Source organism: Bos indicus, chromosome 12 (assembly GCF_029378745.1).
Source record: "Bos indicus isolate NIAB-ARS_2022 breed Sahiwal x Tharparkar chromosome 12, NIAB-ARS_B.indTharparkar_mat_pri_1.0, whole genome shotgun sequence".
NCBI lineage: Eukaryota > Metazoa > Chordata > Mammalia > Artiodactyla > Bovidae > Bos > Bos indicus.
Window position 1 is genome coordinate 77,858,877 of NC_091771.1, and position 144,179 is coordinate 78,003,055.

General features: G+C 41.7%; 1 protein-coding gene across 2 annotated transcripts; it reads left to right on the plus strand.

The window, feature by feature from the left end:
- Positions 1-35,059: 35,059 nt before the first annotated feature.
- IPO5 (importin 5) lies at positions 35,060-94,306 on the plus strand. Of its 2 annotated transcripts, XM_070800409.1 has the most exons (28): positions 35,060-35,075; positions 46,707-46,818; positions 53,913-54,006; positions 60,223-60,303; positions 62,637-62,829; positions 64,630-64,732; positions 65,807-65,903; positions 66,122-66,226; positions 68,481-68,603; positions 68,686-68,806; positions 70,572-70,659; positions 72,489-72,595; positions 78,099-78,223; positions 78,317-78,406; positions 78,488-78,661; positions 80,414-80,632; positions 82,048-82,131; positions 83,547-83,679; positions 83,777-83,898; positions 85,913-86,009; positions 87,181-87,353; positions 88,272-88,383; positions 88,472-88,527; positions 89,567-89,689; positions 90,541-90,760; positions 91,343-91,571; positions 92,793-92,934; positions 93,531-94,306. In XM_070800409.1, exons 3-28 carry the CDS (start codon positions 53,917-53,919, stop codon positions 93,615-93,617), a joined length of 3,294 nt encoding a protein of 1,097 aa, XP_070656510.1. In that variant the 5' UTR covers positions 35,060-35,075; positions 46,707-46,818; positions 53,913-53,916; the 3' UTR covers positions 93,618-94,306. The 2 variants fall into 2 exon arrangements, with proteins under 2 accessions (XP_070656510.1, XP_019827205.1); XM_019971646.2 differs by lacking the exons at positions 35,060-35,075; positions 46,707-46,818 and having other exon boundaries at positions 53,840-54,006.
- Positions 94,307-144,179: the final 49,873 nt, after the last annotated feature.

Here is a 144,179-nt window from a genome sequence, read left to right on the forward strand (position 1 = left end):
CCCAGGAGACAGTTGCTGACAACTTATTTTAGATGTTGACTTTTTAAAAAATTTTATTGAAGTATAATTGACTTGCCATGTTGTGTTAATGCCTTCTGTACAGCCAAGTGACTCAGTTATATATTTTTCATATTCTTTCTCATTATGGTTTATCGCAGGATATTCAATATGGTTCCCTGTGCTATACACTAGGGCCTTGCTGTTTATCCATCCTATACAAACTAGCTTTCATCTTCAAATCCCAAACTCCCAATCCTTCCCTCCCATGCCCCACTCACACTTTGGCAGCCACAAGTCTGTTCTCTATGAGTCTGTTTTTGTTTCATAGATATGATGATTTGTGTCATATTTTAGATTCCACCTATAAGTGATATCATATGGTAATTGTCTTTCTCTTTCTGACTTACTCCGCTTAGTGTGATAACCTCTAGGTCCATCTATGATCTTGCAAATGGCATTATTTGATTCTTTTTGAGAAGCCTCCATACTGTTTTCCCTACTAGCTGTACCAATTTACATTCCCACCAATAATATAGGAGGGCTGCCTTTTCTCCACACTCTCTCCAGCATTTGTTAATGATGGCCATTCTGACCAGTGTGAAGTGAACTCCAACTTTAGAAGGGAGATGCAAAGACCTTACTAAGATAAGAAATAGGGAAGCAGGACAGTTTCTTAGATGAAGGTTGTACGGTTGACAGAAGCCCTCTCTGAGCTGGATCTCAGGAACCAGAGTGGAGCAGTGATGACTCATGATGAACACCTTCTCATAAAAATGCAGGGAGGGGCATGGTGGGACATCCCAGCCAAGAGATTTCACCGGAGCCAAGGTTCAGAGATGAGACTCCCAGAGCTAAATGCATACATGTGCGAGATAAACCTCCCTTGGACCAGAGGTCCGTGACTACAGAATGGTGGAATATGGAATAGAGGTCTATGCCACGTGCAATGAGTTCCTAAATGAACAATCCTAATGATGGCTGTAAAGATGACCACAGTGATGAAGATGACAATGACAACATCCTGATGGTTGACTGTGATCACTATAATAAGCCTGGTAGGTTAATGTAGGTCTTTCCTTGACTACTCTTACAGTGTCACCTACAGGTAAACTTGGGAACAACCTGACCCTTTTTATCGCTTGACCCATAAATCCTGACAACCTCTCTGATGCTTTTCAGGAGGATGTTGCTAAATATGAATATTTAGCTAAGTAACACCTCTATCACTTCACATGATTATCATTTCTTTTTTATAGTGGGAACAATTAAGGTCTAGTCTCAGGACTGCCCTAGTGGCACAGTGGATAAAGAATCCACCTGCCAGTGCAGGGGAGATGGGTTCAATCCCTGGTCCGCGAAGACTCTACATGCCATTGAGCAACTAAGCCCGAGCGCCACTTCTGAGCCTGTGCTCTAGAGACCATGTGCCCAGAGCCTGTGCTCGGCAGCAGGAGAAGCCCTTGCACTGCAACAAAGAGAAGCCCCCGCTTGTCATAACTAGAAAAAGCCCATGAGCAGCAATGAAGACCAAGTGCAGCCAAAAACAAATAATTTTTTTAACTTAAAAAAAAATCTAATCTCTTAGCAGCTTTGAAGTTTATAATACAGTATTGTTTTCTAATCAGTATGCAGTGCATTAGATCTTCAGGATTTATCTAGCAGTTCCAAGTTTGTATCTTTAAACAATGCAGTCCCAATTTCCCTACCCCCACCACCAGCATCTGGTAGCCATGCTTTTACTCTTCTTTTTCACCAATTTGTTTCTTTGGATCCCACATATTAATGATATCATAAGTATCTGTCTTTGTCTTATCTTGATGCTTAGCATAAGGGCTTCAGATCCAAAGGTCCATCCATCCTGTTGCAGATGGCAAAAGTTACTTTTTTACTGTGGCTGAATAATATTCCATTATATGTATACACTCCTATCTTCTCTATTCATCCATTGATGGGCACTTGTTTCCCCTCTGTTGACTGCTATGAATAAACACTGCAATACACATGGGATTGCATACATCTCCTTGATATCCTATTTCCATTTCCTTTGGGTAAATACCAAGAGGTGGAATTGCTGGATCACATGGCAATTCTATTTGTAATTTCTGGAGAAACCTCCATACTGTTTTCCATAGGGACGGTAAGATTAATATTTCAAGGAAGAGAGAGCAATTACCTGAGGCTGTTCTTCCGGGAAAGTCTCTGGGAACAGGTAGTCATGGTCTCCGGGGAGGACTCCTAGGCCCCTCACTGCTTCCGGGCAGAGCGCAGAGAAACAAACAAGCTCGGTGCGATGGCAGGGCTCGCACCTGGACCTGGTGCAGTCCTGCACCTTGCAGACGTTAGATGGGGCCCCAGTGGCCCACAGCAGAAGCTTGGGTTCCTGGTGTGGCCCTTAGGCCTCTCAGAACTTGATGCACTTGCAGCACAAGCACGAGCAGTTCCCTCTCCCACTCGGGCCTCGGGTGCTCCGGCCCCTGCACAGCCACAGGCCTGAGCTGGGTCCTTAAGGGCTGAGGGTGCAGCTGGGACGAACAGGCCGCCACACAGACTCACGTAGAATGGCAAGAGGGGAGGCAGCCCCAGGAGCGGCTTTGACCGGGTAGACGATGGGAACCAAACTCCATTCTGAGTGAGGCACCCAGGTGTTTCCCCTTTCAGGAACCTCTTGCCAACCTCTTACAAACCCGCGAGATCCTGTGAGACTTGGCTTCTGCTGGGGAATGGGCTTCTGGGAGGAGCCTTTCGGGCCTGATTCTGCCATCCTCTGGGCTACCTCCTGCGGCAACGTATCCCAGCTCATCTTCTTCCTGCCTTTCCATATGGTCTTTTATTTACTACCACCCCCGCTCCCCCCCACCCCACCCCGCCACCTATACACGTTGTGGATCACAACAAACTGTGGAAAGTTTAAACAGTTGGGAATACCAGAACACCTGACCTGCCTCCTGAGAAATCTGTATGCAGGTCAAGAAGCGACAGTTAGAACAGGATATGGAACAACAGACTGGTTCGAAATTGGGAAAGGAGTGCCTCAAGGTTGTATATTGTCACCCTGCTTATTTAGCTTATATGCAGAGTACATCATGAGAAATGCTGGGCTGGATGAAGCACAAGCTGGAATCAAGATTGCCAGGAGAAATATCAATAACCTCAGATATGCAGATGACCCCATCCTTATGACAGAAAGTGAAGAAGAATTAAAGAGCCTCCTGATGAAAGTGAAAGAGGAGAGTGAAAAAGTTGGCTTAAAACTCAACATTCAGAAAACTAAAATCATGGCATCTGGTCCCATCACTTCATGGCAAATAGATGGGAAAACAATAGAAACACTGACAGACTTTATTTTTGGGGGATCCAAAATCACTGCAGATGGTGACCGCAGCCATGGAATTAAAAGACACTTGCTCCTTGGAAGAAAAGCTATGACCAACTTCAGTTCAGTTCAGTTCATTCGCTCAGTTGTATCCAACTCTTTGAGACCCCATGAACTGCAGCGCGACAGGCCTCCCTGTCCATCACCAACTCAGGGGGTTCACTCAAACTCACGTCCATCGAGTCAGTGATGCCATCCAGCCATCTCATCCTCTGTTGTCCCCTTCTCCTCCTGCTCCCAATCCCTCCCAGCATCAGAGTCTTTTCCAATAAGTCAACTCTTTGCATGAGGTGGCCAAAGTACTGGAGTTTCAGCTTTAGCATCATTCCTTCCAAAGAAATCCCAGGGCTGATCTCCTTTAGAATTGGATCTCCTTGCAGTCCAAGGGACTCTCAAGAGTCTTCTCCAACACCACAGTTCAAAAGCATCAATTCTTCGGTGTTCAGCTTTCTTCATAGTCCAACTCTCACATCCATACATGACCACTGGAAAAACCACAGCCTCGACTAGACGGACCTTTGTTGGCAAAGTAATATCTCTGCTTTTCAATATGCTATCTAGGTTGGTCATAACTTTTCTTCCAAGGAGTAAGTGTCCTTTAATTTCATGGCTGCAATCACCATCTGCAGTGATTTTGGAGCCCAGAAAAATAAAGTCTGACACTGTTTCCACTGTTTCCCCATCTATTTCCCATGAAGTGATGGGACCAGATGCCATGATTTTAGTTTTCTGAATGTTGAGCTTTAAGCCAACTTTTTCACTCTCCTCTTTCACTTTCATCAAGAGGCTTTTTAGTTCCTCTTCACTTCCTGTCATAAGGGTGGTGTCATCTGCATATCTGAGGTTATTGATATTTCTCCCGGCAATCTTGATTCCAGCTTGTGCTTCTTCCAGCCCAGCGTTTCTCATGATGTACTCTGCATAGAAGTTAAATAAGCAGGGTGACAATATACAACCTTGACATACTCCTTTCCCTCTTTGGAACCAGTCTGTTGTTCCATGTCCAGTTCTAACTGTTGCTTCCTGACCTGCATATAGGTTTCTCAAGAGGCAGGTCAGGTGGTCTGGTATTTCCATCTCTTTCAGAATTTTCCACAGTTTATGGTGATCCACACAGTCAAAGGCTTTGGCATAGTCAATAAAGCAGAAATAGATGTTTTTCTGGAACTCTCTTCCTTTTTCCATGATCCAATAGATGTTGGCAATTTGATCTCTGGTTCCTCTGCCTTTTCTAAAACCAGATTGAACATCTGGAAGTTCACAGTTCATGTACTGCTGAAGCCTGGCTTGGAGAATTTTGAGCATTACTTTACTAGTGTGTGAGATGAGTGCAATTGTGCGATAGTTTGAGCATTCTTTGGCATTGCCTTTCTTTGGGATTGGAATGAAAACTGACCTTTTCCAGTCCTGTGGTCACTGCTGAGTTTTCCGAATTTGCTGGCATATTGAGTGCAGCACTATCACAGCATCATCTTTCAGGATTTGAAATAGCTCAACTGAAATTCCATCACCTCCACTAGCTTTGTTCGTAGTGATGCTTTCTAAGGCCCACTTGACTTCACATTCCAGGATGTCTGGCTCTAGGTGACTGATCACACGATCGTGATTATCTTGGTTATGAAGATCTTTTTTGTACAGTTCTTCTGTGTATTCTTGCCACCTCTTCTTAATATCTTCTGCTTCTGTGAGGTCCGTACCATTTCTGTCCTTTATCGAGCCCATCTTTGCATGAAATGTTCCCTTGGTATCTCTAATTTTCTTGAAGAGATCTCCAGTCTTTCCCATTCTGTTGTTTTCCTCTATTTCTTTGCATTGATCGCTGAGGAAGGCTTTCTTATCTCTCCTTGCTATTCTTTGGAACTCTGCCTTCAGATGCTTATATCTTTCCTTTTCTCCTTTGCTTTTCACTTCTGTTCTTTTTACAATTATTTGTAAGGCCTCCTCAGACAGCCATTTTGCTTTTTTGCATTCCTTTTTCTTGGGGATGGTCTTGATCCCTGTCTCCTGTACAATAGTTCCATTCATAGTTCATCAGGCACTCTATAGTGCCTTCATCATAGTTCATCTAGTCCCTTAAAACTATTTCTCACTTCCACTGTATACTTATAAGGGATTTGATTTAGGTCATACCTGAATGGTCTAATGGTTTTCCCTACTTTCTTCAATTTAAGTCTGAATTTGGCAATAAGGAGTTCATGGTCTGAGCTGCAGTCAGCTCCCGGTCTTGTTTTTGCTGACTGTATAGAGCTTCTCCATCTTTGGCTATAATCAAAGAATATAATCAATCTGATTTCAGTGTTGACCATCTGGTGATGTCCATGTGTAGAGTCTTATCTTGTGTTGTTGGAAGAGGGTGTTTGCTATGACCAGTGCATTTTCTTGGCAAAACTCTATTAGTCTTTGCCCTGCTTCATTCTGTATTCCAAGGCCAAATTTGCCTGTTACTCCAGGTGTTTCTTGACTTCCTACTTTTGCATTCCAGTCCCCTATAATGAAAAGATCATCTTTTTTGGGTGTTAGTTCGAAAAGGTCTTGTAGGTCTTCATAGAACCATTCAACTTCAGCTTCTTCAGCATTACTGGTTGGGGCATATACTTGGATTACTGTGACAATGAATGGTTTGCCTTGGAAACGAACAGAGATCCTTCTGTTGTTTTTGAGATTGCATCCAAGTACTGCATTTTGGACTCTTTTGTTGACCATGATGGCTACTCCATTTCTTCTGAGGGATTCCTGCCCGCAGTAGTAGATATAATGGTCATCTGAGTTAAATTCACCCATTCCAGTCCATTTTAGTTCGCTGATTCCTAGAATGTCAACGTTCACTCTTGCCATCTCCTGTTTGACCACTTCCAATTTGCCTTGATTCATGGACCTGACATTCCAGGTTCCTATGCAATATTGTTCTTTACAGCATCAGACCTTGCTTCCATCACCAGTCACATCCACAGCTGGGTATTGTTTTTGCTTTGGCTCCATCCCTTCATTCTTTCTGGAGTTATTTCTCCACTGATCTCCTGTAGGATATTGGGCACCTACTGATGTGGGGACATCCTCTTTCAGTATCCTATCTTTTTGCTTTTTCATACTGTTCATGGGGTTCTCAAGGCAAGAATACTGAAGTGGTTTGCCATTCCTTCTCCAGTGGACCACATTCTGACCAACTTAGACAGCAAACTAAAAAGCAGAGACATTACTTTGCCAACAAAGGTCCGTCTAGACAAAGCTATGGTTTTTTCAGTAGTCATGTATGGATGTGAGAGTTGGACTATAAAGAAAGCTGAGTGCTGAAGAATTGATGCTTTTGAACTGTGGTGTTGGAGAAGACTCTTGAGATTCCCTTGGACTGCAAGGAGATCCAACCAGTCCATCCTAAGGGATATCAGTCCTGAGTATTCATTGGAAGGACTTATGCTGAAGCTGAAACTCCAATACTTTGGCCACCTGATGCGAAGAACTGATTTATTGAAAAAGTCCATGATGCTGGGATAGATTGAAGGCAGGAAGAGAAGGGGAATGACAGAGGATGAGATGGTTGGATGGCATCAGCGACGCGATGGACATGAGTTTGAGCAAACTCTGGGAGTTGGTGGGGGACAGGAAAGCCTGGCGTGCTGCATTCCACAGGGTCACAAAGAGTCAGACATGACTGAGCAACTAAACTGAACCCGTACCTGAAGCCACAAACACACCCTGCAAGCTCCAGCCTGCAGACTCTCCTTCTCTTCCTGGCAAACACCAGGCACTATCGCCAGTGGTTGAGAACCCATTTAGTTCAAATTCCAGGTCAGACACTATTGGTTTGACCTTGATAAATTCCACAGAAAACATAACCAGATAACAAAACTAATCTTTCTAATCCTTAGCATCCTCATCTGTAGACTGGGCACAATAATATTTACCTCACTGCATATACAAAAACTATACAAAGCAATATATGTAAAGTACAAAACACAGGGCTTGCCACATTTTTACCAAGGTGACATTCATTTAAAATATCTTATAGGGCTTTTCTAGAGAAGGAAATGGCATCCCACTCCAGTATTCTTGCCTGGAGAATCCTGTGGATGGAGGAGCCTCGTGGGCTGCTGTCCATAGGGTCACACAGAGTCAGACACAACTGAGGCGACTTAGCATGCATGAATGCATTGGAGAAGGAAATGGCAACCCACTCCAGTGTTCTTGCCTGGAGAATCCCAGGGACGGAGGAGCCTGGTGGGCTGCCGTCTATGGGGTCGCACAGAGTCGGACACAACTGAAGCGACTTAGCAGCAGCAGCAGCATAGGGCTTTTCGGCTCTCCAAACGTGAGGGAAATGGATATAAAGTGTATGTGGAAATGTAAGTATATGTCCAATACGCATACATACACTATAGATAGGTAATAAATGTTTAAATATATACATACAAAACAAAAATGTGTAAAAGAAAGTACAATGATTGAGATGATTTTCTCTATTATACTGTTTCTGGATTATTTTTTAAATTCATCTATATTTGTGTATTTTCTGCAATAAACATGAATGACTACTTTTTGTAAAATTTATATATATATATTTAGCTAAGGTGATATATATGTATATCACATTTAGCTCAGTGGCTCAGTGGTAAAGAATCCACCTGCCAATGCAGGAGATGCCAGAGATGCAGGTTTAATCCCTAAGTCAGGAAGATCCCGTGGGTCAGGAAATGGCTACCCACTCCAGTATTCTTGCCTGGAAAATCTCATGGACAGAGGAGCCTGACCGGCTACAGTCCATGGGGTCGCAAAGAGTCGGACACGGCTGAGCACACATACACAAGGATTTGCAATTGGATTTTCAACCGTACCAACAGAAGCATGATCATCCTGTTTGAAAGGCTCCCACTTCAGAAACCTGTACCACCCCGCAAGTTAATGAGCTTTCTATACATAGTTTCTTCCAGTGTATAATTACTGGACTGACTTCATATTATTTTAGGATAGTTCAGCAGCTAATCGTGGTACAGTCTGAATGCTCTGAAATGAGTTCGGCTGGGGATGAGAATAGCTCAGCAAATTTAGGGCTGTGTGTGCATCATTTTTCAAGTCTATTGTTTAGAAGGACACTGAACATGGCAGATTAATGGTGGCGTCCAATTCAAAGGGCAAATGACTGTGGAATCTGACCTGCCTCACATTTCACTTTGAACTTCCTAAACTGCTCATTCCTCGGTACCTACTTGTCACATGCAACCATCCCAGGATATCTGAGTTGACCTAAGCGTGCAGGGGAGCCTCTGGTCCTGGCAATTCTGAGTCCCTAACGTTGCTGCAGGATCTTGTAGAAAAGGAAGCATTTATTTCCGCCCCCTTCAGATTTCCCTTAAAGGAAGGGAACTCCTTTCCATTCACCTGGAGGCAAAAATGCAGGCAGAATTTTTCTGGCCTCTTTTTTCTTCCTTTTTTCATTCCTTAGGGTACAGGAGTATGTTATCTGATGGATCTTTGGGAAAATTAATGACATTACTAACTTAGTTACCATCACTCACTCTTTCTGTTACTCCTGTTTAGAGATACAAGTCTTCTTTTCCACATGAAAACTTGCCCCTGTAGGGGAGACTTGTACTTACTATGGCAAGCTGTGTTACCCTGACAGTTTTCCCAATAATTAACGAAATAATTTAAAGTGAACGTGTTAGTTGCTTAGTTGTATCCAACTCTTTGTGACCCCATGGACTGTAGCCCTCCATGCTCCTCTGTCCATTGAATTCTTCAGGCAAGAATACTGGAGTGGGTTGCCATTCCCTTCTCCAGGGGCTCTTCCCTGGCCCACGGATCAAACTTGGGTCTCCCACATTGCAGGCAGATTCTTTACTGTCTGAACCACCAGGGAAGCCAAATTCCACATATTTATTGAACCAAAAGTTGTAGTATAACTACAGTGGGAGGATAGGGGAGATAATGAAGTACAACAAAGCTAAATACTTATCTACCATCATGCAAAATTAACAGACAATGCCTAAAATTGATGAGTCGTAAGATAGTGCCATATGGAATTCAAATAGGTAGGACGGGATAAATGCCAGAAGAAACAGTTTAATCCACCTAAAATTGTTACCAGTAGGAGAAAAACCAGAAGAAGGGAAATATGGAGGTATGAGTCCACTCAGACTGTCATAATGAAACACCACTGGGCGGGGGTGGGGTGGACTTGGACAACCGAAATGTATTTTCTCACAGTTCCTATGGCTGGGAAGTTCCAGAGCAAGGCGCTACCCAATTCAGTCCCTGGTGAGGCTCTCTTCCTGGTGTATAGATGGACTCCTTCCCATCATGTGCTCATGTGGCCTTTCCTTGGCACCTGCATGAGGAGGGGGAGAGCAAGCTCTCTGGTGTCTCTTGTGATAAGGGCATTAATCTTATCAGCTCGGGGCCCTACTCTTATGACCTCATTTAACCTTAATTCCTTCTTTAAATACAGTCACACTGGGGGTTAGGACATCAACAAAGAAATTTGCAGCCCATAGCAGAGGACTTCTGTGTCACTGTACATCTGGGAACTAGCCTGACATAGCTAGATCATGGTGTTCTCCTGTTGCACATAAACCACGTCATGGGAGACCACCGTCAGTCAAGGTGTGCTGTGATGTAGTGAGACAAAGTAAGCTCACATCTAAATTGTGTGTTTTTGTTTGGTCACTAAGTCATGTCCATGTAAGGAAAGTAAATTGTGTGTAAGTAAAGACAAAAACAAGATTTCTCTGCTACCCACAAAACACCAAGCATTCTCCTTCCTAGTTAATAAGAGTGGCAACTGCCTTCACCAGTCATAACTTTATCAAGGTCTAGTCTGCCTTCTCTAACACAACTAGACATGAAATTGGAGAGACGGGAACGGACTCTGATGGTAGTGAAACTGTGCAACTCAGAGTGGGGCTTGAACCCACCAGCCAAGACTCGAACCTAGCCAAAACCCAGACTGGGACTTGAATGCACAGTCTCTCAACTGAGATCACATCTGATCACAGTATTTAAAGAAGCTCAGTTTCTTTATGTCTCTTTGAAGAAAGAATTCAGTGAGCAACAAAGTAATAGGTAAGAAACAGATTTATTTAAAGACAAATGCTCCACAGAGTATGGGCCATCTCAGAAAGAGACAGTTTCCTGCAGGTATGAGGTTGTCAGTGTTTATAGACTGAGTGGAAGGAGTATTCCAGATATTTTGGAGAAGGGGTAGGCCAGGAATTGGGCTTCCCTGGTGGCTCAGACTGTAAAGAATCCACCTGCAATGTGGGAGACCCAGGTTTGATCCCTGGGTTGGGAAGATCCCCTGGAGGAGGAAATGGCTATCCACTCCAGTATTCTTGCCTGGAGAATTCCATGGACAGAGGAGCCTGGCGGACTACAGTCCACGGGGTCGCAAAGTGTTGGACACGACTTAGCAAATAAGCACAGCACAGCAGGCCAGGAGTTGAGCTGCTGCCCACTCTCTGAACTTCACAGTTGGCTGTCGAACTGTCTTGGCACCTGTGGGTGTGTCATTTAGCTTGCTGGTGTGTTCCAAAGACTGTACACTGAGGTTCAAGACCTAGTGGAGTTGACTCACCCGCTATCTTGGACCTGTTTGGTCTAACCAGTTTACATCGTGTCCTCAGGCCATGTCATTCTTCCCAAGACCGTGCCCTGCCCTGCTTCCTCCTGTATCACTACTGCCAAGGGCCTAGGTTTGATCCCTGGCTGGGAAAACTAAAATCCCACCAGCCATGCGGTGTGGCAAAAATAAAAGGTACTAGATCCATCTGTATGAATATTAATACGTTTTTTAAAACGTTCAGTGGAAAAATCCTGATGTAGATCAAATATATTGTATAACATCACGGATATAAATTGAAAGCAATAACCTCACAAAACAGTTTTATATACTGACTGTAGATCCATATATACATGAAAAGAAGATGAAATGAGCAAATACCTACAAAACTCATAATAGTGGGACATGAAGTCAAATGTCACTTAAATGTTTATCTATAACACTTAATTAAAAATAAAATGATAAATATAACAAAAATATTCCATGTTGATCCCAGGTGGTTAGAAACTAGTGTTTTTTTACACTATTCTTTTCTGTTTATTCTTCCTACCTTTCTATCCATGTAAGAAATAGCTCATCTATTTTACAGCAATTAGTTGAAGGAAAAGGAAAGTGATTTTGCACATTTATGCCCATATGAGATTATTTTTGCCTTGAGGAGATAAAATCAGATCTCTGTTTTGGACTCAAGAAGAAGATTAAAATGTTTTCCTGCCTTTTCGTGGGTAAAAGAGGCCTTTTAGAATTCTTACGAGGCTTCTGTGCCTTTGGGCCTTGGCAATCACTTCCTTTTAATCCTCTTCAACAACCTAAGAGGTAGGGTCAATATTGCTTTCGTTGTTTTACACAAAGAGGTCTGTTCACACAGTCCTTCAACCTACATCCAATCAATTAATTTAAAAGAAAAGAAAAAAAATCTCTCCATCCCTGGGATAAGGTCCAAACTCTGAGATACCATGTGGGCTGGTAAGAAAGTTTAAAGCAAAATACTGACTTAGGCTTATTGATTTCATTGATTTCATTCATCTGGGGGCCTGGATGGGCCCCAGTCCCATTGGTTATGACTAGAAAGAAATAAAGTGAGTTACATTTAAACTACAAGGTAATAATCAGGTACTTCCTGCTGGTGCCTAGGGAGAGATTGTGTGTGGTGATTCAGGTGGGAAGATGGGGTGGGTCCACTTCTTCCTCCTAATACACATTTTTTGCAAATCTTAGAATTCATTTTTTTGTAGAGACTTCTGAACATGTATCCAATTCCAATTGATATTCATGTTAAAAATCTGATCTCATATTCCTTTAGCTTATTTCATTTACATTTCTAACAGATCTTAAATTTTTTTATGCTAAGATTTCAACCTCTGAAACTGACCTTCAAGGGGAAATTGATCTCTATCACTCCTATGCTTAAGCCCTAGCCTTCGGACTCAGCACACACAAAAACAGCGATTTCCCTTCTCTTCTCTGTGGCAAGTGGTGGTGGTTTAGTTGCTAAATCATGTCTGACTTTGCGACCCTACGGACCATCGCCCACCAGCCTCCTCTGTCCAGGATTCTCCAGGCAATAATACTGGAGTGGGTTGCCATTTCCTTCTCCAGAAGATCTTCCCGACCCAGGGATCAAAATCAGGTCTCCTGCATTGCAGGCGATCTCCTGCATTGCAGGCAAATTCTTTACCGACTGAGCCACCAAGGAAGCCCTCTTTGTGGCAAGTGATATGTTTATTTCTCAATACTTGAGTATGAGAAAGTAGGTGCTTCTCGCTAAGCCAGGTAAATCATGTAGATTCCCACTGGTGGTGATCCTGGTCAAGAGAGGATCTCTCCACAGTTCAAGGAATTATGAGACTCCTGGTGCCAGAAAGCAGGAGGGCTGGTCCAGGGCTTTCACCTCACTGCTGGGGCTCCCTCTGGGATGTTGCCCAGGTCCTCTCTGGGTGAGCCCTCATGTCAGACAAACGCAGGAGTCCCTCTGTTGATCACCTGTGGAGCACAGAATCCTCCCTAGAATGCATCACTGCTGCCAGCCTTGGTCATCCACAGAGATGCCCACTGTACAATGTTGCAGGGGGTGGAAGATAAATGAGGACTTTGGGATGAACATATGCAGACTACTGTATATAAATCTTCCCTTGTAGCTCAGACAGTAAAGAATCCGCCTGCAATGTGGGAGACCTGGGTTCTATCCCTGGGTTGGGAAGATCCCCTGGAGGAGAGAGATGCTACCCACTCCTGTATTCTTGTCTGAAGAATTCCATGGATAGAGAAGCCTGGCAGGCTACAGTCCATGGGGTCACAAAGAGTCAGACACAGCTGACACACACACACATACACACATACAATAAAACAGATAAGCAACAGGGACTTACTATATAGCACAGGGAAATACACTCAGTATTTTTAATAAACTACAAGGAAAAGAATCTGAAAAAGAATAGATACATAGATTATATGTATTATATATAGATACATATATGTAATACATACATGTATATATAACTGAGTCACTTTTGCTATATACCTGAAACTAAAACAACATTGTACCTCAACAATACTTCAATAGAAAAACACATTTTAAAAATTATATTAAAAAACAACTTATTAAATAAACTGTACCAGCAGGCAAGGACCTGTATAGGACAGTGAACTATATTTAATATCTTGTAATAATCTATAATGGAAAAAAATCTGAGAAAGAATATATATATTTTCCATATGTATCTTTTATATCTATATATCTTTTATATATAGATTCAGTTTAATATCTCTATAGATACAGCTATTAAATATAACTATATATATAGATAGATAGATAGATTCTATTAAACTGAACCACATTGCTGTATACCTGAAACTAACACAACATTGTAAATCAACTATACTTCAGTTTAAAAGAAAGTACCAAAGGGTACATTTCTCCAGCAAAGAAGCCTGCTATGTGTTTCTAAAGGCCCTGGGCTGCCACTAAACCCCCACCTCATCATCTTCCACTTCTCCATTCCTTTCCTGGGGAGGAAGAAAGTTTTTATTTCTCACACCTTTTGAGACTAAGGAAAAATAAACGTGACTGATCAAATTATACCCACCAAATGAACTCTGTTTTTAAAATGTCTTGACATTTTTTTCCCAGACTTCCACACCAAACATGAGAAATTAAACAGATTTAAATGTTGAAACACATGCATAAAGAAATCTCATTTTTTGACCTAACTACTAATTTTTTAATTAAAAGGATGACATATATTTTGCAGATTTTAATGTGTTCATATCTCCCCTTGCCTTCTTACACGTTATGAATTCCTCTCTGGGTTTTGCCCGTCATCTCACATCGGTCTCCCCCAGGAAAGGAAGGGTGACAGTTATGAGTCTATCCTGGAAGATGCTAGATTGTATTCTAACTTAAAGAAATCGTTATCAAACGTCAGTGCTTTATTATAAACATAGATAAATTGTGGAACGCCTGACCTATAGATGCACTCAATAACTCATTCTACCGCATTTCTGCTTCTGTATTATCTCAACCTTTCCCACTCTCTAAGGCCAAACCCAAACATGTTTCTCCTTCCGCATTCCCCAGGGTCCCCGCCTCCATTTCCTGTTGGGCCAGAGTCCTGTCCTTTCTCTGGCTTAAAAATGCCAACCTGACCAAGTTACTCTCTCCTGACTGCTTACTGCCTTGAGAATAAAACCCACAATACAGCCTCACCCCTGGAAATGTGATGTGGGGTGCCTGCTTCTCCTTCCCTCCCCCCAAACCACCCCCCCCACCCACCCCAAATCCCCCACAGGCTCCAATCAGCAAAGACTCTGCCAGGAATACCACTTCCTCAACCTTCTCTCCCTGACCACCCCTCCCATTCAACATCACCTTTGCTAACTCACATACTTTTAATGCAGGTGGGATCTCCGACCAAACTACTTGGATTCAAGCCCACTTATACCTCTGTGTGACCACAAACAAGACCCTTAATTTCTCTGTGTTTTAGCATCCATAAGTGTAAAATGGATATATGTGCTAAGTCGCTTCACTCGTGTCCAACTCTGCGACCCCATGGACTGTAGCCCGCCAGACTCCTCTGTCCATGGGATTCTCCAGGCAGAATACTAGAGTGGGCTGCCATGCCCTCCTCCAGAAAAAAAATGGATATACTGAGATGTTAATTTAACAAATAATGATTGTTGATTAAAATAATATTAATAACAGCACCTATTGGCAGGGTGGTTATAAGAATTAAATTAGCTACTAGCAAGCTCCAGGAGTTGGTGATGGACAAGGGAAGCCTGGCCTGCTGCAGTCCATGGGGGTCGCAAAGAATCAGACAAGACTGAAGGACTGAACTGAAATGAAATACTATTTAGTGCTTGGAGCAAAGACCAGCAGGTGGGAAAACCATACCACCAGCTCTGCTCCAGCTTGATCTCTGAGGAGTCTCCCCTCACTCCTCCGAACTGCCTCTAGCTTCTCCTGTCTGTGTTGTGATGGTTTCTCAGCGTTAGATAGAGGGTTCTTCAGGTCAGTGATGTCTTTGTCACTACCTCTGTGCCCAGAGCAGATCACATTACAGTGAAAACAGCACAGATACTGGCGTTCAGCCAGACCACAGTTTTCCAACCCTAGCTGCACGTTAGAATCACCTGGGGGAGGTTTTAATACGCTCCCTGGGCCCCCCACACCCCCACACCCCCCCCCCCGCCCCCACCCACCCCCCCGCCATGCGAATTATATTGAGATCTCAAAGGATGGTTTCCTGACGTCAGTACTTTATAAGCCCTTCCCTAAGTGATACTAAGCTTCCCTGGTGGCTCAGACGGTTAAGTGTCTGCCTGCAATGTGGGACACGTGGGTTCGATCCCTAGGTGGGGAAGATCCCTTGAAGAAGGAAAAGAAATGGCAACCCACTCTAGTACTCTTGCCTGCAAAATCCCATGGACCAAGGAGCCTGGTAGGCTACAGTCCACGGGGTCGCCAAGAGTCAGACACAACTGAGCGACTTCACTTTTTCTTTCAGGTGTTAGCTAACATTCAGCTAGGAGTAAGAACTATTGCACAACATACACGCAGGCTTCAACTTCACGTCTTCCTCACTTACTAGCTCAAGGACCTTGGGCAAGTTACTAAAATGCCCAAGTCTAGGCGTGGGAAAAAAATGTCTAACTGCAAAAGTCGCGTGCAGAATGTGTCGCTACCGCCCTCACCTCCTTCACAAATACCCGGAGAGACACAGCCGCCATGTTCGCCCTCCACCTCCTCCATCCCCCCCACACACATCAGGGATAGACCCAGCGAGGTCAGGGCATTTATTTCTCAGCCTTCCACCCTCCCAGGTCATCTCACATGTCTTGAGTCCAGCCCCCAACGGCCACAACTGCCACTGGGCAGTGTTTTCCTACAGGCAGAGTAACCGTCACCCTATTGTAGTAACCGTAGCATTCCCTCGCTTTTCCAGTGCAGGCGCCATGATGGCTGCTGTTCTCTCTGTCCTCAAAAATGTTCGGTGCGCCTTGTTGCTTCTCCTTAACCGCCCACGTATTTACAGATACAGATACGTTAAAATTTCCCATAAGCCCCTTCGAATGTGCCATTCTTAATCCTGCCAAGATTGCATCGGGGCAGGGAACAATGACAATAAAAAGAAGAAATTAGAGAAAAAGTGGAACATATGGTTAAATATTTATAAAAGTGTAAACACACAACACCCTCTAAATCCTGTCTTTACTTGCAAAATTCTCCCATGGAGCCCTGTGCTATGCTGTCTGTGCTTAGTCGCTCAGTTGTGTCTGACTCGGTGACCCCATAGACTGTTGCTCGCCAGGCCCATCTGTCCATGTAATTCTCCAGGCGAGAATCCTGGAGTGGATATCCATGCCCTACTCCAGGGCATCTTCCCAACCCAGGGATCTAACCCAGGTCTCCCGCATTGCAGGCGGATTCTCAGCTACCAAGGAAGCCCTCTAATACTGGAGTGGGTAGCCTATCCCTTCTCTAGGGGCTCTTGCTGACCCAGAAATCCAACTGAGATCTCCTGCATTGCAACCAGATTCTTTACCAGCTGAGCTACCAGGGAGCTCTAGAATGCTTCAAAAGTACTCTGGGTAACTATGGTTCACTATTTGGGGGAAGAAATAACACAGCAAACTGAATTTTATCTCATGTTTCTCTGAGACTTTGTTTCAGACTTTTTTCCCCCTAATTCATTATATTGTTCCCTTCTTGTTCTCTTCACATTGGCATAAATCATCTAACAGGATCACTGTGAAGATTAAATAAGATACACCATGAGAATACATACCTTGTGGTAATAGCGCAGTGGGAGAAGCTTGGGCTCTGGTACTCATGTAGATACAAATTTGAATACCGATCCTTGTTCTATAACTATACATTTTTGCATATTGCCTCTGAAAATGGGGTATGAATTCTTATCTTACTGGGTTGTTGTAAGATGATATATCATAATAATGATAATAGTTATTATTGCTGAGCACTGTTGTGTGTCAGGCGATGTGATATGTACTTTATATGCCTTAGCTCACTTAATTCTCATGAAAACCTGTGAAGTAAGTGCTGTTTGTTGTCCTTATTTTACATATAAGGAAGCTGAGGATCTGGGAGGTTAAGGAATTTGTTTGAGATCAAATAGCTAGTAAATAACAGCATTAGGCAATAATGTATGATGTAAGGTGACTAGAGTGCAAATTAGGTACATATTAATGATATTCTCTGATATTTTGATAATGATTAATTTTCCTTCCAAAAAAAAAAAAAAAAACCAAGATGAGTTCAGGATAATGTCATGAAGTTCCCAAGCTGAGTAATTGTATCATTTGTTTCCTACCTCAATAGTCTAGCTTTCAAAGTTTTTCTGTCTGGAAATTGAAAATGGGGTATAATGTCCAGTATTTTTACTCCTACAAATTTTCCCAGTACAGAGTTGTTTTTTTTTTTTTTTTTTTTTTGGCTACTTCTTCTTTTCTGCACACTCTTTGCTGTGCACCTGGCTTTCTCTAGCTGCAGCAGGTGGGGGCTACTCGTCCTTGTGGTGCATGGCCTTCTCATTGCAGGGGCTTCTTTTGTTGGCTTCTCTTGTTGCAGAGCACGGGCTCTAGGTGTGTAGGCTTTAGTAGCTGTGGCTTGAGGATTCTAAAGCACAGGCTCAGTAGTTGTGGCTCACCGGCTTAGTTGCTCTGAGGCCGGTAGGAGTCTTTCTACACCAGGAATTGAACCCGTGTCCCTGTGTTGGCAGATGGATTATTAACTACTGGACCACCAAGGAAGCCCAGGAGTTTTATTCTTAACCATCTAAAACTAGAAACTACCCAAAAGATAGTGACAGGTGAAAGTCTCTCAGTTGTGTCCAACTCTTTGAGACCCCATGGACTATATAGTCCATGGAATTCTCCAGGCCAGAATACTGGAGTGGGGAGCCTTTCCCTTCTCCAGGGAATCTTCCCAACCCAGGGATCGAACCCAGGTCTCCTGCATTGCAGGCAGATTCTTCACCAGCTGAGCCACAAGGGAAGTCCAAGAATACTCGAGTGGGTAGCCTATCCCTTCTCCAGCAGATCTTCCTGACGCAGGAATCAAACCAGGGTCTCCTGCATTACAGGTGGATTCTTTACAAACTGAGCTATGAGGGAAGCCCAGAAACTACCCAAATGTCCATCAATGTAAAATGGAAGAATGAATTTTAGTATAGCCATGCAGGGCTTCCCCAGTGGCTCAGACAGTATGGGAGCCATGCACCTCCTTATTCCCATCCAACAAGAGAGAGTGAAAGAAGGACTTCCTGTTACTCTCTTAATAACAGAGAGAAGGGTTTCCCTGCTGGTTCAGTGGTAAAGAATCCTGCTGCCAATGCAGGAGACATGGGTTCGATCCCTGGTCTGGGAGGATCCCACATGCTGCAGAGCAAATAAGCCCGTGCACCACAACTATTATGTGTGTGCTCTAGAGCCTGGGAGCTGCAACTACTGAGCACATGCCACAACTACTGAAGCCCGTGCACAGAGCCTGTGCTCCACAAGACAAGCCACCACAGTGAGAAGCCCATGCATGTCAACTGGAGAGTAGCCCAAGCCCAGCACTGAAGACTCAGCACAACCAAAAATAAATAAATATTTTTTTTTTTAAAGGGAGTAGAGAACTTACCTAGAAGTCTCTAGCAATACCCTGCATCTCTTTGGCCAGCATTGGATGGCTCACATGTTTATGAACTAATTCACTAGTCAGAGGATTCAGTTATTCTTAGAACAGTCAAGCATGCCCTGGAGGAAGAACAGTCTCCCAGAATGCACGCTGCTGCTCAATGGGGAGGAATAAACTTGGGAGCGCCAGCCATAATATCCACTAAAGGAGCTTTAGGAGACCGAGGCTGGACGGTAAGGGTTAACCCAGATTATGGAGATGCTTTAATAACAGACCAAGGAATTTGGATTTAACATAATAAGGTGCAAGAAAGCAACCTAATGCACATGATAGTTGTAGGATTGAGAGAAGGGTATTGGATTTGAATTTGCAGGTTCTAAATCTGTTTCTGCTGCTTGCTGACTGCCAAAAAGTGGGCAGTGGCCCAGTTCCTGGGAAATCCTCACCCTTCCCCCAAATAGCAAGACTGTTCCTCCCACTTGTTGGCTTATGAAGTAACTCAGTCCATAAAAATCCTCAACCCCATGCCCTGGGGCTGCTCACACGTTCTGAGATGGTCGAGATCTGTCTATAGAATGTGTATCTGTCCCAATAACCTGCTTTCCCTTTACTTTGGCTGGGTCTTGAATTCTTCCCTGGGCAAAGTCAAGAACTTTCACTTGCTGTCCATCCTAAGGACTCCTGACTTTTCACTGTCCAGTAACATCAACATGTGAAAGTGAAGTCTCTCAGTCCTGTCTGACTCTTGCAACCCCAGGGACTGTAGCCTACCAGGCTCCTCTGTCCATGGGATTTTCCAGACAAGAGTACTGGAGTGGGTTGCCATTTCCTTCTCCAGGGGCTCTTCCTCGCCCATGGATCAAATCTGGGTCTCCCGCATTGTGATTGCGCACAGACACTTTACCATCTGAGCCACCAGGGAAGTCCCTGTACATCAATGTGTACAAAGTATTAAAGGATGCTGTCATACTTGATCAGTATTTAGTCAAGATTAAAAACAGGATTTAGATATAAGAGAGAAAAGACATTTTTGCAGGCTGATCAGAGCTGTCACAGAGAGAATAGTTGACAAGGTAAAACCAAGTTGTCCCCTGAAGACACTGGGATGTGTAAACTGGAAAGTTCTAGATTTTGCAGGAAAAAAATTGATTTTTCCCTCTCACAAATTCCTAGTTTAATCTGAGATCCTCTATTTTAAAAGGGAAATGTTTTCCTGGAATTACATCATACATATGGTTAAGTCCCTAAATCTCAAGTTTGTAGCTCAATGAATTTTCACAAAAGGAGCCAACATTTGTAATCTCCACCCAGATCAAGAAACAGAGCACGACCAGCCCCTGAGAAACCCTCCATGGGCCACTTCCAAATCTTTACTCTCTTTCACTGCAGAAACCTCCAGTATTCTAACTGCTAATCACACAGCATACTTTTTTGTGTGTTGGAGTTTTTACTCAACACTATATTTGTGAGATTTATCTATGTAGTTGTTTATAGAAGTAGTTTTTTTTTCTTTCTGCATAGCATTCTATTGTATGAATATATCACATTTTATCCATTCTACCATTGATGGAAATATGGGTGTTATCAGTTAATGATTATCACAGATATGCTGCTCCATGCATAATTTTACATCTTTTAGGGATTTATATGGAGACCTTTCTACTGTGTATACCTGGAAGCCGAGCTACAGAAAAATATAGTCTAGATGCCTAGCTTTTAATAAATAGTTGGACTGGGAGACTCTTCTGAAAGGATTTTATGTTTGTGGCCAGTTTGCATTAAGAACGTACGTATTGCCGATGTAGAGCGTGGATTTGTGGACACAGCGGGAAAGGAGAGGGTAGGATGAATGGAGAAAGTAGCGTTGGCACATACACACTCCCGTGTGTAAAACAGATACCAGTGGGAAGCTGCTGTGTGGCACAGGGAGCGCAGTCCGGTGCTCTGTGATGATCTAGAGGGGTGAGATGGGGGGATGGGAGGGAGGCTCACAATGGAAAGGATATATGTATTTATGACTGATTCATGTTGTTGTATGGCAGAAACCAACATGACATTGTAAAGCAATTATCCTCCACTTTTAAAAATTAATTTTTAAAAAAGAACTTATATAGCAAAGAACTATTCAATATTCTGAAATAAACCATAATGGAAAAGAATATGGATATATAAGTGAATATATATATATATAACTGAATCACTTTGCTGTACAGCAGACATTAACACAAATTATAAATCACTGATATGTGTGTTAGTCACTCAGTCATTTGCAACTCTTTTTTGACCTCATGGATTGTAACCCAACAGGCTTCTCTGTCCATGGGATTCTCAGACAAGAGTATTGGAGTGGGTTGCCATTCCCTTCTCCAGAGGATCTTCCCAACCCAGGGATCGAACCCGGGTCTCCTGCATTGAAAGCAGTCTTTACCACTGAGCTACCAGACAAGCCCCCCTAAAATTGCCTATACTTCAATAACAAAAAAATTTTTTAAAGATAATTACAATCCATAGGGTGCTAAAAATAATAAAAATAGAAACAAACAGAAAAAAAAAGATATATCAGTTACTGCTGCTGCTGCTGCTGCTTAAGCACGTCAGTCATGTCTGACTTTGTGACCCCAAGGACAGTAGCCTGCCAGGCTCCTCTGTCCATGGGATTCTCTAGGCAAGAATATCAGAGTGGATTGCCATGGCGTCCTACAGGGGATCTTCCTGACCCAGGGATTGAACCCAGGTCTTCTGCACTGCAGGCAGATTCTTTACCACTGAGCCACCAGGGAAGCCCCATCAGTTACTATGTGGGCCATAATAAACAAGACCAGAATCCAGAATCTATTTTGCTGTTGTGATTCATGATTCTGTAGATCAGCAATTTGGTTGGCTAAACCAATAACCTTTTCTGCTGGGGTCACTCCTGTGGCTGCAGCTATCTGATAGCTCAAGGAAGTTCAGTGGGATAAAACATCCTTATTTATGTCTTGGCTGAGCTCTATGTCTCCAGCAGGACAACCTGTGCTTTTCACAGGAAGCAGAATTACAAAGGACGAGAGCTGACACTGTAGTACTTCCTGAGTCCTAGGCTAGGAGGCTGTACAGCATCACTTCTGCTGCATCCCATCGGTCAAAGCAGGCAAGCCCCATTCAAGAACAATAAACAGCTCTTTTTGATAAGAGAGCCAGTAAAATATTGTGCCCACTTTTTTTTTTCAAGTTCCCATGATCTTCAACCTGACCACAATTACTTATTTTCCTCTCACAGGCAAAATATGCTCACTTCCACCCCAGGAACCCCAAGTGTCTCATCCAATTATGGCATCAGGTTCAAAGTCTAAGATCTTACCACCTGTGAAAGTATTAGTTGCTCAGTCATGTCCAACTCTCTGTGACCCTATGGACTGTGGCCTGCCAGGCTCCTCTGTCCGTGGAATTCTCCGGGCAAGGATACTGGAGTGGATTGCCATGCCCTTCTCCAGGGGATCTTTGCAACCCAAGGATTGAACCTGGCTCTCCTGTGGCAGGCAGATTCTTTACCATCTGAGCTGCCAGGGAAGCCCATTTGGTCCAAATGAGTGCTATCCTCGGGTGCAGCTCCTGTCAGGAAGGACACCTGCCCCCACAAAAAGGCAAGTTTCCCACTCCCCACACACCCAAAATATATTAGGAAGGCAGGGTAACCACAGTAGACGCTCCCATTCAAGGGAGGGGGAGGTTGGGAGGCACATAATAGTCACTGTTCCATGGAAACTCTGAAATATAGCAGGGTACATGGTTACTAGGTCCCCTTGAACCAGAAATAGGAAGGGTCTCTTTTTTTTTTTCTTTTTAAAAAATATTTATTTTTATTTATTTATTTGGCTGTGTCAGGTCTTAGCTGCAGCGTGTGGGATCTTCTGTTATGGCTCACAGACTCCCTAGTTTTGGCCCATGTGCTCAGTAGTTACTGCTCGCAGGCTTAATTGCTCCCTGGCTTGTGGGATCTTAACTCCCCAACAAAGGACCGAACCCGAATCCCCTGCATTGTGAAGCAGATCCTTAACCACTGGACCACCAGGGAAGTCCAAGAAAAGTTTCTTGATCAGGGTCCATCACAGCTCCCTGGGTATTGAACCATCCAATCCATTTTTCTGGAAGCCTCTTGACTCAGCTCCTATCAGAAATGGCCCATTTTGCAGCTGAGTAGGTTTCTCAGTCTGCCTGCTACCTATGTTGACAGCCCAGAGTTTGTTTATTCATTATGAACTGTCTCGGTTCCTTTTAGTCTCAGCTGGCAATGATTTTACCAGCAACACTCTCTTTAAAATTTTGTGGATTTCCTCTGACTCTGATACAGGTCTACTCGGTGGGGCAAAAGTCACATTTACAGTTATTTTTGAGGCCGGTCTCTTTCTATGTTGGGTCATAAATCAGGCAGCAGTCGGACAATGCTCTTTTGTCTCCTGAGAGAGTCTAGCTGACACTGCCTCAAATTGTCCAATGATCTTAAGTGTGACATTACAGCTGTATGCTGGATTAGGACCTTGGCCCCAGGCCTCATTTTATTTTGAGAATCTCATTTGCTATGGACACTGGGCATAATAAACAATTTTATTTTACAGCTGAGCACATCTTGGATACATTATGTTTTTCTCAAAACTGTGCTTGCACATTAAGCAGTTGCATTTTGACCTCGTCCATCTCCTCCTGGTATCTTATCATATGTATCCAGGACCAACAAACTGACACTCACATCATTCTGCCTGGGGATTTCTTTAGGCAAATCCAAAAGTTTACTAGTAGCATTTCCTATCTTCCAGGTTATTAGAGACAACAGTTGTGTACACTGTTGGGGCACTGCGTAATGCCACATGCCATTACCCACATCGCTGATGAAGTTTTCTCACTGCTTTTCTAAGCCCCACTAACAGTTGGTTTGCCACTAATCCAGCTTCTACTGAAAGTTTTCTCATCACTGTCTCCTCTTTTTCCAGGGCAGGATAGTTTATTCAGGTGGTAACCTTGAGCGATGGATTAGTATCTCCCCAGGGATAAGGAGCAGGCTTGCTTACTGCTTGCTCTAAAAGCAGTGGATTCCCCAAGCTCAGTGTTTCTCAGCTGCATTCCAAACCCACTGTGTAGAGAGCGCTCATCTGGGCTGTATCGCATCACCCACACAGGACCCAAGGGCAACGAGAACTGAAGCAAATATGCTGATGTGCATGCTGCTTGCTCTTCCATGAATAATAAAGTCCCACATCTCAGCCCCGGGAATCTTTGTCTACTGCCAGCACTCAGGAAACAGTCACAGGCTCGATAATTCGCTTGTAAGTAGGAAAAACCAAATCTCAGATCTAATAGTCTCCATCTCCAGGAGGCATTCTCAGTTTAATTTTCAATAAAACTTAAGTTAACACTACCAAAGGCTGGCCATGACCTGAAAAGAAGTCTCATTTTCCAAAGATAAAAGGGGGAGTGAAAAGAATTTTTTTTTCAAAGTTAAGAACTATATCACAATTCAGAACTGAAAGCAAATCCTGTTGACACCTCTGTACCCATGTTACTTTGTGTCTTCAGAGCTGGCCTGGCCTCAGATCAAAAGACAATATTACAGCATTGTTGAAAATTGTGTATTCTCTTCAAGAAAATGTTCTCTTTTAGGCCATTTATCAATCCAGCAACAGAAAAATTCCAACAACTGGCCAGCTTCAATGATTTACATAATTTCTAAACAAACATAGTCATCTTTTAAGTACTTTTTTGAAAACAATTTCTTGGCCACACCATGCGGCATGTGGGATCTTAGTTCCCCAATCAGTGATCAAATCCAAACCCTTCATTGGGTTTGGAGTGTGAAGTTTTAACTGCTGAAACACCAGGGAAGTCCCACGTAAGTCTTTAACTCTGTGATCCCCAAATATGTCTGTCTTGTAAAGCAATAAGTCAAAGGAAGAACAGGGGTATCAGAAGTGGGGAAAAAAGATCAATATCATTCATACAAGAAAGACAAATACTGCATGGCATCACTCAGATGTGAAATTTTGAAAATTCAAAGTCATAGAAACAGAGAGTAGATTGGTGGTACCAGGGGTTGGGGGGTTGGGAGAAATGGGGAGATGCTGGTCAAATGGTACAAAACTCCAGTTGTAAGATGAATAGATCTTAAGAATTAGATTTGAGGATATAATGTGCAACCTGGTGACTATAGTTAACCAAAGTGTATTGCATACTTGAATGAACTTACTTACAAAGCAGAAACAGACTCACAGACTTTGAGAACAAGCTTATGGTTGCCAGGGGGAAGGATAGCAGGGAGGGGATAGTTAGAGAGTTTGGGATGGGCGTGTACACACTGCTGTATTTGAAATGGATCACCAACAAGGACCTACTGTACAGCACAGGGAACTCTGCTCAATGTTATGTGGCAGCCTGGATGGGAGGGGAGTTTGGGGGAGAATGACTACATGTATATGTAGGGCTGAATCCCTTTGCTGTTCACTTGAAACTATCACAACGTTGTTTGTTAATCGGCGATATCCCAGTACAAAATAAAAAGTTTAAAAAAGTGTATTGTATACTTGAAAGTTTGCTAAAAGAGTAGATCTTAAGTGTTCTCACCACAAGAGAAAAAAAGATTTAAAAAAAACTATGTGAGGTGTTAGACGTGGTAACTAATACTATTGAGGCAATCATTTCACTAGAAATATGTATATCAAGTCACTGCATCACACATCTTAAAACTTGCTGCTGCTGCTGCTGCTAAGTCGCTTCAGTCGTGTCCGACTCTGTGCGACCCCATAGACAGCAGCCCACCAGGCTCCCCCGTCCCTGGGATTCTCCAGGCAAGAACGCTGGAGTGGGTTGCCATTTCCTCCAATGCAGGAAAGTGAAAAGTGAAAGTGAAGTCGCTCAGTTGTGTCCGACTCTTAGCGACCCCATGGACTGCAGCCTACCAGGCTCCTCGGTCCATGGGATTTTCCAGGCAAGAGTACTGGAGTGGGGTGCCATCGCCTTCTCCATTATATGTCAATTATATCTCAATAAAGTGTGGGGAAATTCATGGATCACTTACCATATGCCAAGAAACTGTAAAAAGTTCTTTTACTGACACTGATGTGAAACTTTATTATGCCTGTTGTTGTTTTAATCTTCTAAGAAATAGCATAGCTTAGTGCCTGAGATCACAGGCTCTGGAACCAGACACCCGGGTTCACAGCGTAGCTGGCTGGTAATTAGCTCTGAAAGGACAGGTGTGTTATTTAGCTTCTCTAGGCTTTGTTGCTTCATCTGTAAAATGGGGGAAATACTGGCTGTGAATTCACTGGGGCATTGTGTTGAATTAAAAGAGTGAGACATGTAAAGTGCTTTTCTCAGGGCAAAGACGAGTAAGTGAAGAGGATGAGAGAGGAAATTGCTCCAACATGCAGGATCAAGAATGACAATTTGCAGGACACCCTGAAAATCCAGAAGACTGAGACATCTTTAATGCCTGAATTTCTGGATAATGATAAACGGACTCTGGAAGCATCTTTCTGTAATCTAGGAATCTAGTTTCTTTGATCTTGGGTTCTAGTCTCCATAACTGTGAGACATTACATTTCTGTTGTTTAAGCCTCTCAGTTTGTAGTACCTCATAGTGGAAGCTCTAGAAAACAAATACCAAATACTACGGCAATTCTGTCATTGTCTTTTTTTTTAATTGAGATATAATTAATTTACAGCGTTATTAGTTTCAAGTGTACAGGAGAGTGATTCGATTATACATACATATATTCTTTTTCAGATTCTTTTTCCATTATAGGTTATTGCAAGATATTGAGTATTATTCCCCATGTATTTTCTTTTCTAATCAAAGTAAGACATAGCACTGAAAGGCATTATAACAAGTAACAACTTCCTGCCCCATCCTTCCCCTCTCTCAGGGCAATTCTTTTAAACGACCCTTTTAAGTCGAACAGAGAAGTAGAAATATCGTATGACATCGTTTATATATGGAGTCTAAAAAGAAATTATATAAATGAGCTTGTAAAAACAGAAAGAGACTCACAGTCAGAGACGGAATTTATGGTTGTCGGGGGAAGGACAGGGGGAAGGGACAGTTAGGGAGTTTGGGATCGACATGTATACACTGCTATATTTTAAATGGGTGACCAACAAGGTTCCCAGGTGACTCAGTGGTAAAGAATCCGCCTGCCAATGCAGGAGACATGAATTCAATCCCTGGGTTGGGAAGATGCCTTGGAGTAGGAAATGGCAACCCACTCCAGTATTCTTGCCCGGGAAATCCCATGGACAGAGAAGCCTGGTTGACTACAGTCCACGGGGTCGTGGAGAATCGGATACAACTAAGTGACTAAGCATGAATAGGGGAGTAATAGCTCAACATAGTAAGCTCAGTGCTCTTCCTTTCATCTTTTTTTCTTATAGCACACAATTGTTTTATAATCTCTTTTCATGAGGACAAGATCTCTACCTGTCTACAAATTTTTGCAAACATGGAACAGTTATTTTAAAAGCCAAAACATTTTTTTTCCTCCTTCTGTCCTTTCTTTCTTCCTTCATTTTTTTTTTTCTTTTTTTCTTCTTTTTTTGGAAAGAGTCAAAAAGCAAAGCTCTGAAGATACCACTGGTAAAGTTTATCTTTAAACAAGACCTGGGAGGAAGTTAGGTTTTTCTGGCTGAGGATGAGAACTCTGGGGGGTAGTGAAGAGGTAGGTCCCCCATTCCTGGGGGTTCCTTTCCTCAAGGAGCAGAGTCTCCTCAGGATAGCCTGGCCCCTCCAGGCGAGCATCTTTGGTCTTGGTTCCCGGAAGTTAGGCTGGGAGCTGGGTCAAAGTTAGCAACCAAAACTGCCATTTGGGAGCGCTTCCTATTGCAGTGCTAAGAAGCTGCAGTGGTTTTGTTGTATCCCTAGAGGGCCTCCCAGCAGCAGCCAGTGATGTGTCAGGTGACCCTCGGCAGGAGGGACTCCTGTGAGCAGCTTCAGACTTTGTACAGCCCATCCAGAATCACTCAGGGCCCAGGACACAGGTCTGTGTCTGACTCCATGTGACTATATGGACTGCAGCCCACCAGGCTCCTCTGTCCATGGGATTCTCCGGGTAAGGGTACAGGAAGGGGTTGCCATTTCCTTCTCCAGGGGATCTTCCAGACTCAGGGATCAAACTGGAGCCTCTTGCATCTCCTGCATTGGCAGGTGTATTCTTTACCACTGAGCTACCTGGGAAGCCCCTTTGTGTCCCTAAGTGTATCCCGATTCTTGAGCAAAATACCAGCTGTCTTCAAGGTTTGCTTTAAGGGTGCAATAACCAACCTGGAAGTATCCATAACAGAGTCAACCTCAGGTGTATGGAGGTTTGTTTTCTTAGGCAGGCCCATCTCTAACTCCGATTACACAGGAATTGGGGGAGTGCTATTGCCATCTGTACAAAGTGTTCTATTTGCTGATAAGTAGCGTGAAAGAGAGGGAAAAGAAACACCAGTCACCTCATTGTGTGACTGTAAGTAATGAGGTTGGTTCTCCTGAAAGACGGCCATCTGACTCTGAACAAAATTCCCCACAGAGGAGGATCCTTGCAATTTTGAGCACTGCCGTCACTGGGAAAAACACGCAGACTCCCTACTTTGAAGATGAGCCCTTACTTAGGTGTGTGAACTCTAGTGACTGTTGTTCGGTTTTCTAAGTCTCTTTATGATGTAATTGACCTCCTGAGTATTACGAAACATTTGTGATTGTTTAAGGTGCTTTAAATGAAGTTTATGTTTCTCAGAAATCATTAGACCCACAAAAAAGTCTACCTGGACTGTAAAATGTTTATTGTTACATTTTTATTTAATCACCGCTTCCATCACAAGGCAACAAATGACATCAGTATTTCCTGAGTAAATACCAGGTAACTGCATTTTTATAGGCAGTGAGATGTTACAAAGGAGAAATGAGACATGATCGCTTGACCTCTGGTTTCTGAGATCTGACCAGAAAGATAAGACAACAGTGAAATCAATAGAGAAGTGGGGGAGGAAGGGTCAACTAGAAATATGTTTAACCATTTTTTATAATTAACGTTGATTTTTTACAAGGCCAAATTTGCAAGGAAAATATTTTGTTGACTTTTTTATGTTCTTCTTAGCTTTGTTCACATTTATCATGATTTCATTATGCTTTTATTTTCATGCGTATTTTATTTTTTACTATGCCATATTCACTATTTAAAAAAAAAATTTATTTGGCTGTGCCAGGTCTCAGTTATAACATATGGATCTTGTTCTCAAACCAGGGATGGAACCCAGGTCCCCTGTGTTGGGAGTTCAGAGTCTTAGCCACTGGACCACCAGGGAAGTCCCTTTATTTGTTTTAAGAGGAGATGATGAGATCGAAGTAAAATGGGCCACCCTAAAAATTAGGCGCCATAAATATTCTCCAAGGAAAGAATTCTTTCAATGACAGCATTTTTGTTTCAATTTATAAATATACAAACCACTGTTAAAATCTTTGCATTACAATATTTGCTCATGTACTCATCAATGGGAACATTGCTTAGAGAGAGGTATGTAGGTTATATAAAGCCCATTTGACTTAAAAGGAAATGTACACGAGGGGGTCGTGTGACTTCTCCAAACTCTCACCATGAGTCATAAAAGCAGAAATCAAGTTTCCTGACTTGGTCTTCCGCTGTGTCCACTTCATACTGTGTTTGTTCACTGATTTTAAAACGCAGCTATTTCAATCCGTTTTTAGGTTCCTTGCAGAGCTGGTTATAGTTATGCCTACAGTGGCTCAGGAAAATATCCATATTTTATGTGTCTAGTTTTCTCACAGGACACTGACATCTTCACAGGACTTCAGAGCTGCAGTGAGTCCCTGAGATCTAGTCCAATACTCTCATTTTATAGATTGGGAATCTGAGGCCCAGAGTGGTTCAGAAGCTCCAGGAGAGCAGATGCTCCAAGGTAAACAATGGTGTAGAAATGGATCCTATGAAAAAAGGTGAAAGGCGCCAACATTGCTTCCTCCGAACAGCTAGTCAAATATGACCTCTGAGTATTAGAAGTGTCATGATTCAGGAAGTTTAATAAGGAAGTTGTTTCCCTCTCTCTGTCTCTACCAAACACAAAAGGGAATAAGTTTTGCTTAGAGTGAGCAAAAAAAAAGAATGAGAATAAATATAAAAAAGCATTTTCTGGCAGCCAGAATGATTAATAAAGCTGAGATATGAAACCTAGAAATACAGTTCACCTACTGCACGATTCCCCTATAGAAGGTGTCAAAGTCAAGTTGTTAGTATCATATAGTCACTGTTGTGCAATGGTAAACATAATCCATTTTAGAACATTGTCATCAACTCAGGAAAAACCCATACCCTTTAGTTTTCGCTCACCGTCCCCTCCTTTCTCCTAGCTATGCTGCTGCTGCTGCTAAGTTGCTTCAGTCGTGTCCAACTCTGTGCGACCCCATAGACGGCAGCCCACCAGGCTCCCCCGTCCCTGGGATTCTCCAGGCAAGAACACTGGAGTGGGCTGCCATTTCCTTCTCCAATGCAGGAAAGTGAAAAGTGAAAGTGAAGTCGCTCAGTCGTGTCCGACTCGTAGCAACCCCATGGACTGCAGCCTACCAGGCTCCTCCGTCCATGGGATTTTCCAGGCAAGAGTAATGGAGTGGGGTGCCATCTCCTAGCCATAGGCAACCCCTAATGTACTTTGTCTTTACAGATTGATCTATTCTAAACATTTCATGTAAGCAGAATCTTATAATACGTGATCTTTTGTGACTATCTTCTTTCCTTAGCATCAAGTTTTCAAAGTTCAATGTTGTAGCATGTATCAGTTCTTCATTCCTTTTTTAAGTATTTATTCTTTATTTAGTTTTGGCTGTGCTGGGTCTTAGTTGCTGTACATGGGCTTTCTCTAGCTGTATCAAGCAGGGGCTACTCTTCTAGTTGCGGCATGCAGATTTCTTACTGTGGTGGCTTCTCTTGTTGCAGAGCGCGGCTCTAGGCACTTCGGCTCAGTAGTTGTGGCTCCCGGGCTGCCGAGTGCAGGCGTGGTTAGTGTGGCTCACGGGCTTAGTAGCCCTGTGACATGTGGGATGTACCCAGACCAGAAATCGAACCAGCATTGCAAGGTGGTTTCTCAACCACTGGACCACCAGGGACGCCCTCTTCATTCCTTTTCATTGCCAAAATAATACTCTATTGCATGGATATACCACATTTTGCTTATCTGTCCATCGGTTGACAGGTATTTGAGTTGTTTCCAACTCTCGCCTTTGTGAATAATGCTGCTGAAAACATCCATCTGCCAGTTCTTGTGAGGACAGCTGTTGTTATTTCTCTTGGGTATGTACCAAGATTGTGGAACTGCTGGGTCAAATGATAACAAGTACATTTAACTTTTTAAGGAACTGCAAGATGGTTTTACAAAGTGGCTGCCCTGTTTTCACTCTCACCAGTCGTGTAAGAGGATTTCAATTTCTCTGCATTCTCACCAACATTGTTATCATGACTTTTTGATGCTGGCCATTTTAGTGGGTGTGAAGTGATATCTCATTGTGGTTTTGATTCTTATTTCTCTAATGGTTAATGATATGGAGCATCTTTTCATGTGTTTATTGGTAATTTGTGTGTCATCTTTGGAGAAAGTTCTATTCAGATCCTTTGCTCATGAAAAAAAAAATTGACAGGTTAAGTGCAGATTAGATTCTTAGTCTCTGGGTTGCTTCAGATCAGATCCTCTATTATATAAAAGTCCTAGTTGCATGAATTTGAATTGTTCCAATTCTGGTTCCATGAATCTACAATTTGGAAGAATTTCTGTATTTTAAGTTTGAATTTTATAGAAGGAAAGATGAGAAATAAAATGTTGCAAAAGGTCCCCACTTCCTACAGAGATGAACTTTCGAGTTAGAAGAGCTATGGAGACGCCTTTCAGGAAACTCCTCAGTTTGTGTCCTGCAAAACAGGTTTTCCATATCGGTGCAAAACCTGGCCCAGAAAGGAGCCAGTGGGCAGATGTGCTTAACTTCCCATGGCCTTTGTAAAAAATAAACCCAGTTTTTGTCTGAATTACATTATGGGGTGATCCATCTTCAACCAGCTAAGAGAGTAGCTACATTGTTCCACCAAATGTATGATGTAGCATGAAAATATACATCCCAAGAAAAGCAATTCAACAGGGTCTCATTATAGACATGCTCATGAAAGGTGCAGTCTTGGCAGGGAAAGCCAGCACTTTGCTTCCAGTCCTTTCCCTTCCTCTGAGTTCTTACGTCACTTAATTTAAAGATGAACATTTAGGCCCTTCCCTGGGGTCCAATAGTTAGGACTCCATACTGCCACTGCAGGGGGCACAGGTTCAATCCTGGGTTGCAGAACCAGGATCCTGTAGCCACACGGTGTGGTCAAAAAAATTAAAAAAAAATTTTTTTAATAAAGATGAACATTTAAATTTGTTTTAATTATTTTTTTTAGGTCTGCAGGCTCTGCATTCCTATGTACCAGGTTGTGAGTGCGTAGATGTAGTAGTTTGAGGTTTAAGAATTTAGGGTAAAAAGATGTGACCTGGGGCCAGTGAAGGCACCACAGTTGATCATTTAAACACAGTATGAGCTCACTGAATATTTAAGAATGAGTGACAGGAATTTTTACTTTTTCGAGAACAGAAGATATTTACATTATCCATCACTAATATGTCCGTCACCATCTCAAATAGAATTTAAGTGGTGAAGGCTACATGAACAGCTTAAAGGATTCAAACCTATTGTTGAGTGAAAAAGGACACCGTATCTAAGTAATCATTAGAAGGTTTACATTTTAAAAAGAAGAAGGGATCGTGGTGTTTTCTGATTATCCAAAATTCTTATGGCTCATTTTGGCACTTCAGTCATATTGACTCTTTGCCACCCTATGGACTGTAGCCTGCCAGGCTCCCCTGCCCATGGAATTTTTTCAGGCAAGAATACTGGAGCGGGTTTCCATGCCCTCCTCCAGAGGATCTTCATAACCCAGAGATCGAACCCACATCTCCTGCATTGCAGGCAGAATCTTTACCAATGAGCCACCCGGGAAGCCCTTGCCTAACATGGACTGCTGCTGCTGCTGCTAAGTTGCTTCAGTCGTGTCTGACTCTGTGCGACCCCATAGACAGCAGCCCACCAGGCTTCCCCATCCCTGGGATTCTCCAGGCAAGAACACTGGAGTGGGTTGCCATTTCCTTCTCCAATGCAGGAAAGTGAAAAGTGAAAGTGAAGTCGCTCAGTCGTGTCCGACTCTTAGCGACCCCATGGATTTCAGCCTACCAGTCTCGGTCCATGGGATTTTCTAGGCAAGAGCACTGGAGTGGCTTGCCATTGCCTTCTCCACTAACATGGACTAGAAGACAAATAAAGCCATAGTGCAAAGCATCCACCCCAAGCCCTCTATACCTGATTTTCTAGCCTACCCTTACCTCTATGATGCTCCCTACTCAACTATTTTTCCATCAGTTGCACCTACTGATGAAGAAATCAATAGACAGTTCCCAGATTACAGTCTTTGGTATTGGTTTGAAATGCCCAAAGGTCAGCCAGGGCAGCCAAGGTCAGCCAGCAACTGGTCACTTTCCCAGGGGCTGGAGGAATGGCTGAGATTCACTCCTTTAATATGTTCGTCATACGTCTTACGATCACCTTGTAATCAAGCATTGATTCTTAATCTGTATAACTTCTGATTTTGGACTCTTGGTAGGATCCTCAAGCAAAATGCCATGAGGACACCTCACAGACATGAGCCCTGCTCAGGAGCCAAAACATTAGAACAAATAACACGTGATGGAACTGAGGACAAAGAAGTGGGAAATTGGCACCAAAAAACTTTCAGGATTGGCAGGGAGACCTTGAAAGTGCTAAGACCGAACATTTTACCAAGGGAAAAAAAAAAAAAAAGTGACCTTTACAAAGCGGTGTGCATGTGTTTTATGAAAAAATTTTATAAACTGAAAATGTTGATTTTCAGTCATTACTGATGAAATTAAGAAACAGAAGAAATACTAAACACAGTGAAACTAGGTCATCAAGGATAATCTAGGCCAAATTTGATTAATATATCATATAAGAACTTAAAACTACAGACCAAAATGCCATATGCTTATTTAACAGGGCACTGCCTTCTGCTTCTATATAAATTTGTCTCTATCTACTTGAGAAATCAGTTTCTCTTTTCAGTACTGAGTAGTAGAGTAGAAGTGAAATCCTAGGTCAAGCAGCTAAGTAGTTTCAAAGCTGAAGTTGTTGATATATTTGGAGTCTGAGTAACCCCCAACCGCATGAGTTGTCCCTTCCGTGGCTTTGGGAACAGTTGGGTCAGCTAATAACAACTGAACGGCTGAACTGCCTGGGAAGCCTGTATGGTAGGCAAGTTGAAGGGGGCCAGTAGCGTGGCACTGCTGACCTGCAGCGGGTCACAATGGTAGTCAGCGGTCTCCATGGTAATGTCTCTGAGCCATGAGGTCGGAACTGTGGGATTAATGACATCCCACGACTGGAGCAACCATAGTGCTGAGAACAGCTTTGACTACGGTAAGTCATCCCTGGACCTGAGATATAAATGAAAAACTGGAAGAACTCAATTCATACTGAGGACAAATGCAGGAGATTCTGGAGGGCAAGTCTTTCGTGTGAGATCCTGCAGGGTCTTTTCACTTTCTCCCCATTTGCGGTCCCCACAGTGGTACCAACAAGGGAGGAAAGGCCAGAAAAAGTGATTCTGAGAATGGATTAGACAGAAACCAAGAAAGAAAGAATGTGAATTCTGTGACCGCAAGTTATTCCTTGAAACTGTGTCTTAAATTAGCTGTTGACCGCCTTTGTGTATTTAAGGAAGCATCATTTGGTTAGAGTTGCCCAAAAGAATGTAGACCATTGCCCGAGTGATCTGGGTGGCCATCCTGAAAGAGTTGGAAATGCGTTTTTGTTTCATTTAGGTGGTTCCGGGAAGAAACTTTTCCAGGACCTATGTATGGGTACAGCTGTTTCCCCTGATCAGTATCCTTGCAGCACCCAAGTAAGACTAAAATTATCAGATATATTTTGTTCTATCTCTGGCCACTGCTAACTGCATTCTTTGTTTCCTTTATAACAAAAAGTATCTACTCTTTTCTTCTACAGTGACGATATTCATTTCTTGATCATTTCACCTTCCAGTCATTGAAAGATTGCAATCCAAGTCACCAGGATTTTCCACCTGACTTTCCCACAGGAAAATAAGCACTTAAAAGCAGTTTGACTCTTAGCGTCTTTCATTTCTCAAGCATCTCAAGATAAGCTCTGTTTAAAATCTTTAGAATTTCCATCCTAGGCCTCTATACATTCTGGCTGCTTCCTCTCAGAGGCTAAGGACACGTTATTTTCATTTTCAGGGACTATAGGCTAGTAAAGGAGGGATAACATAATTCATTTTCACTGCGGGAAAAGTAAATCACTTAGTAGTCAAAAGACTACTTACTTGATGGACTACCTTACTTAACTGTTTCTCTGAGAACTTAATCCCCTAACAAGGTATATGAAGTTGCTCAGTCGTGTCTGACTCTTTGCTATCCCATGGACTATAGCCTACCAGGCTCCTCCATCCATGGAATTTTTCAGGCAAGAGTACTAGAGTGGGATGCCATTTTCTTCTCCAGGGGATCTTCCCAACCCAGGGATCAAACCCAGGTCTCCCACATTGCAGGCAGACGCTTTACCATCTGAGCCACCAGGGAAGCCCAGCAAGGTATAAAAAAAGCCAAAATTACAAAGAAAATTATTAGATACAGGCGACTTGTCAATGGCAATTCTCTTATTATTTAAAGTTCTAATTTAGGCCTCCCTAAACACTTTTGCTCCACGTTTTTATATGTGTTTAAACATATATATGTTGGAACCTCCGTAAACTAGCAGTGAGAGGCAGCTTTATACTGGAGCATTGTGTCTGCACCTGCTTAAACGTTTGGAACGCAATTAGGAAGCCCTCAGTGAAAAATATCTGAGAAGCCAAATAGTAGTAAAGTTCATGCACGGGACTCTACAGAAAATATACTCGGTTTTCCCTATTTCATATACCATTTAATATACTCGGTTATTTGGTCTCCAGAGTCCACAGCAAACCAAATGATGAGAGCAGCTGACAAGGAGAGATGGCTGTCATTTTATGTCGGCAGCTATGAAAAGTGGCAGACCTGTGTTCGATCCCTGGGTCGGGAAGATCCTCTGAAGAAGGAAATGGCAACCCACTCCAGGACTCTAGCCTGGAGAATCCCAGGGACAGAGAAGCCTGGCATGCTAAAGTCCATGGGGTCGCAAAGAGTCGGACATGACTGAGCAACTGTTACTCACACACTCACTCATAAGAAGTGGCAGCTGAACTGACAGGAAAAATGAAAAAGAGAAAACTTCTAAAAGCCAGGCAGATATAAGACCTCAAATTCCAGAGGTGCAGAACAACTTTATTTCAGGACAAGCACCTCTAAGTGCCCTCTGTAGTCATCTGTTTCAACAACAGAGAGATAACTGACTTAATTATCCTCAAAGCTTGGTGCTGGAAAGATTTCTTGGGACTCGGCCCAACTCTCCCAATTCACAGATGAAGAGGTGGAGGCCTAGGGAAGCTCCAGGGGCCCAGGTCAGCATTGTAGCTGGTTAGTAGTGGAGCTGTAGTTGGAACCAGTTTTATTCTGACCCCAATACACGTTTTTCTTGACAAAATGGTTGAAGCCTCATTGGTTAAAGATGAGGATTGACTGAGATAAAGTATAGAAAGTTCACACAAAAACAGAAAGAAATTGAAATCTTGTTAGCTATTATTATGAATTTTTAAATCTGATCTAAAAGACTCTGATGTTGGGAGGGATTGGGGGCAGGAGGAGAAGGGGACGACAGAGGATGAGATGGCTGGATGGCATCACCAACTCGATGGACAAGAGTTTGGGTGAACTCCAGGAGTTGGTGATGGACAGGGAGGCCTGGAGTGCTGCAATTCATGGGGTTGCAAAGAGTCAGACACGACTGAGCAACTGAACTGAACTGAAACAATGGTTGAGCATTTTTAATACGAATCTTTTAAATATTGTTTCTTCTTCTGAAAATTAATTTCCATGAAGCAACCCATTCTTGGGTGCTAAAATGTCACCTCTTCAGAAAGGTTCTCCCTTGATCACCCTGTTAAAAACAGTGCCTCTTTCTTTTACTTTCTATCTCCTTACCTTGGTTTAATATGTCTTATAACCTACCACCATAAGAAGTTATATATCAGTTCAGTTCAGTTGTACAGTCATGTCCGACTCTTTGCAACCCCATGGACTGCAGCACCCCAGGCTTCCCTAGAGTTGGCTTAACCAACTTCCGGAGCTTGCTCAAACTCATGTCCATTAAGTCGGTGATGCCATCCAACCATCTCATCCTCTATCATCCCCTTCTCCTCCTGCCATCAGTGGTTTCCAGCTTCAGGGTCTTTTCCAATGAGTCAGTTCTTTGCATCAGGCAGCCAAAGTATTGGAGCTTCAGCATCAGTCCTTCTAATGAATATTCAGGACTGATCTCCTTTAAGATTGGTTGGATCTCCTTGCAGTCCAAGGGACTCTCAAGAGTCTTCTCCAACACCTCAGTTCAAAAGCATCAATTCTTTGGTGCTCAGCTTTTTTCCATAACTTTGACTAGATGGACCTTTGTTGGCAAAGTGATGTCTCTGCTTTTTAATATGCTGTCTAGGTTGGTCATAGGTTTTCTTCCAAAGAGCAAGCATCTTTTAATTTCATGGCTGCAGTTAGCATCTGCAGTGATTTTGGGAGCCCAAGAAAATAAAGTCTGTCACTGTTTCCATTGTTTCCCCATCTATTTGCCATGAAGGGATGGGACCAGATGCCATGATCTTCGTTTCTTGAATATTGAGTTTAAAGCCAGCTTTTTCATTCTCCTCTTTCACTTTCATCAAGAGGCTTTTTAGTTCCTCTTCACTTTCTGCCATAAGGGTGGTATCATCTGCATATCTGAGGTTATTGATATTTCTCCTGGCAATCTTGATTCCAGCTTGTACTTCATCCAGCCTGGCATTTCACATGGTGTACTCTGCATATAAGTTAAATTAGCAAAGTGACAATATACAGCCTTGATGTACTTCTTTTCCAATTTATATATATATATATATATATGTGTGTGTGTGTGTGTGTGTGTGTGTATACACAAATATATACATATATATATATATATATATATATATACAAACACACATATGTATAAAGGCTTTCCTGGTGGCTCAGTGGTAAAGAATCTGCCTGCCAATGCAGGAGACAGAGGTTCAGTCCCTGGGTTGGGAAGATCCCCTGGAGAAGGAAATGACAAACCACTCCAGTATTCTTGCTTGGGAAATCCCATGGACAGAGGAGACTGATGGGCTATAGTCCACGGGGCCACAAAGAGACACACGACTGAGCCACTGAACTGAACAATAAATTATACACACACACACACACACACACAAATGTAACTTATTATAACAAGCCTAAATTGTAACATATAACGAAATCCCTTTATAATGATGGTGTTTATATATAAGTACCAATATTCCCACCTTAAACTGAGTTCTATCAAGATTTTCTATCTGTAGTTAGGTTTTAAGAGGAAATATTTGGGCTGTGGTAGAGGTGAATTCATGTAACACAAGAATTCTTTTTTTTTTTTTAATTTATTTTAATTGGAGGCTAATTACTTTACAATATTGTAGTGGTTTTTGCCATACATTGACATGAATCAGCCATGGGTGTACATGTGTCCCCCATCCTGAACCCCCCCCACCTCACTCCCCATCCCATCCCTCAGGGTCATCCCAGTGCACCGGCCCTGAGCTCCCTGTCTCATGCATCGAACCTGGACTGGCGATCTATTTCACATATGGTAATATACATGTTTCAACGCTATTCTCTCAAATCATCCCACCCTTGCCTTCTCCCACAGAGTCCAAAAGTCTGTTCTTTACATCTAACACAAGCATTCTTATAAGACAGTTTCAATGTCACTGTTACTGGACATGGCATATAAAAATTAGAACACCTTCCTGAATCTTCCCATTTACTTTCTATGTTCTTTAAAAGGGCCTGGACTATTATCTCTGATGATCAAGCAAAAACTTAAGTGTAAACAAAATTTAGATAACAGCTTAGATTGAGATGGGAAAAGAATAGCATTTGACATCTTAGTTTTGATTTGATCTTGTGATCTAATTTCTTTAAATGATCATTTTAATTCCATATTGTTAAAGCATGGTTTCTAAGTGAGTTTGAGAAGTAGATGAGATTGTAAGAAGGCTGATAGTTAAGATTTAGAGAAAATAGTATTTCCTCAGCACCACCACCACTACTACATCTCCTGAAACATGAAAAATAAAAATAGGGAGACTTCCCTCATGGTTCTGTGGTTAAGACTTCACCTTCCAATGCTGCAGGTGCACCAGTTTGATCCCTGGTCAGGGAACTAGATCTCACATGCCTCATGGGCCAAAAAACCCAAACAGAAAACAGTAACAATATTGCAACAAAAGCAGTAAAGACTCTAAAAATGGTCCACATCAAACAAAATCTTTTTTAAAAATCCCCTCAAATAAAATGCTGTGCAATTGACATTTAACATTTGTACCTACTTGTTCCTTTGACTACCTTTACTTTCGCCCTTAGTGGACTCCTAGATGTTAAAACAGCCCTTGCAAACAGATCAAAGGAAATTAGAATATAAGGGGACAAGTTCATTGTGCCAGTTCCCTCTTATGATGATATGTGTGTTATGTACGAATTAGAAACCTCCTGCCTGACCTCTAGTGTTAGGATGTCTCAAGGCTGAGTCCTTGGCCCCCTTCTCTCTTCCCCAGGCAACATCACCCACTTCCACAGCTTTAAATGCCATGAATGTGATGGCTGAAGTTGGCATTTCCAGCTCTGCCCTCCTCCTTGATCGCCTGGCCTCTCTGTCCAACTACTTGCTGGACATTGTCACCCAGGTGCTTAGTGGCATCTCGAATTCACCATGAACAAAACCCAACTCTTATTTTCTTCTCTCCAGACCTTACCCTTAAAAGATCTTCATCTAAATTCCATCACCCGTTCTCAGACCCCAAACCTAGGTATGCTTGATTCGTCCATCTCATCTTCATCAGAGAAGGATCCACCATAACGCTTGTGAAGTTTCATCTGCCATGCCTTCCACACGCACAGGACCCTTGCAAGGCACCCCATTTTGTGTTTGGGTTTTCATTTTTCTTACAGAGGGCCCTCAACTTGTGTGTATTTCAGGTCCCATTAAACTTGGATCTGCCTCTGCACCCTACCTCCTGCCCTATTTTGTAAGAAAAGTATTTCAAGCCACCACCTTCTCTGACCTCGAGTACAACAATGACCTCCTGATGTTCCCCAGCTTCCTCACTTCCCTCTATATAGCAGCCAGAATGATCTTTTGAAACTGTTTTCTAGTCGTACCCCTTACTTAACCCACTGGCTTCCCCTTCCACTTAAAATAAGTCGTACCATGGAACCATCACAATGCCTGTGGTCATCTGGTCCTTGCTTAGCTCCCAGTCCTTTCTCTGCACAGCTGACTCCCCTCTAGCTGTCCCCTTCTTTCCTTGCTGGAATATACCGCAGTCTTTTTTGCCTCAAGGCTTTTGTACTAGCCCTTTCCCTGGCTGAAGGGAATTTCCCCCATTTCTTCACTTGTCACCTCATCATTCCAGTCTCCCTGGTGGCTCAGACGGTAAAGTGCCTGCCTGCAGTGCGGGAGACCAGGGTTCGATCCCTGGGTTGGGAAGATCCCCTGGAGAAGGAAATGGCAACCCACTCCAGTACTCTTGCCTGGAAAATTCCATGGACTGAGAGGCTCCTCAGAGCCTTCTAGGCTACAGTCCGTGGGGTCGCAAAGAGTCGGACACGACTGAGCAACTTCACTTTCGCTTTTCATCAAGTCTCAGCTCAAACGTCACCTCCCCTCAGAAGACTGTGTCCTTTGGGTGGAGATTCAGCTCCACCCCAGTCATTCTTGATCCCATTATCCCCTTCTTTTCACTTGTCACAATAAGAAACTATCTACTCAGTTTTCTTTATTGTCTGACTTCTTTCAAAAGATTATGTACTCCCTGAAGGTTCACTTGCTCACCACTGAATCCCCACAGCCTAGCAGTATCTACTGCAGAGAAGGTTCCCATAAAGTATTTGCTAAATAAATGCACAAGTGAAATGTGTGTTAAATAAAGAAGAGGTACTACACATAGTGTCAGTAGGATTGAGGAATACGAACTTTTTATGAAGTTTTTTTTCACTTCTTCCTTACTAACTGTAGACTGTTAAAACTTTATCTTTCCAGTGGATGCAAATTTGAGATGTGAATTGATGTCACAATTAATATTCCACTCTGTACAGAATCATAATATGTGAGCTAAAATGTATATGGCATTGTGTCCAAACTGTACGGTATTTGTCATACGTAGCAAGTAAATGGAGAGGAAAATATACAGACTAAATCTCATCTGAATCTCCCCATTCCTCTTGCCCCCAGACATTGGTTCAGGAGTGCTCAGGTTTGAGAGTTATGAATGCCATCCATATATTCTGAACAGAACTACATATATTGTGAAAAAAAATAGGAAAAAAAATCAGTATTTGAAATCTGCATCAATTTCCTTCATCTAAGGAAAGGCATTTTTTAAAATATCCATTTTATCAGAGATATAATTCATATACCATAAAGTTCACTCTTTCAAAGTGTACAGTTGAGTGTTTAGTATATTTACAAGAGTTTCACATCCATCACCACAATCACATTCCAGAACATTTCACTCCCCAAGAAACTCCAGACCTATTACCAGTCACTCCACATTCCCTCCCCTCCTCTCTTACTCAGCGCCCTCACCTCCCGGCTCCCGGCAACCACTAGTCCATGTTCAGTCTCTCTGAATTTGCTGATTCTGGAAATTTCATAACCGTGTAACCAAAAAATATGTGATTTTTAACATTACGTTTCTTTCACTGATAATGTTTTAAAGGTTCATCCATGTTATACACTGTGTCAGTATTTCATTTTCTTTTATTGCCAAATAATACCTCATTGTGTAGACAAGCAACATTTTATCTATTCCTCGGTTGATGGACATTTGGATTGTTAATTCTTTTTGGCTATTATGCATAATGTTGCTATGACCATTTATGTACAAGTTTTGTGTAGATATACATTTCCATTTCTCTCAAGGATATACTTCAGTAGAATTGCTGAGTCATATAGTAGTTCTGTTTAACTTCTAAAGAACTGTCAAACTGTTTTCCAAATTGACTGCTCCATTTTACATTCCCATCAGCAGTGTATGAGGGTTCCAATTTCTACACCAATCTTTCCACCAGAACTTGCTATTGTCCTTTTTATTATAGTCATCCTTGTGGGTATGAAACGGTACCTCATTATACATTTCCCTAATAATTAAGGATGTTGATCATCTTTTAATGTACTTAAAGCTATCGGTATCCATATATCTTCTTTGGCGGAGTGTCTATTCAAATATTCTGCTCATTTATTAGTTTTGGGGGGTTTTTTGGCTATAGAGTTGTATAGTTCTTTATACATTCTGATATAAGTCTCTTAACAGCTATATGATTTGCAAATATTTCTCCCATTCTATGGATTGTCTTTTAATTTTCTTGATGGTTTCCTTGCAAGCACAAAAGTTGTATCTGTTTTTTTTTTTTTCTTTGTCTTTTTGTGATTTTGGTGTCACATCTAAGAAACCAATGCTTAATTCAAGGCCATGAAAATTTGATCTCATGTTTTCTTCCAAGAATGTGATAGTTTTAGCTCCCACATTTAGATCCATGCTTCATTTTGAGGTCCACACACTGTGCAAGCTAGCAGTCCATTTCATTCTTTTCCACGTGGATATCATGCAAAAGATAATATCAAGTCGTACCAGCAATCTTTGTTAAAAAAAGAGTGTTCTTTCACATTGAATGGTCTTGGTACCTGTATATATCAGCATTCTCCAGAGAACCATTAGCATACATTATAGAGAGATTTATCTTAAGGAATTAGCTACCATAATCGTCAGGCCTGGCATGTCTGAAATTGTAGGGCAGGCCAACAAGTGGAAATTCAGATAAAAGTTGATTTTGTAATCTAGAGCCTGAACTTTGCAGAGCAAGTAGCAAGCTTTCTTATGTTGCCGTCTTGAAGCAGAATTGCTTCTTCTTCTGTAAACCTGTCTTTGCTGTCAAGGCCTTCCACTGGTTGAATGAGACCCACTCACCTACTGAGGGTAATCTGCTTTACTTAGATCAACTATTGTAAATGTTACTGACATCCACAATACCTTCCCAGCAACATCTAGACCAGGGTTTGACCAAACAACCAGGCTTCACAGCCTAGTCAAGATGAAATATAAGATTAACCATTACAGCACCCTTGCCAAAAATCACCTGACCACAAATGTATCACTTATTTCTAGATTCTCCACTCAATTTCGTTGATCTATATATGCCCATCCTTATGCCAGTACTGCTGTTTTGATTATTGAAGCTTTATGGTAAGCTTTACAATCAAGGTGTGAGTCCTCCAACTTTTGTTTTGTTCAAGATGTTTTAGCTATTTTGTAGTCTCTTGCAACTCATACGAATTTTAGGACCAGCTTGTCCATTTCTGGAAAAAAAAAAAAAGAAGTTGAAATTTTAATAGTTACTCCCTTGAATCTGGGCTTCCCTGGTGGCTCGGACTGTAAAGTGTCTGTCTGCAGTGCAGGAGACCTGGGTTCAATCCCTGGGTTGGGAAGATCCCCTGGAGAAGGAAATGGCAACCCACTCCAGTACTCTTGCCTGGAAAATTCCATAGACTGAGGAGCCTGGTAGGCTACAGTCCATGGGGTTGCTAAGAGTCGGACATGACTGATAATTTGAGGAATACTGCCATCTTAATATTGTCTTCAATTCATGTACATAGAATGTCTTTCCATTTATTTAGCTCTTTATAAATTTCTTTTAACTATGTTTTATCATTTTCAGTGTACGAGTCTTACTCTTGTTAAATTTGTTCCTGAGTATATTATTTTTGATGCTGTTCTAAATGGGATTTCCTTAATTTCATTGTTTTGATTGATCATTGCTAGTTTATAGCAACATAATTGATCTCTGTATATTGAGCTTGTGTCCTGCAACCTCGCTGAGTTCTAATAGCATTTTTGTGGATTCATCTGGGTTTTTTTCCATACAAGATCATGTCATTTATGAATCTCCAGTACAATGTAAAATAGAAATGATGAGAATGGACATTCTTATCTTATTCTTGATGTCAGGGAGAAAGCATTGATTTTTCCACCCAGGAAGCATGATATTAGCTGTGGGTTTTTCATCAATGGCTATTATCAGTTTAATGATGTTTCTTTCTTTTCCTAGTTTGTTGAGTGTTTTTCGTTATGAAAGGGTGTGGGATTCTGTCAAAGGCTTTTTCTGCATCATTGAGAGAACATTGTGATCTTTGTACTTTATTCTATTACTATGATATATTACATTGATTGATTTCCTTATGTTATACCAACCTGGCATTCCTGGGATTAACTCACTTGGTAATACTATATAATTCTATTATATGTTGCTGGATTCACTTTCCTAGGATTTTGTTGAGAACTTTCGCATCAATATTTATATTGGTAAGTGGCTCTTCTGAGCTGTCTTTAGTTTTGGTATCGGGTTAACATTAGCCTCATAGAATAAGTAAGTGTTCACTACACTCCTGTTTTTTGAGTTTAAGAAGGATTGGAGCTAACTCTTCTTTGAATGTTTGGTAGAATTTACAGTGAGTCCTGGAATTGTGAAAAGTTTTTTTTTAATTATTAATTCGATCTCTTTTCTATTCCAATTTTCTATTTCTTCTTGAATTTACTTTCAAAGTTGAGATGAGATTTTCTAAGAATTTCCCCACTTTATTTAGGTTATTTAATTTGTTAGCATATGATTCCTCACAGTATCCCCTAATAATTCTTTTTATTTCTGAAAGTTTAATAGTGATCCCCTCTTGTCTTATTTTATTTTGGGGAGCTGTGCCTCGAGGGTTGGGGGATCTTAGTTCCCTGACCAGGGGCTGAATCTGGGCCACTGCAGTGAAAGCACCAAGTCCTAACCACTGTGCTGCTGCTGCTGCTGCTGCTGCTAAGTCACTTCAGTCGTGTCCGACTCTGTGTGACCCCATAGATGGCAGCCCACCAGGCTTCCCCGTCCCTGGGATTCTCCAGGCAAGAACGCTGGAGTGGGTTGCCATTTCCTTCTCCAATGCATGAAAGTGAAAAGTGAAAGTGAAGTCGCTCAGTTGTGTCCAACTCTTAGCGATCCCATGGACTGCAGACCACCAGGCTCCTCCATCCATGGGATTTTCCAGGCAAGAGTACTGGAGTGGGGTGCCATTGCCTTCTCCGCCTAACCACTGTACCACAAGGGAATTCCCTCCTTTTTTATTTCTAATTTTAGTAATTTGAATCTTCTTTTCTTGATCAACCAAGCCCAAAATTTATCAATTTTTTGACTTTTCAAAGAATAAAATTTTTTTTCTATATTGTTTTTCTATTCTCTATTTCCTTTATTTCCTTTCTTTTTATTTCTTCTTCTTACTCTGGGTTTAGTTTGCCCTTTTCCTAGTTTCAAAGAAATTAGATTATTGATTTGAGATCTCTCTTCCTTATTAATAAAGATCCTTACAACTCTGAATCTTCCTATGAGAATTGTTTTCACTGTATCCCCTAAGTTTTGGTATCTTATGTTTTCATTTTCCTCCATCTCAGGACTTTCTAATTTCTCTTGTGACCTCGTTTATTTAGGAGTGGGATGATTAATTTCTACTTATTTGTGAATTTCCTTTGTTCTTGATCTCTAATATCATTTTACTGTGGATGGAGAACATACTTCACATGACTCCAATCCTTTTAAGCTCACCGAAGCTTGTTTTATGGTCTAACATATGACCGATCCTGGAGAATGTTCCCCATGCACTTGAGAAGAATGTGCATTCTGCTGTCACTGGCTGGAGTGCTACAGAGAGACGTCTGTTAGGTCTTCTATTTATTGTTGCTTTTCTGCCTAGTGGTCCTACTCATTATTCAAAGTAAAAATTGAAGTCTCCAACTATTTTATTGAATTTCCCTCCAGCTTATTAAAGCTTTACTTCATGTATTTTGGGGCTCTGTGGGTAGGTACATATGTTTATAATTGTTAAGTCTTCCAGACTGATTGACACTTTTATCACAATAAAATGTCCTCCTTTGTCTCTGATAACAATTTCATTTTAAAATGTATTTTATCTAACATTAATATAGCCATTTCAACCCTTTTTTGGATACTGTTTGCATGTATATCTTTTTCTAGTCTTTTACTTTTAACCTATTTGTGTTCTAAGGAACAACATTAAACTTAAAAACTAAACTGTTGTGCTAAGTATATTTTTGTCTCAGGTATTAAAATGCAGCAAATGATGGCTTTAAAATCCATTTACCACATTTAAATGAAAATATCTAAAAAATAAAAGATAGTCTTCCACCCCCCCCTCCCCATCTCTTAACCAGTCCTTGATTTAACCCATAACGGTTTATTCCACAGGATTAAATCTGGAGTCTTACTTACCTTCTAAAGGTTCACCAATCCATTTATTGTCAAACCAGCAGGGAAAGGAAATTCCTAAGCAAGGAACACTGCTCAGAAAGTACTGTACCATGTCTCCAAATCCCTGAGAATCAATTCTGGAAAACTGGAAGCAACGGAGAGCACTATAAGGTAACTGATTTTCACTTGAGTTCCTAAATCTAAGTGAACAAAGTACTCAGGACACCTGAGTTAGTTTTATTATTTTATTCTCTGGGAAAGCACTGTCCAATAAAAATATAACATGAACAAATGCAAATCACATATGTAAATTTTAAAGTTTCTAGTAGCCACATATTATTAAAAAGAAAAAAAAGCCAAATTTATTTATTATTTAGCTAATAATTATAGTTTATTAATAAATATATTTTATTTAACCCAGTATAATATCATTTCTACACATGACTAATACAATATTATTATTCTTTGCTGTTGTTCAGTACTAAGTCATGTTCAACTCTTTGCAACCCCGTGGACTGCAGCACACCTGGCTTCCCTGTCCTTCACTATCTCCCAGAGTTTTCTCAAATTCATGTTATTCTTAATTTCCTATCGAGTCTCTGAAATTTACACTTAAAGCACAATTTAATGAAAGCCAGCCACTTTTCAGATGATTAACAGCCATAGTCACTAATGGCTACCACACTGGACAGTGCAACAGTAGTATTTAAAGCTGAGAATTAGCCTTGAAATCCTCTATGATGACCAAATCAAACCTAAAATTTTTTTCTTAACCACAACTATTGTCCATTGCTTATATAATAGGAGCAAAAAAATGTAATAACCTAACAGGTGGTACAATCAGAATTAAATTTACAAAATGTGGAAGTTCCAATCTGCGTTGGTTCAACAGACTGCATGGAACAGACTGGTTCCAAATCAGGAAAGGAGTACGTCAAGGCTGCATATTGTCACCCTGCTTATTTAACTTATACGCAGAGTATATCATGTGAAATGTCAGGCTGGATGAAGAACAAGATGGAATCAAGATTGCCAGGAGGAATATCAATAACCTCAGATACGCAGATGACACCACCCTTATGGCAGAAAGCGAAGACTAAAGAGTTTCTTGATGAACGTGAAAGAGGAGAGTGAAAAAGTTGGCTTAAAACTCAACATTCAGAAAAGTAAGATCATGGCATCCAGTCGAATCACTTCATGGCAAATAGATGGGGAAACAATGGAAACAGTGACAGACTTTATTTTGGGGGGCTTCAAAATCACTGCAGATGGTGACTGTAGCCATGAAATTAAAAGATACCTGCTCTGTAGAAGAAAAGCTATGACCAACCTAGACAGCATATTAAAAAGCAGAGACATTACTTTGCCAACAAAGGTCTGTCTAGTCAAAGGTATGGTTTTTTCAGTAGTCACGTATGGATGTGAGAGTTGGACTATAAAGAAAGCTGAGTACTGAAGAACTGATACTTTAAACTGTGGTGTTGGAGTAGACTCTTGAGAGTCCCTTGGACAGCAAGGAGATCAAACCAGTCTAGCTAAAGGAAATCAGTCCTGAATATTCACTGGAAGGACTGATGCTGAAGCTGAAACTCCAATACTTGGGCCACCTGATGAGAAGAACTGACTCACTAGAAAAGACCCTGATGCTGGGAAACAATGAAGGTGGGAGGAGAAGGGGACGACAGAGGATGAGATGGTTGGATGGCATCACCAACTCGATGGACATCGATTTGAGTAAACTCCGGGAGTTGGTGATGAACAGGGAAGCCTGGAGTGCTGCAGTCCATGGGGTCACAAAGAGTTGGATATGAATGAGCGACTGAACTGACTGAATCTGCATTGGTAATGATTTGTAACATTTATTAAGCATTTGCTCTGTGCCAGGCACTATGACAAGTATTTTAAAACATGGTGAAAGTTACTTCTGTTATCTCCATTTCATGGAAGAGGAAACTAGGGCTAAGAAAAGTTAATTAACTTGGGCAAGATCAAGCAGCATGTAAGTTGTGAAGTCTCTTTCTGGCTGGCTCTGGAGCCTGTAAGCCTAGCCTCCAAATTCTACTGCCTCCCTAAAATGAATCAACCACCTGCAGACATATAGTGAATTTCATATATAAAGCTATGAGAGAGAGTCCAAATTTCCCCTGCGTGTGTTCAATTCAGCAATTTGCTGAGGGCCTATTGTGTTCAGTGCCCTTGGGAATCAGGTTTCACTCACCCCTGGCTGGCATGCTCTGACTGAAACTGACTGCTTCAGAGAGGGGCTCGAACATTTTGATAAAAAGCGGCAGAAGAAATGTGAACTATTCAGCATTTTTTATTTTGAGTAAATAGCTCAACAGCTCTCAACTTTTTCTGCTTGCTCTCATCTAGGCAATTGATAACATCAGTAATGGAAAGAGTTAGAAATCTTCTTTATCAGCCAAGTGTCTACTAACTATTCTTTAAATTCATCCACGTACTATTTTAATTTGTATAATTGAAAGATTAATAGAAACTATACAGATATATTTTATACACACAGAAATGTGATTACACATTTATATCTATGTAGCTTTAAAAGTAATTGTTTAAGGCCTGTTTATTATTTAATACCCAAATCCATCTAACTAATAATAGTTGCAACTGCCAAGTAAATACGATGCAGATGCCATACTGTGTACATTTACAAATGTTATCCTAGCTTTTACAACACTCCTATGAAGAAGTATTATTCCCTATTTTACAGATGAGGAAATATAGCCAACTTTTTTTTCAGTATGTTATGTTACTGGGGAGAAGGTAATGGCAACCCACTCCAGTACTCTTGCCTGGAAAAATCCCATGGACAAAGGAGCCTGGTAGGCTGCAGTCCACGGGGTCGCTATGAGTCGGACACGACTGAGTGACTTCACTTTCCCTTTTCACTTTCATGTATTGGAGAAGAAATGGCAACCCACTCCAGTGTTCTTGCCTGGAGAATCCCAGGGACGGGGGAGCCTGGTGGGCTGCCATCTATGCGGTCACACAGAGTCGGACACGACTGAAGTGACTTAGCAGCAGCAGCAGCTATTAATAAAATACAAACATCTGTAAATAATATCATCACCTTAAACCTGTGTACAGTTACAGATGATAATACTTCCATTTACATCATCCAAACTGACTCTCATAATAAGTCGTGATACAGAAAGCCCATATGCTTACAACTACCAGGATAGGTAATTAAGGTTCTTTTGGAGTCCTGCAGCAACTTTTAAAAAATTACAAATTGTTCATTTGGGAGAATCTTATTTGCATTCAGCACCTAATGAACCAGAAATGACAGACAAGACCAAATTCTACCACAGCTGACAGGAGCTTCCACAGAAGTTTCATAAGCCTCATTTCCCCAGTCTCCTCCCATTTTTAGGACAGGCCCATCCATGTGGGAGCCCAGGAAACGAAGAGCAGCAACCAGAGAGGATTCTGAGGCTCTCTTTTGCCTCCTGTAGATTTATAAACAAGACTGATGGCCAGTCAGCACGGTGCCTTCTCACAAACTTCAAATATCCTAAACTACCTAGACGTCAGGTCGCAGGTGACAGAAACTTGCAGCTTTCCATTTTTCCTACCTCACTGTCTTTTACAGGGAGTTGTAAATGCCCTAAGCAACTATGCCTCCAGAATTTAATAGGGGTCTGGAGAATTCCAGACTGTACAGTCCATGGGGTTGCAGAGTCAGACACAACTGAGCGACTTTCACTTTCACTTTCAATAAGCTAAGACAAAGGCATCAAGAGCTGGCCGTTTTCCCAGTTAACTAGCCCAAAGCAATGCCAACCCATTGGGAGTAAGACTCAAAAAGTTTTCTGCTCCTCCATTTCATTCCCAATTATACTTTAATGTTAAAACTTTTGTGATTAGTAATGTCATACCTTATCAACCATTATTATTCCTTTTTATAGATGAGACATTGAGCTTTAAAGACATTAAGTGCTCACTGAACTTCACATGACTAATAAGAGACTAAAGACTCAAACCGGTTCAACTCAAGTTCAAGGTTCTTTACCTTAAACCATCTAATCTCCTTGGGAAATAAATCTCTATTCTTGTGGACTGCCTTTATACAATATCTGAGCTATTTTCTTATGGGGAGATAATACGCAAAAAACAAACTGCATTATCTCCATGGGAAACTGGTTCCCAGTGCAGTAAATTCCTAGAAAGCCGAGCATTACAAACTCTTCTAAGGTGACAGGCAGTCCTGCTGCTAAGAGGACAGTAGGTCTTGCAATCTATCCACCTAGTAGGTGTTCTGGACGCCAAAACTGGTCTCAACTGTTCTGTTACCTACTCCAAGGTTATAGGCATTGCTCCCATTTGGGAATCTCCTTATTCATTACCCTTAAAAATCTCCTCCTTCTCTTTTGATTAGATACTTACAATATTAAAAGAAAGATGGGCTGTCTGTCCATATTCTAGCAGTTGATGTCACCACTAATACTAACTTGTGTTGTTTCTAGACTGAAATAATTTTATGCTTTTTTGCCTCATCAAGCTTCCTATTTTGACAAATCTGTAGACTTAGGTTGTGGTTTAGTTGCTCAGTCATGTTCAACTCTTTGCAACCCCATGGACTGTAGCCCACCAGGCTCCTCTATCCATGGGATTCTCTAGGCAAGAATACTGGAGTGGGTTGCCACTTCCTTCTCCAGGGGATCTTCCTGACCCAGGGATCAAACCCGCATCTCCTGCATCTCCTGCACGGGTAGGTGGATTCTTTATCACTGAGCCACTAAGGGAGCTCTAGGCTTAGGTTGGATTTTCTATTATTTGAGATATTTGAGATAAATATATGTAATCTACAGAGTCATTGCCTATAAACACACATACTACAGCAGGTGTTAGATCAGGCCATACTCTGAGCAAGCCTGTAGGCAATTCACTTACTTCATAGGTAAGCTAGTCATTAAAGGTAATTGTTGTAGTATGTAATTCCCCAAATCCTAATAAACCTTGGGTGGGGTTATTAAGCCTCCTCAGAATCCAGACATGTCCAATGCAAAAAACAAAAATCAAAACCTACCCCAAATTAATGTACACAATGGTTTGTCTTTGAAGAAATAACGTGTTGTAAGAATGACAAATTGTCACACCTAAGAAACATCAATTCTACAAAGCTAGGTTGGCAATCTTCTTATGGACAACACCATCACAGTCAGAGATAAAACTCTCTAAGGGAGTTTTCTCCATGAATCAGTCAGAATTCTTTAAAAATATTTTGGCCAGCAATCATAGTTTCATGTGGATCCCTGGCAGCTCAGTTGATAAAAGAATCCGACTGCAAAGTGGGACACCTGGCTTGGGAAGATCCCCTGGAAGAGGGCATGGCAACCCCTCCAGTATTCTTGTCTGGCAGGCTACAGTCCATGAGGTCACAGAGTCAGGCACAACTGAGCACACCTAAGCACAGCACCCAAGCCTTGGCCCACAGATTCTGGACACAGTGGTCTAGACTCTAAATGTACAGCCGAGGTTTATCATTCACTCAAAAGCAAATGTTGCAAGACTTTCAAAGACTAGAACCTCAACAGAATAGTCAACGGGAAATTAAATCCCCTAAATAAATACTATGAGCAGCGAGAAATGTAGTCATCTCTATGTACTCGATGTGGAACCTTCTCTCTACAAATGTGTCTTCTTGAGACAGAAATGAATCGTTATTTTCTTCATTGTCACCTTTAGCCCAATGCATTGGACACAGTAGGAACTCATCAGAAGTGCCCTTTGATTGGAACATTCCTACTCCCTCAGCCTTTGGCACCTCCAATGAAGGCAGATTGGGGGTATTATCCATGCATTGAGTGAAGCGAAAGGGTTATTTGCTCAGTCCTGTCCCACTCTTTGCGGCCTGTCCGTGGAATTCTCCATGCAAGAATACTGGAGACAGGGTAGCCATTCCCTTCTCCAGGGGATCTTCCTGACTCAGGAATAGAACCTGCACCTCCTGCATCGCAGGCAGATTCTCCACAGTCTGAGTCACCAGGAAGCCCAGGATCTATGGATTAGTGAACTTCAAACTGAAACCAGGTCTCTGAGCTCCTAAGGACTGGTGTGAACCAAACACTTATTGAAAGATCACTACAAGCCAGTCTTTCTTTAGGAAAGGGAATGGGGGTCTTAATTTACCGCAGTCATTGAAAGAATGGCATCACGGATTCAATGGACAAGAGTTTGAGTAAACTCCGGGAGTTGGTGGACAGGGGAAGCCTGGCGTGCTGCAGTCCTTGGGGTCGCAGAGAGTCAGACACGACTGAGCGACTGAACTGAACTGATTGAAAGAAATGTGACCCCCAAACAAGGAAATCAAAGGAATAGTCTAGGATCCTGGGGTGAGAAGAGGGGGAGGAAAGTGTGCTACGTGGCTATCTCAGGACGACAACGGGCTAGGAGAGGAGGGTAGGCCTGGCGGCAGGGCCCGGGGCTGAGTAACCCCTCTTCCGGGCAAGCCCAGGGCGTGAGTCACCGGTGAGCCTGGCGGGAGGAAGGGGTGGCCTGAGTCACAGCCCCGGGGAAGATCAGGTCTGACTGACGGAGGGATCTGTGGAGCTGGGGGTAGAATGGAAGTAGGAGGTGGATTTTGAAACCCACTCCCTCCCTCTGGGGCAGGGGCGGCGGAGGGAGTGAGGGGGATCTAACCCAGGGTCCCAGGGGCTGGGGGCGCCGCTGGGGTAGCAGGGAGGGGCTGGCGGACAACAAGGGGAGGAGACCCGCCCGCCTGCGGCGCCGAAATCTCCCGCGCTCTGGAGTTGGCCCCTCCTCCCCAGCCCGGTCTCACGCCCCCTCGCAGCCCGGCAGGCTGGCCCACCGGCTCCTCCCGCTTTCCCCGCGACACAGCCGCGACCACAGCTGGGCCGCAAGGCCCCGCCCCCGCCCCGCCCCGCGCCCAGCCAGGCGGCCGGCCGCGCTGCCAGTGACGGCGCTGCAGGGTGCGTGGCCAATCGGCACGGCCCCCGAGGAGGCGGCCTCGGCTCCGCCCCTCCACCGGCGTCCAGGGCCAATGGGGCGCTGGCGCCGGCGGCCGCGGCGGGGGTGAGGGGTCACGAGGCCCCGCCCCGTCCTCCCCTTTCCCCTTTGCCCCGCCCTTTCTGGCCCGCTCCGCCCCCCCGCCCCCCTCCTCAGTCCCGCGCCGAGGCTGGTGCCGGTCCCCGCGCTGGGCCCGCCCCCGCCCCTCCCGCCGGCCCGCCAGCGCGCCTCACGGCTCCTGTCTCCCCTCCCTCCTTCTCTCTCTCTCTCACGCCTAGCGCAATGGCGGCGGCCGCGGCGGAGCAGCAACAGTTCTACCTGCTCCTGGGAAACCTGCTCAGCCCCGACAATGTGGTCCGGAAACAGGCAGAGGTAACCAAGCGCGCCGCCCCCCGACTCTCGGCGCCCCGGGTCGGCGCGCCGACCCTGCCCCCCGACGCCGCCCGCCCGGGCCTCGGTCGGTCAGCCGCGGCGGCGCAGGCCAGGCCGGGCCGGGCCGGGCCGGGCCGGGCGGGCGGCGGCCGCGCAGCCCACGTGTGAGGCGGCCCGCGGCTCCCTGCGGTGTCCCCGGGCCCTTCCGGCCCTTGCAGCCGCGGCGCCCGGCGCCAGTTACCTCCCCGCCGCCGCTCGCACACACGTGCGGCCGCTGCTGACACGCTGCCCCCGCCCAGATGGGGAAGCCGGGCGGCGGGGAGGGATGTGGGGTGTGGGGCGGGCCCCTCGGCTCCCCTCGCCCCTTTCCCGCTTTTCTCCGGCTGGGAGCCTCCCCCGCCCTTCCAGCTGTGGTCTCCACCCTGCCCAAGCCCTTTGGTCCCCCCCCAAAACCCTGGCTGCTCCCTGAACCATCACCCCTGCTTTTCTTCTCCTGCCCCTCAACTCTTAACACCACCGTCCGTCCCTCCCTTCCCCGACCCCTCCTACTGAATAGTGTGCCTCGTCTTCTTTCCACCTATTTCCATCTCGTCCTCTTTCTCAGTCTAGTCTCTAATATCAGAAGCCGGATTTCCATTCCTCTCCCGCCTCCCCCCCACCCCCGCCCCCACACACAAGTTTTTGCGAAGTTGCCTTTAGGATTTCTTTCCAAGCAGCTTGCACCTTACTTTGCTCATCCTTCAGATAAATTTTCTTTGGTCTCTAGAGACTAATGGGATATCCTTGGACTTCCGTTGTCTATCTGGGCTAGTGCCACATGTTTAAGGCTTTTTTAAATTTCACCCAATCTAACCTGAATTTCTCTTTTTTTTAACCACCTTATTGGCTCCTGACCGCCAAAATGTGGAGCTGTGGATAAAGTTTCAAGAGACAGTATTTGAAATGTATCTGCAAGTTCATTTATCAGGTAGCGGTAAGGCACACTTGGTTCTGTAGAAGACTGTTGTTCGAGTGTGTTGAGATGCGATTTGAGACACGTCAAGGGAAGGGCAGAAACTTTCCAGTTTCTGTTTAGTGCATTATCAGATCCTATCCTCAGACTTGATTACATATGGAATTTTTTGTCACCACGTGATTGAAGATTTTTATAAGATTCAGTGAAGGAAAAGACAAAGATTCAATGAGGGATGTTCAGCCAGATATTCTTACAGAGCAAACATTTATTTTTACATAGCTAATGAAATCCTTTTCAGGACTCACGAGATTTTATAGTTGTTTTTAAAATCACAGCATCATTCCTACTTTAAATAGAGGATCTGCTGGTTACACTTAGTGGTTTTATGATCTGTGAGGTCAATACTTTGAAAGTTCAGTGCTGTGTGAAAAGCATTTTAAACTGTGATTAACTTTGTCCTAGTGACTGTCGATTCATTTATTATACACGTAATACATACTCAGGGTAAAAAATTCAAATTGCAAATAGTTTTTTATCCCATTCCCCAAAAGTAACCACTTTTAAGTGGTTATGCATCTTCCTTGCAAAATATTACATGTATATATATATACATTTATTTTTACACGAATGGGTTTATAATATGCATCCTGTTGCCCAACTTGGAATTTTTTATTCAGTGTATTTCACATTGCCCTATTAGAGGGTTTTGTTTTGCTTTTTAAAGCAGCTATGGATGCCTTTACTCAACCAGCCTCCTATGAATGAACGTTGAAGTTTCTAGTGTCCTGCTGGTAAAAACAGTGCTGTACATAGGAGTACGTGTATACTGTATTTTCAGACTTTTGGCAGGTTTGTTTGTATAATACTTAAAAGTTGTCTTTTCCTTAGAAGAGATATGCATTTGTTGGTTGCATCACTTTGCACTGATACCAGTGGGATGTGATGAGCCTGTAAAAACGTTTTAATGCTGTCTGCTAACTCTAGAGGTAATTTTTCACCAAAATAAGTTCTTAATCCCAACCCATAATAGAAATTTCCATGTGTTGCAAAGCAAAACAGCATTGTAATTAGTAAGCTAGTTTAATTCTCCCTCTTCCCTCCAGTTGCTTAAGTCTCTATTGTCAAGCCTAGTGGGGAATCTCTCTTCTATTGAACTAAATACCAATGTCTGGTTCAGCTTGAATTCCAATTGGTGCCTGTTGTAAATCTTTTATCTCTCCCATCACTTTGGGGATAGTTAGCAGCATTCAGCACATTTTCTCATCAAGAACAATTGAAAATAAGTACTTTTACGCTCTGAGTCTCTTTATTCTTAGTGAAAACATTCAGATACTATATTTTTCCTTTCATTGTCTATGCTGGGACTATGTTAACATGTAAAGTAAGTACTATAATACACAATTTTCTTAATTTGACAGAAAAGGTAAATGTTTGAGAGGAAGCTCCCTGGCACCATGTAATATAGCACTAAACTCGTCTGTAGATAGAGCTCCTTAGGAAAGCAAAATATTTGAAACAGAAATGGCTGCATGAAATGATACCTTAATACCACCTTCTTCTCTTTTTTGCCTTACAAAGTGAACCTTTTATAACTAATCAAACTAAATAAAATTGAATATTACAGTTTGTTGTAACCTGGAAGCCATTGGGCTTCCCTGGTGGTTCAGCAGGTAGAGAATCCACCTGCAGTGCAGGAGACACGGGAGACACCAGTTTGATCCCTGGGTGGGGAAGATCCCCTGGATTAAGAAATGGCAACCCACTCCAGTATTGTAGCCTGAAAAATTCCATGGACAGAGGAGCCTGGCAAGCTATAATCCATGGGGTCACAAAGAGCGAAGCGACTGAGCGCACACACACACCACAACAAATAACAGAATTTTTTCTTAACTAAAGAATTGGCAAGGGCTCAGTAAGTATTTGTGTAATTTACTCAGTCAAAATAAAAATACTTAGTTGACACATAAATACCAAACTGTTGACTAAGGTGACTTGTTTTGACTCCAGATATGAAGTCAAGTACATTTAAAAACTTATTGTTATATATTGTTGAAATCATTGAATGGTTTCAGAACTTTTAAAAAGATAAAGCTTTTTACATTGTACAAAGCATTTGGTAGGCTTTATTTCTATTAAATCTTAAAGGATTTTTCTCTTTAGCTTTACAAAAAAATGTTTCTGGTATTTGAAGAAATGATTTAAATGCCTCTAAGTCCCAAAATTCAGTAATTAACAGAATAAGTTGAATGTCCATGGCATTCATGAGTGGACATTCTTCTATGACATAAGCTTGAGTATTTCACTAATCATATATGCATGGATTTTATATTCTCAGTTGTTTCCAGTGACTTATATTCTTCATTGATTCTAGTACACTTGATTGATGAGATTTGAAGGAGGGCAACGTTTTAAAAATTTTACCTGAACCAGAGTGTTCGTTAGATAAAAGTTGTTTGTCCTGTCTTTACATTTCCACATACAAAGTAAGTGAAAGTGTTAGTTGCTCAGTTGTGTCTGACTCTTTAGGACCCCATGGACTGTAGCCCACCAGTCTCATCTGTTCATGGGATTTCCCAGGCAAGAATACTGGAGTGGGTTGCCATTTCCTTCTCCAGGGGATCTTCCTGACCCAGGTATTGAACCCAGGTCTCCCACATTGTAGGTAGATTCTTTACCATCTGAGTCCACCAGGGAAGCCCATATACAACGTAGGCTTGCCATAAATATGTATGGAATGAGTAAGATGAGTGCATATTAGCATTTCTCCTTTGGGAGGATTAGATGAGGTCTGCTTTACATTGTGTGATTGTTTTTGATGGTATCAAATGGAATTGCACTATGATTACAGTGACACTGCTCACATTTCATTGAACCTGCCTGGACTAGTGCTAGGAATATTCTTAGAAAAATTGTATTTGCTGTTCTCTAACCTGCTCGGTGCTGAGAATACAACCAAAAAGTGATACCGTTTCTGTCTTTGTGGAACTCCGTCTACTTAGGCTAAGAAAAAGTTATTCTTTTGACTTGAGGGCTGTGTTCTTGGCTGCCAAACTATCCTGACAATGTTGTGGTATAAATGTAATAATACTAGATCTGGATTGCCACACTGAAACATATCAAATGGGGAGACCCCTCTTGCAGGAGTCAGGGGTCACACTAAACTCTCATCTAGTTGACTTTTAATTTGTTTGGAATAGAGTTTAATAAGTTTTCTGAGCGTGGTATCTTAGTGAAGAATATTTTTTCCCCAGAACTTGATTTGGACCACTGAAAACTTAAATGTTTATAGCATCTACAGGGCAACAGGGGCTAAGCTAGTACAAGGAACAAAAAGACATTTTTATTGTACTGTTAGAGAGTTTGTTTAAATGAAAATACCTTTACATGAATTACCTCATTTCTGGATAAATTCAGACCCTCTTCTCTCCTCAGCTGTGAATGCTTTTGGTCACAGTTTTCAGCAGTGTTATGTTCCTATACGTTTATGTACTAGAGAGGAACTTGAGGTCATCAGAAGATTTTGTATTGTCTTTTCCTCAAAAATGTGTTCTTCCCCAAATTCAGATATTAAGAAGTTTGAAAACTAAATAGCACTGGTTGTTTAGGACAGTCAGGCTCCAGAGGTGAAACCCAGAGAGAGCATTCAGTGTTGGGGAGGTTCGGGGTATGGTTAGCCTCGGAAGACCAGAGTTCTTTGCACTATTTATTGGCTGTGATATTGAGCCAGTTGTTTAACTTCTGAGCCTTTATTTCCTTATCTGTCAATATCCCAGGGTACCACAGAGCACTAGACAAATGGGAGATGTGGATTCAAAGAAGTCCAGTTTTCCTTTCCCTGTCTTCATCACTTCTGACTAGAAAGAAAATAGGTAAATTATAGGGCACAGTAGCTGTTAAAGTGCAGGCCAGCTCTTTGAATTTAGCCTGCTGAGATATTAATGTGTTATCTACATGTTATACCCTTAAAGTGGATAGATGAGAATAGAATGTTTACTAAGAGACTTCTTGGGGAAAACAATTCCAAGTGTACTTAAAAGAATGATTTCTTTCCCACATTATTTGCATGCACATGAATCTATTTGTTGTTCAGTCTCTAAGTCATGTCCAACGCTATGCAGCCCGGTGAATTGCAGCCCGCCAGGCTTCTCTGTCCATGGGGATTTCCCAGGCAAGAATACTGGAGTGGGTTGCCATTTCCTTCTCTAGGGGATCTTTCCAACCCAGGGATTGAACCCACATCTCCCACGTTAGCAGGTGGATTCTTCACCACTGAGCCACCTGGGAGGTCCATGTGAATCTATACCTCTCTTCAGTTTACTTTCGTAGGCATCATATACTTAGGTCTTATATTTTGATCCACTCTTAACAATCTGCCTTTTAATTGGTGTCAGGTTTTGTTTTGTTTTTTAACTGTTTTAACAGTTCGCTCTCATTATTTATGTGATTAATTGAAAAGGGAAGAAGTGTCCTGAGTTACAAAACCTAGATTTCTAGATCTATTAAAGTGATATCAAAGAAATGATACTAAGTTTTCTGGCCAACTTTCTCCTGACCTTTTATGTATGTATATAAAATGATTTCAGTATAATCCTTGCTTGAAAGAAAATGTAGCATAGAGAATTTGAATACTTGCCCTTTCTCTGACTTGCTTCATCTGAGGTTGTTTCTCTGGTGGTTATAAGTGGTAATTTGAACCAGTTCTACATCATCTAATCAAAACAATGTTGACAAAATAAGCAGTTTTCCATGATGGAGAAGGATATTGAGTGAGCACTTAACTGGCAGCATGATAGCCCAAGTCACATTGATCAAGGTTTTGGTTCTCTTAGGCCTTGAGTTTTTGTTTTGTTTTTTCCTTTTAATTAATTTATTTATTTTAATTGGAGGCTAGTTACTTTACAGTATTGTAGTGGTTTTTGCCATACATTGACATGAATCAGCCATGGCTGTACATGTGTCCCCTATCTGAACCCCCCTCCCAGGCCTTGAGTTTTATTAATCAGAGGAGCCCTAAGATCCTGTACATCAGAAAAATCTATTTAAGAAGGGTGGAAAGGATCTTAATTAAGTCACTTATTTGATATTTTCCCTTTCCTGGCCTGTCCAAAGTATGTTCTGTCACAGGAGAAAACTTCCACCAGACCTAGATTGGTAGACTCATCATGCATGAATCTTCCCTGCTCTTCTTGTCATTTCCTGTCACTGGTGTACTTGTGAAGTTTTCTAACATGATATTCTAATCTTTAATGTTTTTCATGTAGGAAACCTATGAGAATATCCCAGGCCAGTCGAAGATCACATTCCTTTTACAAGCCATCAGAAACACAGCAGCTGCTGAGGAGGTACTTCTTTAATACCTGAGAAATATGCCTTTTTTTTTTTTACAAACAAGTTGGGTATCAGATGGTGGTCAGAGTGAGTAATGCGAACTGTTGTTTACTGTGTAGACGTTACCAGAACTCTGAACTTAATTCGTTGTGAAAAGCTACTTGGAATGATAATTTTTTAAAATACTCTGTTTTAAGAGTGAGAATTTCTTTTTTTCCATGTAAGATGGTGTATCTCGAATGTTTTCGAATTAATGGTTCTTAAATAATTACATACAAATTATTAAATTTAAGTGATTTTTTTAATAGTTATAAAAATTTTTCTTCCTAGGAACAGTTCATTCTAAAGGAGGAAATTGAGTTCAGTGTTCTAATGTGTTGCCAAATGAAAAAATACTTTATGCTTAAGCTATCTCTGGATGGTGAAGAATTTGTGCTACAGATGCGTAAGAACAAGGACACACTTTGTTAGAATCCTTTAAAAATGATGATTTTTAGCAAATTACCTAGCTTCTGTACTAAATTCAAATGTATAGTTTGTTACTGCTCTTCTATTCGTTTAACAGCCAACTTTGTCTTCTCAAAAGTAATATCCTTGTGTATAATGAATGTTCATTGAATAGCCTCCCTCATGGAAAAGGCATCAAAATACCCAAGTCTAGAAAACTTACTCCAAGTAAAAAACATTGCATTAGAATTTTGTAAAGTGATACTTTATTGCTAGCAGTCACATTAGATGTAAAATGCTTCTATTAACACATGATGGAAATGAAGTCACACTCATCTTCTTATAGTGTTACACCTGCCTTCTAGTAGGTCAGTTTAAGCTGGCAATTTAGTGCTTTCCAGTACCACTTAGGAAACACTATAAATGTGCCTCAGTTTTTTAAAACAGGTGATAAAAGACACTTCTTCACCTTTGTAACATACTATTTTTCTTTAATTTAAAATGTCAAATGTGAGGAAATGTCAAATGTGAGGAACAAACATAGAAGTAACTTAAATCCCTAAAATAGTTGGCTGTTTTAATTCTTGAAGATCGATGCAGGTTAGCTATGAAACGTTTTCAAGCCAAGAATAATGTGAAAATTATTGAATTTTATCTTTAAAATCCTATTTTGAACCCTCTTTAGATCTTACTTTGATTTATGAACTAGCCTCAGAACCTCCATAAGTCAGTGTATGTGTGAGAAGAATTGCACTAATTTTAACCATTGTTTAACCTGTCTTGAGGGGCTTCCCTGGTAGCTCGGATGGTAAAGAATCTGCCTGCAGTGCAGGAGATGCGGGTTCAATCCCTGGGTTGGGAATATCCCCTGGCGAAGGGAATGGCTACCCACTCCAGTATTCTTGCCTGGACAATCCCCATGGACAGAGAAGCCTGGGGGGCTACAGTCCATGGGGTTGCAAAGAGTTGGACATGACTTAGCAACTAAGCACTGCGTAGCAACCTCTCTGAATCCTTTGTAGAGCATAAATTAAATTTTTCTCTCTGCCAGAAATGATTCCAAGTAAGATTCAGATAATGGAAAAAGTGGAAATTTTTATTTTTATGGCTTTTTGTTGTCACAATATCAAAATAGTTACAGTGATCCATGAGTACTTGCAGTCCAGAAAAAAAGAACATGAAAAATTCAGTTTAATATTTTCAGTGGTTTATTGACTTGATAAAATTTTAAAATGGCATTTGTTTCAGCTTTCTTTTAATAATCTGAAGGACTATTATGTAGGAAATGCCGAATTTAAATACATTTTACAGATACGAAAATGGGTTAGTAATACACTTGCTGAGATTAGTTAGTACTTTTTAGGTGTGCGGAACTTGTAATATTTGCATGAATGAAATATAAAGACAAATGGATTTGATAGCATTTTATGTAAGAGGCTAATGAAAGGGTAATAATATAGTAAGATAGGCCAGGCTGGGAGCATAAGATTAAATAGGAAAGGTACTTTATATACTGGAATGAGAGCCAGATAGAGACATAAGAAAAGACTTATTACAGGGTTTTTGACTTACATAAGATTTGCTTTTCTCCAAAGAGAATATTAAAAATACAAATTAAAGACAGGTTCATCATTACCAGGATTCAAGGTGTAATACGCTCAGGGCTTTTCCTCAGCTATAAACAAATAGCCTTTGTATGGCATTTTCTGTACAAAAGACTAATGTGATTAGAAAGATTTTTATATTTTTTATGTATTTTACCTTTTTTTAAACAAAATGCTTTTGAAATGAACTGTAAAAATAGAATAGTGAAATATATCAATGGCAGAGTGAATGTAGTTTGTTGGAAATTTTTTCTCCAGTAAGACACCAGGTCATTAACAATGTTATCTATTTATAGGCTAGACAAATGGCTGCCGTTCTCCTAAGACGTCTTTTGTCCTCTGCATTTGATGAAGTCTATCCAACTCTTCCCACTGATGTTCAGACTGCCATCAAGAGTGAGCTACTGATGATTATTCAAATGGAAACACAGTCTAGCATGAGGAAAAAAATTTGTGATATTGCTGCTGAACTGGCCAGGAATTTAATAGGTGTGTATGCAAATACAGTTATCATTATGTTACGGAAGAAAGTGAGTACATATTTCTTTTTTTGTTTCAGTGGAATCTTAGAGGACGAATCACAAGTACTTGAGTATCATTTATTCTGTTCAAAATGAAAGTGATTGTGGATTTTGCGTTTAAAACCAAACATTACAGATGTTGTGAAATGCAGATATAATTCTTACCTCTTAATCTTCAAAACCATTTCTCTGTAGAGAAATAATTTTCTAGTTTACTTTACAATTGTCAGTTTTATCTTCCCCATAATCTGTAGTTTTGAAAGTATAGTCTAACTTACAAACCTGGCAATAGAAGTAGAAATCATGGACTCTAGGAGATTTTGTGCCGTTATATTTGTGTTTATAAATTAAGCACGTGTGCTTACTATACTACTATAGTTTGTTATTCAGTACCACAAAATATTTTTAGAAATTAAGTTAAAACATTTGAAAATGCATTTTATCAGCAGCCAGATCTTTTTTTGGTCACACTTAAAACAGTAGTAGTATAATTGGATATGCTGTTACTTTTTTTTTTTTTTGACAGAATCATCATAAACTCTGTTCACTTAGGTGGTATTTTTTAAAGGTTGAAAAGAATAATTCACTAAGATAAGGCTAACTTGGAAAATATTTTTAGTTGTGCTTAGTGAATTATGACATGACTTTTTAAATCTCCTTTCCTGGTGGCTCAGTGGTAAAGAATCCGCCTGCAATGCAGGAGATGCAGATTTGATCCCTGGGTCAGATCAGAAAGATCCCCTAGAGAAGGAAATGGTAACCCAGTCCAGTATTCTTACTTGGGAAATTCCGTGGGCATAGCAGCCTGGCAGGCTGCAGTACATAGGGTCACAAAGGAGTCAGACGCCTAAGCAGCTAAACCGCCGCCACTAGTAATGCGTATGTTCAACTTACTGATACAGCCAGTTCTTGAAAATTAATAGGAAATGTGTTAAGTTTTTAAGTAAGTTCTAAACCCACAGAAACTTGAATTTTTAAGTAACTTGGGAAGTTCTATTTTCAAATTTCTTGCAGATGAAATTTTTATAGGTTACATCACTCCTAACTCAAAATCACTTAATAATGGAAAAAGTGCTCTCTCCATAAATTTTTCTGTTATCCCACTTCTCCTTTCAGAGAAGTTCAGCAAATATGGGGGCGATTTTTAAAAAAGAAAAAATGCATAACATGTCTATATTCTCTGTAACTCCTAAGTTCTTTGTGACAGTAAAACCAACAGGTCTTAACTGGTTCAGTAGATTTTTGTGGTTCATTTTTATCGCAAGGTATCACAAAAATCTGTGTTTTGAAATCTGTTTAAAATGTCAACACATTGATAACATCCTGTAGCACTTAAAACTGCAAAGCGTGAACAGTGCTCTGGGATTCCCATTCTGCAGTTTGTAAGCAATAAGTATTTTGGTTTCAAGACTTGTTATCAGATACTTACTTTGCCTACTTTTTAGCCTCTTTAATAGCAATAATATGTGTGAAGGATTCAACTAGTCACATAGTCAAAGTGTGCTTTCTTTTCTCCAAATCCCCCTCCTGAGAAATAACCACCACTAATACCTGTGCTTCTGTAACCCAGATTTACACAATTGTTTTTTACTAGATTATAATGCCATTTTATGATAGAAGGACTTGGTTTCATTAAAATTTTTGTAAAAACAGAGCAAGTGACACTTTCTATAGCCACATATTTTGAATGAGGCTTCTGAAATGAATTCACCGTCAATATTTTGAAGTTTAATTTACACACCTTATGCCTGGATTTCTTTACTTTTAGATGAGGATGGCAACAACCAGTGGCCTGAAGGTTTGAAGTTCCTTTTTGACTCCGTCAGCTCTCAAAACATGGGACTGCGGGAAGCTGCCCTTCATATTTTCTGGTATATACATTGGGCTGATAAGCTTGGAAAATTTAATGTTATAAGTGCCCGAAGTGCATTTTAATTGATTGTTTTACTCTAGTTTAACGTTTTAGCCTTAAAGAATGCCTCTAGATAACCTTTGTACTTCTGTTGGAAGCAAAATTGGAAAGAACAAAGCTTTTCATTTGATATTATGAATCTTTTTGTTATATGAGGAGTCTCTGCAGTTTTTATTCCTTTCCTTTGTCCTTTATGATTCTGAAAAAATTTCTGGGACAGTTTGTTCTTCAAGAGATTAACAGTACCAACTGTAACTTTTAGAAAGCCATTCTAATATTAGCATCTGAAAGAAAATTGTGAACCCCCACTGTCTTGGTCTGTGACCAAGCTTTATAAAAATGTATTTTAATTATCTCATTTATAAGCAAATGATCTAAGTTTAGAATTAAATGATTGTCTGCATTTAAAAAGTGTGGCCTAGTGTACAGTTCTGCATTTAAAATAATAATATATAATTGAATTTGTAACTTAGCAAGATCTCTCTTTTTTTTTTTTAATGAGATCTACCTTGAACCTCTAAAGAAGGGTAGATATGACACCATTTTCTACTTTAGTTGTCAAATGTATCTTGTTTCTATCAAAGGTCCAAACTGGAGAATTAAGTAAAGGTATTCAGTGTAATTATTTACCAGATTTAAAATAGAGCAGAATGTGGACTGCCTGGATACCAGGGCTGGAAGCAGCTTGTGAGCATGGTTAGTATAGTTACCCCTGAACCCCGGTGCTTGCTCTTGTCCCGTCCTGTACTCCGGATCAGCTTCCTGCTGAGACAGGGCAGTAAGGGTAAAGCAGAGACCTGGGCAGGTGTGCTCCTGACTCCCCTCTTCTCCCAGTCTGATCTCCTCTGCTGCATTGTTTCTGTTCACCCAAGCCCAGAGAAGAATTGCTTGGAGGTCGGGTAGGTGATGTTCAGCCTTAGGGATTAATGTAAACTATTGAGTCATGTAAATAAACATAGAATTAGATGTTCTAGCTGACAACTTACTAAGATATAACATAGTTTTCAGAGGATGTTTTCTATCGTATTTTCAGGAACTTCCCAGGAATTTTTGGGAATCAGCAGCAACACTATTTAGACGTCATCAAACGGATGTTAGTTCAGTGCATGCAAGATCAGGAACATCCATCGGTGAGTAATTTCCATTCCATTAATATTAACACATAATTTAATACAGCATCTAACTTGTGAAAGAATCTGTGTGTTTGGAGATTGTCTTGGCTCTTATACTTGAAAATATAAATACTAGTGTTACTGATAAAGACAATTTCATCTTGTGGAAGGAAACTTGAATTTGCACGTCTTTCAAAAATGTCTCATGTTTGGCATTTGTCCTGTCTTCATTTCAGATCCGAACATTATCTGCTAGAGCTACCGCTGCGTTTATACTTGCCAACGAGCATAATGTTGCTCTGTTCAAGCATTTTGCAGACTTGTTACCCGGTTTCTTACAGGTAAGAAAATAGGTGATAATTATATCCTTAACTAGTTTTCTGTTGCTTAAATTCTCATCAGAGTTCTGTATTGCATTCATTTATTCATTAAATATTTATTGCCTGCTGTGTGCCAACTAAGGATACAGCAGTGAACAAAACATGCACGTTTCTTAATATTTTTTGCCTTTGATATACCTTGGGTCTCTTCGTTTCAAATTTTTTCTTTAAGGCAAATGATAATAAGCAACATATGCTGATTATTGAGTATATAATCACAGTAGGTTATTTCTATTAGAACAACCAAATAACCTATGAAATGCTCATTTTACAGAAGGAAAAGCTAAGGAGGGGATAAGAAACTTGCCCAAGGTCACAGTGTTGAGTGGTGCATGGTGGAGTTGTGCATAGTTGAAACCCAGATTGGACCATAGTCTTTACTGTTAAATACAGGGCTTGTGACAGTTTATATCACAAAGTAATTTTACAGTTAAACATTACTGGAAGCCAAGGATAAATTATTATTTTAAGGACATCTGCCCCAATGAGAAAGTAAAATGAACTTGGGGAAGTTAGAGTAATTGGTCTCAACCTTGTCAGACTTCAAACCTCCTTTTATAACAAGTATTTTATAATTTTCCATATTCCCTCTTAAAATGAAATGAATTTGTGTGCATACAGCTTATGTACGCATATAAGTTTTTAAAATATCAATGTATGGTTGTAAGTGGATACAAAGGAAAAAGAGAAAGTAATGTCTAGTAAAATGATATGCTTTTCCACATATAAATGCTAGGGCCTGACCCAACACAGACATAGGAGACTAGGTGATTTCTACACGGTCTATACGAATGCAATAGCTAAAAATGTGGACTGATAGATATTATTGGCAATTTGAACACCATGATTTGTGTTACTCTTGGTGTTTTGAACTGGTGATTTCCAGAAAAGGTACGGTTCCAGATGAAACAAAATACGGGTTCCTTCTTTATTTGTACAGTATCTGCATTTTAGGGAAGAAATATATCATAGTACATTAAAACAGGCAAAAAAGAATTTGTGAGTTAGGGTCTAGGTTGAGACCATTATAAATGAGTTTTTTAATGTATATGTTTGACATAATCATGTAAAGATGCATAATACGGTCAAATGAATTCCTCATAAGCGTTAGTGTCACGGGTGTGGGACATCTAGTACCCCAGCCTTTCCATGTCCTCAATCTTGTGACAAACAAAGAAACACCCCTGAGAGAGATAGTGCCCTATTGAGGGCCAGATTAGAGAGGGTTTAGGGAAACTGAAATGGCAACCCACTCCAGTATTCTTGCCTGGAGAATCCCAGGGATGGCGGAGCCTGGTAGGCTGCAGTCCATGGGGTCGCTAAGAGTCAGACACGACTGAGTGACTTCACTTTCACTTTTCACTTTCATGCATTGGAGAAGGAAATGGCAACCCACTCCAGTGTTCTTGCCTGGAGAATCCCAGGGACAGCGGAGCCTGGTGGGCTGCCGTCTATGGGGTCGCACAGAGTCGGACACGACTGAAGTGACTTAGCAGCAGCAGGGAATCTGAAACTAAAAAGTTCATATGTGATAGAATTGCTGCCAGGACTTAGTAGAAACTTTTTTCCCATGATACTAAGCTGAAAAGATAGTTTGGTCAATGACAAAACATTAGCTGATGAAACAAATGTTTTATATTACTGACACATCTTGACTTACTATTTAATTTTGTATTTTTCTTGTCTCAATTTAGAGTAAGTTAAAATGTTAGCCAGAACTTCTAGGAGTTATGGCTGTGATATAAGCAAAGGTAGATACAGAATGCTACATTAAAATTCCACAGTGACTGAACTTGTCATTAAAGAGAAATACAGTATAATTGGACACTTTAAATATATCATGGGATCTAGTATTTACTATCTGTATGAATTTTGGAAGGACAGAGAAAAGGAGATTCCTTCTGGTTGTGAAAACACTTCCTTGCCGGTCTTAAGTTTTGTCGTTGTGGTTATTGGAGATTGACTGGTTTTAATTTTGACTTAGGTTTAAATCTTTATATTATACGTTTGTAGTTAACATTAGACTAGAGTAAAATATGTATGTAGTTGTAGGTAGAACATCTGCATAAGGTTGATTGCAAAGTTATTTAGTGAAAAAGAGCACACGAGCGTTTCTCTGTTGTCCTTTCCTCTTGATACTCTGGCTAATGAGGCATCATAAAGTGGCTGTTGAACACAGACTTTTTTTTTTTTTAATCTATTTCATCTTTTCTAGGCTGTAAACGACTCCTGCTACCAGAATGATGATTCAGTCCTAAAATCCCTTGTTGAGATTGCAGACACGGTTCCAAAGTATTTACGTCCTCATTTGGAAGCCACTTTACAGCTGAGTCTAAAGGTAAATTAAATAGTGCAGTGAATGTTCTGTTTCTTGTTTTCAATGAATCAACTAAATGTGTACAAATATATTTTCTTTGTAGTTGTGTGGAGACACTGGCCTCAATAACATGCAGCGCCAGCTTGCCCTGGAAGTAATCGTGACCCTCTCTGAGACTGCAGCTGCTATGTTAAGAAAACATACCAATATTGTTGCACAGACAAGTAAGTCAAAAGTCTAAATAGTTTGTTTTAAGGTGGAAAAATTGTCGGATAGGTTTGCTGAGAGTTGTGCCAGGCCACAGATTTATTGGAAGACTGAACGTCCTTTCAAACTCAGGTGAATCTGTGAAAATGCACCAGTACATTCTTAACTGCATAGGCCCGACATGATGGCTATGCTCCAGCACCCTGAAACCTCAGCGTAGCAAGCGTGGTTTGTCATCCTTGGAAGTGAACCAAAAGATGTGTAAGACCTCTGGGGAAAAGACTAATAAGAGAACCCAATGTCAGTACCCTTTAAATTAACCTAAAAGTTCAGTATAATTTCAGCCCAGAATTATAATAGAATTGGTCATGATAAGATAGAGTCTAATGTAGGGCCTGGAGTAGCCAAGACAATTTTGATGACTGAAGTGCAGGTCTTGCCTATCAGCTGTGAAGATTTAGTTTGTTGATGGTGCAGCTATAGACAGATGAATCAGATGGGACAAGGTGGCCCAGCAGCAGATCTGCTCACGTGGAAACAAATTGAACTTTGATAATTCATCAAAGATAGTTTGCACGACTGGTTGTTTCTATGGGAAAAACATATTCGAACCTCAATTTTCAGTTGATTAGACATGAAATAATACAGATACATTTTACATATAAAGCTTAATAGTAGAAAGTGGTATTTTTTTTAAAGACAGAGTCAAAATCATAAGTGCAAAACATTGCTAAATTTGTACTAAAACAGTTGTTTGACCAACCAAATACACCATAAATGAGATCAAAAGATAAGCCAGACTGGAAGAAAGTAGTTGAGTGCACACATCAACAGAGTTTTGCTGTGCGGAAAACAGTGGTTGGAAACAGGAAATTCACAAAAGTTATAGCTGTTGAACACTGCTCAGTCTCAATAAACACGAGTGTAATTGTGGAACACCAGTTGTCAGAGTTTGACATTGTCAGGTGGTGGTTGATGAAGGGTGTGGGGCAGAGAGGACTCACAGGAGACGTCACACCTGTGACATAAGATCGGCCTCCTTTTGAGCTTCCCATAGGAATTAAGTTTATGGTGCCACTATGGAGAGCATTTGAGTGGGTTCTAGTAATAAAGATACTTGTAACAGTTTCAAGCACAGAAACAGAGAGGAAAGATTGATTTGTCCAGGGTTGTATAGCCTGGTTGTACAGACCGGGTTTAATATATGTTCTCTTCCTTTTCCCAATGCCCTGAACGTGCTCTTGTCAAGGAGATAGGTGTATCTCATCAAAGCACATTTTGCCATGTCCACCGAAAGGTTGATGTGTTTATGTAATGGAATGCTGTGAAGTAATTCAAGTGAAATCCATGTGTCTTGAGAAAAAAGCAAGTTGCCGAAGGGTATATGTACCATTTATTATATAGAAAATAAAACCTTTGAATACTGCTATATGTTATACACAGAGAAAACTGTAGTTCAAGTGTAAAAAAGAAAAAAAGTTTGATAATGAGAAACACTGATTTTATTACGGTCTTACTTCTGATGAGGGAGGAAGAAAACGTAACAGGACTTGGAAATTTTGATTTTTCGCCTTAATATGTTTACTTCTTAAAAAAGAACAAAACGTAAAGCCAGGGAGATGAGAAAGGTGAAAAGAGAACAAGCCACATGTGGGGAGCACAGGCAAATAAGTTTTTTGTTTTAGTATGTCCTTTGTGTTTTACCTCTTACAATTCTTGTGGGTGACATTGACAAAATCATAGCGTCATGGTCTTTGGGTATGAAGTAGTTCTTTTCTTTAGTTCCGCAGATGTTAGCCATGATGGTTGACCTTGAAGAGGATGAGGACTGGGCAAATGCGGATGAACTGGAAGATGATGACTTTGATAGGTAATCACATACCCCGAACTCTGTACGGAGCTTCCCTGGTGGGACAGAGCGAGGCCAGCTGGCGGTGAGAGCTTAGGGTTACAGGGTCTGTCTCTGCCCCACGTGGTGGTCTACAAACCTGAGGTTAAGCTTTTAAATTTGAAACGTGGGACATTTTGGCTTTCTCCATTGTGTGTTTTCCTATATCAAATTTTGTAGATATTTATTTCTAGTGAAGGTAGCTATCTTTTCTACCCTGTCTTACTCTAAACTGTTCGTCATGTCAAGAATTTTTTAAGAGTACTTTCAGAAATATATATGAAGGAGCTCTATTGTGGTAAATACCTTTGTGTATGTGTAGACCTTAAGTTATAATAGTTGTTTCAGCAGATTCCTTGTGTTTTCCTCATATAATGCAAGTTAAATGTAGAATAGAAAAGGGGCAATGATGGTGAGATTTAATACACTGGATGACAGTAACACTGAACTTACTATTTCACTTGTTTTGACTCAGTAGGCACCCATGAATACAGATTCCTATGGAGAAGTCCCCAAAATGTATATTCACTGTGAAATAGTGAAAATGGCCCCTTAAACATGTATGAAACATAGCGCCTCAGAGCTACCGTTTTAATTGACCTTTCAGTGGGCCTGAGGGTTTAGTGTCCTATTTTAAGTGCAGAAATGGAGAGGAAAGATTGAGTGACTTGTCCAGGGTTTATGGCCAGTTAGTAGACTGGACTTAAAACCAGTTCTCTTACTCTTCCCAGGACATCAGACTGCCTAACCTCCTTTTCTTAAAAAGAACTGAAACTATTTCCCTGAAAGATTGGTAGTCAGTGTAAGCTACTTTTACAGATATAATTAAAGACGTTCGACTTCGAAAATATATGGTATATTTTTGAAGCTTGATCCTGTCATTAAAAATAACTGACTTTTGGCCTGAATACCCTATAGAAGTATATGAAAATAATCCTTGACTGGAAACACCTAAATAGGGCTGAAGAGGAGACGGGGCTCTGGTCGAGTTTCCTTGTCCTGGTTCAGTTACTGTGATGTGTTGCTACCTGGCTTTTAATTTGCCCTGTAAAAGGCACTAAGGTGTATGTGATGTTAAGAAGCTATTTTTTTCTGAACTAGATAAATAAGATTTTATCTCTGAGTAAGTAGGACATAAATACATTTTCAAGGTCAGGCTAAGTCTTAAGAGCCTGTTTTCAAGGTCATAGTGTTGTCTTTCTGGTCTTACCTTCACAGAGCAGTTAGAGGTCATGTACGTGGCAACTGCTAATCTTGAGGTTCTAAAACAATAAATGTGCAAAGGCATTAATGCCCAAATTCCTTCGATTTTCAGTGAAAAAACTGTAATTGAGTTTCACTTACACATAATATTTTATAGGGCAGATTGCACCCCTTTAAAAGATGAATAAGCTCCCAGTTTAGAGAAAATCACATACAGGCTCAGCACCCTTTTCTGTTTTCTGTGTTCTGATAAGTTTGAAGACTATATTTCCAGGAAATGTGATTCAGAGGCGCTCCTAAACACTGCTGATCCCTCTGAGTCTTCAGAGTGTCAGAAGCTAAGTTTTAACCAGTGAGTGGGGACAGAGGGAAGTCGTGAAAGATCATATTCAGACATAAGACTTTTAAACTATTGATGAGGCATGATAAAAATTTTATCCACACCCCCGCCACTTTTTAAATTCTAGGGGTTTTAACCCAAAACTTCAGTACATATATTAGAAAATACTACTTGAGCTATTCTTCTTCAGTGTCGGTTTAAAAACACGTCCGTGCAGTGTCCTGTTTTTACGTGTTTCCGTATGTCAATTATATTGTTCTCTGTGTAGCAATGCGGTTGCTGGTGAGAGTGCTCTAGACCGGATGGCTTGTGGACTCGGTGGAAAGCTCGTCCTGCCAATGATCAAAGAACACATTATGCAGATGCTTCAGAACCGTAAGCTATTACCTCTTTGAAATGCTGGAATAGTGGAGCTTGACTTAGACTGTGTCTGAAAGTCAGTCTTTGCCTTTTTATATTCTCTGTTTAACCTACTTCTCATATTGATAAAATACTACTTAGTCATCTTTAGAAGCACTCAGTCTTAATGGTAAAGAATGTTTTTTCCTCGATACTGCCCCTATTGCTCTATTCTCCCTCCTCAGAATTATTAGCTTCAGTATATAGGAAAAAGTTTTTAATTCTAGGAAAAATTGTTTTACTCCCTAGTCAGAAATACCTAAGTTCAAATTTAACGTACCAGTATTTGCAGTGTTTATGAAATATTAGTGTATTTGGTTTAATTTTCCTTCATCTAATATCTTTTATTTAAAAAAAATAAAATGCCTTGTACAAATCAGAGGGGAAGCCATGTCAGTATTTGTTTTTATAATTTAACAAATACTTGGTCACTAGCCTTGAACCATGTAATTTTTTTCAATAAGAAAAATTGTCATTTTTGTGTTTTATATTACAAAGTGATTGTGCTTGACATATTTTAAAAAGTTCAAATCTGAAATGTATAAACTGAAAGGCCCTTAACTGGGATTCAGAGGTGTTCACTGTTAACGGTTCTCTGAGACTTGAGTCTCTGTCCTCATTACGCACAAAGGCAGCTGTGTTTAACGTGAGTAAAGCACCCAGACCCCATGCTTCCGGGAGCTTCTGCGCCACAGCGCATCCTGTCACCTCATGATAACCTCCCATTCGCTAAACAGCGACACAGCGCTGCACAGTTCCCCATTAAACCGAACAGTTTTGTTCATAATAAATAATGCCACTGCATACATTCTTACAGAAGTCCTGGCTTACCTGTATTAGCGTGTATGTTTGTAGCGTACATTGCAGGAGACGGACTTGAGGGTCCAGCCTTTGATTCTGGGTCTTAATAACAGCTTCATACCAGCCCTTATGTTTTTTATTATGTAGGTCCTCCTTATGCTATAAAGCTCTTATGTATTCTAAAAGGGCATTGTCCAAAACCATTGTTTCTTTAGGATGATGGTGATTTTACATCTGGGTCTTGAACAATAGGTTCCCCTTTTATTACCCCTAAATTTTGAAGGATTTTTCCCCAAACAGAGACAGCATCACAGGCTGGTCAACCTATAAGAGCTAGTAGAGAGAGTCTAGCTTTTCCATTTTTAAGATGAAGAACGTAAAGGCCAGAGATGTGAAAGTTTGCACAAAGTCACCCAGTTGTCAGTGTTTCACACTGCTTAGTGCCAGTCTTCAAATATATTGTGGACCTGCTCATTTGCAGTTAAAGAATTTGATTGTAAGTTTCTGCTACAATATTAGCTGGCTGCAGAAGGCTTTGCATGTATTACAGTGAACTCGCATGTGTTCACAGTAAGGCAGTGAACTTTGGGTACGGATTTGCTGTTGTTAAATGTGTGGCTTGGAGCAAGTCTGGACCTTTGATTTCCTTGTTCGTGGAAAAAAATAGGCTCTTCCAGTGGAATTAGGGTCCAAAAGTGTATTTAGTGTTAATACTACATGTGAGAAGGAAATGGCAACCCACTCCAGTATTCTTGCCTGGAAAATCCCATGGACAGAGGAGACTGGTGGGCTGCAGTCCATGGGGTCACCAAGAGTCGGGCATGACTGAGCAACTAACACTTCACTGCACGTGAAAAGAGTGTTAAAAATGACAAACAATACTTTTTCTCTAGTCACTTAACATCTCAGTCAGTTCAGTTCAGTGTCTCAGTCGTTTCCAGCTCTTTGCAACCCCATGAACTGCAGCATGCCAGGCCTCCCTGTCCATCACCAACTCCGGGAATTCACCCAAAGTCATGTCCATTGAGTTGGTAATGCCATCCAACCATCTCATCCTCTGTTGTCCCCTTCTCCTCCAGCCCTCAATCTTTCCCAACATCAGGGTCTTCTCCAATGAGTCAGCTCTTCGCATCAGGTGGCCAAAGTATTGGAGTTTCAGCTTCAACATCAGTCCTTCCAATGAACACCCAGGACTGAGTTCCTTTAGGATGGACTGGTTGGATCTCCTTGCAGTCCAAGGGACTCTCAAGAGTCTTTTCCAACAGCACAGTTCAAAAGCATCAACTTAACATCTACCCCACTGTAATTTATTTTATTTTATTTTTTTTGGTTTATTTTCTTTTTGGCTGTGCTGGGTCTTCACTGCCGTGTGGGCCTTTGTCTGCTTTCAGAGAGTGGGTCTGCTCTCTAGTTGTGGAGCACGGACTCTAGGATGCTTGGGCTCAATAGTTGTGGCTCCCAGGCTCCAGGGCACAAGCTAAATAGTTGTGGCACAGGCTTAGTTGCTTTGCAACGTGTGGTATCTTCCCGGATCAGGGATCGAACCCATGTCTCCCCTTTGGCAGACGGAGCCACTGAGCCACCAGGGAAGCCCTTGTATTTTTTCTAGCATTGATAAACAGCAATTTTTTTTTAATCTTAAAATTCAAAGCAGGAAGACCATTTTCACATCCCAGTACCATCCCATCACATTTGCTGAATATACTTCCAGGAACTCTGCCCATTGAGAATATATGAGACATAACTTTTAAATGTCCAAACCAAATACAGACATTTATCTATTTCAATATTTGTTGCATTAAAGTATTTTTCTTTACTATTTATTTTTGTTTGAGTTATTGTCATAACAATATATCGGTTTCAGATGTATAGCATAATGATTCAGTATTTGTATACATTGCAAAATGACCACCACAGTAAAAGTCTAGATTAATCTGTATCCGATATTGGTTTCTTAAGATTCTTATTCCTCAGTTGAGAAATTCTGGCTTAATAGTATAATGATAACTGAAATACATTTAAAGTGTGTATCTATTTCTGCTTTATTGACTATGCCAAAGCCTTTGACTGTGTGGATCACAATAAACTGGAAAATTCTGAAAGAGTTGGGAATATCAGACCACCTAACTTGCCTCTTGAGAAATCTGTATGCAGGTCAGGAAGCAACAGTTAGAACTGGACATGGAACAACAGACTGGTTCCAAATAGGAAAAGGAGTACGTCAAGGCTGTATATTGTCACCCTGCTTATTTAACTTACATGCAGAGTACATCATGAGAAATGCTGGGCTGGAAGAAGCACAAACTGGAATCAAGATTGCCAGGAGAAATATCAATAATCTCAGATATGCAGATGACACCACCCTTATGGCAGAAAGTGACGAAGAACTAAAGAGCCTCTTGATGAGAGTGAAAAAGTTGGCTTAAAGCTCAACATTCAGAAAACCAAGATCATGGCATCTGGTCCCATCACTTCATGGGAAACAGATGGGGAAACAGTGGACACAGTGGCTGACTTTATTTTTTTGGCTCCAAAATCACTGCAGATGGTGATTGCAGCCATGAAATTAAAAGATACTTGCTCCTTGGAAGGAAAGTTATGACCAACCTAGATAGCATATTGAAAAGCAGAGACATTACTTTGTCAACAAAGGTCCGTTTAGTCAAGGTTATGGCTTTTCCAGTGGTCGTGTATGAATGTGAGAGTTGGACTATAAAGAAGGCTGAGCACCAAAGAATTGATGCTTTTGAACTATGGTGTTGGAGAAGACTCTTGAGAGTCCCTTGGACAGCAAGGAGATCCAACCAGTCCATCTTAAAAGAGATCAGTCCTGGGTGTTCATTGGAGGGACTGATGTTGAAGCTGAAACTCCAGTACTTTGGCCACCTGATGCGAAGGGCTGACTCATTTGAAAAGACCCTGATGCTGGGAAAGATTGAGGGCAGGAGAAGGGGACGACAGAGGATGAACTGGTTGGATGGCATCACCCATGGACATGGGTTTGGGTGGACTGCGGGAGTTGCTGATGGACAGGGAGGCCTGGAGTGCTGCGGTTCAAGAGGTCGCAAAGAGTTGGGCACGACTGAGTGACTAAAATGAACTGATATAATAATGTTATCATAAATAATAAAGTTTTAATGTTTAGCAAATAATTTAGCAGTTTTTTCAGTAAAGTTAGTTACAACATACATCTTTACATGAGTTTTGGGCTCCCCAAAGGAAAGAATTAAGTCTGATCTCTCATTTAGGATTTTCTTTTATAACTTAGTTAGCTCTTACACCAGCAGTTCTCAAACTATAATCTCAGGACCCCTTTACAGTGAGGATCTCAGAGTGCTGTTGATTTTTGGGTTTTTTATATGAACATTTGCTTCCCTTTATAATATGATGAGAGCTTTTTTTTTTTTTTCATTGAATATAGTTAATTTACAATGTTGTGTTAGTTCCAAGTGTACAGCAAAATGAATCAGTTATACATACCTATTTGTCTCTATATATACATATATATCTCTCCACTTTAAGATTCTTTTCCTATATAGGTCATTATAGAGTAGAGTAGAGTAAAGTTCCCTGTGCTATAGAGTAGATCCTTACAACTGTTTTATGTATAGTAGTGTGTATATCCCCCATCTCCCAGTTTATCCTTCCCCCTCCCTCTGGTAACCATTGGTTTGTTTTCTACAACCATGACCCAGAGTGTGTTTGTTAAACCTGTTACATGTTAACAGAAATGACATATTTCATGAAAAACGACTCTCTTTTCCAAGACAAACAGGAAAATAGTGAGAATGTCTTTTTTTTATTTTGGGCATTTTTGTAAATATCTTAGGTAAAACTGAATTCTTATGTGTGCTTCTGGGTTGATTTTCTTGATATTCCACATATGCTGTAATCCTGAGAATACTCTGTACTCTCAAAATGAAAGTGAAAGAATAATGTTATTAGGAGAATGATTTTGACCTTGTGAACCCCATGAATGAGTCTTAGGAAATCGCAGGGTTCTTGAACCCCACTTTGAGAACCATTGTTCAGGTTTTTATATTTAGGTGTATCTTCTTTTGTTCCACAAGGAATTTAAAGCAACCTTAAAGTGAATGATAATATAGTAAAAACAAATATTTAGAAATGAGAGTCAGGGAAATTATATAGAATAGGATATGAAGTCCAGTAAAATAAACATTGGTTTAGTTAATATTCCCTTAACGAAAAAGCAGATAGCCATTGTTAATGTTAGAATACAGATAAGGTTCCATGCTCATTTACCATATTATTAAATAAAAATTTTTCGAAAACAGCATCTTTTCTCCTTGGCGTTTTTTCTTTTTAGAGAAATATGACTGGAGATCATTAAGTCTCTGTTCAGTGAACAGCAGTATGTGACACAGAAGATCCGTATCTTCACTGCCCATAGTCAGTCTGTGGGGACGTGTCCTATTTTAGGCAGTTGGTATAAATACCGACAAGCCCTTTGCTGCCACGCTGTCTTTTCAACTTTGGGAGTGAAATGCTTGTGTGACGTAACCACTGTGACAGTAAAGTAATCCAGAAACAGAGTTTTTCTATTTGCCTACTTAATAGCCATGTATAACCATACTTTGTTACTGTCATACTCCTGACGACTGGAAGGCCCCATCAGTGGTGTCTAATTGCTCTTCCCCGCCATGTAACTGTTCCACAGCTGACTGGAAGTACCGGCACGCGGGGCTCATGGCCTTGTCCGCCATTGGGGAAGGATGCCACCAGCAGATGGAGGGGATTCTCAACGAGATAGTAAATTTTGTTCTGCTTTTTCTTCAGGATCCTGTAAGTACCAGTAAACATTTGATTCCTTAATATATTGCCAGGGTTTCGCAGGGGACCCTGTTCCCTTTACTAACACACGAGCTCCTCTTCCAGCATCCCAGGGTGAGGTATGCGGCCTGTAATGCTGTGGGACAGATGGCTACTGACTTTGCACCTGGTTTCCAGAAGAAGTTCCATGAGAAGGTAAGTACTGAGTCTGCAGACACTGAAAAACTCCAGGAAGAGGGGTGGTGATTGAAAAGCCTGTGTGATTTCGTCTCACAGGTGATTGCAGCACTGCTGCAGACCATGGAAGACCAGGGCAATCAGCGTGTCCAGGCCCACGCTGCCGCCGCTCTCATCAACTTCACAGAGGACTGTCCCAAGTCACTGCTTATTCCATACTTAGACAGCTTGGTGAAGCATCTGCATTCCATCATGGTCCTTAAACTTCAAGAGGTAAGTTTCACTGTCTTTTAAGCTGTCTGTTTGGCTGGTATAGTGGAAATCGGAGGGAATGGTGATTCTGAAAGAGACTTCTCAGGAAACGTTAGCAGTTTCTGCCACTTTGATTTTAAAAAGGTGAAAGAGAAGGAAGCAAAAAGTGCTGACCACTCTCTTAACCAGAATGACAGACATAGAGAAGACGTGAAAAAAGAATATCCTTTTTGTATTATTAAACATGTTGAATTCTTAAAATAAGGCCTGGCCATCCAAATAGAAGATGGTTTATAGTTTACAGCTTAAGTAAGAGGCAACCTAAAAACAAGTGAATAATAATCAGTGCAGCAGCAGAAAAAGACAGGATGCAGGTAAGACAGGCAAAAACAGAAACCTGGTTTGTTATCAAGTAGAATGAAATGAAATTTCTGCTATAAAATAAAAAGGACGCACAAAATAAAAGCCTTTTAATTCGAATATTCAGCAAACATAAAGTTACTGTCAGATTGCTATAAAAATTTTTCTAAACACTCAGCGTCTGTACTTTGGCTCATGATGAACTGGTAACAGTTGGTAAACCGCACTTCACCTAGCCCTGGTCTAAAGGAGAGCAGAGAGGAAGACGGGAAATTACAAGGTCCCAGAAGGCAGAGAAGGGGTCTGAAGCAGAGGATGGGCACTCAGTGAACTACGATAGCAAGCTAAGAGCATGATACAGGAAGGTGAGTGTAGTACGTGAAGACAGGGAGGTAGTCGAGTTGAGGGCAGGTCAGTTAGGTTAGTTAGTTAAATCAGAAATAGATGGGTCAGATAGGACGTTCGAGTAGATTTGGCTGAAGGATGGCTCTATATAACCCAGCTCCCCGCTGGGGACCCGTGTGTGAGGTGCAGACTGAAGGAAGGGGCTGCTGAGATGGGATAGGGGAAGAGGGTCGTGTGTGTGAGAAGAGCTGTGCGGAGGCAGGGTAGCCAAGGAAGAAAGACTTTCCTGTGGGATCACAGGCTGGTCATGACGTTAACCACAGAGCAGATGCGAGATGCCAAAGGAAGGAGTGAGCTCACCTTGCAGAGCAGTGTGGGGACTCGAGGTACAAGTAGAAAGAGCTCTGCCGAGAGTGGCTGTGGTTGATGAGGGGGTGGAGGGTCCGGAGCAGTTGCCGGCTCAATTATTTCTATGAACCCACAAGGAATTACAGAATAACATTGCCAGGTGCTGACATGGCCTGACCGCAAGTACCCAGGAAGAATTTTCCTCGGCAGGTCAGAGAACACTGGATTGTTGGTGCAGGGGGAAGGCTGATCTCACCTGTTGCACCAGGGTGGAGAAAGAGGGCACCTCTCAGGGGTGTCCTCAGTGGTATTTTTCTGGGGAGAAATAGAAAATAAAGGAATGGGCCATAAAGGGAACTTTCTCCACGACCTAATCGGACAGCACAAGATATAAAATTAAGTAGTGGAAATAAATGAAGAACAATGAGTAAAATTAAGCTTGCTGGATACAAAAATTTAAGGGAGTTCACATTTATGCTCGAGAATTAGCCGTGCTTTGAGATAAAGTGGACACAAGTGAGGAGCGCTGTGCTGACAGGAGAGAACACCTCACAGATAGTTCAGCGGGGGCTCTTCAGTTTGCGCTGAGACCTAGTCTCCACTCTGGCTGCTGTAGGGTGGGCTCAGCGTGCAGTCTCAGTGCAGCCCTCGGGAACTGGCCGGGAGTGCTTGCCCCATCTTCTCCTCTGTGGGGCTGATGTTCTGTTGTCTTCCTTCCAGTTGATCCAGAAAGGCACCAAGTTAGTTTTGGAACAAGTTGTGACGTCTATTGCATCAGTTGCAGATACTGCAGAAGAAAAATTTGTCCCCTACTATGACTTATTCATGCCGTCACTGAAGCACATTGTCGAGAATGCAGTTCAAAAGGAACTCAGACTTCTCAGAGGAAAAACTATTGAGTGCATCAGCCTCATTGGTCTGGCTGTTGGGAAGGAAAAGGTAAGTGACTTGTCAACAATGTGTTGGGTTTGTTGTGTGTCATCTGGCTTTGGGGGCATCGAGGGTACCAGAGGATTTTTTTCTTTCTGATAAGAGGTTTTCTAAAGATTTAGTTGTTTTCCATCATCTTATTCTTGAATTACTTTAATTTTATATATAAATTATCAGCTTCATTTTTTCATTGCTAATAAGGTTTCTTCTTAACTCAGTCATGCTTTTGAAACCTTCCCTTACATGTGCAGTCTTATCTCTGGAGGCTTGTGGAATTCCAGACCCATATGTTCAGTTTTACCCATATTTAAACATATGCTCGGGGGACCCAAGTCCAGTGATTGAGACTCTGTCTTCCAGTGCAGGGGGCACAGGTTCCATCCCTGGTCAGGAAACTAAGACCCACATGCCTCAGGGTGTGACTGAAAAATTTTTTTTTAAAAACTAAAAAAGTGCTTGGGAACATTCCAGTTGCAATCCTGTTAATCCCCAAAGCTTTGAGTGTCCCAAGAGAAATATGCATTTAGATCTTCAGAAAAGAATTAAAAAGGACCATTGGCCCATGTGTTTTTCATCCTAGCCAGCATCTCAGCTGTCAAAGCTAACCCCAAAAAAGTTTCTGTTATCAGCCCCTCCCATTCTGATTCTCAGAGCTTTCAACATAAAACCTTTCTCTCTGGTCTCCTCCACAACTAGCACTTTTATCTTACAAATAGTTTTCTGGGAGACACTGAGAACCTAGTCAGTAAAACATTTTTATGTTCCATACTCTGTATTTTGGCTTTCAAACTATCTTTGTGCAGCACTGCCTGTTTATACAGTGGAGATAGCCAAAACTAAACAGAGAAGTGAAAATCATACAGCTTTTGCAGCTCAGTCACTCAGTCGTGTCCAAGTTTGCAGTCCCACGGACCATAGCCCACCAGGCTCCTCTGTCCCTAGTAGGATTTTCACAGAAAGGATACTGGAGTGGGTTGCCATTTCCTCTTCCTGGGGATCTTCCCGACTCAGGGATTGAACCAGGGTCTCCTGCATTGCAGGTGGATTCTTTACCACTGAGCCACCAGGGAAGCTAGAGAGCAATCCAGAATTGCTTTTCTGAATTTGAGTTATCTTTTTACTGCTGGAAATGCATAAGCCATGGACCAAAACTGGATGACACGAGAACTATCTTTATACTGTAATTCATTTTGACTTTAACTGAAAAACATTTTTCTAGAAATTCTAGAGCACTAAATCTGTTGAAGTATATGTGACAACTTCTCTATATAGTACTTTTATCTGAGGGGTTAAAACTCACGCGGGAAATGTTAATAGATTTGGGGAGAGAGATTTATTATGTGAGAAACAAAATTAGGTGGCAGTGGTATCTCTGTGATGAGATATACGTGAGTAACATGTGTCTTCCCCAAACTTTCCTCCAGTTCATGCAGGATGCCTCTGACGTGATGCAGCTGTTGCTGAAGACGCAAACAGACTTCAGTGACATGGAAGATGACGACCCTCAGGTAAAGCAGCGCGCATGGTCCCCTCCATCCTGGTTGATAGCGCAGGGCTAAATACTGAGAAGAAAAATTGAGCAATAGGTTTCTTGAGGTAATACAACCCCTGGTTTCAGGGGCATTCTTCACTGGCTTTCCACACCGTGTGTGCTTACACGTGTTTACTTTTGCACACCGTGTTTTTCCTCAGTCGATTTTCAGGCTGCTGCTCTTATGACTGAAGGTTTTTGGTGCTGCTGATCTCCATTATCCTAGGTGCTCGGATCTCCTCACTTCCCTTGAGCAGTGTCATCCACAGTCGTGGCTTTGGTTTTCCTCCATAGGGTTGTGACTTCAGTCACTGAACGCAGGGTTTATTTATCCAGCCACTTCCAAGACATGTCCGTTTGGATCTCTCCTGGCCCGTTCAGTGCCACGTGACTTCCTTCCCCTTTCTAAAGCAAAAGAAATGTCGCAACCAACAATTTTAGAATGTGTTGTGCTCTTTTCTCTGCCCAGGAACAAACATCCTGTAGCTTAGAAAGAGCCGTTCCCACTCAGCCTTTCTAACTCCTGCCCAGATTTCCTGGCCAGTACAAGTCTCAGTGGTGGGTGCCTAGGACCCGGTTGTAATAATGTCGCAAATGTCTATCCTATTCTTGGTGATACTCCCAGTGCCTGCTGCACAATGAGCATTCAATAAATAATTGTTGGATTAAATTTTAACTTTGCACAGCCATGCTGTAATTGTTTTCCATACTTAAAATGTTTTGTTTTGTTTTGTTTTTCAAACTTTTTTTGGTTTTGTTTTTGAAATTAGGAGTAGGGGAGTGTGTTTGCACATGCAGCCACATGAGGTAAACAAGTATATAAATAGATACCAGAGGGTAAAAATCCCTTTGTGGGCAATAGAGATGAAATAGAACCAGATTCTCTAGGGTACTTTGTAGTAATTAAAGTCTTCCTAAATTGAGTAGTAGAAGAGGTATCTTAAATGTGGACAACCCCCTACACAGAAAACTTAAACAAAGAGGAGAAAGGGGTGATTAATATTGACTGAGTGGAGTGTTAGGCTGTAGGCAAAGTCAGGTAAAGTCCTGCCTTGGGGAAAATTAGCGGCCAGGGGTTGATAAGTCTAAGTGGATTTTTGTTACATGATTCATGTGCTGTTATGTACTGCTTCTTGAAAACAGGAAAACATAAGACACAGCACTGGTCTGTCTCTTGCCTCACCTGTTGTCTGTATCCTCATGTAGAAGTAAGTTCTCAGTGACTTTATTGTTTCCAAACATTTTAAGTATGTGGTCTTTAGCGCACTTGTTGCTTGAAGGGCCAAAATAAAACATCATTTCTATGAGAAGGGGAAAGGGGCTTTACACATTTTTGAAACATCAATTTAAATTTAATTTTTAATTGTTTCCCCCCCCCCCCCCCCCCCCCAGATCTCTTACATGATCTCCGCATGGGCCAGGATGTGCAAAATCCTTGGGAAAGAATTTCAGCAGTACCTACCGGTGGTGATGGGGCCTTTAATGAAGACAGCTTCAATTAAGCCTGAAGTAGCCCTTCTAGATAGTAGGTGTCTTCATGAGGAAGTGGCACTTGTAAGAGTTCTCCTTGTTATCATTTTTAACAAAGTTAAAATGAATTTGCTTTGATTCTTTGTTAATAGCTCAAGACATGGAGAACATGAGTGATGATGATGGTTGGGAATTTGTGAACCTTGGAGATCAGCAAAGTTTTGGTATTAAAACTGCAGGACTGGAAGAAAAATCAACTGCTTGTCAGATGCTGGTAATTATGTTTACTAAACTTTATTTTACAACTTCTCATGAATACATGTGTGTGTGTAAATATATTTCATAGGAGTGCTTTTTATAGATATTGAAGAAGTTAGTTTGAAGAGCCAGGAATGTATTCTTTAAGAAATACGATATAGAAACCTTTAGACTCAACATTTCTACTTACAGATTTCAATCCTAAAGAAATCATGTGGATGAAACCTTTCTTTACCAGTGCTATTTTTAATAACAAGAACAAAGTGAATAGCCCCAGTACAGTGAATAGCCCAAATACCTGTTGTTAGATGATGATCAGGAAGCACTGTGCCTTGGAGTATTACAAAACTGTTACAGAGCTAACTGAGGGAAGGGTTTTTGCCCATTTTGTGCTTAGTGTATGACAGGGGCTAAGGAATGTTTTTGAATGAACAAAAAATGTGCTCATAGTATTAAAAATAAAATTGGTATGATTTCATTGTATGAAAAAAGACATGGTAGGAGAACCAGGATATTTACACTGATTATCTTAACCTGTATGTGTTGTAGACAGGGAGGGGTAAGTTTTGTTTTGTTATTAACTGGTTAAGAGACTATGGGAACACAACTTTGTGAGTCAACTAAACTTGAGTAAAAAAATTTTTAAGAGATTCAGTTTAGTTCAGTTCAGTTCAGTCGCTCAGTCGTGTCCGACTCTTTGCGACCCCATGAATCGCAGCACGCCAGGCCTCCCTGTCCATCACCAACTCCCGGAGTTCACTCAGACTCACGTCCATCGAGTCAGTGATGACATCCAGGCATCTCATCCTCTGTTGTCCCATTTTCCTCCTTCCCCCAATCCCTCCCAGCATCAGAGTCTTTTCCAATGAGTCAACTCTTCACATAAGGTGGCCAAAGTACTGGAGTTTCAGCTTTAGCATCATTCTGTCCAAAGAAATCCCAGGGCTGATCTCCTTCAGAATGGACTGGTTGGACCTCCTTGCAGTCCAAGGGACTCTCAAGAGTCTTCTCCAACACCACAGTTCAAAAGCATCAATTCTTCGGCGCTCAGCCTTCTTCACAGTCCAACTCTCACATCCATACATGACCACTGGAAAAACCATTTTATGATATATTATAAATCTAGCAGTTAAGTAAGCCTAAATAAAAACTAATGACTTCAATTCTATTTTTCTATTAACAAGGCATTGTTTTCTAATTCATTTAAGCGTATCTCTTGAACTTACTCTTATCAGCGCCTGTGTGCTTATTTACTCTATTGTGTTAGACTCTGTGGCCACATGGACTGTAGCTCACCAGGCTCCTCTGTCTGTGGAATTCTCCAGGCAAGAATACTGGAGTGGATAGCCATTAGCTCCTCCAGGGGATCTTCCTGACCCGGAGACAGAACTGCATCTTGTGCATCTCCTGTATGCAGGCGTATTGTTCACCACTGAGCCATCATATTTGCCTATAATTTATAAATATTTTGGAATCTTTATAGTATCAACTTGAGAAAAAATATAAATGTAACATCTTTTACAGTTACATAAACACAATTATCAAATCTTTTAATGTGGTAAAAGAGAAAAGAATTACGATGTTTTTTTTTGTTTGTTTGATTGTTGTAATGATTTTTTTTTTTTTAATTCAAAACAGAAACTCATAGCTGCAGATTTACAGAAGAGATGTGCCATGATTACATTTTCATGGTTTTTAAAATAACTTTTTATATTGCCTTAATTAAGTGGTATCTTTCGTATGAAGTATTTTCAGAGTACGAAAGCTTTTGCTAAATTCTTCCCCACACTAAATAAGAATATGAAGCATTCCACCTTTTAAATGACAATATATTTTACAGTTGTTTCATGGCCCTTTCCCATTTTACAGTTCCCATGAGTTTGACTAATTTCCTTGTCCTGCATACAGCTTTAAAAGTAGTTAACTCTAGTTAGGGTAGAGCATTCTGTGGTCCTTAAGTTTTGCAGTTTGTAATAAAAAACAAATGCATGACATGGATCTTGATTTCTCTTCCAATACTTTCATTTCAGGTCTGTTATGCTAAGGAGTTAAAAGAAGGCTTTGTGGAGTATACTGAACAGGTTGTCAAACTCATGGTACCTCTACTGAAATTTTATTTCCACGATGATATCCTGTAATTTTTGAACAGAAAAGATTTCTAGCTAGACTTGAGTTGTAGAAGTAGTAGACTCTGTGCTAGCTGAAGTGAGTGGGCGTCACCAGTGCTCTGTTTGCACTGATGATGGTTTCAGGTTCTCTGCTTGTGCCTTTGTTTCGCTTGTGCCAAAAACCTGAAAAGGAGAACGTCAGCTATCCACTAGTTAGACAGTTCTCTGTGAAGCACTGAAGAGTTTTAAGGACTGGGATTTTATTAGCAAATATCTATAATTATGTATTGCCACTTTCCCCAAATGTCTTTTGGTGATGTTAAGAAAGTAAGATTCTTTTTAATAGGTTAGAGACCAGCTTAACTTTCTAGCTCATTTCAAATGTGGATAATACCTCTGGGGAGAAATGTCTCTTAATAAATCTTCATGTAACAATTGTCCTCTTCAGTATAATGGTAGTTGTAATAAGTATAGGTATATTTTTACACTTTTTTGCACACACACACACTTTAAGATGGGTTAAAAAATGACAGCACAGTGGATTGAGAGCCACACACACAGATCTGCTGCCCCAGAGCCCCTTGGTTGCGGTTCCTTGCGCAGTACTCGACGGTGGTGTCCTTCACAGAAGGGGGCTTTTCCCCAGCAGATGTCCCGTAATGCCTGAGGACAGGGCAGAATCATTTCTAAGAGGAATTCTCAAGACATTTATTTTAGACATGATATTAGATGGGGGAGGCAACTCTGCAGAGACTGATTCAGGAAGAGATCATTGGTAGTTTTCTTAGTAAAGTCGTTACTTCAGGTGCCTTTGTAAGAAATGTACTACCTGAAGTTTGGGGATAGGTATATCCTGAGACACTGTGAGAGTCCTGGCTCTTTCCTCCGTTATTTTTGTGTTGAGGGGTTATATTTGAACCTTTATTCCTGTTACATTGTAGGTGATTGGAAAGACAGGAAGTATGTCTTGGGGCGGGGAGACTTGAGTTTTTATACACAGGTTATATTGAACGCAAGCTCTTGGAGAGCACTCTTAGATAAACAGAAGTTGCCTAGCACTCCTGTTAATAACTGACTGAGCACTTCAGTATGTAACTGAGCAAAACAATAGAACAATCTTGAGGATAGTAATCACACTAAATGTTGTCTAAGGTTCGTTTGAGTGAGTACGTTTTCCTTAACAATAAAACGCGTTCGAGTGGCAGCAGCAGAATCCATGCCTCTTCTCCTGGAGTGTGCGAGGGTTCGTGGTCCTGAGTACCTCACACAGATGTGGCATTTTATGTGTGATGCGCTAATCAAGGCCATTGGCACAGAACCAGATTCAGATGTCCTCTCAGAAATAATGCATTCTTTTGCAAAGGTAAATATTTTTCTCTTCAAAATTAGTGTAAACAGTTTGTGTGTTCATATATTTGTCTTACTAAATAAATGAGATTTTTTTTTTTATGCTGTAACATAATTTGCAACCAAAAATATTTAATTTGGTGTTATCACTCTTTTCCTTACTTTTTAAGAGTAGCTGCTCTTGTATTCTGGTCTTGATTAGTTTCCATCGTCATTTACCCAGTAATCCAACCACCAGATGACACTTCGGTGTCATCCAAGTCAAGTCTGGTCTCTGTCCTCTTCTCTCTCTCCTAAATTTCTCTGTTTTTTGCTGTATTTTTTCTTTTTGCTTGTGCCTCACTTAATCTGCTCCAGAAGCCATTCCTTCTTTCCCTCACAGTTCAGTCACCTTTCCTCAAGCATTAATTTGCTTTTGAGTCACTCCCCCCATTTTCCAAGGCTCACAACTCCATAGCTTGCTCCACAACTGGGTTTAAAAATTCTTTGTTCCCATTTGCACTCCTCAAGTTCAGATTTTCTGTTACTTTTCAAAGAATGCATGCTTCCATGCCTTTGCTCATCTCATTCCCTCCATTTGTGGCACAAGCTTAGCCTTTCTCCAGCACCATCTCTGTATAGAGTATGCATGTGATAACAGCTTCTTAAAAACTGGTTGGTCTTTTCCATCTTTGAATTTGCAACACCCAGCATAATTCCTGGCACTTAAGACATACTCAGGACATGTTTAAAGGGAAAATATTTTTTAAATTATTTTTTTTTAAGTACTGGTGTGGTAGCAAATATAATCCAAGTGTATCTACTGTTTAATCTCAGGGTAGGAGTTATGTTCATTTTTCTCAATGCCTCCATCTGATTCTTAATGGAGTTTAACTTTTGACTCCAAAACACTTAAATCTTAAGAGTTGCTTTCTTTCCTCAAACTCATGTTTAGTGCATTGAAGTCATGGGAGATGGATGCCTTAATAATGAACACTTTGAAGAATTGGGTGGTATACTGAAAGCTAAACTTGAAGAACATTTTAAAAACCAAGAATTGCGGCAAGGTAAGTTTTCCACACTTTTATTTCTGGATGTAATTCTTGACCATTTTTGGCGACCATTTAAGAAGACATTTATTTGGGTGTGTTTTAGTTAAAAGACAAGATGAAGACTATGATGAGCAGGTGGAAGAATCACTACAAGATGAGGTAAGTTACCCCATTTAGAACTTAACTTACGTGACCATTTGCATTAATGCTTAAGCTTCTGATTCATCTGACTTCTCCTAAAAGGTACTTCTTAGTAATTTTCAGCAGAAGAATCTGATGTGTGTTTCATTTAGAGAGTAAGAGGTTTGAGGCTAGCTGGTTTGTGTTCTGGTGCTGTGTGTGCGCTTTGTCGCAGTGACCTTACATACAAACCTTTGGAGTTCCCTCGTATCTTCTACACTCTCACAATGCTCATCTCTGCCTGCTGGTGCTTTCCCCATTTTGAAGATGAGTGAACTCAAACTCAGATGTTAAGTGATTGCCTAGAGCCACACTGTTGACACTCTCGTGCTTAAGGCCAGGTCTTTCTGTAATACCAGCTCTCTTTCCCCTGGACCACAGAATTGTGCAAATTTCCCTATCCCTATAAACAATAGGCATGTGGTTGACATAATTCTTAACGTTGTTACTCAGAACTCCTACCATCAGACCACTTGATGCCATCAACACAGGTCAGCTCTGTATGTAGGGTCTGCCGTGCGTGGCATGTGGCCATCTGATGGACCCGTGCTGGCTCGTGGGACTCATCCCTGTCCTTGGCAGGTGCTCACCCTGACACGCATATGGTTCCCGGGGATGAGGTGTTGTAAATAACTGACCCCACATCTCCCCACCATCCCACTCCAAAACTAGAGAAATCCTAGAAAACAAACAAAAGATAGTAAAGTAAAATCACTCATTTCAAAACTTTGAAATTTGGGATAGTCTTTCAACCATCTATTTTAAATACATTCCAAGGAAAGTATTTGCAGTAAGTGCAGTACTTGAATACTCCTTCTGTCTTTTTATTGCCAGACAAGATATCACTGGAGTAACCTCAGTCTCTGGACTCTTGCTGTGCTCTTAAGAAAGTGACAAGAAACTTAATTTTCTATGTTTCTTAGATTTTTTTATAATAAATGTTAAGAATAGTGAGGACACTTTTTAAATACATACATACTTTTTTTAACACATAGTATGCCCACTTGGTTTTTTTTAGGATGATAATGATGTTTATATTCTGACCAAAGTGTCAGACATTTTACATTCAATATTCAGTAGCTACAAGGAAAAAGTGTTACCATGGTTTGAACAGCTGCTTCCGTTAATTGTCAACCTAATTGTGAGTATTACCTCTTTTTGACAATTATTTTAGACAGTTGACCTGAAAATCTATTACAGCATTTTAAAATTTAACACTTTAAGGTTAAAATGGATCCTAGAAATCATAGTTTTCACTGTACCTCTTTAATTTACTGAGTTTATTGCATTGCCTTGGATACTTTCTCAGTGTATGCTTGGAAGTTTACTAATTAGGTTTTCTGTAGTCCAATTAATTTATAATGCAGTCTAAAAATATACAACTGACTTTTTATTATTTCAGATTATCTATACCCTGCTAAATTAATAAGTGGAAACAAAATGGTTACAGGTTTTTGTTTTAAAGTAGACCCTAGAAAATTTAGTTTTGATCTTTATTATGTACCACCAACAATCATAGGTTCTGGATGATAGCATTACATATTCAGTTTTTTTACATGTATTATAAATTAAAAGCAGTCATTGGATATTTACCCCTTTTTGGCTTTTAATTATGTGTTTTGTGATACTTTGTAGCACAGTATGTTTCTAAAAGTGATGTAGGCATGTGACATCCTGTTGAATCAGTACTATAAAGTTTTGCAGCTTTTGCTGTGGCTGTGTTTTTTAAATATAGCATTGCCGTTGTCTTTTTTGTAAAGGAAATGTATGTACGTAGATGCTGCTGTCATTCTTCCTCATACTTGGTAATTTCAGATGGTGGAAAATCTGTAGTTTGAGGGTTGTTATTCATAAGAACTGATTGTTGCAATGTTTATTTTTCATTACCTGTATCAGGAATATCCCTGTGAGATGACAGCCAATAGTGAGTGTTTGTTTCTTTTATAGTCTTCACTCCAGTATCCAAAGCTTAAAAGAATGTCTCTTTTGTAGTGTCCACATAGACCGTGGCCAGACAGACAGTGGGGACTGTGCATCTTTGATGATGTCATAGAACACTGTAGTCCAGCCTCATTTAAATATGCAGAATATTTCTTAAGGCCAATGCTCCAATACGTATGTGACAGCAGCCCGGAAGTCAGGCAAGCAGCTGCATATGGCCTGGGAGTCATGGCACAGTATGGTGGCGATAACTACCGTCCTTTCTGCACAGGTACTTCTGTTTGTCTGGTTACGCGCATTTCGCCCCAGACATCCCTGTTAGCCCTACCTTGCTTTCTGCCCCGACCCTGAAAACAGTATACACTGCTTCCTTCTCTTTTCCTTTTGCACACACCTTATTACAGCACTTAGACATTTACCATCCTCATTTGCATAGAGATGGGAATGAAGTCTGAGTGGGACCAGCGCCTCCTCGCCCCGGTCCCAGGGTGCAGTTCATCTGGGGCTTGGAGGACGTGCTTTTAAGGCACGTCTGGGTCCCTGTGAGTTCGGCATAGGACTAGAGCTTGGAGGCTTTTAAAAGCTGTAGTACACTGAGGTGATCAGGAGTGCAAGTCCAGAGACTGCTGACCTCTTGGGGGGCCTATAAATTAATGTAGTGAGGCTGGTCCAGAGCACACCAGGCAACCTCCCTCTCCCCTGTCATGGTTCTGAAGTCATGAAAACAAAGTGCTCCTTACACTTGAACATTTTCTCACTGTGATTTGTAGCTGGACCAAAAAATAAGACATATTTTTGATCATTTGCATGTAAATGAGCCTTGGACTGACTTCTTTCCAAATGCTTATTTTAGAAGCACTTCCACTGCTGGTAAGAGTTATTCAGTCTGCTGATGCTAAGACCAAAGAAAACATCAATGCTACTGAGAACTGCATCTCAGCGGTGGGGAAAATGATGAAGTTCAAGCCTGACTGTGTGAACGTTGAAGAAGTCCTCCCACACTGGCTTTCTTGGCTTCCACTGCATGAGGATAAAGAAGAAGCTGTTCAGACTTTCAATTATCTTTGCGACCTCATTGAGAGGTGGGCAGCAGGACAGGGCAGCCTTACTTCCTTTCCCTTCACGCAGCTTGGTGCTTCCTATGCGTGCCTCTCAGGCGTTCAGGTCCTAATAATGCTATGTTTATAAATCAGGTTAAGAAGCCTTATCACAGTTAGGAGTGCCTTATAATCACATCTAATTTTGAGTTGTGTGCGATTCAGTTCAACAGATGAGTCATTATAGAATAAGATGTTCAAAGAAGATTCTGTTCTGTCTTCCACCCCATTCATTCATTCTTTTATCCATTCAGTCATTAGCTTTACTGAGGCATCATTGGCATATCATTTATTAATAGAATGAGACGAAAGAACATGGGTTCGTACTGTTATTTGACCCTCTGAAATACTAGTGTTTTTCTTTGAATTAAAAAATCAGTGGTCTAAGGGAAATATACCAGATGGGCACTCATGGTCTGGCCCTTGACCTTTGGCGTTATTAGTGTTATTTTGTGTCTGTGAGTATTGCTAAGAATTAGAACAACCAGGATGTTACAAAAGCTATCACATCAAAGTTGTGTCCATTGGTGGTCTGGGCTCTGTCACTATTAACTACTGCTTTTAGTTCATAAATAAATCAGGGGCTACAACCACTCGTCTCATGGAGTTTGTAGAAATGGGCCAATGTGTGTATTCCTTCACGCCTAAGTTCTCACTGGTCATAAAAATACTAGAAGTCTTTTCACTGAGGACATCATTAAGGAATACTTCAGAGCCATCGTGGAGATGCGTTAACCTGTTCTTGCCTCTGAAGTAACCTGTTCTCCATCATGCTATTTAATCTTCTCCCTTGGAAATGACTGCTCTGAAATTTTCCTGATGAAAAAGATGAAACTAGTCAGATTCACTGTTAGGGTTCTTTCCATTAAACTTGACTGGAACTCATTTCCCAGTTTACTTTTGAAATGCCTGTAAGTCTTTTTGAACTTCAAATTTATTTTAGAAACCATTCTGTAGTATCTAAATAAAATTTATGTAAAGGAACTGTTCTTAAATGTATGGTTTACATGGGAAGAAACTGCAAAGCTAATCAGATTTCCTCCTACTGGATTTAAAAGGCAGTTGATTTTAGTGCATGATCATTGTATAAGGAAGGACCTAATAACAGAATTTGGTATTGGGGGAAGGGTATGGGAAAATATATGAGTGCTTGAGTGATTTTCTATTACAATTTTAATTTATAATGGTTTTCTTCTCTTATTTCAGTAATCACCCAATTGTCCTTGGCCCAAACAATACCAATCTGCCCAAAATATTCAGTATAATCGCAGAAGGAGAAATGCATGAGGCAATTAAACATGATGATCCTTGTGCCAAACGTCTGGCCAATGTAGTTCGCCAAGTACAGGTAAGCTGATTTAGTTAAATTGGGAAAGAAGAACTAAAATGGTTTTGGGGTTTTTTGTTTAGTTTTTTCTGTATTTTTTCTATTAGAGGAAGAGAGTAGAAATTCAACAAGCTAAGGAAATTTCACTTTTATATTATCTTGTCATCAAGCCTCAAATAGATTATACTTAATATAATCTATCCATATATTCTCATTATCTATTAAAACTGAAACCTTTGTCTTAAATCTGAGATTAGCACATACTCATTATGTTATTTTTCTGTATATATGTGAAAACAGAAAGGCGAGACGTTAATCGTAGTAACTGTCAGCTACCAATGTTTTATAATCAAGTTTTCCTCCCTAAGTGGATGTGTGTAGATAACTTGAACAGGTCATCAAAAGTGTAGCTTTATCAATGTACAAATGAGAAAGCTTACTGTGAGTGAAACATACTTCATAGAAATGAAAAGATGTCTTGCTTGTACAATGGTGTTCATCAAGCTAATCTACTGGAAAGAGTACTTTGCTGTTACAGTCTGCCTAATGATGGTTATGAGGGTACTGCCCAGTAACCGTTTTGCCAAATCTAAACATGTGACGTTGTTCTTTCCTAGACTTCTGGAGGACTGTGGACTGAATGCATAGCGCAGCTCAGTCCCGAGCAGCAGGCAGCCATACAGGAGCTCCTGAACTCTGCCTGAAGGGCCTTACTACCACCACCAGATAACTAACTCCAAATAAACGTTTACCCTTTTGTTTAGGTTTCTTTGTTTTGTTTTTGAGCAAAAGAGAACGGTAGAGTTGTGTGTAGGCCATTCTTCTGCAAAGCCACAACAGCAGAACGAGAAGCCCTGGGCTTCAGGATGGTGTGTAAGTGGATTTCCCCCCACCCGACTACTGAGGAAGTCCCGTGAGCCCTGCAGTAACACTGAAGAGTATTTTTCTATTGGTGTGACCCACCCATGTGAAGGCGAAAGGGAAATAAAATTAATTTTCCTCACTAGATACAAGGAAACTTAAGACAAAACAGCTTTAATTAAGATCCGTTCCTCAGCATAGATGTGTGTTAAAACAAGTTGCTGTACACCTAGTGTTCATTCTCTTAATTGGAGTGTGAGCCTTTTTGTGGGGTAGAAAGAAGCCTTCAACCCAGCAAGCTCATAGATCCAAACATTGAAGAAAAGCTGAAGACAAAAACAACAAGCATGAAAATGTTATTTTACGTCACTCTCGATCCTTTTCCCTAAAAGGCTTATGCAGTGACTCAGTTTGGAAAGCTTTTTGGCTTCCAGCCCTTGAATGTGAAGTGTCGTTGGCATGTCTGGCAGTAGTCTCATTCACTCCTCAATAAACAACGTTGAAATACGAAAGAAGTTTGTGTAAAAATTTAGTACTGTCTGGCTTTGATTCATTTAATGTTTTTAATATAAGAGTAATATTTTTTAAATGGCTAACAATGGCTCTGAGTTTTGTTTCCCCCTGATATTTTCTTCGTGCAATTCAAAGTTAAAAGCATCTAGTTTTTACCATCTTCCACTTTAATTTAAGCTAAGTTATGATACACCTACGCCATTCACAATTGATGTGCAAACTTCAGTCGTTTTAAAGCTAGCATTGTTCTTGTTAGAAAAAAAGAATTTGGCTTAGTATTTTTATTGCAAATTGTAATTGCTATGGAGCCACACACAACTTTTAAACTTTTAATTTTATGATAAGTATTATGGCTAAAAGTATTTACTGATAAATTCAGTAAAATGTGTGAATGTTTTTTTCTTTATGTATTAACCTCATAGCAGTAAATGACTTGCTGTTGTTTCTTTAAGGAATTTTTCTAAGAGGTCTTACTAGATTTCTTTTGAAACTCAAGTGTTAACAATTTTATAGTTTGTACTGAATTTAACCGTGACACAAAAATGAATTTTATGCTTAGATCAGAATTTAAAATTAAAGGTTTTTTTCTTTAAATGATTTGCATTACTTTATTAAAAGTAAATCTGAAATGAAGTAGAAAGTAGAATAAATTATATAAAGATGGTTTGGTTGGGAGCAAATACCCTTAACGTGTATTTTGTTTCTAGCCCAGAAGCTTTGGTATCTGGCAGGGCACATACCATGTTGAATGACTTCTCAAGAAGATCATTGCTTTCAGTGGTACCTGTTTGACTCTCTTAATGTGATGGGAGGGGATATTTGAAGCTCCCTAATAGCCTGTCTTCCTGTTGGAGTAAAATGTGGTAGGACAACCCGTCAGTCCTTTCTTAAACAGAATGCTGTTTGGAAAGCTCATTCGAGTAGTGATGGCAATCAACTGGAGCAAGTTAGATTTGCCTTTTTTTTTTTTTTTTTTAACTTATTACTAAAAACGTTAAAAATGTGTGTGCTCACCTAATTTGAGATGGTATATGGTCAGAAGATGGGTACTTTTTTTTGGAGAGTCTGCTGTTTGTGGAGGGCTGTACTGAGCACTTACTTAAATGTTTTTGGAAAAAGTCAGAAGACATACCCCCGTCACAGGGGTCTAAGGTCCCTGAAAGAAGTAGGTGGGTACAGATCAATCAATTGCAGGTTGACTGCATCCTTCTGCATAGAAATAGAATAAATAATTGGAGTTGAACCAAATCAGAGAAGTTTGGTTTTAAAGACAATGTGACATGATCCTGAAATCCAGGGCTTGTAACTGTGACACACAATTCTTTTAAATTACCTGGGGAAACCTTTTTAACACCTCTACAAGATTTTGTCTCTACAAGATGAAAATTCATGTGGTTTTTCTTTTGTACCAAGTTTAGTGGCCTTGCATGACAGCCAATAATGATATATTTACGAATCCAAGCTATTTCTAGAGGAAAAAAAATGTGTGTGGCCCTTACATTTTCTGGGTCTTTTGTAACACAGAGGGTTAAGCTACGTGCACAAGAGTCAGAAATTTTTAGCATAACTCATTTGGAATATTTTTCTTAATGCTGTAAATCTGAAGAAAAAATTGTCTTAAAGCTCATATGATATTTCCATAATGAGAGTCAACTTTATTGTAACTCTGTAGTTGTCGTTTGACTAACAAAACCATCAGTAAATACATAAGCAAATAAACATCCATGATGCACCTGGTCTGATAAATACGGGGCAGTGCATACTTGCAGTGCCTTACGCGTTGTATCCTCGTGATCTCATGTTGGAGGGCTGAAGAGCTAAGCTGAACGGTTCACTTAGTAATTAGTGCAGCTTCATTCTGCCTACAAGTATTGCATCAAACCATCTGGCTCTTGGCTTGTTCTGTAGAAATCACTTTGTTCTTCCTAACTCCCTGCCTCAAAGGAGTCATAGCCAAAATCTTTCATTTCCTCAGCCCTGAAGGTATGAAGCTTTAGAAGGAAGTGAATTACCTGCAAGGGGTGGGGTTGGATTTTTACTTCCAACAGTTGAACTTCTCACCAGGTAGGGTGTTAGAACCATCCTGGACTGACTGACTCCACCCGCCTCCCCTGTTTTTTCCTCAATCTGTAATCTTAACAGTCGGTTGCTGGACAATATTTGGTCATGTTTTTTCTGTATATGTTTGAGTGGATGAATACAAATTCTTTGAAGATAAACTGTAGCTCAGTTACTCAATTTCTAAGAAATCCCAAAGCAGTGTAATCTTAGTTTTTGTGTAAGACACCACAAAAATTGTTTAAAAAAAAAATTCCAGTTAGAGTAGCAGAATATTGTTTTGAAATGTTCAGACAATACTTAACAGGTGTGCCAATAGACTACAGAAACAAGATGGGGCATCATGCCTGACAGCTGATTAAAAGCTTTGTTTGGGTTCCAGAATCTCAGCGTACACGGTACATGTGCTGAGACTCCAGACAGGCTAATAACTTCAGTATGTTAGTTGCCTTCTCTTTAAAAATGGGAATAAAATAGTACCCACCTTATAGGGAATTGAATTGAGTTTAGAAGTCAGGCTTGGTATTAGTTATCATCATTTAAATTTTCATTTTTTCAAAATCAAGTATCTTTTTTGCAAATTCCTTGAAAAGCCTCAGCATTGAGAGGAAGTTGTGAAAAGGATCATCTTTGCAGAGTCAGCAGAGTGGTACCAGGAGTGTATCTGGCCGATGGAAATGGGATTTTACTTGCTCAGCACCAAGTGGCTGGTGTTTGGAGATGTATGCTGTGGCACAGCCCCTAAAGCCACCCATTACCTCGTCTGCACCACGACCTCAAAACAAAGAGTTTGTCCTTGATTAGGGAACACACTTCAAGCCTTGGGTGGTTCTGTCCACCAGACCAGGGACTCTTGCCCTTTCAGTGACTGTCCCCCCCCCCCCCCCCCCCCCCCCCCGCAGGAGGAGGTCTCCGTGGTGGCCATCCAGAGGTGGGCAGCCTGACCCCACTGTCACCAGTCTGGACCCTCGGGAAGCTTTTCGGCCTTTCTGTGCCTCAGTGCTCACTTGGAAGCTGTCCATCTGGGCATTCCAGCAAACTGCACCAGACACTGAAAGTCTGGCCTCTCCTGGTCACTGGAAAGCCTTCTCTGAGCGGAAGCAGTCTCTCCAGGCCTGCTACTGCCACAGGCTGTGTCACAGATGGCCCACGTGGGAGCATTTGCAACCAACGTGTAGCATGTGCTGTCTTGGAGGGTGAAAGAACCAGCAGCAAAAAGAAGGCTGAGCCTCTCTAAGCCCTCTCCTCACACCCACCTCTGGTTCCTGCTAGGGACTGTATTGCTGCTAAGTCATTGTTGGGTTGACAGTTCAGTTCAGTTCAGTCGTGTCTGACTTTGGAGTGGGGTCTTTGTGACCCCATGGACTGCAGCACGCCAGGCCTCCCTGCACCAACTCCCGGAGTTTACGCAAACTCATGTCCATCGAGTCAGTGATGCCATCCAACCATCTCGTCCCCTGTTGTCCCCTTCTCCTCCCTCCTGCAATCTTTCCCAGCATCTGGGTCTTTTCCAATGAGTCGGCTGCGTTTACCCTCTTACTTTACCTCTTAGTGGGGCATCCAGGCTTGTTTGTTTCTGGCCTAGCTATCAGTGGCTGCTGCTTTCCACTCTGTTTCACACACTCCTGGATTTTCTCTAACCCCTCTCCCCTTGGGGGCTTCCCGGTGGCTCGGACAGTAAAGAATCTGCCCGCAATGTGGGAGGCCCAGGTTCAGTCCCTGGTTTGGGAAGATCCCCTGGAGAAGGAAATGGCAAACCCATTCCAGGATTCTTGCCTGGAGAATTCCATGGACAGAGGAGCCTGGCGGGCTAGAGCCCATGGGCTGGCAGACAGTCCGACAGAACTGAGCAACTAGCACTTGCACTACTTGCACTTAGCTCTCCCCTTGGAGGGAGATTTTAAACAGCCATTGAAATGAAGTAGATCCCCTTTGATCAGGAAATAGTGAAAGAATGTGTATAGGGTTACAACCCTGTCGCGTCTTTTTACTAAAAAACACACATTTACATTTATTAAAAGGCCAGAAAAGAGAGTTCTACTTTGGGAAAAATACAGCCCATCAATGTCATGTTTATGAACTGGGTCTTAGGGGGAATGGTTACCACTACTATGAATGATTAATAAGCCCAGATAAGCTCTTCTTATGGCTGCTGTCTCAAGACGAAAGTAAAGATACAAATAGAATCACCAATTTGGAGAGATTATAATGCATTGAAATAATCATGTCTTAAAAGAACAGTTAGTGAAGGTGCATAAGCAGAATGGAAGTTGCGCTTGAGGACACCAACTCACTTTTAGTGTCACAAAAGGGATTGCTTCTTCCAAAGTTAGAAACCTCAAGGGCGGCCCTGTCAGCAGAAGCAGAGTGAGGGGCACCTCCCTGGCCCTCAGACCTGCCATTCACCCTTTGGCAACTTGCTTTATGCAACTTGCTTTACCCACACAGCCTGCCCACCTCCAACACAGCAGCCAGTTCCTGGAAGTCACTCCTGAAGGCCTGCAAAATGGGTCGGCCAGCCAGGCCAGAGCCCATCCCCACATCTGACTAGTCACCATCCCTTTCAGTCCCAACTGTCTTACCACCTGATAAGGGAGCCCTAGACCCACAGGCTTCCTGCCTAAAAACCACTGTTTCCACCTGAAGGTAAGGTCTTTCCCTCTGCCTGCTCCTGCTTTATTACACAGTATACAGAGAGAATTTGCATCCAGATAGCTCAAAGGTCAAGATGGGATGTTTGCAATGAACCAGCTCGAGGTAAGAAGCAAATGCTCTCCCCATGAAAGTGAAAGCGCCCAGTAACATTTTCATATGGAAAGCATTTGCTTCTTACCTGGACAGTTCATTGCAAACATCCCATCTTGACTTTTGAGCTATCTGGATGTTGTTTAGTCGCAAGTCTTGTCCACCTCTGGCAACCCCATGGACTGTAGCCTGCCAGGCTCCTCTGTCCACGGGATTTCCCAGGCAAGAATACTGGAGTGGGTGGCCATGCCCTCCTCCAGAGGATCTTCCCAACCCAGGGATCAAATCTTCGTCTGCTGCTTGGCAGGCATATTCTTTACCTCTGAGCCACCAGGGAAGCCCATGGATTACATTATTTCCAAACAGTTTGTTCTGGGTGCTCCAAAGGCTTCCTCTGATTGGTGTGTGGTGGAAGGTGGTGGTGAGGATTGGATGGAACAGTGTAACCACAGTGCAGCATGCTTGGGGAACTCCAGTAGCGGCTGTTACTTGAGAGCTGCATCCAGGCCTGGGGGCCAGTTCCCAGTCCGGCAGACATTCCAGATACCAACAGAAGTGGAGAATCTATTAGCAATCTGAGGTTCCTGTTCCTGCTTTCCAACACTTTGCTGGAAATATGGAAAAAAGCACTGACATATTTTCTCAATTCAGGTGATAGGAGCGAGTGTATAAGTGAGGGATGCTCTCTCCCTTTAGTTCTCATATGTTACAAAAATATGTGGGTATTTTGAGAAAGGGGCCCAAATTCTCGAGAGTCTTAATTTCCTTTTTTAATCACTTAAATTTTACAAAAAGGGCCACTTGAACCTGGTTCAAAATTTAAGGTTTATAAAACATTATTCGGTAAAGTCTCTTCCCACACTTTCTCCTCAGCCACCTACACCTAGCTCTACTCACAAGGAGAACTTGATCCCTCCAGAACATTTTTGCTTGATGCAATTCATAACCACCTTCTGGAAGGAAATTAGCATCCCTGATGAAAATGCAGACATGTCTTTCTGTGGATATGAGTCTCAGGTTAAGAATTAATCTGAGAAACTGCCTACCCTTCTAGGTAACCTAGCCTGAGTTGTTTAAAACATTTGGTTATGTTCTTCCCACCCTACCCCTCATTAAGTCAACAGTGATTATCTACCCTATTTTTTTCTTTTGGCCTCTAAATACCTCTGCTATGAAAGAAATTTTTTAAATTGGCCAACTCAAGGTCTGTGCCCTTGCAATAAGTGTATAATAAAGTTCCCACATAACTAAATTATCCGAAAATTATTTTTTAAAACATTCTCAGAAGGAAAGATTGTCTATTTTAATGTATCCTTCCAGGGCCATAAACATTCAAATGCGTTTTTGGAATAAAAGTACTGTCCTTTTGGTTAGGAATTAATTCTCAATATTGAACTTTGTTAAAGATGGTGGTTAAATGTCTCTTGTCCTTTCCAATAAATGAGGATATATAAAGTAGTATGTGCGGTGCTGGTTACCATTAAAATTTTAAAACTAGCTCATTATATTGATTTAGAACCTCATTTCATCTTAAACTAAGTGACATCTGGCCAAAATCCTTTTATACTAAATCAGCATAAAAAGTTCCACTCTCTTTAGGGAGCATATTTTCAAGAATGCATTTTCCTAAATTAATTGTCTCATTTATTTCATTTCATCTTTTTTAAATTTAATAACACTGTTCTGTTTTTAATGTGTGTATTTTGTGGTTGCATGCTATTTTCATAGCAAATGATATCAGTCTGTGTTTCATTTGTAGTAGTAATTTAAAATTTTCCTTTAAAAAGGCACTGAGTGGACTTTTTAAATTATACTGTAAACAGAGGCACAGTTGTTTTGAGGTATGGCAAGTACATGGACAGTATTCATGAGTGAAGTTCAGGAAACACTTTTTCTTGGATGAGGTTTGCAACACAATTGTATAGGTCCAAGAAGTTTTGTTCTACTTGATTAGAAGAAATACAGTGTGGTAATTATTCTGTCACATTAGATGAACAAAAGCCAGCAAGAAGAATATGGCTTAGCCAGTGAGACACTTGGAGGTTTGAGTCAGAGGAAAACAGGAGACCTCCATAGGTTTGTTGGGGGGTGGGGCGGGGCAGGTTACTTTTCATTTTGAAATAATTTTCAGTTTATGAGAAAGTGTAAAAAACAAAAGACAAAAACTCCCAGGTATCTTTTATCCATATTTTAAAATACTGTGACATTTTCTCTCTGACTCCCCTGAGAGTGACAGACTCTCCTGACCCAAGTTCTAATCAGACTCCTCTCAGCTGTTTCCCTCATCTTGCTGTTGTTCAGTTGCTCAGTCATGTCTGCCTCTTGGTGACCCCATGGACTTCAGCACACCAGGCTTCCCTATCCTTCACCATCTCCTGGAGCTTGCTCAAACTCATGTCCGTTGAGTCGGTGATGCTATCCAACCATCTCATCCTCTGTTGTCCCTTTCTCCTCCCGCCTTCAATCTTTCCCAGCATCAGGGTCTTTTCTAATGAGTCAGTCCTTCACATCAGGTGGCCAAAGTATTCGAGCTTCAGCTTCAGCTTCAGCATCAGTCCTTCCAATGAATATTCAGGACTGATTTCCTTTAGGATGGACTGGTTGGATGTCCTTGCAGTCCAAGGGACTCTCAAGAGTCTTTTCCAACACCACAGTTCAAAAGCATCAATTCTTTGATGCTCAGCTTTCTTTATGGTCCAACTCTCACATCCATACATGACTACTGGAAAAACCATAGTTTTGACTACAAAGACCTTTGTCGGCAAAGTAATGTCTCTGCTTTTTAATATACTGTCTAGGTTGGTTATAGCTTTTCTTCCAAGGAGCAAGCATCTTTTAACTTCATGGCTGCAGTCACCATCTGCAGTGATTTTGGAGCCCAAGAAAATAAAGTCTCTCACTTTTTCCATTGTTTCCCCATGTATTTGCCATGAAATGATGGGACCAGATGCCATGATCTTAGTTTTTTGAATGTTGAGTTTTAAGCTAACTTTTTCACTCTCCTCTTTCACTTTCATTAAGAGGCTTAGTTCCTCTTTGCTTTCTGCCGTAAGGATGGTGTCATCTGCATATCTGAGGTTATTGATAATTTCTCCCGAAAATCTTGATTTCCAGCTTGTGCTTCATCCAGCGCCACATTTCTCATGATGTACTCTGCATAGAAGTTAAATAAGCAGGGTGACAATATACAGCTTTGATGTACTCCTTTCCCAATTTGGAACCAGTCTATTGTTCGATGTCCAATTCTACCTGTTGCTTCTTGACCTGCATACAGATTTCTCAGGAAGCAGGTAAGGTGGTTCCTTCACCTAGGGCTTGACTTTTCAGACTGCCATGTTTGTCTCTGCATCATCCAGTCTTAGCAAGAATCCTCCCAAGTCTGTTTGCTAGCTGCTAACCACAGACAGCAGCCCACCAGGCTCCCCCATCCCTGGGATTCTCCAGGCAAGAACACTGGAGTGGCTTGCCATTTCCTTCTCCAATGCATGGAAGTGAAAAGTGAAAGGGAAGTTGCTCAGCCACCCTCTAAACAGCCACATACAGTATTTGCCTTTCTCTGTCTGACTTAGTTCACTAAGCATAATACTCTCTAGCTTCATCCACATTGCTGCACATGGCAGGATTTCATTTTCTTTTTCTTACAGCTGTGCAATATTTCAGTTTCTATATGTGCCACATCTTTATTCATTCATCTGTTGGTGCACACTTGGGTTGCTTCCATATCTTGTAGATTGTAAATAATGCTACTGTGAACACTGGGTACACCTATCTTTTCAAATTAGTGGTTTCATTTTCATTGGATGTAAATCCAGGAGTGGGATTGCTGGATCATATGGTAATTGTTTTTAATGTACTGAAGACCCCCCATACTGTTCTGCACAGTGGCTGCACTGATTGACATCCCCACCAACACCGTGCGAGGGTTTCCTTTTCTCCAACATTTAAGCATGGACTTCACAGTCAGACCAGGCTGGATTTGAAAGTCCAGTCATGTCTCACTCTTTGCAACCCCATGGACTATACAGTCCATGGAATTCTCCGGGCCAGAATGCTGGAGTGGGTAGCCTTTCCCTTCTCCAAGGGATCTTCCCAACCCAGGTATCAAACACAGGTCTCCCTCGTTGCAGGCGGATTCTTTACCAGCTGAGCCACAAGGGAAGCCCAAGAATACTGGAGTGGATAGCCTATCCCTTCTCCAGTAGATTTTCCCGACCCAGGAATCGAACCAGGGTCTCCTGCCTTGCAGGCCGATTCTTTACCAACTGACCTATCAGGGAAGCCCCATTTGAATCGCAGGTATCCTCTTTATTAGTTGTGTGGTTTGGAAAATGCACTTGGCATCATAACCTCTCTACCTCAATTTGCTCATTGTGAAACAGGGAACTACCTGCTCTGCTGGGTCTCTGAGAATTCAGTGAGGTCAGGCGTGCAGATGTTCTGGTGAAGGCTGGGTGCCCCCATCCCTCCCACAGACACATTATGCCTGTGGAACCTGAAGGGGACCTGTTCACAGCAGTTTACAAATAACTTAAAACACCTTTTCGAAATTTGACCTTTCACGATGTCTAGTAAATTCTTTTATTGCTGAGCAAAAATTGAGTTGATAGGTTGATGATGGACAGTAAAATAATCAAAATTGAATTTATTCTGACAAATGTATACTGTGGGTATCTTTTAAATTGTATTTGTTTATTTATTTATCTTTTGGGTGTGCTGGATCTTCACTGCTGGGGCAAGCTTTTCTCTAGTTTCAGCGAGCAGGGCACATGGGCTTAAAGCCGTGGGGGATCCTCCAGGACCAGGATCGAACCCGTGTGTACTGCACTGGCCGGCAGATTCTTTACCACTGAGCCTCCAGGGACGTCCCTGTGGATATCTTAGAGTCTAAAAACATTTGAAAAAAAGGTTTTGCTGGGTACTCCTTGGTGGTCCAGTGGTTAAGACTCTGTGTTTTCACTGCAGAGGGTGTAGATTCAGACCCCGGTTGGGGAACTATGATGTTGCAAACTGCACGGTTTGACAGCCCAAAAAAGAAACTCTTTGGGTTCTTTCTTTTTTTCTCTTTTACCTTAAAATGTATACAAAATACATTTGAAAGACACCTCATCCTTGAATTTTACTCAATGGAAAGTAAACAGTCAGCCCATGGAATAAATGTCTGGAAGACAAGGTTACTGGTTTTTGTTTGTCTGTTCATCTTTGTTTTTGGCTGTGCTGGGTCTTCGTTGCGGTGCGGGCTTTTCTGTAGCTGCAGCGTGGGGGCTTCTCATTGCAGGGGCTTCTCTCGGCATGGAGCACGTCCTCTAGGCGTGTGGGCTTCAGGAGTTGTGACTCGTGGGCTCTAGAGCGCAGGTTCAGTAGTTGTGGAGCACGGGCTTAGCTGCTCCGAGGCGTGTGGGATTTTCCCGGGCCAGGGATCGAACCCACGTCCCTTGCGCTGGCAGGCGGACTCCACCCTTGAGGGAAGCCCCAAGAGGACTGTTTTTAAATAATTGATGCTGTCAATAGTTTGCACGGTGAGCAACGTATGTATGGTTTTTATATTCTATTTGGGACAGGATTGGGGGTTATTTAAGATTTGTCTCCCTGGAGAAAAAAATGTGAGAACCTTGAGGGGGCAGCAGAGGAGCGTCACTGCTTTAAAGAGTTAGCGAACAATGACTTTCTGTGTTTCATCCTTTTGGAGAAAAAAAATGCTGGCCTGTCTGGAAGCTGATTCTGAAGAATATATCACTTATATTAGAGACACTGAGGCCTTCTCTTCAGTCAGGTGGATAATGTGGCTGCCATCTCCTGTCACAGGCCAGGGTTACATTTTTATCCTTCTGTGGTCAGTTTTCAAAGCATAAATGGGCAAGAAATGCAGATTATCGTGAATTAGAGCCCTTGGGGCAGAAAAGATAGCAGATGATTCTCAAGTGGAAAGATTCTCTCCTGGCTTAATTACTAGTGTGTTTCTATTATCGTTTCTGACCCTCCTTCATTGTTGAGACAAATAATTCAATTAACAACTTGGTAAGGCTTAAGTCTTGAGTTATTTGGAAAATTTTCCACAGTGGAGGACTTAAAACTTTCTGTACTTTCAGTGCCCGATAAATGCCAACCAGTTATTTGATCTTCAATAAATATATGGTGGAGAATTCATTGCTATTTGATATCTAGGATTGTTTTTTACAACAATATTTAGAACCCAGCTTCTAGGCATTCCCTTCAGAATTAGAGCCTCATACAACATGGTGAAGCAAGCGAGCTAGAAGAATTTGAAGAAACCACAAGAATTTTATGATCAAATGAATAACACAACAGAAGGGACTCGTTGAGGATAAATATTTTAAAATATGAAAAATAACATCTATTACCCTAAAATACAGGTGAAGCTAGCTCTGTGTTCTTAACACATTTCTGAAAAGGAATATGTATACAATATGGTGAATACTTTTTACATTGTTATACATTTGGCATATGCCTATGGAGAAAACAATAGCCTTTGTATATGATAAAAACACATAATTTTGACAGTACTGAATTTCTTAAGTATTTCTTTTATCATTCAGTTCAGTTCAGTTCAATCGCTCAGTCGTGTCCGACTCTTTGCGACCTCATGAATGGGTAGCACGCCAGGCCTCCCTGTCCATCACCAACTCCCAGAGTTCACTGAGACTCATGTCCATCGAGTCAGTGATGCCATCCAGCCATCTCATCCTCTGTCGTCCCCTTCTCCTCCTGCCCCCAATCCCTCCCAGCATCAGAGTCTTTTCCAATGAGTCAACTCTTCACATAAGGTGGCCAAAGTACTGGAGTTTCAGCTTTAGCATCATTCCTTCCAAAGAACACCCAGGACTGATCTCCTTTAGGATGGACTGGTTGGATCTCCTTGCAGTCCAAGGGACTCTCAAGAGTCTTCTCCAACACCACAGTTCAAAAGCATCAATTCTTTGGTGCTCAGCTTTCTTCACAGTCCAACTCTCACATCCATACATGACCACTGGAAAAACCATAGCCTTGACCAGACAGACGTTTGTTGGCAAAGTAATGTCTCTGCTTTTTAATATGCTTTCTAGGTTGGTCATAACTTTCCTTTTATCATTAGTGTATCTCTCACACTAAATAGGCAACACGAACACTCAGTATATTAATTTTTGTGTATAATCAAAGTTTGTCAGTATTAAAATATGATGTGGTTAATGACGGTAAACATCTTTCCATGGGCTCAGTTGCCATCCCTAATTCCTGTTTGATGAAATATTTATTCGTATTTTTTGCCCATTTCACAATTAGATTGCTAGTCTGTGTTTTTTTGTTTTGTTTTTTACTGTCAAGTTCTGAGAATTCATTGTACATTACAGATACAAGGTCTTTGTCAGATATGCAATTTGCTAATTTTTTTTCCCATTTGGCAGCTTATCTTTTCAGGGTCTTTTGTAGCACAAAACAGGGCAGGATCTGTATGCTCAAAATCACATGTTGATTAAATAATCCAAAGAAGACCTGGATAAATGTAGATATATATTGTACTCTTGGTTGGAAGACTCAATATTGTAAAGATGTCCATTTTTCCCCAAATTGATGAATAGTTTCAACACGTGCATGCATGCATACACCCTAAGTTGCTTCAGTTGTGTCTGACTCTTTCTGACCCCATGGACTATAGTTCCCCAGGTTCCTATGTTCTTGGAGATTCTCCAGGCATATACTGGAGTGGGTTGCCATGCTCAACTTCCCAATCCAGGGATCAAACCCAGGGCTCCCGCATTGCAGACAGATTCTTTACTAGCTGAGACACCAGGGAAGCCCCAGCTACTGGTAGGTATACCTCTAACATTTTTTTTTTTAACATGGCTACTTATTGTCCTCCTGAAAGGACAAACAAAAACTGAAAGACTCCTGTTTAAACTACAATATGCAGTAAAATGAAGTCGCTCAGTTGTGTCCGACTCTTTGCGACCCCATGGATTGTAGCCTACCAGGCGTCTCAGTTCATGGGATTTTCCAGGCAAGAGTACTGGAGTGGGTTGCCATTTCCTTCTCCAGGGGATCTTCCCGACCCAGGGATCAAACCCAGGTCTCCCGCATTGTAAACAGATGATTTACCCTCTGAGCCACCAGGGAAGCCCAATACGCACTGCATGTCCTTATTTAATTCTCCCACCTTGGTTCCTCAAAAGTCCTCTAATTCTGTCCTCCATCTGCGAAGAAAGCAGAGAAAACCCAAGATTATTGAACCATGTGCTTTTAAATTGGTTTCCCAATAGTGCTGATGGATGTACCCACGCCATCTCACTCAGACCCACTCAGAATCAGTGACATGCATTTTTAGGAGGGCTGAAATCAAAGTACAGTTTGTATTAGTAACTGTGTTAGGAGCAATGTTAAGGGTCCACATAGGGACTGAACCCATGACCAAGGCCTCTTTCCGGCTGTCCCCAAGCCACGGAGACAGCAGATGTCCAGACAAGCAGCTTTTGAGGAAGATTCTCTTTCCAGGGATCCTTACTGACCAAAACAAGCTTTTGAAGCAAAGAAAACAAGCTTATATTGGTTTTCTGCCTTGAAACGGAGTCGTCTTCCTCCGCTTCCTCCAGTTTAATAATGAGTTGTTAGTTTCAAAGGTTCATCACACAGTTGTTGCTGCTGCTGCTAAGACGCTTCAGTCGTGTCCGACTCTGTGTGACCCCACAGACGGCAGCCCCACCAGGCTCCTCTGTCCACGGAATTCTCCAGGCAAGAACACTGGAGTGGGTTGCCAGTTCCTTCTCCAATGCATACATGCATGCTAAGTTGCTTCAGTTGTGTCCGACTCTGTACGACCCCATAGACGGCAGCCCCACCAGGCTCCTCTGTCCACAGAATTCTCCAGACAAGAGCACTGGAGTGGGTTGCCAGGTCCTTCTCTGACACAGCTGTTAAGAATCAAGAAATAATCTCTGATTGTCTTCACTCAGCTTGCCAACAGCTGAAGCTCTTTTCATTTGTTATCTATAGTCAAGGGAGAGGCTCGATCCCTCTCCTTACGTTTTGCCGAGCACACCCAGCAGAGCAGGTTGCACACAGCGTTCGTCTCAGGAAGGTGCCAGCCAGTGTGACCACTCTGTAAAGAATGACTGGTCTTCCCTTGAGGGGCCTTCCCTAATGAAGACAGACCCCATGCTGGGAAAGTCTGTAAGACTCGAGGGTGAAATAAAAATGAGACAGGGTGTCTGGGCTGAGCCTGGCAAGGTCACAGTGGCCTCTGATATTTGCACAGTGGATATGCAACTGAAAGTGGGATCCAGCTGCTTGCCGCTCAAAAGACAATAGGGTCCAGGTTGGTGGAATGGAAACTCTGCTTTCTTTTGGATGCCGGCCTCTGGCGGGGAGGACAGACGCCTGTCCAAAGGCTGATTCTCAATCAGTGGGCAAGAGATTTTATAGACAGAGAGGGAGTTACATGCAGAAACAGCCCAGTCCTCCCTGACGGTCATCTTGAGATTGGTCAGCAATGGTTGGTCTGACCAGCGTCATCTTGGTTGTTCTAGGTGCAGTTAATCTTCCAGATTCCATTTCTTTCCATTTCTTTGAGGCCAAAGACAAGAAAACCTCAATTTTACGACCGAAAAATCAGGGAAGACATTTACAGAGAAATTTAGAACCAAGCATCACCATTCAAGGTCAGTCACCCCATCAAGTTGTTGTGCTTCGAGAGGAGGAAAGCAACATTTGTAAATCCTCAAAAATAGAAAAGCCTGCCATTAAAAACCATTCATTTCAAGGATCATTTAAATTGGACAACTGAATTTGCATCTCAAAAGTAGACTCAGAGCAAAGAAAAATTTTTCCCTATAACTAATAGGAAAATCTTGGTGCAAATTATATTGTCTTAATGGAAAATACAATATGTAACAACAAGGTATAAAAAAGGAACTAAGAAGGTTTTAAAACAATGATATTAATGATTTAACAATGATAGAAAGATGACAGTGAAACTAAGCGTCCCTCTAACAGAATTTCATACTATTTTTTAAAACCCATAAATAGCAAGAGTAATGTTTGATTCATTTCTTTATTCAACAACTGTTTACTAAGTGCCTCTTGAGAAATCCGTATGCAGGTCAGGAAGCAACAGTTAGAACTGCTGGACATGGAACAACAGACTGGTTCCAAATAGGAAAAGGAGTATGTCAAGGCTGTATATTGTCACCCTGCTTATTTAACTTATATGCAGAGTACATTATGAGAAACACTGGGCTGGAAGAAACATAAGCTGGAATCAAGATTGCTGGGAGAAATATCAATAACCTCAGATATGCAGATGACACCACCCTTATGGCAGAAAGTGAAGAGGAACTCAAAAGCTTCTTGATGAAAGTGAAAGAGGAGAGTGAAAAAGTTGGCTTAAAGCTCAACATTCAGAAAACTAAGATCATGGCATCTGGTCCCATCACTTCATGGGAAGTAGATGGGGAAACTGTGGAAACAGTGTCAGACTTTATTTTGGGGGGCTCCAAAATCACTGCAGATGGTGATTTCAGCCATGAAATTAAAAGACACTTACTCCTTGGAAGGAAAGTTATGACCCACCTAGATAGCATATTGAAAAGCAGAGACATTACTTTGCCATCAAAGGTCCGTCTAGTCAAGGCTATGGTTTTTCCTGTGGTCATGTATGGATGTGCACGTTGCACTATAAAGGAAGCTGAGTGCTGAAGAATTGATGCTTTTGAACTATGGTGTTGGACAAGACTCTTGAGAGTCCCTTGGACTGCAAGGAGATCCAACCAGTCCATGATAAAGGAGATCAGTCCTGGGTGTTCACTGGAAGGACTGATGCTAAAGCTGAAACTCCAATAATTTGGCCACCTCATGTGAAGAGTTGACTCATTGGAAAAGACCCTGATGCTGGGAGTGATTGGGGGCAGGATGAGAAGGGGACGACAGAGGATGAGATGGCTGGATGGCATCACCGACTCGATGGACATGAGTTTGAGTGAACTCTGGGAGTTGGTAATGGACAGGGAGGCCTGGCGTGCTGCGATTCATGGGGTCGCAAAGAATCGGACACGACTGAGCGACTGAACTGAATTATGGATCAGGCTCCATTCTAGAAGCTGGCATTCAGAGAGGTCAATTAAGCGTGGTCCCAGCCCTCAAATTGCCCACGGGCTTACAAAGGCAGATGGACAAGCAAACAAGGTTGTACCATGTGCCGTGGGGTGCTCTTCAAGCTACACAAGGAGACAAGCAATGGGCACCTGCCCCAGACTAAGAAACAAAACGCTCCTCAGCAGAGGGAAGGCCTACTTCCAAATTTCTAAAGTAGAGAGGAGTTATTCAGGTAAAGAGGGAAATTCCAGGCAGAGGGAAGAAAAGCCATATTCAGGGACATAGAACCATTCAGGGACATAGAACGTGAAGCAGGTGTGGCTGCAGCTTAGAGCAAAGAATGTACCTGGACAGGCGGGCAACGTGTGGATAAGAAGGTTCTTGTATTCCACGTGAAGAGTTTGGACCTAATTCTGAAGGCAGTGGGGAATGTTGGAGGATCTTACGGCCAGGAGTGATAGGATCAGATACACAGTTTTGGAAAATGCCTCTGGCTTCACTGAGAGGAACAGAACTATAGGCTAGGAGGGGAAGTAGAAAGATGAGGTAGAATCCAGAAAGAAAACTCTGAGGACCTGGAAGCAGTGGGACTAGAAGAGAGAAAATGAGACGGCTATGAGTTACATTAAGGAAAGAGAATCAGCAGGTCATCGACTGGACTTGAAGTTGGGGGCAGGTAGGGTTGTCCCCAAGGCTTCTGACTTGGATGGCTGGGCTTTTAGGGCGTAAAGAAGGTGGTAAGTTCTATTTACTTATGATGTAAATGTATTAAATTATTAATGTATTAAAATTGGAAGCATTGAAAAGTTCATCAGACCGGAATTTCTTGACCTTTTATGTGTATGAGAAGCTTGTTCGGATGCAGAGTCTGCTTCTCTAAGTCTGGGATGGGACCCCGAGATTCCCACAGGTTCCTAGGTGATGCGCACGTTCCTGTACCACCGGCCACACTTCGAGGAGGAAGAATTTCCACTGCGAGGTCGATTAGATAACTTCATCTTGATCTCACACGGAAGAAATGAGGAAATACCTATTTTATGATACCTGACACTTAATAACACAAATATGATGAGACTAAGAAGAACAGACTCAAAGAAGGACTTTGGGAGAAATGCTTTGTTAAGTGCTCTAGGTAGGACGTGAGACCAGAAGCACCAAGGAAGAAACAGCGGGACAGAGGCTTCGAAGACGGTGGGAGAGCGTGCTGGGGGGAAGGTCACGTGGTCCGTCCCCGAGTCCTCCCCAATCAGCAGGCTCGTGGTCTTGGTCGGCGGGGGAGGGGGCGTGGCGCCTGTGCGCATGTGCGCACTTAAGTGTGCGTGGGTTGGTGGGCGTGGGGTGGGGCAGGGCGTGTGTCTGAGATATACCTGGGTTCTGCATCTAGGCAGGCAGTGCACGGCCAAACGCAGAGCCAGCAACAAGGGTGAAGTGGACCAGGGGTCAGCTGACATCCGGTTGTGGAAAAGACCATCTTCTTGCCTGGAGAATCCCAGGGACTGGGAAGCCTGGTGGGCTGCCGTCTATGGGGTCGCACAGAGTCGGACACGACTGAAGCGACTTAGCAGCAGCAGCAGCAACGAAGATAAACACATACGTGACAGTTATAATAGGGACCAATTCCTCTAAAAAGAAAGAGTCACCGAGTGAATTTAAACACCAAGGATTTGATGGATTTGGGATTATGTCCAAAGACCCATTAAAAAAAAAAAAAAGCCAACTAAAAGGAATGCCTGTGCCAATGTAAGAAAGGCAGGAGTTTAAAAAATGAGCTCTGACAACACAGACTTAAGCAAAAGCGAGAGGCAGTAGCCACGTTGGCATGTCAGAATGATGAAAGGCACAGTAATGAAAACACAGCAGATTCGTTAAGTACCATGGACTTCCTGACTGAAGAATGTACGAATGAAAAGGTGACAGTGATCCAAGAAGCAGTCAGTGAAAATCTATTAGGATTCCTTAGAACTTCGCTTCAGAATATGGCAGATCACATACAGGAAAGAATGGTTCTAAAGATTCAGAGCACAACAGCATCACTAATAAGGTAGAGTTAACAGAGTTTTAGACAATTAGATGAATTGGAGAATCGACCTTTTCAAAATGTGTATGAGTTTCTCTCACACTCCAGATAACCATAGATGGAGAAGTTTCAAGTAAATAAAGAATGTGCAGACAGCACAGATATTGATAAAATTAGAAATATAATAGCAAACACTTGCATGGTGTCTGTTATGTGACAGGCATTGTTCTCTGTGCATGTTTACAAATATTAACTGATTTAATTTTCATTAAATGAAATCTTATGAAGTGGATTTCATTATTATCCTCATTTTACAAGTGGAGCAACTGAAGCAGAGAACTGGCCTTTAAAGGCCTTACTAGGACATGACAGTGACTCCACTGTATACACAGAGGTAGCCACTCAGTTCACAACAATTCTTTATTCTGTGACCCCACATGTCAGGGGACCTGTCTGTGATGTTCCTCCCACTGGACCCAGAAGCAGACACCTGACCCAAGCTGAGCCAATCAGACTTGCTCTTCCAGCTGTTTAAAACTGACCCTGAGCTCTCTGGAGTCTTGACTTTATTTCCCAGCTAAGCCCACAAGGGGGTGCCCTAGAGGCAGCCCCAGCCAGGGCTCCCAGGCACTTGCATTTGAGAGCTGGCTGTTGAGCTCTTTACTATTCAGGGCGGTCCCAGGATCCTTCTAGTACTTTCTCCCTTTGCCTAAGTTACCCAGTAACCAGAACAGCCTTCACAAATACCCTGCAGCATTTAAAAACTCCCCAGGAGAGCACTGGAGTCCGTCCACCAAAACCCATGAGTGCAAAATGTTATTTAGAAGAAAGTACATTTCTCTAAATATATCAATAAGAAGGCAAAAAGATAGAAAATAGATCTCATAAGGGATTTAGAAAAGAAGGTAATTAACCATTGCTCAATGGAACTGAAAAAACTAGAAACTTTAAAAAAGAAAAAAGAAGAGAACTTAAACCAATGATCATTTCCTCAAAAGGTTAACCAAAGTAACAAACGATTGGATCAACTTTAAAAGTTAAAAAACCAAAAAAAAAAAAAAAAATTAAAGTTTTAGAAAGCTATTAATTCCACAGGAGGAGGGAATTGGCAGTCAAATTAGACAACCCTTGTTGTAATATAAATGCATGGGATTAGCTGTGTTTATAGGCTTAAATTACCCATTTATTAAATCTGTGTATGGCTCAGCCACTCTATCTTTGTCTCTTACCAGTTAATCTCTTTGGTTTTCTGGCATTTTTTTAAAGTGCCATGTTAAGTACAGCTGCCAGGAGTTAACAAATCACAGCAGTCCTGCCTCGGAGGATGGAAATAGCTCGGCCAGGGGTCAGACCCAAGTGCCTGGAGGACCTACAGGACGAGGGAGCTGCACTCGGGTCCTCTGAGGTGAGTGGGCACTCAGGCTGGTAGCCCTTCCACAGCCCATGCCCCTGCCGCCAGTGCCACCCACACAGATCCTTGCTGCTGCTCCCATGTGGGGTGCAGCCTGAACCCCGTTCTCCATATTCGAATTCCACTCCCACCCCCTGGGAGCTGCCATGTCTGCTAAATGCAGAAATCCCCAGACCGCCACCCTGGCCAGTTCAGGGGAGCCTCAGAGTACCTCTCCCTCCCTTCTTCCTCTCCCTAAACCTCTCATTCCAGCTTCTCAAAGCCTAGGGCTTTCACAGCCAAACACAGCAGTGGGGATTGTCCACTGGGTGCCTGATATTTCTGCTTTTGGCTCAGCATCCCCTAAACCACTAATGAACCCCCAAAGCCCTGAAAGGCAGGTTCTTGCTTCCTGAGAAAAGAGAAGAGAGAAAAGACAGCAGCAAGAGACAGACACAAATTAAAATCTCCCCTGACGTGGTCCCTACTTCCCTGTGGCTTCCAGGGAGGGGTCCTCAGCTCCTTGAGTGAGAACTGGCTATGTTTTGAGCCCCAGAGTCGGGCTCCTATGGACATCCACCAAAGAGTGTGGAAAGGAGAGGATGGGCCACAGAGAGAGGTGCTGAAGCCTTGACAGCAGATGGCTACTGTTCTGGCATGTTCTCTGTAAGACAGAAAACAGTTTTTAAGAGGCTAGGAGATATTGTGCCTGTAAAAAAAGAAACCTATTTTTTTTTATTTTCTGAAGGAAGCGAGTATATTCCAAAGAAAGCCAAAGGAACCTTTAACAATAGCTAAAGTCTGCAGGTTTATGGATTTTCTTTGCGAACATTGGTTTTTGTTCAGTTCAGTTCAGTCGCTCAGTCATGTCTGACTCTTTGCGACCCCGTGGACTGCAGCACACCAGGCCTCCCTGTCCATCACCAACTCCTGGAGCTTGCTCATACTCATGTCCATAGAGTTGGTGATGCCATCCAACCACCTCATCCTCTGTCGTCCCCTTCTCCTGCCCTCAATCTTTCCCAGCATCAGCGTCTTTTCAAATAAGTCAGCTCTTCACATCAGGTGGCCAAAATATTGGAGTTTCAGCTTCAACATCAGTCCTTCCAATGAACACCCAGGACTGATCTCCTTTAGGGTGGACTGGTTGGATCTCTTTGCAGTCCAAGGGACTCTCAAGAGTCTTCTCCAACACCACAGTTCAAAAGCATCAATTCTTCAGTGCTCAGCTTTCTTTATAATCCAACTCTCACATCCATACACGACTACTGGAAAAACTATAGCTTTGACTAGATGGATGTTTGTTGGTAAAGTAATGTCTCTGCTTTTTAATATGCTGCTTAGGTTGGTCATAACTTTCCTTCCAAGGAGCAAGCGTCTTTTAATTTCATGGCTGCAGTCACAATCTGCAGTGATTTTGGTTTTGGTTTTTATTAGCAATAAATTATTGCAAAAAATACAGTTGCTAAAATACACTTACTCATAAGTTTTATTACTGAAGATCTGGCCAGTGTTTTAGGTATTTGTTATGGAACACCCATTTCTGTGGTCATCAGATTAATACTCTGAGATCTATTTCTTGGCATTTGGAGTTGTAAAATATAGGAACATTTTAGGATCTAAAAATATATCTCAAGATGCACTGTTACAAAGCACCATGCTGCTAAGTCGCTTCAGTCGTGTCTGACTCTGTGCGACCCCAGAGGTGACAGCCCACTAGGCTCTCCCGTCCCTAGGATTCTCCAGGCAAGAACACTGGAGTGGGTTGCCATTTCCTTCTCCGATGCATGAAAGTGAAAAGTGAAAGTGAAGTCGCTCAGTTGTGTTCGACTCTTAGCGACCCCATGGACTGCAGCCTACCAGGCTCCTCTGTCCATGGGATTTTCCAGGCAAGAGTACTGGAGTGGGGTGCCATTGCCTTCTCCGCAAAGCACCATGAGCACTGTGCTGTTTTAGTTAGATTAAGAAATTATTTGGAAGGAAAAACACACTAACTTGCTAATACATTTATTTAATAATTTATATTTACTCTAGCAATAGGATTATGATAATAACAGAACCTACTTTATAATGGCCAGTAGACTAAGTGCTAACTCATTGCCTATACTTTTCTGAGCACTGTATAAGTATTAACAAATCCTCACAAAAAAGGAGGTCATTTTGTTTCTAGCTAATTAAAAAAAATTTTTTTTCAGCTTTATTGAGGTTTAATTGACAAACAAAGTTATAAGGTATTTAAAGTATATGTAATGGTGATTTTTAAAGTAAAATTAGATTTTTAAAGGTTACTTACCATTTATAGTTATTGGAGAAGGAAATGGCAACCCACTCCAGTGTTCTTGCCTGGAGAATCCCAGGGATGGGGGAGCACAGAGTCGGACAAGACTGAAGTGACTTAGCAGCAGCAGCAGCAACCATTTATAGTTATCACAAAATATCGGCTCTCTTCCCTGTACAACACATCCCTGTAGCCTGTCTAATAGTTTGTGCCTCCCAGCTCCTCGCCCCTACATTACCCCCTCACCCGTCCCACTGGTAATTACTAATTTGTTCTATCTGTGAGTCTGCTTCTTTTTTTGTTATATTCACTTGTTTGTTGTATTTTTTTTAGATTAAAAGGCAGTTATTATTACTACCCCTTTTTTTAAGGTGGAATTTGAAACCCCAGAAAGTTAAAACACTTGCCCAGAGTCACACAGCTACTGCATGGGGAAGCTGGGATGGGAACGTGAGAATTACAGCTCTTGTTATGTTCCCTTTCTATCTTTATTAAAGTAGTCCAAGCTTCCTGCCAACGCAGGAGACTTAAGAGAAGTGGGTTCGATCCTTGGATCAGGAAGATCCCCTGGAGGAGGCATGGCGACCCGCTCCAGTATTCTTCCCTGGAGAATCCTGTGGACAGAGGAGCCTGGTGGGCTACGGTCCACAGGGTCGCACAGAGTCGGACACAACTGAAGCGACTTGGCACAGCACAGTACAAGCTTAGTGGTTAAAGGAAATACCAAGATGGCCCCATAGGAAAAGCTTCTTTTTCACTTGTCCTCCTGGTTGTAGACCAGCATAACAAGCCAGCATCACCACCTCAAGGGCGGATTCCCAGTGATTTCCACAATGTAGCATCTGTCTGAGAGCTTTTTCGCCCTGCATCCCAGTTGGCTGATACTCACTGAGTTCTACCAGTGTGGAACCTTAGCAAACCTCCCCATCACCCAATAGGCGCGGCCATACCCCCTTCAACAAGGTCTGTATCCCCGCCTGGGCTGGGGACGGGTCCTTCTTTCAGGTTTCTTCCTTTTTTAGATGCTCTGCCTCGGCCTGGAGGTAGTGGCTGCTCCCTACGCCTTCTTTTCAGGTAATTAGTTAACAGTTCTTTATATTAAACTCTCCCTGTTTGGATTACTGTGTGGTTTCTCCCAATTGGACCCTGACTGACACAGTGAGTTATTCCCATAATTTATAATAAAGGCTACCATTTGTTGAGTGTTTCTTACACAGGAGATACTGTTAAGCATATAAAAAAAACAAACCAACATTATTTGCCTTAATCATACAAACAGTGCTGCAATGTAAATGACATTATCTGCATTTTCAGATGAGGAAGTTCATGTCAGTATTGCATGGGTAAGAACGACAGGCCTGATGGAACGGACTCCAAGTGTCTGCTCTTAACGTCATGCCACGATCAAGGACCATTAAGGAAACAATGCCATCTGACCCAACTAAGGCGTAGGTGCCAATGTACCGGTAACTAGTCTCCATCATACATTCATTCCACAGCGGAAATCACAAGCTGTCTTGGAAAGCCCATAAATTACTAAAATCGCCTTCCCTTTAAGTATGTCCCTCTGCCCCAGGGCAGACTGTCTTCCTTGGCAGTTTTTAGCTCATCAGCTTCCACAAAGACCAAAAAATTAAGGGCAATCTCTGATCCACAGATGGTCTGTGATTTTTACTTTATAAACCTTGCCCTGACTTTGCTCAGTGACATTTGATTTATAGACAATTAATCTTCCTTGTGTATAAATTCAGTTTCAGCTGGCCTTTTAACTAAACTCATTTCTCTGAATTGCCCTTTGACAATTCTTCCTGGAGGGTCCGCTGAGATCTTTCTGTTTGTGTGTTCATGGGAGCCTGGAGAAGCATGCACTTTGCATGTACACCTCAGCGGGAACCCTGGAGTGCTGGCTTGCTTTCTTTCGGTCCTTCTGGTACATGTCATTCTGAGCCAGTTAAGTTCTGTATTTGTTGTTGTTGTTGTTAATGTGGTTTATTCATTTTTGGCTGTGCTGGGTCTTCGTTGCTTTGCGCCAGCTTTCTCTAGTTGCAGGAGGACCACTCTTTGTTGCAATGTTTGGGCTTCTCATTGCAGTGGCTTCTCTTGTTGCAGAGCATTGACTCTAGGGCGCACGGGCCTCCATAGTTGCAGCATGTGGGCTCTAGAGCATGGGCATAGTAGCTGTGGTGTGTGGGCTTGTTGCTCTAAGGCATGTGGGATCTTCCCAGACTAGGGATTGAACCTGTGTCCCCTGCAATGAGAGGTGGATTCTTATCTACTGTGCCACCAGGGGAAGTCCTAAGCTCTACATCTTGCCCACTGCTTCTACTTTCTGGCCTAGTCTGGTTCTACTATGTCCGTGGCCATTGAGCGGGGCGACAGGTCACACAGTGAGGGTTCTCTGGGAATGTAGCTTTGGGGGAGCTCCAGAGCTGTTCTTCTTCCTCCACGGACTGATGGACTGCTTTTCCAACTGTGGTTCTAAGACTGTTGGGTTCCAAGACTACTGCAGAGCTTGAGAGAGGGTGCAGAGTAAGGCAAATTAAAATGGTACCAAGATCATGGTTCTTACCAAGATTCAGCCTGTTTTCTTGAAGAAGCACTTTTTGGATTGTTGCAAGCCTTTGGTTAATTTTCGGAGTTCTGAAAAATTTTGTTTTGACCCTTTTTGCTGGTGTTCTCATTGTTTTTTCGGAAGTTTGGGTATTCAGAAGTCTTTACTCCCTTGTTCTAAAGTGTTTTAATAGCAGTATTGAAATAAATAATAAATTTGAGGCCTTGATTTGACTAACATTATTTCCATACAAGTACAACAGGAATCAGCTGCACAAGTCTAGAGTTACCTTATCTTGCCTAAGGCGATTTTTCCATTGCAGGGTTTTGGGGAGATTTCTGAACAAATCGATTTTTGTTATCTTTGGCTAGCTCTGGAGGAGGTTAATAAATTAGACTTTAAAGTCTCTTAAATTAAAAGGGCTCCCATTCCGATTGATTTGTGGAGATGGATAAACTCAATTTAAAAAATTCTCTGGGTTGCAGTATATCAAGTATTTGAGCTTTTTCAAAGGACTAGCCTTTGTAAGCATGTGGAGTTAAAATTTATTTTTTCTCTAAGTATTCTTGGGTTATGTTGTGTTGATTTATACAAGCATATGTTAATCTCCATAAACTAAAGTATTGCCTTTACATGTTAAATTATAAGGTTAAAAAGCAAGAAAAATACAAGTTGTTTTCAAGCTAAAAAATAATATACTAAAAAACCCCACAACTTTGCAAGAAAATGCAAAGATTTGGAAGATCTTGGTATATAAATACAGAAAAATTGTATAAGGGCAAGTGCAGGTAATGTTAATAAGTATGATTCATCTTCAAACAACTTATACTGCTTTGATATTTTTGGTTTAAAAAGAATTATGTTCCTCTATGATTTTTTAGCAGTATTAAAAAAAAGCATAATATTCTAGCTGATGTAAAGCCTGAGTTTATTCTCACACAGAAAACTTAATATGTCCTTAAATTTCCTATTCTGTTTTTCATAATCAAATAATATTTTCACTAAATGTTTAATATTTTAAATGATTAATTATCATAATTGATGTCTTCCAAAATACAGCTGACCCTTGAACAGGGGTTAGACGTGTCCACCCTCTGACCCTCTGCACAGTCAAACTCTGTGTATGAATTATAGACAGTCTTCTGCATTCCAGGTTCTGCATGTGCAGATCCAAACCTCCATGGATAGTGTAGTATGTAATATTTACCACTAAAAAATGTCGTGTATAAATGGACCTAGGCAGTTCAAACCCCTCGTATTCAAGGATCAACTGTAATTTATTCTTACAAATTTCACACAGGCTCTCAGGATGGCCAGGTTGTCTAAGGTGCCAGACTCAAATTTCACATAATGCTGCAAATTATACAAATTGTGGTTTTCCATTTGCACTGTGTGTACAATTTCAGGTACCATATTTCTCCTAGATACATTTTTTTTTTTTTACCATGCCTCGGTCTTAGAGCTTTTTCTTTTAGTTTTTTATTCTCTTTTTAAATTATTAAATTTTACTGAAGCATAGTTGGTTTACAACATTGTGTCAGTTCCAGGTGGACAGCACAGTGACTGATTTATACGCGCACATCTGTTCTTTTTCGGATTCTTTTCCCTTATCTGCGGTTACAAAGTACTGAGTATGGTTCCCTGTGCTGCACAGTATGTCCTTGTTAGTTATCTGTTTTATGTCAGTCCCAACCTCCCAATTTATCCCTTCCCTTCGGTAATCATAAGTTTGTTTTCTGTCTGTGACTCTATTTCTGTTCTATAAATAAGTTCAAGAGAAAGAGCGAACTTTTTGGCGAACTCAGTATATGTGGTTCTGGAACTACCACCATCCCCCAAGTCCCCCAGTGCTTCATTTTCAACACCTCCTCCATCCCCGGTTCCTAGCAACCACAGATCTGTTCTCTCTTCCTGGAGTTTGCTTTTTCCAGAATGTCACATAAATGAACTTATACAGTATATAAGTTTTTGAGACTGCCTTCTTTCACCTAGGCTAACGTTAATGCTTTTGAAAAACTTGATCAGTGTTTCTCCATCTTAGATATTTTCTGACTACTGCCATTTAGTAATGTTATAGAAACGTCACCTCCCGCCTGCTTATCACCCTGCTTGAGGATCTCGGGTACAGTACCCTCTGAGACCCTTCCCGATGTTATTGGCATGTTGTAACTCACAACGTGTGACTCACAGCAAGAGCCCACTGCACTTTGTTGACCGACAGGTGTGTAAATACCACTGAGAAAAGTGTTTCCAAACTGAAGTCCAAGTAACCTGTGGGAAAGAAAACCTGAAATGTGAGAGTGATATGTGCATTCTGCTGGTCTATTCATGAACTCTCTAACGTTTTCTGTTTTGGTTTTTTTTTTCCAGTTTTATTTTTATTTAGTGCTGATGGATAAAACTGTTGACATTAGTCTCCCCACTACCTCATCATCTCAACTTCTCACTCTCTAGGGGTCACTGTTTTAGTTCTTTAACTGATTCTTTTATTTTTCTTCATCTCTTTACATAATACGCTTATTTTTATATTTCTTCTTCAACCTTAAGCAGTACCTGTTGACTTCCTTCTCTCTGGTAAAGAATCTGCCTGCAATGCAGGAAACCCAGGTTTGATCCTTGAGTTGGGAAGATCCCCTGGAAGAGGAAATGGCAACCCACTCCAGTATTCTTGCCTGGAAAATTCCATGGACAGAGGAGCCTGGCGGGCTACAGTCCATGGGGTGACAAAGAGTTGGACACAACTGAGCGACTAACGATTTGACTTCCTGCGATGGAATATAAGGATTTACCTCTTTCTTACACCTCTTTTACCTTCTTATCCTCCTAATAGAACAAGAGTATAATTTTGCTTAGAATAATTTTCAGTGTCACATTCTTAGGACCATATAAATGCAATTGATACAACTGTTATGCAATAAATTCTGGTTATTTTCCTTTTCTATGCAATTTTTTCTAACTGGAGGAAATAATGATAGTTTTTTAATATCCCAAGTTTTCTATATTCTTTTTTTTCATTTAAAAACATTTCAATTTAATTTAATTTAAAAATTGAAGTATAATTGATATATAATACTGTATTAATTTCAGGTGTACAATGTAATGATCCAATATTTGTATATATTGTGAAATGATCACCACCATAAATCTAGTTAACATTCATCGCTATGCATAGTTACAAAATTTTTTACTTCAATGAGAACTTTTAAGATCTTTTCTTTAGCATCTTTCAAGTATATAATATAGTGTTATTAACTATAATCAGCATACTATGCATCATATCACTGCTGCTGCTGCTGCTAAGTCGCTTCAGTCGTGTCCAACTCTGTTCGACTCCATAGACGGCAGCCCACCAGGCTTCCCCGTCCCTGGGATTCTCCAGGCACGAACACTGGAGTAGGTTGCTATTCCCTTCTCCAATGCATGAAAGTGAAAAGTGAAAGGGAAGTTGCTCAGTCGTGTCTGACTCCTAGCGACCCCATGGACTGCAGCCTTCCAAGCTCCTCCGTCCATGGGATTTTCCAGGCAAGAATGGAGTGCGTTGCCATTGCCTTCTCTGCATTATATCACTGCTGCTGCTCCTAAGTTGCTTCAGTCATGCCCGACTCTGCGCGACCCCATAGACGGCAGCCCACCAGGCTCCCCCGTCCCTGGGATTCTCCAGGCAAGAACACTGGAGTGGGTTGCCATTTCCTTCTCCAATGCATGAAAGTGAAGAGTGAAAGTGAAGTCGCTCAGTCGTGTCCGACTCTTCGAGACCCCATGGACTGCAGCCCACCAGGCTCCTCCGTCCATGGGATTCTCCAGGCAAGAGCACTGGAGTGGGTTGCCACTAGGACTTACGTTATAACTGTCAGCTTGTCCTTTTTGACCACCGTCACCCATTGCATCCATCCCTTGCATCTGGCAACCACCAGTTTGTTCTCTGTATCTATGAGTTTGTTAGAGTCCACATAAGTGAGATCATTTTTTCTTAATATAGGCATTTATCACTATAAACCTCCCTCTTAGCATTGCTTTTGCTGTATTTCATAAGTTTTTTAATACATAATTTTATTCATTTATTTATTACTTTTGGCTGTGTTGGGGTCTTTGTTGCTGCGCGAGCGAGTAGGGGCACTGTCTTGTCACAGCGCGTTGGCTTCTGACTGTGATGGCTTCTCCTGTCAGGAGCGTGGGGTCTGGGCCTGGGGCTTCAGTAGCCTCAGTAGTTGTGGTGCAGGGGCTTTAGTTGCTCTGCAGCTAAATCTGGGAAGTGGGATCTTCCCAGATCGAGGATTGAACTGGCATCTCCTGTATTGGCACATCGATTCTTTACTACTGAGCCCCCAGGGAAGCCCACCTCATAAGTTTTTATATGTTGTGTTTTCATGTTCACTTGTTTCAAGATAATTTTGAATTTTCCCTTGATTTCATCTTTGACCCACTGGTTTCCAGGAACGAGGTGTTTAATTTCCACATAATTAACCATTGTGGTTGGAAAAGACACTTCATATGATCCAAGTTTTCTATATTCTTATCCCCAAACTTTCTCCCATTTATGTAATAAATCTCCTCTTACTGTTTTTATATGCGTTAGGTTTCTTTCTTTCGCTTTCCCTCTCTCCCTTCTTCTTTCTTTCCCGCCTCCCTTTCTTCCTTCCCTCCCTCCCTATTGAAACAAATCTCACCTAGAGTATCTAACATACCCCCAAAGAGACCGGTTGATCTCTGAACTAGTTGTGCAAGTTGCCATCTTGAGATTTCTTTTGATCATCATGCTGAGAATGCCCTCATCTTTCTCTCTTGTTGGAATCCCATGTTTTACTACATTTTGGTTAACTATTGTTTTTGTAGAATGTATCATCCATTAGCTCCCTGGAAGGTAAATTCTTTTGAGACCTAAAAATGTCTTGATTCTGTTCTCCTTCTTGATGGGTAGTTGCACTGGTACCAGGTTCAAAGTTAGATATCTTCTTTTCCTAGAATTTTGATGGCATGTCTTCATGATCTCAAACTTCCAATGTGGCTACTACTGAAATGTCTGCTTTTGTGATCCTCGGTCCTTTGTATGTAAACTTACTCTCCCTCCAGGAAGCTCTTAGGATCTTCTCCTTGTCCCCAGCATTCTGAAATTTCAGAATAATGTGTTTTGGTGCAGGTCCTGGGTACTGGGGGTGGGGGGGGACTTTTCAATTTGAAGACTTTTTTTTTATCCTGAGGTATACTTTACTCAAAATACACTCATTTAGAATGCATGCGTACATGTGTTTTGACAATTACACACACCATGTAATCATTTTGCATCAAGATACATTACACATTTCCCCCACTGAAAAAAAAATTCCTTTGTTAATCCCTCCATGTTAAGCGCCAGACAACCACTGGTCTGCTTTCTATAAATACAGACTGGTTTTGCCCGTTCCATAACTTTGTACTAAGGGATTCACGTAGTATGTATTCCTCTGTGTCCCACCGCTTTGACTGAGCACGCCGTTTCTGAGACTCAGACATGTTGTGAATGGGTACATGTAATTCAGGCCTTTTTTCTGCTAAGCAGGACTCTGTTGTATGGATATATCACAGTTTGTTTCACTGGGGGATGATACTGGGTTATCTCCAGTTTGGGGCTATTATGAATGATGCTGCTATGAACACTGACCCACAAGTCTTTCTGTGGACATGTTTTAATTATCTTGAGAAACTCTGACTGGTTTTCCAACATGACAGTACCATTTTTTTTTGCTGTGATTAACGGTAAAGTTTAAGAGCTGACCCCACAAGTATCTTTTCGATGTCCTCTGTGCCTAATACTATCACCATTGGGCTGGTTAAAAAAATAAATAAAAGGCCTGTGGTATAAACAGAGCTGTTGAGAAGAATTTCCTCCCCGTTTTTCTGTTGGCAAAACTAGAAACACTTTGCCCAGTTCAGCAGTTTTTGACAAAGCCCCCTTAGTGTACCTCTCCTTACTCCCCCATCTCCATAGATGCCCATGTGCTGACAGCCTTCATACTAACCTTACTTGAAACCCTGACGGGGACTTTCTGGAGGTCCAGTGGCTAAGACTCCCTGCTTACAATGCAGGGGACACAGGTTCAATTCCTGGTGGGGGAAACTAAGATCCCACGTGCTGGATAGTGTGGCCAAAATAAATGAATAAAATTTTAAAAGAATTAAACCCCTGATGAAGCTACAGAACTTCCGAAGTGTTCTATTTTCTAAAGCTACATTCTCCCCCTACAATTCAAAGCTTCTGTTCCTCTGTTCAGTTGCTCATGTTTAGGGATTAGAAAGGCAGTATGATTAAATGGGACTTTGCATAAAGGACTGATAACCCTTAAATGTCAATCTGAAGACTTAGATTCTTCAGTTCTGGGAAATTTTCTTGTTTTATTTTTCCAGTGACTTTTCTCATCTCTATTTTTTTCCCCCCCTGTTTTCTCTTTCTAGAATTTCCATAACCTGGCTGCTGAGAATCTTGAACTGGGCCTTTATTTTCTTATCTTTACTTTCTAAATTTTTCTTTTTTCTTTGCTTTCTGCTCCCAGAAATTTATCTATCAAAATTCCTTCAAAATTATCTCTCAAATTTTCTTTTAGGTCTTTTGTTTGTGGTTTTCCACTTTTAATTTTCAAGACCTCTTTTGTGTTCTGTAATTTACAGAATAGCATCCTATCTTTGTCGACTGATGATTCAGTATCTTCTTATAAATTTCTAGGTATTATAATTAAAATGTCTTTCTCTCAATCTCTCCACAGTGTCTGTTTTCCCCAGGATGCTTTGCTGTCTGTTTGTTTATTTCCTGGCCACTCTCTTCGGTGATGGGGGCTTTCCTCCAATAGCTGGGGAGTTGGCTCTCTGATTGCAGGGGCCCCATAGGACTCACTGAATGCTCTGTGTACATGGCTAGGCTTGTCTACAGTTGGCATCAGGGTAGGTAGGGAGTGGGGCTTGGTTCGCATCAGGTCTGTATGTGAGCTTCTCTTTTCATCAAATCAGATTCCTCTGAGGACTTTATAATCTCGAGATTGGAGGATAGAGTGATTCCTGCCAGGGTTGGGGAGCCAGATTCAGGGCTCTGAGAAAGTGGCTAACTGACAGTATTCTGCGTGTGACCTTCCGCTTCATCCCTCCGTTGGTTATCTGGTAACCCTGCCCTCACCTCTGCATGGTAATTCACAACCCAGAGGCAAAGGGGAATGGAACTGGGGACTTTACTGATTCTTGAGCAATCTCCAGTCATCCTTCATTTAGCCCCTCATTTACCTCCTAGAGATGAAAATGACAGCTTGGTAGAGGAACTTCTGGAGGTTTTGGATTGTTTCGCAGCTTTCTCCACTGCTGGCTCATGAGACAGAATTCTTGGTTCTAGCAAATCCGTTTGTTTTATGTGTCCTTCCCAGCCTCCAAAATTGTGTGCCTTGGTGTTTCCTTTTTCATTCTCTTTGTCCTGATCGTTTTACTCCTTGGTTAAAAAACAGATTCCTTTACTGAGGATTTAGGAAGTTGGGGAGATTAATGAGCACATTCAACCTGCCATCTTGTTTGGAAGTTGGAAATCATTCCCAGAACTGTGAAATAAAAGGAGAAGGCAATGGCACCCCACTCCAGTACTTTTGCCTAGAATATCCCATGGACAGAGGAGCCTGGTAGGCTGCAGTCCAGGGGTTGCTAGAGTCAGACACGACTGAGGGACTTCCCTTTCACTTTTCACTTTCATGCATTGGAGAAAGAAATGGCAACCCACTCCAGTGTTCTTGCCTGGAGAATCCCAGGGACGGGAAGCCTGGTGGACTGCCGTCTATGGGGTCGCACAGAGTCGGACACAACTGAAGCGGCTTAGCAGCAGCAACAGCAGTGAAATAAAAACAATTTAAAAAAACACAACCGTTTAACAACGCTTCCCCATTCTTCCATTCTTCCTTCACCTCATATTTTGCTCTTGTTGTATTGAAGTTGGGAGCAAAGATGTTTCACCCTGGAGACAAATAATCTAGGAATACTGCACTGTCCCCAGGCAAGAGCAGTGTGCACCCATGCACTGCTTGGGGACGCCAAGCTGTCAGGGATGGTATCATTCATCAGATAAGATCAGTTGCTCAGTCGTGTCTGACTCTTTGTGATCCCATGAATTGCAGCACGCCAGGCCTCCCTGTCCATCACCAACTCCTGGAGTTCACTCAGACTCACAGCCATTGAGTCAGTGATGCCATCCAGCCATCTCATCCTCTGTCATCCCCTTCTCTTCTTGCCCCCAATCCCTCCCAGCATCAGAGTCTTTTCCAATGAGTCAACTCTTCGCATGAGGTGGCCAAAGTACTGGAGTTTCAGCTTTAGCATCATTCCTTCCAAAGAAATCCCAGGGCTGATCTCCTTCAGAATGGACTGGTTGGATCTCCTTGCAGTCCAAGGGACTCTCAAGAGTCTTCTTCAACACCACAGTTCAAAAGCATCAATTCTTTGGTGCTCAGCCTTCTTCACAGTCCAAATCTCACATCCATACATGACCACAGGAAAAACCATAGCCTTGACTAGACGGACCTTTGTTGGCAAAGTAATGTTTCTGCTTTTCAATATGCTATCTAGGTTGGTCATAACTTTCCTTCCAAGGAGTAAGCGTCTTTTAATTTCATGGCTGCAATCACCATCTGCAGTGATTTTGGAGCCCCCAAAAATAAAGTCTGACACTGTTTCCACTGTTTCCCCATCTATTTCCCATGAAGTGATGGGACCGGATGCCATGATCTTCGTTTTCTGAATGTTGAGCTTTAAGCCAACTTTTTCACTCTCCACTTTCACTTTCATCAAGAGGCTTTTGGGTTCCTCTTCACTTTCTGCCATAAGGGTGGTGTCATCTGCATAGCTGAGGTTATTGATATTTCTCCTGGCAATCTTGATTCCAGCTTGTGTTTCTTCCAGTCCAGCATTTCTCATGATGTACTCTGCATATAAGTTAAATAAGCAGGGTGACAATATACAGCCTTGATGAACTCCTTTTCCTCTTTGGAACCAGTCTGTTGTTCCATGTCCAGTTCTAACTGTTGCTTCCTGACCTGCATACAAATTTCTCAAGAGGCAGATCAGGTGGTCTGGTATTCCCATCCCTTTCAGAATTTTCCAGTTTATTGTGATCCACACAGTCAAAGGCTTTGGCATAGTCAATAAAGCAGAAATAGATGTTTTTCTGCAACTCTCTTGCTTTTTCCATGATCCAGCGGATGTTGGCGATTTGACATCTGGTTCCTCTGCCTTTTCTAAAACCAGCTTGAACATCAGGAAGTTTACGGTTCACATATTGCTGAAGCCTGGCTTGGAGAATTTTGAGCATTACTTTACTAGCATGTGAGATGAGTGCAATTGTGCGGTAGTTTGTGCATTCTTTGGCATTGCCTTTCTTTGGGATTGAGGGTGCCTAAGCATAGCAACAAACGTCCAGTATAAGCAGAAACAAACATCATTCATTGTGGGTTTTCTCTACGGGTGTTAAAGCCTAATGCCTTGTGCCATACCTAGTGGGGCTTCTCCAGTGGCTGGGCGGTATAGAATCCACCTGCAATGCAGGAAATTCAGGAGCTACAGGTTCGATCCCTGGGTGGGGAAGGTCCCCTAGAGGAGGAAATCACAACCCACATCAGCATTCTTGCCTGGGAACTGGAGCCCACCAGGCTCCTCTGTCCACGGGGTTATGCCGGGGTCCAGCCCCGGCTGATCCAGGGTATTCGAAGGAGAGACGGCAGAGGCGACCTATTTACTTAAATATTTTATCAAAGATATAAAGAGTAATAGGATGAGGATAGCTCAGTAGGAAAATTGAGTGGAGAAAAGAGGCTGAGTAGCTTGGTTTACTCGGGAGACCAATAAAACTTCAAGACAAGAAGTTTGCACCACTTATGTAGGCTGCAGGCGTCCTTCCGTTCTCCCGAAGGAGAGGAGACACTGAGGCCTCCCCGGTCGGATCTTAGAAGCCCAGGCATAATTAGCAAGCATGGCGGGTTCTGCGCTCCAGGTGGAGACTCAGCCAGAATTTGGGAGAGAGAGCGACATGGGGAGACCAGGTTTTGGTGAACAAGGCCCGCACTTTATTTTCCAAAGTAGTTTTTATACCTTAAGTTGTGCATAGAGGATAATGGGGGAAGGGGTAGAGTCATGCAAGGACAGCAGTTCCTGGTCCTAATCGAAGCCAGGCTTTCAAACTTATCATATGCAAAAGTTCAGGTGAATTACATCATCTTCTGGCCAGGAGGCCTGTTAACATTTTAAGAAACTTATCTTTCTCTAAAGGTGATTATTCCAAAGTCAGGCACCAGCCTCCAAAAAAGCACTGGACAAAGCTGCATTCCTATAGGGCAAAGGTGAGGTGGGCTCAATCAAAAAAAGAATTAACTCAAGGGTCCAAGGTTACAAACATTGAGGCTACTCCTTACATTTCTATACACCCATTATATCAATCAATACACTGCCAAGGACACAGTAGTTAAGGAGTATGGAGACTTAGCAGCAAACATTGGCCCAATAAGTGAAAAACCCTTCACCAATACAATTTCTAATCAATCTTTTAACTACTCAAAGGAATCTGTGTTTAGACAGTTTAGAACATCTCCCGCCTCTCACAGTTGGGAGGCTCTGAACAATCACATGTGGCCGGAAAAACCTATTCAGGCAGGCTAGAGGATTTCCAAAGGAGTTTGTAGGTTGAAACACTGTCACACCCAGGAATTATTAACTGGAGCTGTAAGCTAACTCTTTTTTCAGAGAGGTAGTGGGGGACAGCCCCCCGTAAAGTCAGAGGTGTAGGTGAAAGCACAAAGCAGAAAGTAGGCAGACTCTGGTTTTGGGGGTAGATGCTCGAGAATTTCCAGGGGGACTCCTGAGGCTCGATCCCGCCTTTGCGTATGCCGAGCCTCCTTCCTCATGACCTTTGTCATGGGTGGAGCTCCTCATGCTGGCTCCCGGCAGTGACAGAATTCCAGTTGAGCTATTCCAGATCCTGAAAGATGATGCTGTGCAAAGTGCTGCACTCAATATGCAATATGCACTCAGTATGCAATATGCCGGCTCCCGGCAGGGTTCAAAGAGTCAAACACAGCTTAGTGACTAAACCATAACCACCACGCCATACTAGTAATTCTTCTTGGAGAACTTACCCTCTAGATCCACTGGCACGTGGAACGAGGGGCCCACATGCAGGAATTTTTGGTGCAAGGTTGTCTATAAATGCAAAATCTTGGTTATGGAACAGATGTCTGTCCTGGTGGGGATGGTAAACAGCATGGGGCCCACCATGCCGCGGCCATCGCTGCTGTGAAGAGGGGCTGATTCCCTTAGCGCTGATACATTAGGTGAGTTGACGTGTACTCCTATTTATGTAGGCACAGGGACTCGTACATAATGGTAAAAATATCTAGCATTTACAAGATCTTGAAATAGTCCAGGCTCAGTTCCAAGCACTTATATGCATTAATGCATTTAATCCGCCAAAAGCCTTACAAGGAGATTCTGTTATTATCCCCTTTTTACAAGTGAGAAACCTTAACTTGGTCAGTGGTTCACTGTTCCTAGTTGAGCCAAGGTCCAAACCCAGGCAGCCTGGTGCCAGAGTCCTGCACTTTACCGTGGAGGGGTGTGTGTACACACACACACACACACACACACACAGAGAACACTTCTGGAATGAGAGAAGTATCAGTAGCTGCCTCTGGAGAGGGAAGATTGTAAGGGGTAGGTGTCTTAGTGACAGCAAAATATTTATTACAAAGCACCTTTTGTGTTAGCATATATTCTTTTTTTCAAATGACAAAATATTAGTCCATTTTGACAAGTCATATGGGTTTGAAGAATGACAAAGCAGGATGATTAAGATATCACGTCTGTGGGGAACTATAACTATACTGTGGGGAATATTTCTTTTGTCCTCACTCTTTACCTCAACTTCCTAGTCAGCCTTCCATTGACCTTAAATCCTTGTGAAAAGGCTTTTCATATTAGCTGCATTTCATGGCAACTTTTTGAAACTGTAGCATTGGAATAGCTTTTGTTAACATTTGGATAGTAGATAAAATAATCCACCTCTACCAGAAATTGCACTTGGTTCTATAAACCAGTTATTAAACCCAGTTTATCACTGGAAAGAAAGATTTTTAATATTTATTTGTACGTGGCTTACCACAAGAAGCATCACACATAGTAAGTGCACAAGTTGCTTTTCTGTCTACAGTGGGACCTGGTTCAGTTCAGTTCAGTCGCTCAGTCATTCCGACTCTTTGCAACCCCATGGACTGCAGTGCGCCAGGCTTCTCTATCTTTCACCATCTCCCAGAGCTTGCTCAAACTCATGCGCACCGAGTCGGTGATGCCATCCAACCATCTCATCCTCTGTCATCCCCTTCTCCTGCCTTCAATCTTTCCCAGCATCAGGGTCTTTTCTAAGGAGTCAGTTCTTTGCATCAGGTGGCCAATATATTGGAGTTTCAGCTTCAGCATCAGTCCTTCCAATGAATATTCAGGACTGATTTCCTTTAGGATTGACCCAGTAGAAAACTCAGAATGTGACCAACCAATCTTCTGATTCTCAAGACTGTGGTTTGATCAAACCTGCATATCTTATATCTACCCATGTTGGCAGGTGGGTTGTTTAGCACTAGCGCCACCTGGGAAGCCCAGTCATTTACTAGGTCCTGACTAATCTCGTTCTTCCACTTTTTTGTGTAAACTCTCCTAGGTTTACGAACAAAGCTAAAGAATCTACTTCATATTTGTAAAATTCTGTGGTTTTTTTTCCTTTACAAATAAAATATAAAGGATCTCTATAATATATAAGTATAAAATATAAAAAGTAAAAATCTTTACATGTGCATCAGTGGCTGTTCATAGATAACTTGGAGGTCTTGGTCAAAATATGAAATGCCTATGTCTGGGTACTGAAATCAACAACCCAGAAAGGGAGGAGGGAAACTTGGATCGGTAGAACAGGGCTGATTATGAGCTAATTACAAACCAACAGGCTGATGAGGCTGCTGGAAAACCCAGTGCAGCCTCCAGCCAGCTCACTAGTGGGCAGAGACAGATGAAGGAGATAACGATTGGCTGTCCTTTCATCACAGCCAGTCCTGTGTTAAGACCCAAGAGCCGTAGTCTTAGAGGAGCCTGGAGAGTCAGAGTGTATAGACGGAAGTGGCAGGTGTGGGGTTTTAGAGTTGGGATTGCCCTGCAAGAAGAACTTGCCCTTCAGCCTCAGGGAGTGCAGGTAACTGGGAGCCTTCTGTCGCATCACCTTTAGGCTCTACTCAGCCTTTGGATGAAGCCAAACTGTGCCCTGGGTCTTCCCTGGTGGCTCAGATGGTAAAGAATCTGCCTGCAATGCAAGAGACCCAGGTTCAACCCCTGGGTCAGGAAGATCCCCTGGAGAAGGGAATGGCAACCCACTCCAGTATTCTTGCCTGGAGAATCCCATGGACAGAGGAGCCTGGCAGGCTACATTCCATGGAGTCGCAAAGAGTCGGACATGACTGAGCGACTCACACACACATACACACACACACACACACACACACACACACACACACACTGTGTCCAGGCAGCCCTCTGCCATGCCTGGGCTCCCAGATAGTATGAGGGCCTGGCTGTTTCTGCCCAGTGCAGGACGTCTCTCCTGGGAAATCGTGGAGCTCTTAGCTGGGTCAAGCAAGACTCTGAGAGTAGCATGGATGCATATACACTAACATATGTAAATAGTTAGCCACTGGGAATTTGCTTTATGACTCAGGGAACTCAAACGGGGGCTCTGAGTTTGAGTTAATAACCCTCTGTAATAACCTAGAGGGGTGAGAATGGACAGGAGGTGGAAGGAGAATCTAGAGGGGGGACATCTGTACACCTATGGTTAATTTACCTTGATGTATGACAGAAATCAAACCAATATTGTAAAACAATCATCAGTCTATTAAAAATCGATATTAAAAAAAAAAAGGAAAAAAGACTCTGAGGCCTACCACGCAGTCTGGGCTCTCTCCACTCAGTCCCACTTGCTTCCCCCTCTCCTTCCCCAAGGGTCAGGCTAGCATCCTACTCTGAAAGCTTTCCCTGCCTAGTTCTCATTTTCCCCTCTTTATCTCCTCCAGGCTTTCCTCCCACCCCTTTCTCCAAGAAATTGCTGGCACTCTTAACTCCATCTCAGCTTCTGCTTCCTGAAAAAGCTAAAACGAAGGACTATGTTCTTAATACTCTATCTCTCTAATCATGCTATCAAAAGAACCAGGTTACAGCAGGGCAGAAACTAAAATTCTATCTTTTTCCAAGAAGGCCATTTCACTGTTGGCAGCCGCCTTTTTACACTTTGACAGTTGATAGAAAAACCTGGGGTGTCACCCGACCGCCTTCGTGTACCAGTAATGGGCTGTATGTCTCTGGCGAGGCTCCCAATGTGATCTCTTCAGATACTTTGTAGATTTAAAGTTCTTTGGTTCTGGGAATAATTGAGTGTTGTCACATAAAAGTGAAAGCCGATTTCTTCTGGGCTGTTCTAAAAAGCAGAAATAAAAGTAGTTATGGAGAAGAGGATTTCACTCCACATAGGAAAGAACTTTTTCACCACCAGAGGAGTCACAATGGAAGGGATTGCCCCTAGAAGTTGTAGGCTCCTGTATTAGTTTGCTTGGCTCAAAAAATAGAAATTCTGTTTTCTATTTTCTTTCTTTTTTAAGTATTTAATTTAAAAAAATTTTTATTTTGTATTGGAGTATAGTTGATTTCCCTGGAGGAGGGCATGGCAACCCACTCCAATTTTCTTGCCTGGAGAATCTCATGGACAGAGGAGCCTGATGGGCTACAGTCCATGGGGTTGCAAAGAGTTGGATACAACTGAAGCGACTTGGCACGCACATAGTTGATTTACAGTGTTGTAATTTCTGGTGTACAGTAAAGTGATTGATTTATATATATATGTGTGTGTGTGTTGTGTGTGTATATTCTTTTTCAAATTCTTTTCCCATTTAGATTATTACAGAATATTGAGTAGCATTCCCTGTACTTACAGTAGGTCCTTATTGGTTATCTGTTTTCTACATTGCAGTGTGTCTTTGTTAACCCCAAGCTCCTCATGTATCCCTTCCACTGCCCTTTCTCCTTTGCTAACCATGGATTTATTTTCTATGTCTGTGAGTCTGTTTCTGTTTTGTAAATAAGTTCATTTGTGTTATTTCTTTTTGGATTCTGCATATAAGTGGTGTCATATGATGTTTGTCTTTCTGTGACTTACTTCACTTAGTATAATAGTCTCCAGCTCCATCCATGTTGCTGCAAATGGCATTATTTCATTCTTTTTTATGGCCAGATAATATTCCATTGCGTATATGGACCATATCTTCTTTATCCATGCATCTTCAGTAGACATTTAAGTTGCTTCCATGTCTTGGCTATTGTAAATGTTTTCCCATAACATCTTACAGAAAAATCCAAACTAACTTTTTAGCTGACCTAACAACTGCAACTTTGGAACTGGGTGAAAATGAAATAGGAGGAAAATTTTTTTTCACTCCATCGCTTTTTTAAAAATAAGCAATCAGTTCAGTTCAGTTCAGTTGCTCAGTTGTGTCCAACTCTTTGCAACCCCATGGACTGCAGCACGCCAGACCTCCCTGTCCATCACCAGCTCCTGGGGTTTACTCAAACTTAGGTCCACTGAGTCAGTGATGCCATCCAACCATCTCATCCTCTGTCATCCCCTTCTCCTCCTGCCTTCAATCTTTCCCAGCATCAGGGTCTTTTCAAATGAGTCAGCTCTTCGCATCAGGTGGCCAAAGTATTGGAGTTTCAGCTTCAACATCAGTCCTTCCAATGAATATTCAGGACTGATCTCCCTTAGGATGGACTGGTTGGGTCTCCTTGCAGTCCAAGGGACTTTCAAGAGTCTTCTCCAACATCACAGTTCAAAAGCAATAAGCATCCTTTTTTATTGTGGTAAAATATACATAACAGAATTTACCATTTTAACTAATCTTCAGTGCACAGTTCAGTGGCATTAAGTGTATTCGTATCTTCATGAAAATGTCATCAGTACCTATCTCCAGAGCTTTGTTCATCTTTCCAAACTGTAACTTCCTGCACACTGAACACTCACTCCCAGTGCTTCCTCCCCCAGCTCCTGGCAGCCTCCATTCTTTCTGTCTATGAATTGGACTACTCTAGGTGCCTCAGATGGGTAGAATCATATAGTCTTTTTGTGCCTGGTTTACTTCACTGAGCATAATATCCACAAGGTTTATCCATGTTGAAGCATGTGTCAAGATTTCTTTCCTTTTTAAGGTTAAAAATATTCCATCATTATGTATATATTAATTTTTGTTTATCCATTTACTCATCAGTGAACATGGGTTGCTTCCCAATTTTGACTATTATAATTAATCAGGCTGCGAACATGGGTGTATGAATATCCATTCATGACCCTGGTTTCAGGTCTTTGGGTATATCCTCAGAAGTGGATGGATTATATGGTAATTCTACATTTAACATTTCAGGAACTGCCACAATTTTTCATTACTCCATGCCTTTTTTTTGCCATACCCCATAGCATATGGGATCTCAGTTCCCCAACCAGGAATTGAACCCACACCCCCTGCATTGGTAACTAAGAGTCTTAACCACTGGACTGCCAGCGAAATTCTAATACCTTTTTGAAGTATGTAAGTTACTGTATGTGGAGCCCATTTTTAAAGACTATTCAAAGTTACTAAAGCAAAGAAGAACTAAAGAGCCTCTTGATTAAGGTGAAAGAGGAGAGTGGAAAATCTGGCTTAAAACTCAACATTAAGAAAACTAAGATCATGGCATCCAGTCCCATGAGCTCATGGCAAATAGATGGGGAAACAATGGAAACAGTGACAGACTTTATTTTGGGGGCCTCCAAAATCACTGCAGATGGTGACTGCAACCATGAAATTAAAAGATGCTTGCTCCTTGGAAGAAAAGCTATGACCAACCTAGACAGCATATTAAAAAGCAGAGACATTACTTTGCCAACAAAGGTCCATCTAGTCAAAGCTATGGTTTTCTCCAGTAAGTAGTCATGCATGGATGTCAAAGTTGGACCACAAAGAAGGCTGAGCACCAAAGAATTGATGCTTTTGAACTGTGGTGTTGGAGAAGACTCTTGAGAGTTCCTTGGACTACAGGGCAATCAAACCAGTCCATCCTAAAGGAAATCAGTCCTGAATATTCATTGGAAGGACTGATGTTGAAGCTGAAGCTCCAATACTTTGGCCATCTGATGCAAAGAGTTGACTCATTAGAAAAGACCCTGATGCTGGGGAAGATTGAAGGCAGGAAGAGAAGGGGACGACAGAGGATGAGATGGTTGGATGGCATCACCAACTCAATGGACATGAGTTTGTGCAAGCTCTGGGAGATGGTGAAGGACAGAGAAGCCTGGCATGTTGCAGTCCATGGGATCGCAAAGAGTCAGACGAGACTGAGTAACTGAACAACAACAAAGTATACTTAAACACAAAAAGAAAAACAGTGTCTAAAGGGAAGAAGAGTAAAACAACATGCATTTCCTTCTGTGATGTGTCCTAGAAGTGCACGTGATTTAAGGTTTGAGAGGTATATGGTGAGTCCCTCATCCCAGACATCAAGGCTCTTCTCTTGGTCACTCTGTTGAAGTTCTCTCCCATCTGTGACATATTCCAGTTATCATTGCTTTTGTGCCCACCACTGAAGCTTCCAGTATGGGTGTCTGCTCTGCTCTTCTCTAAACTTTTCTTTGATCGTCTCAGAATTCTGATTCCTTCCTCTGCCCCAACAATTTTCATCTTTTTGCAAAAGGGCTGGCCTTTAAACTTCTAATTGGTCAATCAGAAAACATCTTTACACTTCTGGGATAAACTGATCAATTACTGTCCGCCAGTAAAAAGTTCTGGGTCTGCAGCATTTCAGGGCTGTGTTTGTTTACTGTCTGTAGTCACCCAGGATGAATTTAAAAGAGTCAAATATAACCAACAATGTACCTGTATCTTTATATATATCTATGGTATTGTTTGATGTAATACAGCTCTAAAGCCTTGACTTCACATAAGTACATGGGATCCTGAATAAACATGAATCCATTCAGATCATGGTGGTGGGTCATAATACAAGAGGACTTCCCTGGTGGCTCAGATGGTAAAGAATCAGCCTGCAATGCAGGAGACCCAGGTTCAATTCCTGGGTCAGGAAGATCCTTTGGAGAAGGGAATGGCAACCCACTCCAATATTCTTGTCTGGAGAATTCCACAGACAGAGGAGCCTGGTGGGCTACAGTTCATGGGGTCACAAAGAGTTGGACATGACTAAGCAACTAACGCACACACATAATACAAGATGAAAAGGAATTTCAAACTATAAAATATTTACTCTGGAGAACAGTGGCAATCCGGTCAGGAGACATCTGCTCTGAGTCATCATAATGTAAATAGCTGCTGCTGCTGCTAAGTCACATCAGTTGTGTCCAACTTTGTGTAACCCAATAGATGGCAGCCCACCAGGCTCCCCTGTCCCTGGGATTCTCCAGGCAAGAACACTGGAGTGGGTTGCCATTGCCTTCTCCAATGTAGGAAAGTGAAAAGGGAAAGTGAAGTCGCTCAGTCATATCCAACTCTTCGAGACCCCATGGACCTACCAGGCTTCTCCGCCCATGGGATTTTCCAGGCAAGAGTACTGGAGTGGGGTGCCGTTGCCTTCTCCAAATAGAGTTGCCCTCAAAAATATCTGCTGTTCTTTGCTCTCACTCTGTGTTTCCCAAGCAACCTCCTGGTTAGTCATGTAGCTTCACAAGATCCATGATGCCTGAGAATAAGGATGCAGGTTGGACCACTATGCCTTCCCAGGGGCATGAGCAAAACAATGCAAATAAACCAGTCCGTGTATCATCAGAAATTAGTGAGTTGACATTCTGGTCTCTTCTGAATTTGGTTAGCACACAACAACATTGTGCTTTAAAATATATAAGACAGAGCATCAGACTTGAGATTCTGGATTCTGATAAATTACTGAGATGCTGTGCAATGTACCGTCAGGTTCCTCCCAGATGGCTCCCTGTCTCTCACTGAGCTTATTTTCCAAAACAGCAATTATGTCTCCTTGTCTGTCCTTTAGAAACATTCCGATGTTGTCTCACAAAAGGACTGTTTCTGTAAATTACAACACCACCACCACAATGCATTGGAAAACAGTCACTTAGATTCTCTTTCATCCTTCAGTATTGTAACATCATAAGTGTTCCTGTTCAACCTTTATAAGAAGTTACGTCTTTTCTAAAAATATGAGTAGTTGATAATCATTGGATTGTACTTCTCTTTCTTCTTTCTAGTATATAAAGCTATCACTTTCCAGGATACATTCTGAAAGGCAAAACAGAAGGAAAAGTTGTGCAGTGCTAACTAAGTTATCCACTCCGAATGACGTTACTTTCTTTGGAAAAGGACAGCTGTGCACCATGAAGTTACTATGAAGTTTCATGGATAGAACTGAAGCAATGGCAGCATCAGGTTAGGACATGACTCATGCAAACCTACAAGCTAAATGTTAAGTTCATTTAGGTAATGGTCATAATAATTATCAAGCGTATCATACTAAAAGTAATATTAAGCATCTGTGACATCTTCACATTTCTAATATTTTTCCTTTGGGGAGTTTTTTCTGTCATTATTTGTATTTCAAAATCATTAGATTTTATATAGGGTTCGATCCCTGGGTTGGGAAGATCCCCTGAAGAAGGAAATGGCAACCCACTCCAGTAATCTTGCCTGGAAAATCCCATGGATGCAGGAGCCTGGCAGGTACAGTCCATGGGGTCGCAAAAAGTTGGACCTGACTGAGCGACTTCACTTTCACTCTCAGATTTTATGCAGTATCTACAGTAGTGGTCCCCAACCTTTCTGGCTCCAGGGAGTGGTTTTGTGGAAGATGGTTTTTCCATGGACCAGAGAGATGCAAGCAATGGGGAGCAGCTGTAAATACAGATGAAGCTTCACTCACTCACCTGCCACTCACCCCCTGCTGTGAAGCCCGGTTCCTAACAGGCCCCAGATGGGTACCAGTCCATGGAGATCCTTGTTCTAGAGCAGGGGTCTCCAGCCTTTTTGGCACCAGGGACCCATTTCGTGGAAGACAATTTTTTCACCAGCTGGGGTGGGGGATGGTTTCAAGAATATTACATTTATCGTGCACTTTCTTTTTTTTAATTAAGTAATTTTTGGCTGTGCTGGGTCTTTGTTGCTGCACGCAGTTTTTCTCTAGTTGCAGAGCGTGGGGCCTCCTCTCTGGCTGTGGTGTGCAGGCTTCCCCTTGCAGTGCCTTCTGTTTTTGTGGAGCACGGACTCCAGGCGTGCAGGCTTCCGTAGGTGTGGCACATGGGCTTCGTTGCCCTGCAGCATGTAGGATCTTAGTTCCCAGACCAGGGTCGAGCCCGTGTCGCCTGCATTGGCAGGTAGATTCATCACCACTGGACCACCAGGGAAGCCCCCTCTCCTCCGCCCCATGCACTTTATTTCTAATCTAATGCCACCACTGATCTGACAGGAGGTATCTGTCTGCAGCCCAGAGGTTGGGGACCCCTGTTCTAGAGGATGAAGCCCTCGTGTTCATTCAAGGTAAAGGAAATTCGGGCTGGCTTCCCTGCCCTCCTCTACTTACTTATATATACCAGGCTGAACAGAAAAATGATTCTAATATGAATATTTTCTAGCTTCTTCTCCAAACACCAGATGCCTCAAAAAGGTCCCCTAACTCCTGACTAACCTACTTAGATTTCCATTTAAATTGGGTAAATGAGCTCAGGTTATAGAAATCGGTGGTAATGAATATTTGAATTCTGTTAAAACTGTTACAAAACGAAAATGTTATTGAAGAAAGCTAGTTTCAGTGTATCACCGTAGTCTAATTATTTTGAAAGAGAGAATCTGACCCAGAGGTCTAGTTAAACCATTAAAAAGGGTTTCATATCCCTTGTTAATTGAAAATGAAAGAGATTTTCTTTTTCTGTGCCTCACTTCAGGCAAAATTGTGCAGGGTTATTTGTATGGAGGGGATAGGAGCACAGTAGACCGCGTCTGGACTCCATGGGTCATATTGCTGCCTGTTACCCAAGGTCATGTTCAGGTTTTTCAGCGAGAAGTACTCTTGACCCTTGAGCAACACAGGTTTGAACTGCACAAATCCACTTATACATGGATTTTTTCCCCCAATAATAAATATCACTATGTGATCCGAAATGGTTGAAAGCACAAATGTAGAATCATGGATACAGAGGACTGACTTTAAATGATCCGCAGATTTTCAACTGCATACAGATCAGTTCCCTAAACCCCCAGATGTTCAGGAGTCAGCTGTAATTAACTCTTTTTTAAAAAACATTAATCTTTTAAAAAATTTATTAATTTCTTCTTGGCCACACCCCACAGCATGCAGAAATTTCCCCACCAGGGATCTAATCCATGCCCTGGAAGGGTGGAGTCTTTTTTTTTTTTTTTTAATTGATTGGTATTTTGGCTACGCTGGGTCTTTATTGCTGCATTACAGGCTTTCTCTAGTTGCAGACAGCAGGGGCTACTCTCTAGTTGCGCTGTGCAGACTTCTCATTGTGATGGCTTCTCTTGATGCAGCGTGCGGGCTTCGGCAGTTGTGGCTCAAGGGCTTAGCTGCTCCGTGGAAGTGGGATTTTCCTGGATCAGGGACCGAACCCATGTCCCTTGCACTAGCAGGTGGGTTCTTTACCACTGGTCCACCAGGGAAGTCCTGTAATTAACTCTTAACAAGCTGAGATATTGTCAGTGAGAGGGTCATTTCTCCAAGCTGCCAGAATATTCTGGAAAGCCTAAGATTCTGGATTAGAATCTGGCCTTCAGAGGTTTACGAAGGAATGTTTGCAAGGTAAGCAGTAGAACATGTTGACTTTGGCACTTTGTTAGCTTGGCTGTGACTCTGGTGGACTATGGTGACTCCCATGGACTGTGGACCTCCCTTTGCCCTCTGGCCCCGCCCCCCACAAATGAGAAGGGCTAGTCTTTGCCACAGGCACTAGCCTCGGTGAGTGCCAGAGCTAGATTTGTCCCCAGGTCTCTTTTGCTCATAAGTCTGCCTTCTTTCTGAGCTGTTTCTCTTCGGAAACAAGGTCTAGATTGTATTTGTTTCCTGACGCTGCCATAGCAAAGTACCACAAATTAGATGGCTTAAAACAATAGAAAGCTTTCCGCATCGTTCTGGAGGCCAGAAGTCCAAAATCTAGGTGTTGCCAGGGTGAACTCCCTCTGGAGGTCTAAGGGGATTTTGTCCCAGGCTCCTCCCCTGGCTTCTGCGGCTTAGCTGGCAATCTTTGGTGTCCCTTGACCTGCAAATGCATCACCCCATCCCCTTCTCATCTTTGGGTGGCTTTCTCTGTGTGTCTGTGTTTATTAGCCTGCTAGGATGGCATAACAAAATACCACAAATTGGGTGACTTACCCAACAGAAATTTATTTTTTGCTGTACCATGTGCATGTGGGATCTTAGTTCCCTGACCAGGGATTGAACCTGTGCCCTCTGCAGTAGAAGCTCACAGTCCTAACCACTTGACCACCAGGAAAGTCCCTAGCAATTTTTTCTCACAGTTCTGGAAGCTGGAAGTCCCAAGATCTAGGTGCCATCGAGGTTGGTTTCGTCTGAGTCCTCTCTTGCTGGCTGATAGGTGGCCAGCCTCTTGCTCTGTCCTCCCTTAGCCTTTTCTCTGTAGGCATCTGGAGAGAAAGGGAACTCTCTGGTGTTTCTCTCTTTTCTTCTAAGGACACCAGCCTTATTGGATGAGGGCCCCACCCTTATGACCTCATTTAACCTTGTGCTCAGTCACTTAGTCATATCTGACTCTTTGCAACTCCATGGACTATAGCCCACAAGGCTCCTCTGTCCATGGAATTTTCCTGGCAAGAATACTGGAGAGGGTTGCCATTTCCTCCTCCAGGGGATCTTCCTGATCCAAGGGATCAAACCCATGTCTCTGGCATCTCCTGCATTGGCAGGTGGCTTCTTTACCACTCAGCCTCCTGGTAAGCTCCCATTTAACTGTATTGCCTCCTATAGGACCCTATCTCTATAAGCAATCACTTTGGGGGTTAGGACTTTCAACATATGAATTCGTGGTGGGACACAGTTCAGTCCATAACAATTTTATGCTGCTCGCCTCTTTTTATAAGAACACTAGTCATGTTGAATTAGGGCCCAGACTATTCCAACATCACCTCATCTTACCTTGATGATATCTGTAAGATGCTATTTCCAAATGAGGTCACATTCACAGATATCTGAAATTAGTACTTAAACAAATCTTTTCATGGGACACCCATGAATTCAACCCAACTAATTTTTCAAGTGTGAATGCGTGTTGAATGACTCAGCCATCCTTTCAACCATCGACCGTGCTTTGGATATCTCACATAAGTGGAATCATACAGGGTCTGTCCTTTTGTGGCCGTCTTATTTCACTGAGCATATTGTCTTCTGGCTCACCCATGTTGTAGCCTGTGTCAGAATGAGCTTCCTATTCAAGGTGGAGTCATACTCCACTGTGGCTACATGCTTCGTTTTGTTCATCCATTCCTCTGTCAATGGACACTTGGGTTGTTCCCACCGTTTGCAATTGTGAATAATGCTATTATGAACGTGGGTATGTGCACATTATTTTAAATCCATCTATTTCATAATTAGCAATAACCTCAGCTACCATTATTGAATTATTTGCCCAGCTCAGATCTGGATGACCAGGAACTAGAAGGGAGTGTACAAACCCTGGGGCATGGCCATCTGATAACTGGGTCATCTGAAACCTGGCCCCTCTGTATGACAAATATTTTCGTGAACAAATATAGCTATAAAAAAGACTACATCACACCTACCCTAAGAATATGCTTTTAGGCTCAATTGAGATAATGCCCTTTGAAAACAATGAAGGTCTATATAAAAACATTGATACTGCTATTATTTAATGGTATGGCTTTTTCTGGCCCTTATTTCCTTCAGTTCATCTGCTTCCACTGTCCCTACCTACTTTAGGGAAGGCACTAACACCCCGGAAACATCCACAGTTCCTTTATCTCTCAGATTTTATTCACTTTGGTATTTTGTATCTCTTTAGTTTCTTGCCTGATTTCCATATACTTCTCTCTTTGCCACCAGTTCCTCTTGGGATCAAACAGCCAGTCCCAATGGGCCACATAGGATTTCTGCAGCTTTCCCACGTCAGCTAAGGGTGCGGCCCTCATCTCCCTAATAACTAATAACAGCTCGGTTGGGCTCCCCTAAGAACTTAAAGACACAGGAAGCCTGTCTTCCAGGAAGGGGAGGGGAGGCGTGGCTGCCTATGAATTACTAATGCATTCCATTTGCCGCAGTTTCAAGGGTAACTAATTATCCCTTTAATAAGGGTCTGCTCATCTTTCTGCAGCACCCTTGGGGGTGGTTTCTTAAGGTCTCAGAATCCCTGGGTTTTGAGAGCTGCCGCGTGGTGGCATCAGCAGTCATTTCCATCCTGGAGTCAGTCTCCCCTCCCACTGTTGTCTGGGTGGGCGGAGCTGAGCGTGTCTGCTACCCAGCTAATTGGAGGATGCTAATGAATTCCTTCTGATGAGCTCTATCAGCCTAGTCACCAGGTGATGGAAGAATTAACAAAGAACACTGACCGTCGTCTTATCATTCCTGGTTATTAGACGTGGGGTTAGGCTGAGGACACAGCTCATTTCCTACCTGGCTTTCATAGAGAACTGCAGGGGCTGCGGGGTTAGTTCTCTTATCCCACATAACCCCTTGTATAAAGAGGAAAAAAGAATGGCTATTCATATCAGAAGACTCACTATGGCCCCAAACAGTGGGAGCTCGGATTAGCCAAGGTCAAAGTTCACATTTTCTCCTTCTGGTCAGACTTCAGCCCCACTATTCAGCATCCTTGGGGAATTGAGCAGTAGGTTTCCTTGTTTGGAACTTCCTTGCTTAATGTCCCTAATGCGTTTGTTCCTTAGGCCACATTTTAAAACGCTTCTTGTTCCCTCTCCTGTCACCTCGTTATTTTTTACTGTTGTTTTTTTTGAAAAATAATTATCATAAGAAAGTTGCTTTTACAGTTATGTAGGTCTAGGTGCAGTGCCCGAACATTTTTGGATAAAAGAGACCATGTCACATATTAATGATATTAAAATCCATGAGTCCACATTGCAATTGCTTGAAAAACCAACTCACCATCCTAGGAGTCCTATAGAATCAATGTATTACTTTGAAAATTGATCAATAAGGGGGAAAGAATGAGTCTTTTGATCTGCTCTTCCAATATGAACTATTTCTGCTAGATATTTCTCTTTCCAGAAGCCTTTCAGCTTCTGTAAATGAAGATACAAGATTACATGATAGAAAAATCTATGAATATTTCAGTATACATCTCTAAAAGATAAAACTGTTTGTTTGGTTTTTTTTCGACACATGGCCATGATTTCACTACCACATCTAAAAATATCCAGTTGGTGTCCAAGTGTTTGCGAATGAAATAGAGTTTAGACAAGGATCATCCATGGTCACAATACATAAAAAGAGACAACCAGATGTAAGCTGCCTCTTGTTGGAAGCTTACAATTTCCACTTATAAAGTATTCTGCCCCTCTCCCGCTCACTGAACTGAACTGGATCAAGTCTTTAAATCTGACTACAAACCACGGGAAGTACTGGGGTCAGAGGAGCATGTGAATATTATACCAGGAGGATGTTGTCACAAAACCCAGAATGTGGGAAACTAGAGTACACGAGGCAAATG

Coding starts and splice junctions, on each gene's coding strand:
- IPO5 (XM_070800409.1), top strand. CDS start 53,917: ATGGCGGCGGCCGCGGCGGAGCAGCAACAGTTCTACCTGCTCCTGGGA. Junction 62,830..64,629: donor ACTGGCCAGGAATTTAATAG/GTGTGTATGCAA, acceptor CTTTACTTTTAG/ATGAGGATGGCAACAACCAG. Junction 70,660..72,488: donor GAAGATGATGACTTTGATAG/GTAATCACATAC, acceptor TTCTCTGTGTAG/CAATGCGGTTGCTGGTGAGA.